The 143270-nt window shown below is 44.0% G+C and overlaps 3 protein-coding genes across 7 annotated transcripts; 2 read left to right on the forward strand and 1 right to left on the reverse strand.

Moving 5' to 3' along the window:
- The first annotated feature begins 42612 nt into the window (after positions 1 to 42612).
- On the forward strand, positions 42613 to 115801 carry Gpatch8 (G-patch domain containing 8). 5 transcript variants are annotated; one of them, XM_027427990.2, is made up of 10 exons: positions 42752 to 42810; positions 52239 to 52313; positions 60572 to 60589; positions 63441 to 63513; positions 83353 to 83397; positions 85556 to 85623; positions 86417 to 86503; positions 92037 to 92180; positions 104859 to 104989; positions 109729 to 115801. In XM_027427990.2, exons 6-10 carry the CDS (start codon positions 85597 to 85599, stop codon positions 113576 to 113578), a joined length of 4239 nt encoding a protein of 1412 aa, XP_027283791.1. In that variant the 5' UTR covers positions 42752 to 42810; positions 52239 to 52313; positions 60572 to 60589; positions 63441 to 63513; positions 83353 to 83397; positions 85556 to 85596; the 3' UTR covers positions 113579 to 115801. The 5 variants fall into 5 exon arrangements, with proteins under 5 accessions (XP_027283788.1, XP_027283791.1, XP_027283789.1 ...); XM_027427991.2 differs by lacking the exon at positions 60572 to 60589 and adding an exon at positions 53297 to 53331 and having other exon boundaries at positions 42767 to 42810; XM_027427988.2 differs by lacking the exon at positions 83353 to 83397.
- Positions 96650 to 96901, reverse strand: LOC100757610 (ATP synthase subunit f, mitochondrial-like). The gene has a single exon (XM_027427992.2). The coding sequence runs from the start codon at positions 96899 to 96901 to the stop codon at positions 96650 to 96652; it is 252 nt and encodes an 83-aa protein (XP_027283793.1).
- A 5096-nt stretch (positions 115802 to 120897) lies between the features above and the next one.
- Positions 120898 to 138819, forward strand: Itga2b (integrin subunit alpha 2b). Its single transcript, XM_027427985.2, has 29 exons — positions 120898 to 121294; positions 123510 to 123816; positions 123936 to 124095; positions 124324 to 124373; positions 125021 to 125066; positions 125165 to 125293; positions 125600 to 125647; positions 125804 to 125847; positions 125994 to 126047; positions 126181 to 126233; positions 126394 to 126605; positions 129845 to 130027; positions 130245 to 130290; positions 130381 to 130485; positions 130569 to 130624; positions 130707 to 130858; positions 130984 to 131109; positions 131432 to 131499; positions 131622 to 131769; positions 133878 to 133970; positions 134178 to 134257; positions 134366 to 134446; positions 134634 to 134733; positions 134847 to 134999; positions 135121 to 135240; positions 135781 to 135897; positions 136091 to 136192; positions 136440 to 136556; positions 138579 to 138819. Exons 1-29 carry the CDS (start codon positions 120951 to 120953, stop codon positions 138639 to 138641), a joined length of 3357 nt encoding a protein of 1118 aa, XP_027283786.2. The 5' UTR covers positions 120898 to 120950; the 3' UTR covers positions 138642 to 138819.
- The last annotated feature ends 4451 nt before the right edge of the window (positions 138820 to 143270 follow it).

Consider the following 143270-nt stretch of genomic DNA (forward strand, 5'->3'; position numbering starts at 1 on the left):
AAGCTGTTGTTGGGAATTGGAGGAGCTGGGCGGGTTTGAGAGGAGGCCCCACTGCTTTTCAGGGTGGAATTGAAACCCTGGAGCTGGGCTTGTGGGGTAACACAGAGGGGGAGGGGAGAGAGAAATCAAAGCGGTGGCTGCAGCTCCATCTGGGAAACCAACTTTGATTTACTAGCAAGGACCTGGCTCTCACCACCCCCACCCTTCCCTCTCTCCCGTCCTTCTCCGGACTCTGCTTTGTGGGGATAACTGGGGGATGGGGAACTGGCCTCTTCCAACTTGAAAACCAGCTCTTGGGGTGGGAGGACCCTCCAGCAGGAGCAAGCCTAGGGAATCCTGGATGTCTTGTCCAGCTGCAGACTCTTAAGGGGGCCCAGAGTCTCGGGAACTGGGTAGGAACTCTCCCTTGGAGGGAGAGGTCTTCAGCCCCGGCAGATTCATCCCAGCTCTGGCTGAGCCAACTCCCTCTCTGAGATCCGGGACTGGAGACACAAAAGTGGGGAACTGTGGATATTTTCTGTTTATTTATCCATGACCTATAATCCTTTAAAATCGACGGTAAGAACCAAGATAAGGGGATTCTGGGGGCTGGAGAGATGGTTCAACTGTTAGGAGCACTGGCTGCTCTTCTAGAGGACTCGGGGTTCAATTCCCAGCACCCACATGGCAGCTCACAACTGTCTGTAACTCCAGTTCCATGCATGCACATGAACTGTCTGCTGCATAGACATCGATTAGAAGGCGGCTCACAGCCAAACACTTACAAACATATCCACCACACAATGCATGCAGCACAAATATTTTAACAGATTCTTTGTGTTGAAGTCCCATGTGAACTGTGGAGGACGCTGGCTTCCAATGGGGCTTCTGACATCCTCACACAGACATATATGCAGACAAGACACCAGTGGACATAACATAAAAAATAAAAAAGGAGATATCTGCAAATGGACATGAAAAATTTTAGGGAGCATGAGGACCTGAGTTTGGATTCCCCAACACACGTGTGAAAAGCCAGGTGCAGCCCGGGGCTGAGGAGCAGCAACAAGAGAAGGGTTCCTTGCTGGCCAGCAGTGCAGCTGCATTTGTGAACTCTTGGTTCAGTGAGAGATCCTCTCTCAAAAAAATTAGGTGGCTTGGTTTGGTACTTAGGACCCCACGTGGTGAAGGGAAAAAAAAATGACTCCTAAAAGTAGCTCCACTTGTGCTCATGCACATAAAATTATATATATATATATATATATATATATATATATATATATGTTATTTACTTTTTTATTTTGAGGCAAGGTCTCTCTACATAGCCCTGGCTATCCTGGAACTCACTCTGTAGAACCGACTGGCCTTGAACTCAGAGATCTGCCTGCCTCTGCCTCTCAAGTGGTGGGACTAAGGGCATGTGCCACCACATCCAGCTACAAAATAAATTTTAAATGTAATTTTTGATGGTCTTTAAAATATTCATATTTATTATATTTGGGGAAGGAAGGCATACACTCCTGGGGAAATGTGAACAAATGTCTACTCACTCCAGATAGAGAATTGACAATAAACCAAAGTAAGTACACCACCAAAATCCAGCTTGGTCAACCAATGTTTTATTGTGGTTACTTACAAGGGTATGGGTGAAGGGTTTCTTACAGTAGCAGAAATGCATATCACCAAAAGCCAGTACGGGTGACAGTCACAAAAACTGGGAACCTAGTGCTCACTGCACAATTTTGAAGGCAACTTGGGAGGTTGAAGAATCTCCTCCCGGTAGACTCAGAGTGTCTCTCAGCAGTGTGATTACTTATGTAACCCCGGAGAAGGAAGGGCCTAGTGAATCTAGTCAGTTTCAGGGACTTCCTAAAACTTTTGAGTTGTTTCCTTCCTTAGTGTTGAGGGGATTCCCTGCACCTTGGCATGTTTTACTGAGGAGGAAATTGCTACACAACACCACAGCAGGCAGCAAGCCTGTGTAGGTCAGAGGACAACTTGCAGAAGTTGTTTCTCTCACACCATGTGGTCCTGGGGATGGAACTCAGGATATGAGGTTTGACAGCAGATACATTTGCCTGCTGAGCCCCTAAAGCTTTGTAAAATACAATAAGTAAGGAGGAGAGCTATTGAGGAAGGATCTGGACATCCTCCTGTGGCTCCCACATGCATGCACACACATGCACATAACTGTCTGCTGCATAGACATCGATTAGAAGGCAGCTCACAGCCGAACACTTAACAAACATATCCACCACGCAATGCATGCAGCACAAATATTTTAGCAGACTCTTTGTGTTGAAGTTCCATGTGAACTGTGAAGGATGCTGGCTTCCAGTGGGGACTCAAGGCCCTTTGCGGTGGAGCTATTATCCCCTCTCTCTTTTCTTGTCACTTCTGACCCCAGACCCATCCTTCTCTCATCACATCCTTAAGTCCCTCAGAGTTTAAGACACTCTCTGGCCAAGGTCCTCCAGCAGAAATAGGATCCTGAAGACGCCTCACCTCAGCATCACGGTGGAGAGAAGGCAGGGAGTCACAACTTGAGGGAATGTCATGCTGGTGGCTTGCTGCTCCAGCTAGACCTTCTCAGTGGGACATGGGGGCGTTCAGTCCCCAGAATCTTAGATTCTAGGCACAGCCCTCACCTCACCAGTATTTTGTTTGTTTCAGCATCCAACTTTAGGACAAGTGAGAAGAAAGGATGACTTGAACATGGACTCAATACAAATAGAACTAACTATTCTTTTTGAGATAGGGTTTCATATAGACTGGGCTGGCCTCAAACTCACTATGTAGCCAAGGATGGCCTTAAACTTGCCATTCCTGTGCCTTCACCTCCCAAGAGCTGTGGTTTGTAGGCATGCACCACCATGCGCAGGTCACGTAGAACCTTTTAAGAGCTCCACTGCTCCATTAGAATTACAGTCAGTTGGGCATGGTGACGCACGCCTTTAATCCCAGCACCCGGGAGGCAGAGGTAGGAGGATCTCTGTGAGTTCGAGGCCAGCCTGGTCTACAGAGTGAGTTCTAGCACAGCCAGCTGCACAAAGAAACGCTGTCTCAAAAAACAAAACAAAACTGGTAGAGTCCACATGTACCAGACTCGTGGAAGGAGGGGATTGGGAGCCCATTTCTTGGTCTTGCCTGCTGATCCAAATGTGTAATCTCCAAATATCTCTGCTGCACACTCCGGACCTACCTGCTTCCCAGTCTTTAGGGTGGGAGGCCCAGTGCAGCTCTGCCCCGTTCAAGGCGCTTCAACATCTAGCCACGATGTGTTCTTTAGCATTCATTTCAGCCACACTTCACCACCGGGGCAAAACGGACTGGCCCCTAGCAATCCCCACACCATTCCTGTCCTGCAGAGGTCGAAAGACAAAAGCTTCATCTCCTAGTCTCTCTTGCAGCATGGGTTCCGGACCCCAGATGCATTTGAGGAAGGAGATAGAATTCTCGGCAGTCCCAAGCCAGACCCAGTAAGATGCTGAACATCTAGAGACCCCAGTTGCTTAATTAAACTCTTGTGGCATCTTTTGCTGTTGCTCCATACATCCGTGGCCTTCTGTTTGACAATCTTTAGATAAACACATTAGTTTATGATGAAATTCTGTTGCTGGAAAGAAATCAGTTCCCTTGTGCACCAGGAGAAGACAAACCAACTGTCACCACATATCCCATTATTGTTTTCTTTCTTTTTCACAAAAGGATTTACTTGCCAGGTGGTAGTGGTGCACACCTTTGATCCCAGCACTCCGGAGGCAGAGGCAGGTAGATCTCTGTGAGTTTGAGGCCAGCCTGGTCTACAGAGTGAGTTCCAGGGTAGCTAGGCTGTTACACAGAGAAACCGTATTGAGGGAAAAATATCTAACTTTATTTACTTGTGTATATGCTTTTGTATCTCTCTGGGTATATGTTGTGTGCATGCAGTGTTCTATAAAGGCCAAAAGGGGGCACCATGTCCCCTAGAGCAGAAGTTACAGGCAGCTGTGAGCCTCTTAATGTGGACTATCAAACTCAAATTCTCTGGAAGAATGACAAGTGTTCTTTTGTTTGATTTGAGGCAGGGTTTCTCTGTGTAGCCTTGGATGTCTTGGAACTTGCTCTGTAGACCAGGTTGGCCTCAAACTCAGAGATCCACATGCTGTTGACTCCTGAGTGTTGGGATTAAAGGTGTGCATCATTGCCCAATTTGTTTTTTCTTCAAAATAGGGTCTCCTTGTGTATCTCTGTCTGGTCTGGAACTCATTATGTAGACCAGGCTGGCCTCAGACTCACAGGGATCTCCCTGCCACTGACTCCCTATTGCTGGATTAAAGGCATGTGCCACCGCGTCTAGTGACATTATTGTTTTCTTTGTTCTGTAGCCATTTAAAAATTCACAGCCCTTCTCTTGAACATCCTGCTTCAAAATTTCTCTTTCACTTTTTTAAAAAAGGATTTAATTATTTTTATTTTTCTGTGCATTGGTGCATACATGTCTGTGTAAGGGTATCAGGTCCCTTGGAACTGAAATTACAGACAGTTGTGAGCTGCCATGTGGGTGCTGGGAATTGAAGCCTAGTCTTCTGGAAGTGCTCTTAACTGCTGAGCCACGGATCTACTCCACTCTCTTTCACTTTCTAATAAACATGTTGGCTGAGTTCTCGTTTCTTCAAGTTGGGGGCTTAATTCTTCATCATCTGCAGAACCAAAACTATAACAATTATTATAGCTGAAGAGCTTGTCCAGGATTCCACAGAACACCCACAAAACATAAGCAACTCAGAGTCAAAGCCCACCCTTGTTTCTTCTCCTTTGGGGTGTGTCTTAGAGTTTCATTGCTGTGAAGAGACACCATGACCACAACAACTCTTATGAAGGAAAACATTAATTGAGTGGCTTACAGTTCAGACGTTTACTACATTGTCATTACAAAGGGATATGGCAGCATGTGCTGGAGAAGGAGCTAAGAGTAGAGAAAAGGCTACATCTTGATCCTGCAAACAACAGGAAGTGAACTGAGTGTCACACTGAGTGAAGCTTGAGCAAAGGAAACCTCAAAGCACACCCCACAGTGACACACTTCCTCCAACAAGGCCATGCCCACTTCGGTGAGGCCACACCTCTTAATAGTGTGGCATTCCATTTTTGGGCCATTTACTTTCAAACTATCACACAGTGTATACTTAAAAATGTAGATCAGACAGGTATGGTGGCTCCTTCCTTTAATTCCAGCAGAGGCAGGTGGATATCTGAGTTGGAGGCCAGCCTGGTCTACACAATGAGGTTCAGGATAATGAGGGCTATGTAGAGAGACCCTGTCTCTAAAAAAGAAAGAAAGAAAAAAAAAAAAAAACTTGGACCACTTTGATCTCCAGATCCTAAAGAAAATAAATACATGATAGTGTTTTTCTGTTTTCAAGCTTGGCCAGAATACCAGATGGGAAATGGGGGGAAATGTCCCCAAAGGGAATTATTAATTATCATACTGTACTTACAACCTAACTTGTTTTTCTGGCAGAAGGGAAATGATCTGACCTTCTGTACACACAAGATTGCTTTGATTTGAGAGAAAAACTTGATTTATATTTTTAAAAATTGACACATGAGGGGCTGAAGAGATGGCTCAGCACTTATTGTTTTACAGAGGACCTGGGTTTGGTTACCAACACCCACATGGTCGCTCACAGCCAGTTCTAGGGTACCTGATGCCTTGTTTTGACCTTCACAGTCGCCAGGTGTGCACATGGAGCACATATACGTATGCTATGCAGGTAAAATACATATACACATGAAATAAAACAAATTTAAAAAACACTTTTTAAGCTGCATGGGAGGCTGGAGAGATGGTTTGGTCAGTAAGAGCATTTGCTGCTCTAGCGAAAGACTTGTGTGTGGCTCCCAGCACCCACACAAAAGCTCACAACTGTCTAAATCCAGTTCCAGGGGATATGGTACCCTCTTCTGGCCTCCATGGGCACAAGGAACACACATGGTGCACATACATAGTACAGGCAGAATGTTCAAACACAAAAAATTAAAATAAATAAATCGTTAAAACAAGCCAACCACATGGGTTCATGAATTCTAGCTATGATTTTGACTCAATCACAAAAGCCTTTAAATGCACCCCATCAGGAAACAAACTGTCTCATAGAAGAGAAAAAGCCTCCATCTAGGAAGGAGTACCTACAATGTCTCCTTCCTCCTCATTCTCTCCAGGGGAACCAAAAGCACAGACTCCCCTCTACCCTCTCCTTTGCCCTTGAGAAGGGCATACCTAGAAACCCATCAAAGACCCAACCAGGTCCATACTCTCCTTTCCCTCCAAAACTGAAGGCGAATTAACACTGACCTGGGATACTCCTGCTTAATAGATATTTTCCAGGAACTAGCCTAACCCTGCAATTTGACATGGACATGAAAAGGCATATTAATGTTTAACCAAACCTTAACACTCCCAGAAGACTACAATCTCACGGGTTGCAGAATTGTATGGGGGTAAAACATAGAAGATAAATTCTGCAGGAGACTGGCACAAGGAGGAAATTGTCCCCTTACTGATGGCAGGCAATCCCCATGAGTGAGCCTCAATGGGATTGCCTCCTGGGGAGACTGAGACAAAAGCTGTTCTTGCTGTACATCTTAAAAGGCTGAAAAAGAACCCACACTAAACCCTTCAATTACTCCAACCTCTCACAAGTCATTCAAGGAGCACAGACTCCCACCACCTTCCTAGAGAGATGCAGGGAGTCACTCCTAGTCTTTTCTTTTTTAAGATTTATTTATTTGCTATTCTGTATATGTGTGTGTGCTTACATGAGTCTCTGTGTGTAAGAGGTCATCAGCTCCCCAGACACTGGAGTTACAGATGATTGTGAGCCACCATGTGGTTTCTGGGAACAAACCTGAGTCTGATGCAAGACCAGAAAGACAGTAAGGGCTCTTAACTACTGAACCTTCTCTGCAACCCCAAGGGACTCCTGATTTTGATAGATCACAGTTACAATTTCAACTACCCTGGACATCAGACACACATTACCAAAGAACCCCTAGGACCTAATAATATCCTCTAAGATTAAAAAAAAATAGCCAGGCATTGGCACCGCTCACCTTTAATCCCAGCACTCTAGAGGCAGAGGCAGGCAGATCTCTGTGAGTTCGAGGCCAGCCTGGTCTACAGAGTGAGTTCCAGGACAGGCTCCAAAACAATACAGAGAAACCTTGTCTCGAAAAATCAAAAATAATAATAATAATATTTGTTTTTTATGTGTATGGGTGTTTTCCTGCATGTATGTATGTGTCCCACATGTATACAGAAGCCACAGAAGCTGTCAGACCCAGCTGGGACTGGATTTATAGATGGTTGTGAGCTACCATATGGATGCTAGAAGTTGAACCTAGTCCTCTTAACCACTGAGCTATCTCTCAAGTCCCCTAGAGATTATTTTTTAATAATTTTTAAAAATTTTTTATTTAATGTGCATCAGTGTTTTGCCTGCGTGTATGTCTGTGTAAGGGTGTCAGAACCCCCTGAAACTGGAGTTGCAAACAGGTGAGTGCTGGGAATTGAACTAGGGTCTTCTGGGAAGAGCAGCCAGTGCTCTTAAACACCGAGTCACCTCTCCAGCCCCAGATTATTTTTTTAATGTGTATGAATATTTAGTCAACATATATGTCTGTGCACTACGTGTGTGTACACCAGCAGAGCCCAGAGAGAGCACTGGATCCCTTGGAAATGGAGCTACAGACAGTTGTTGAGGTGCCGTGAAGGGTCTGGGTATTGAACCCTGGTCCTTTGGAAGAGCAGCCAGTGCCCCCAACTGCTGAGTCATCTCTCCAACCCCTACTCTAGACAAATTACTCTACAGTGCCATTAGTTTAGTCTACAATCAAGACCAGGAGGAAACCAATGAGAGTGGTGAGACAAAAGAAAGGCTACTTTGGTAGTGTCCTCCCTCCAAGCTGGAGACGTCAGGACAAAGCCAGAGAGCTATCCGGACATCAAGTGTCTCTTATTTGCTGATGTTGATGCTATGAGTATCAAAGGAAAGGACATTTCAAAAAGGAGTGCCTGAATGGAAAGCAAGGGTTTCTTTCTGGGCCTTATCCTAATTGTCTACAGAACCATTGAAGAGGGGCTGGAGAGATGACTTAGTGGTTAAGAGCATTGGCTGCTCTTCCAGAAGACCCAGATTCAATTTCCAGCACCCACATGGCAGCTCACAACTGTCTGTAGCTCCAGTTCCAGGGGTTCCAACACCCTCATACAGACATATATGCAGGCCAAACACCAATGTACATCAAATAAAAATAAATAAATTGCCAGGTGATGGTGGTTCATACCTTTAATCCCAGCACTCAGGAGGCAGAGGTAGGTGAATCTCTGAATTCAAGGCCTGCCTGGTCTACAAAGCAAGTTCCACAACAGCCAGGAATACACATAGAGAAACCCTGTCTCAAAAAAAACAAAAAAACAAAAAACTCACTAACTAAATAAATAAATATTAAAACAAACAAACATTGAAGAGCAGGCTGTCTCCAGAGGCAAAGACTCAGGGGGACAGGATGTAAGCCCACCCTGGCCTAACAAGAACAAGGGGCACAGGGTTACCATATCATACTTCCACCCAACACCAAATGTCTTTATGCAAATCCAGGGTAGCCCGACATCGGAGGGATGGACATAACTTTTTTCTAGATAGAGGAGCTTATCAGTCATCCCCTCTCATCCTGGTCTTCCTTCACCCAGTAGCACCCTTGTGATGAGTGTCTCTGGAAAGCCCATGTTTTATTTGTCCCCTTAATCACAACCGGAAAGGTGTCCTTTTCTCACACGCTTTCCTGAGAGTGCCAGAGGGCCCTGCTCCTCTTCTGAGAGGAGACCTCACATCCCTCCTGGGGAATCACCGTTCTTATGGCCCTGGGGAGGGGGCTCAGTCTCACTTTAATGGTAACTAAAATCAGTCTGAGAGTATGGGCCATCCAGGGGCAGATTGGAAGGGCAGTTACAGCCTCTCCTATTAAAATGCATCCAAAAGACTCTCTATTAGTTATGTTTCTGTTGCTGTGATGAAATACCATGACCAAAAGCAACTTAGAGGAGATAAGAGTTTACTTTAGCTTATGGTTCAGAGGGATAAAGTCCATTGTGTCAAGGAAGATATGGCAACATTTAGGGAAAGCATCAGGGTGGGAGCAGGAAACTGGCTGATCACACTTTTTATCCACACCAAAGAAGCAGGGAGATTGAACATGAAGTGGAATGAGGCTATAAACCATCAAACATGCCCTAAGTGACATACTTCCTCCAGCAAGGCTCCACCTTCTAAAGATTCCATAATTTTCCCAAACGGCACCACCAATTGGAGACCAAGTGTTCAAGTACTTGAGCCTATGCAGGACACTTCTCATTCCAAACAGTTTCCTTTCCTTTGGTTGTCTGTTTTTTTGTTGTTGTTGTTGTTCATTCTGTTGGTTGGTTTTTTGATTCAGGGTTTCTCTGTATAACCTTGGCTGTCCCGGAGCTCATTTTGTAGACCAGGCTAGTCTTAAATTCAGAGATCAGATTACCTCTGTCTCCCAAGTGCTGGGATCAAAGGCATGTGCCACAATGCCTGGCTGTTTGCTTTTTTGAGACAGGGTTTCATTACATTGTTCTGGCTGAACTTACTATATAGACCAGGCAGGTCTTAAACTCACAAAGACCTGCTGTCTTTTCAGAGTTTCCTTTTTATTTTCCTACCAATGACAGTATCCTTTAAACCCAGAGGCACATCAGGGATTTATGAAACATCACAGCCATCTAAAACAGCAGTTTAGCTATCACCTGTAACACTCCTATTCTTGGAGTCCAAAATCTAACAGAATAGAGACTAGTCTAAGACTTCAGACTTGGCCTGGAGCGATGGCTCAGAGGTTAAGAGTACTGTTTGTGCTGGGCATTGGTGGCGCACGCCTTTAATCCCAGCACTTGGGAGGCAGAGGCAGGAGGATCTCTGTGAGTTCGAGGCCAGCCTGGTCTCCAGAGCGAGTGCCAGGATAGGTTCCAAAGCTACACAGAGAAACCCTGTCTCGGGGGGGGGGGGGGGGGGGAGTACTGGTTGCTCTTCCAGAAGTCCTGAGTTCAATTCCCAGCAACCACATGGTGGCTCACAACCATCTATAATGAGATCTGGTGCCCTCTTCTGGCCCGCAGGGATACATGGAAGCAGAACACTGTATATATAACAATAAATATTTTTTTAAAAAGTCCTCAGACTTATTAATAAAGGAGATAAAGGTGTACTTCCACTGCATCCCTTGGTCCCCAAAGGACACCAGAATGGTTTATTGCCCTAGACTTAAATGATGCCTCTTTCTGTAAGCCTGAGTCCCGGTAACAATTTGTCTTTGAAGAACCAACATCCCAGGTTACCCAGTTCACCTGAGTGACTCAAGGACAGTCCCCACTTCCCTGCCCAGACCATGTCTAAGGACTTGTTTGACTTCTGGAGTCCTCAAGTGAAGGTTCCGAGGAAGAAACTGAGTCACTCCTCGTCTGACAGGGGCTGTAAGGTATCCAGAATAAAGTTCAACTGTGCCAGCTGTCAGTCAATCAAATACTTAGCATTGGACTTGTCTAACAGGAAAGGGGACTCAGTGAGGACTGGGTGTGACCTACCTCTTCCTTCCCATATCTATATATATATGGGATTAGCAGGGGGAATGACAAGATGCTTCAGATTCTGAATTCCAGTCTATGGGTATTTTGCTTGGCTATAAAAGAGACCACCCATTAAAAGAAACCCAAGCAGGAAAAACAGAAACCCTCATCAAGGAGCCAGGACACAAGTCCTTTGTAAGCAGGCTTGGAGCCCCCACTTTGAGACTCCCAACTAGTTAATACTTGGATCTCTATGTAACTGAAAGAAAAAGAATGGCTTTGGGGTTGACACAACAGCTTTTAGGCTACCTTAGCAGAGCTTTAGAGCGTATGGAGGAAAGGCTGGCACTATAGCCAACACTGCTCTGTTAATCCCAGGGGCAGCTAAACGGACTTTGGGGAGTGATTTGACTCTTCTATTCCCACAACACATGGAAGGGAGGCTCTGGCTAACTCATAACAGGATCCCGGAATATCAGGCATTACTTTTGGAAGGCCCAACTGTTCAAATAAAAATTGGTTCCTTCCTTAACCCTGTAACCTTCATCTCAGAGGAAGAGGGAGATGAGAAAAGTCCCAACAAGGGGCTGGAAAGATGGATCAGTGGTTGAGAGCATTTATTGTTCTTGCCAAGAACTTGGGTTCAGTTCCCATAATCTACATGGTGGCTCACAGCCATCGGTAATCCAGTCCCAGGATACCTGGTGTTCGTTCTGACCTCCACAGGCACCAGGTTCCCACAGCACATACATACATACAGACAAAAGTGTCACACACATAAAATAAAAGCAAATAAATCCATAAGAAAGAGCTGGATATGGCAGTGCTGGTAGAGGCAGGCAGATCTCTGAGTTCAAGACCAGCCTCGTCTACACAATGAATTCCAGGACAGCTAGAGCTACATGGAGAAGCCTTGTCTCAAAACAAGAAGGAAAAAATAAATAAATAAATAGATAGATAACAAACAAACAAAAAAGTCCAAAAAGTGGGCTCAGCGGGTAAAGGTACCTATTGCCACACCTGACTACCTGAGTCTGATGCCCAGAAACCACACAGCACAACAGAGAAGTTGTTCTCTGACCTTCATGTGTGGTTAAGTACACACACACACACACACACACACACACACAGAGAGAGAGAGAGAGAGAGAGAAAGAGAGAGAGAGAGAGAGAGTAAATAAATATAAAAAATAAAATGAAAAGTTTAAAGTCCCAACCGTAACTGAATGAACAATTCTACAAACTTCTGTCACTAGGGTGGTCTTAAAGAAACTCCCCTGGCAAGGGATCTTTGATGGGACTTCCTTCAATAAGCAAGGGCTTCTTGGAGCCAGATAAGGTATAGTAACCCCTACTGACCCAACAAAGGCAAAGCCCACCCTCCTCCCTCTTGGGATTAGTGCTCAGGTGGCTGAACTGACAACTATAACTGGAATTCTGGGGTTAAATTAACACAAGAGAGTTACCACCTGCACTGAATTCCAGGATGCATTTTTAGTCTTCCGTGCCCTTCCAGGAACATGGAAGCATAGCCATTCCCTTACAGACGCAGGCTCCTCTATTAAGTACCACCAAGAAATAGACACGCTGCTTTCAGCTGTACTTCCACCGGAGGAGATGACAGTCATCCTTTGTAGACATCAAAGGGGGCAGGTGAGATGTCTGAAGGAAACAGATGACTGACAGTACAACAGAGAAATCGGCTAATCAATTTATAAGGAGGGCTTCTGTATCTTGGGAATTCCCTCCATGGGTGAGAGCAAAGTGAGACTGGAAAAGTGAGGGCCCCAAGCTTCTAGAGGAAGGTGGCTTCTAGAGGAATACCAGTTCTTTCTCCTATTCCCATGGCCTTGTAGGAATCTCTTGGGTTTCTTAACTCACTCACTTCTTAAAAAAAAAAAGGGGGGGGGGTTGTAGTCGAGGTAGTGGCACACTCCTTTAATCCCAGCCCTTGGGAGGCAGAGGCAGGTGGGGCTCTGTGAGTTTGAGACCAGCCTGGTCTACAGAGCTAGTTCCAGGATAGACTCCAAAGCTACAGAGAAACCCTGTCTCAAAAAACCAAACAAACAAAACCCCAGGGTTGCAGATGGCACTATCGCCACATTAGCTTGATTTTAGAGATTGCTCCCACCTGCCACAGGTAGATGAGAAGTTTTATTTATTTAATGTGTTAAGTGTTTTGTCCGCATGTATATCTGTGCATCATGTGTGTCCAGTGCCTGGAGAGGCCAGAAGAAGGTGTCAGATCTCCTGGGAAAATTTTGGGACTTTCCATCAAGCTTTTCACCTGGGCAAGGATGGAGGCCTACGGTTTCCAAAAATGACTATTTGTGTTACTGAAACTGCCAGCCAGATAGTAATGGTGATGTACAAATGAATAATCCTCACACCCATGGGCTCCTCTCCAGGAACACAAAAGATAAGATGATAAAAAGATATTTTACCACTAAAATGCCCTAAAGTTGGGGCGTCCAATTCCTCTTAGTGTGGGTAAACACCATCAGTTGGGTGGAAGCTGTAGGACAACAGAGGTCTCTGAGGTGGTCCAAGTCTTTTTAGTTTATTTTTATTTATTTTTTGATCATTGTATTTCAGGTGTTCAGGTTTTTTGCCTGCGTGTATGTGTATCATATGTATGCAGTGCCCATGGAGGCCACAAGAGAGCATTAGTTCCCCTGGAGCTGGAGTTATAGACAGCTGTGAGCTGCCATGTGGGTGCTGGGAATCCAACTCAGGTCCTCTGAAGAGCAGCCAGTGCTCTTAACCTCCCATCTCTCCAGTGCAAGGTTCAAATCTCTGTTGTTATTGTTGTTTGAGACGAGGTCTCATTATGAAGCTCTGCCTGGCCTGGTACTCTTGATTAGACCAGGCTGTTCTCAAACTCAACAGAGAGCTGCCTGCCTCTGCCTCCCAAGTGCTGAGATTAAAGTTGTACACCCACTATGCCCAGCCCATGGCACAGTCCAAATCTTTGTTCATAAAATTATCCAGAAATTTTGACTGCTACAGAGCATTCAAAGTGATAATGGACAAGCCTTCAAGGCCTCAGTGACTGACGTAAGAGGTATCAACTGCCCTAGGAATTCAATTGTATCTCCATGGTGCCTGGCCAGGGGAGGGAGAGAAGGAAGTAATGGGTTCTTTAAAATAAATAGATATAAAATCAAAGGAAGCTAACTCAAGAAATTGGCCTCCCCTGAACTTTTATTTTCTCCTTGTCCCAAGTCTGAATCAGAAATGTTCCTTAATACTTAGGTCTCAGTCCCTACAAGATCCTATATGGAAGCTCCTTTTTTACTAAAGACTTCTCTTTAAAAACAATTTATGTCACCGGGTAGTGGTGGCACATGCCTTTAATCCCAGCACTTAGGAAGCAGAGGCAGGTGGATCTGTGTGAGTTTGATGCCAGTCTGGTCTACAGAGTGAGCTCCAGGACAGCCAGGGCTACACAGAGAAACCCTATCTCAAAAAAATAAAACAAAACAAAAACAATTTGTCTGTGTATACATAAATAATGCAGGTACCCATGGAAGCCAGAAGTTGCCAGATCCCCTGGAAGCAGAGTTAGATAGAGGTGGCTGTGTGCCACCTGACATAGGTACTGGGAATTGAACCCAGGTCCTCTGCAAGTGTAGCAAGTGCTCTTAAACACTGAGCCATCTCTGCAGCCTCCACTAATAACTTCCTGATACATAAGAAATGAAGCCAGGTGCAATGGCAGATCTCTGTAATTTGAGGCCAGGCTGATGTACGTAGGGAGCTACAAGCCAGCCAGAGATACATGACTATATAAACTGATGACATGACCGCTCCAAGGAATGGCTGAAAAGAAGATTTTTATTATAGTGAACCAGAGGCATTTGGAAGAGTCCAGAGCCAACAGAGAAGTTAGCAGACTGGACTTGGCCATGAAGAGGAGAGAGATGGGGAGAGTGGGAGATGAAGACCAAGGGAAGACCTAGAGTGAGAGCAAGAGAGGGGGAAAAGAGGGAACACTCCTGAAATAGCAGGGTTATAAGGAGAAATGAGAAGCTGGTGGGAGTGAAGTCCCTGAGTTTAGGGTAATGGATCGGGTGAGAAGGGATGGATGCTAACATGGAGACTGAAATGTGTAACATGTGTTTGTGATACTGAGAGAGCCTGTAATTTGGTATGTAAATAGGTACCACAGATAGCCATTGTCCGCTCTGCCAGTGATAAGAAAATGGCTTCTTTGGCAGAAGGGAACTGGCTTTGCAAGTTCTTAAAAAATGCTGGATTTTATCTGACTTCCAGAATTTGGACCCAATAATAGCAAGATTTTGTCTTAATAACAACAGTAACAATAATAATAATGAAGATCAGATGAATTACTCAACCTCTTTGGCTGCAACCTGCTCAGAGACACAATGCTATACTATGGGAAAGGACCCTCTTCAACTCAGGGCACCTAATGATGGTCTGACCGTTCTATGACAGGTCTCATCCCAACTGTTTAGTGTAAATGAAGATTTTCCCCCCACCCTCCAGTTTTCAAATAAGCACTCAGAGGCTTAATATTAATTATTATAATTGTTTGGCCAATGGCTCAGGCATATTACTGACTAGCGCTCTCAATTAAACTAACCCATTTCTATTATTCTATATTTTACCAGGAGGTTCATGCCTTGTTACCACACATCTTGCTTCTCCAGCAGCTACCTGGTATCTCTCTTACTCCTCCGTCTTTCTCTGTTTAGATTTCCTGCCTTGCTCTATTCTGCCTGGCCACTGGCCAAATCAGCTTTGTTGACCAAACAATAAAAGCAACACTTATTTGCAGCATACAGAAGGACATCACACCTCATCTCCCCTTTTCTAATTTAAAAGGAAGGTTTTAATTTTAACATAGTAAATTACAAATAACAAAACAGTTATCAAGCAAGAATTACAGTTACAATAGTTAGTCTCTTTGTATTTGGCAAAATTAAATATTTTATTATCTATTTTATTTTTGTGAATCTAAAGTTTTATATCTAATTTGTATTTTATCATAACTATGGAAAATTATAACTATCTGACTTCAACTCCATCAAAGACCCCAGAAGGATATAATATTACCTAAGTAAACTGGAAATGCATCGTAAGCAACTTCCAAAACTCTAGAAATGGCAGAGATATCTGGCTGCCTGAAGAGTCACCCAAAGTTTTTTTTTTGACATTGGGACATCTATCTTCAACCTACAGGCCTAGAGTTTCTGGCAGACTGTCCCACCTATTTTGTCAAAATTTGTCAGTTGCTTTCTTCTGTGTCCTACAGCATGTCTGACAGACTCTTTCATTTGAGTATGATTCCTGAAAGACCGTCCTACCTTCTTTTGGCAAGTTCAGCAGATAAACCAAAATCCATACAAATGTATTCATTTCTGTATCACATTCCCTTTTTTTTCTTTAGAAAGGGATTGATTGTGACCATTAACCATTTATAATCAACCCACTTTAAATGAAAACTAACAATTATAGACAATATTTGGGGATTTGGGTGTAGTTTTCTAAGACTACTTTCTGCTGATTAGGGGTGCTGGTACTCTCACGGGGATCCTGAGAAAATTTAGAATTTTGGTCAAGTCCTCACTTTGGGTATTTTGTATGGTTGGTCCATCTCAGCCAGTAGCCTGGAAGCTGTTCTAGATGCTGGATCTTCTGGGTTATAGCTCCCATTGGAGACCTCTCTGGGGGTCTTGCTCAATCAAACCATATTAGCCTGGAAGGAATATACAGGTTCTCACCTTCTATGGAAACAAAAGCAGAACCTCTTTTCCAAAGCAACATAGTCTTAGACCCAAATTTTGAAGTCAAGATACCTTTAAAATATATATGTTGGTTTAGCTTAGCAGCCCTCACAATCAGACGTCTCTCTAAAGTTAGCTCATTAACAGTCAAAAAATTTAAAGAAAACACAATAGTATATAGTGTTATGTTTTTATTTAAATTAAAGATAAAGAAGAAAAGAAGAGGCGGTAGCACAAGATGAGACGTATTCAGTTTATTATAGGCCTGGCAGAGTAGAGAGACTAAGAGAGAATTTTTTTTCTTAATATTAATTGTAGTTGTTTGGTCAATGGCTCAGGGACATTATCAACTCTCTCAATTAAATTAACCCATTCCTATTATTCTATACTTTACCACAATGTACATGGCTTCTTACCGTACATCTTGCTTCTCCAGCGGCTACATGGCACACACTCAGGAGGCAGAGGCAGGCAGATCTCTGAGTTTGAGGCCAGCCTGGTCTACAGAGTAAGTTCCAAGACAGCCAGGGCTGTTACACAGAGAAACCCTGCCTGAAAAAAAACAGAAAACAACCTAAGAGGGTTTCTCCTTTTCCTGTCCTGGAGTCCTAGTTTTGGTCATGGTAACTGCTACTCACCCTCTTACCCTAGCAGTTAGCCCACCTACCTATTGCTAGATTTGTCCTCTACGGTACCCATCAGATTCTGAGGGTTATCTCTGTAATCCTATCTCTTAACCATTTGGAAATGGGCCAATCTCACTGGATGGTGCTCTTGTTTCTCATGCATCCTGTATACTGAAACCATCAATAGCAGAAGGAGAGGAAGACAGTGTCTAACTGACCCAGGCTGTTGGCAGGCAGAACCCTTTCAACAAGCACAGTGGGCAAACTCCTTACTCTGCTCTCCGCACACTAAGAGAAGTGGATCTTGGTTCAGGAGCCGTTTGTTTCTCTGTTTCTCTGTTTCTCTGTTCTCTCTCTCTCTCTCTCTCTCTCTCTCTCTCTCTCTCTCTCTCTCTCTCTCTCTCTGCATTAGGACCCTAATGCTCCTTTTGAATACAACAAATGGGAACTGAATTCACTATCTTCTTGGTTGATAGCCTGAAAATGACTACATCGATCTGAGAACATAGAAGCTGAAGATCATACCATCACTATGTGGCCAGGCAATCAACATACGCATGGTCCATGCACAACTCCTATTTAGAATTGAATGGGTGGCCTGGAGACGGTGGGGCACACCTTTAATCGAGCACTCAGAGTCACATCTCTGAGCTCAAGGCCAAGAGAGTGAATTCTAGAATAACTAGGGCTACATAGAGACACCCTGTCTCAAAAATATATATATATATATTTGAGTCATTAACCCAAATCCAAAGTGATTCCTATGGGACATGCAGATAGCAGACAGACTGGTTTTCCTGTAGACGTCACTCCCTCCAACCGAGCGTCATTTTCCATTCTCACATATATTGCTCTCTAGAAATGTCTTGTGCCAAACAACTCATAATCATTCCACCTTAGATAGACCTCTCTGTGGATAATTATTCCCAAGGGGTAAGATCCTCAGATTTTAACACAACGGGCCCGTGGGACTTCTCTATCAGGACTAATCAGATGTAGATAGCCTCCAATTAAATACTTACATTCAGGGGCTACCACATCAGCCTGAAAGCAACAGGCTTTTTTTTTTTTTTTTTTGGTTTTTCGAGACAGGGTTTCTCTGTGGCTTTGGAGGCTGTCCTGGAACTAGCTCTTGTAGACCAGATTGGTTTCACACTTACAGAAATCCTCTGCCTGTCTCAAAAAACAAAAAAAAACAACAACAAAAAAAGAGGTAACATATTTTTTAATCCCAGCACTCGGGAGGCAGAGGCAGGCGGACTCTGTGAGTTCGAGACCAGCCTGGTCTACAAGAGCTAGTTCCAGGACAGCTTCCAAAGCCACAGGGAAACCCTGTCTCAAAAAAAAAAAGAAATCCTCTGCCTCTGCTGGGATTAAAGGCGCACACCACCAACTCACGACCAGGCTTCTTTTTCTTGTGCTATCTATTTAATGCCACCCCCCACGCCACCCCCACCCTGTTGCATCTCCTCTAAAACTCCAGGCTTTCTTTCTTTTTAAGAATTACTTATTTTTATTTCTGTATATGGGCGTTTTCCCTGCAAGTATGTCTGTGCACCATATGTGTGCCTGATTCCTGAGGAAATCAGAAGAGGGCATCAGATCCTCTGGAACTGGAGTTACAGATGGTTGGGAGTCACCTTGTGGGTGCTGGGATCTGAACCCAGGTCTTCTACAAGAGCAGCATGTGCTCTTAACCACTGAGCCCATCTTTCCAGCCCCAAATCTTCTGACTTTTCCTTCATCAAAAGACCTTTCTAACTTACATTCCTTTAGATTCTAACTAGATTTGTCTAACTTGGATTCTCTCCCATAAAACCACACTCTAAATGTGATCAATCTCTCACCTTTTCTAGCCCATCTTTAAGCCCTATAGTGATGGCTTGGTTCCTTCTAAAGACCTTCTTACCTCCCAGCTTCACTACGCTCCCAACTGAATATTTACAGTCCACCTGGGCCTTCATTCAGACTCCCGAAGCTCAATAACACAGCCTTAGCTGATTGGCCAATGTGATCCTTCCTGGGGTGGTCACACAATGCTACAATGGAGACATTAATCTTCTTCCTCAAAAGGTTGAGAAGGTCAGACAAAGTGATCACTTCACTTGATAGACAACTCAGCCCAAGCCGCAAAGTTTGTTTTCCCTTCTTTCCCTAGGTCAGAAAGGAGCTGTTGGAGGGGATGCTTCCCAGGGAGAGGGGCAGGAACAAGGACTTCTGAGCTCTGAGGTAATGGGAAGGGGGGCCGGGCGTTTCAGGTTGCCTTCCCCCAGGGCCAGGTCACCCTGATAACCCCTGAGGAATTCTGTGGCCTAGGGGGTGGCAGGAAAGAATGATAAATCCATTGCTGGGTTAAAGTAAAACTTTGCAGACTTCAATTTGGGGGACTGATGGGTAGGAAGTGGTTTCTTCGAAGCTGGAACCGAAGCAGTCACTCTCCAGACAATTTCTCTGTTGCTCATTCTCCTTCCAAATGCATCCCAGCATCCCCAGGAGAAAGGGGGGACTCAAGAGGAAGCAAAGGAAAAGATCTCAGCCCTGAGTATTGTCCCCATACTAGGAGGGTCTTTAAAGGGGTAGCTGAGGGGGCTAGGGGCTCTGGTTGGGTGTCAGCTGATGAAAACACACTTCTCACCACAGCTGGTGCGACAAGGACCCTCCTCCCCATCACAGCCCTTCCCTGGGAGAGCCTGCTGAGCCTGGAATGAAAGGAATCTGAACTACAAACAGACCTCTTGGCTGCCTCCCCAACTCTTCTCCAGCCACTCCTAGGCAGCAAGGCTTCCAGGCAAGGCTGAAAGGGGGCCTAGGTGGGAAGACCCCACACACAGACCATGGAGAAACGGGTACAGAAGATGAGGGGAGAGAGAGAGAGAGACTATACATACAAGCAGACATTTCTTTTTAAATAGGGTCTCACTCTGCGATTCAGTTAGCTGGAACTTCCCACATAGCCCAGGCTGGCCTCAGTTCTTGGCAATCCTCCTGCCTCAGCTTTCTCAAGTCCTGGAATTATAGATGTGAGCCAGTACTTCCAGCTTGAAAAAAAATTTTTTTTTCCAAACCAAAAATCAAAACATTTACAAGTCGACTTGCTGGAGTCATAGGATTAGGGATTTGAAACCAAGCTCACTCTGGAATGATCCACGCCTTGACATCTCCATCCATCCCAGGGCTGACAAGCAGTGATCGGTACCCTAGAAAGAAAGAACCTGTGCTCCCAGACCTGGCCTCTCTCTCTGCTTGGCTCAGTTCTCACAAGGGCCGAGCTCTCCTGGTGCTATCTGAGCAGCATTACAGCTCGAGAATGCCCTGGATAGCCTGGAAGAACCAGGAAAAACAGAGAGTGGTCTAAAAGGGCAGATGGCACACAGCCAGAGGCCACTCCTGCCTGCCACGAGTCCCCAGACCCCAAAGTCCTGCCCACCCTCTCTGTATCCTCCTCTCTCCACCACCTGAACAGTGTGGAACTTTGGTGTGATTTAGCCAGGGCTGTACGTGCCATGAGACACCCAGGCAGTGTACTGGAAGGGTGACCCCAGGAGAGGGGCAGGGAACACGAGGGAAGAGGCTTCCAGCCAGGAGCAGGAAACTGCCTGAGGCAAGATGACCTCTTTCCAAGGGCAGCTCTCTCCAGCTTGTATAACACAGCTCCTGCCAAGAGTGGTATAGAAAGGCACCGAGCCCACAGCAGGCTGGGGAAGGACATTGAAAAGGCAGCTTAAGGGCTTCCTGCTGGGTGAGATGGATTAGGGGCTGTTGGGAGTGAGTCCGGCAGTGAGAAGGCACTGGCCCCATGCCAGAGCCCCTTGGCCAAAGACACTCGAGACCAAGAATCCCTGGGTATCTGGCAGGCTGGAAGTCAGCATCTTCCACCTGGCAGAGTGGCCCAGACAGGGTGACATATGTTGATGAGGTGACAGGCCATCGAGCACAAAAATTGAGGAAGGAAAAGGGGCCCTGCTTGTGTGAACTAGTGGACATCTCACAGGAAGAAAAACCATGTTTCAGTGATCTTATCTGTGTCTCCCTGAGACCTTGAGCTCTCTTTGGCCTTCAGAGCTGGGTCATTGCTGGGCCCTGTTTTCTCTAGATTGTAAAATGGAAGCTCTGAGGCCACACTGGCAGTAGGATTAGTAGTGGAATCTTGTTTTATTTTGAGACAAGGTTTCTCTATATGGACTAGACTGGCCTGGAACTCACCAAGTAGACCAGGCAGGCTTTGAACTCACACAGATCCACTTGTCTCCACCTCTTGAAGGTTGGGATTAAAGGCGTACACCACTATACCTGGTTCTATGTGGCGCTGGGGATCAAACTCGGGGTTTTGTGCATGCTAGGCAAGCATTGACTGAGCTATACTGCTAGCCTGTTTACACTGATAACCCTTTCTGGCCTCACAAGATTCTCACTACATAGCCCTGGCTGGCCTGGAACTCACAGAGATCCTCCTGCCTCTACCTTCTGTGTACAGGTCCATCATGCATGTGACTTTACAAGTGCATAGCCCAGGACTCTAACAAGGAAACTGAGGCAGGAGAATCACAAGTTAGAGATTACATGGTGATATCCTAACTCAAGACAAAAATCAATCTATCAAAGCTAGGCGATGTGGTAAACTCATACCCTTAATCCCAGCAGGTGGATCTCTGTGAGTTCCAGGCCAGCCTGGTCTATGGAGTCAGAACTAGATTGACAACAGGTAGTTTATTAAAGGGAGAGTACTCACGCAAGAGCCAGTGATCGGGTTTATGCGGGAGCTGGAGTGGCCCGCAGATGTCTGCTCAGCCAGGCAGCAGAGAGAAGAAGGCCACGTGCAAGTGTACCTCTCTGCTACTTAAACCCTTCCCATGTCACTCTGACCACGCCCAAGTGGGCGTGGTCGGAGGTACCTCTAACCAGCCCCAAGCAGGCGGGGTCAAGTAATACCTCTAAACAGGATTACTCCCTACAGGTCTACACAGTGATTTATTTTTATCTTTTGGTTTTTTTCGAGACAGGGTTTCTCTGTAGCTTTGGAGCCTATCCTGGCACTCGCCCAGTAGACCAGGCTGGCCTCGAACTCACAGAGATCTGCCTGCCTCTGCCTCCCAAGTGCTGGGATTAAAGGCAAGTGCCACAAACGCCGGCTCTACACAGTGAATTTGAGGACAGCTGGAGCTACATAGTGAGATCCTGTTTCGGAAAAAAAAAAAAAAAAAAAAAGAAAGAAAGAAAAAAAACAAGACCAAAAAAAAAAATTCATCAATCATATTGAAGGCTATGTGGCCCAGGAACCAGAAGTGTCCATATTGTGATTATTATTTTGAGGCTAGAGTCAAGTGATCCTATTGCCCCACTCCTCCTAGTATCTGGAACTATGCCAACAGCTCAAGTCCTGTGTTTAGAGCAAAGATATCTCCTCTGATAGGCTGTTAGGAAGCAGGTTAAAGCCGGCACATCCCCACCCCACCTCACCTTCACTCAGCGGGTGAGAACCAGATAAGATGTGGGTAACCACCAAGGACATCCTTTGGGGAGAAGAGGCTTCAATATTGGATTCTCCAAGCTCAGGATGTGCCTGGATCCGAGCTGCCCTGTCTCCCAACTCACTGGGCCAGCCCCTTTCTTTGTACTCAGTTCTTTCCCACAGCCCAGCAAGGGGGGTGCTAGGATCCCAGGCCCACCCCCTCCTGCTGGGCAGCACCCCATCAACTCCCACATGAAAAGCTTGAGAGGGGACAAGGAGGTGGGGGCGTTCTCACTCTGAGGAGGCCTCGGCACCCTTCTCTCTTTCTGGGGAACAAGAAACTTGCCAAAGGCTTGGGCCCCTTCCCCAGCCCCTGGCCCCAGCCCTGGCTCCCCCAGACAAAAAGCTGCTTTGCATGAGAAGAACGGGCTGGCCTGGCCTTACCCGGGCACTCAAAGAGGCTGTAGCCCCTGACAGCCCTGGCTGCCCCTTCCCCCACGACGAGGCCTCGTTTAGTTGCAATTAGCAATTCTTTGCATACGCCCCTTGAGACTGGAGGGACGCGCGCGGGTCCTCACCCCCTAAACCCAGCCTTCAACCTTCCGGGAGAGAGTCTCCCTGCTCCTCTCTCTCCTTGAAGTCTCTCCTCTCTTCCCTGCCCTGTCCTAGCTGGGCACCGGGCTTCCTAGGAGCTCTCCAAAGAAGGAAGCACATTAGAGGAGCCAAACCGAGAACTCGGGCCGGGGGGGGGGGGGGAGGTAAGGGGGGCGTTGGGCTGCGCAAGCTGGAGGACCCATCACAACCCAACCCTGCTGCGACCCTACGCCCTCCCTATGCCATGCCCTCTCCAAATAAAGCCACTCTTGGAATGCATAGAAGAACTTCCAAAGGAAAAGAGATTTTTAGTAAGAGATCCAATGATGAGGTAGGAGGCAGGGTGGAGTGGCAGGGAGGGGGCTGCATGTAAGAGAAATCAGGGACTCAGTTCTGTCCTGACAGCTTGACTGTAGAAGATTCAATCTCTCTCATTTCGAGGGACTTCCATGTAGGGCACACCTAAGAGTTTTTCTAGGGAGTAGTAGGGTGGAGCCAGGCTTGGAGAATGAAAAGGAAGCCATAGGATCCCGGGTCCCTTTGTTTGTTTGTTTTGTTTTGTTTCAAAACAGGGTTCCTCTGTATTGCTTTGGAGCCTGACCTGGAACTCGCTCTGTAGTCCAGGCTGGCTTCGAACTCACAGAGATCCACCTGCTTCTGCCTCCCGAGTGCTGGGATTAAAGGCGTGCGCCACCAATGCCCAGGGCACCCTCAATCTAGAGGGATGGGAGCCAGGAAGAGGGACTGTGTCTCAAGAGGGGTCTGCAGTCCGGGTTCCTGGTTGAGATGGCAGTGACCCTCTTCCAAAGGGTTCTTAGAATTTATAATAGGGGGCCTGGAGAGATGGCTCAGCCATTAAAGGCTGGGCTCACAACCAAAAATATAAGAGAATTTATAACAGGAATAAGGGTGGTGCTGAATTTGAGGCACAGCAGGAACCCTAAGGGGATGGGGTGGCCTGTTTGGGGTGGGCATTGTGTAGTGTGGTAGAATATTATTTTAAGGCGTGTGACGTTTGTTTATGCTGCTTTTGTTTAATTCTGTGAAGCTGTGTTACTGTGGTTGTCTAAAACACCTGATGGCCTAATAAAGAGCTGAATAGCCAATAGCAAGGCAGGAGCCTGGATAGGCGGGGCTGGCAGGCAGAGAATAAATAGAAGGAGAAATGGGGAACTGAAGAGGTGGACAGCGGGGACCAGGGCCAACTACCTAGCCACCCAGCCAGCCATGGAATCAGAAGGAAAGTAAGATATGCAGAAGTTAGAAGGATAAAAGACCAGAGGAGCCGGGCGTTGGTGGCACACCCCTTTAATTCCAGTACTTGGGAGGCAGAGGCAGAGGCAGAGGCAGAGGCAGAGGCAGAGGCAGAGGCAGAGGCAGAGGCAGAGGCAGAGGCAGAGGCAGAGGCAGAGGCAGAGGGATCTCTGTGAGTTCGAGGCCAGCCTGGTCTACAGATTGAGTGCCAGGACAGGCTCCAAAACACTAAGAGAAACCCTGTCTCGAAAAAACAAACAAACAAACAAAAGACCAGAGCAAAAACATAGAAGGGCTAGAAACAAGCCAAGCTAAGGCCAGGCACACACTCATAACTAAGAATAAGCATCCATGTGTGGTTTCATTTGGGAGCTGGGTGGCAGGCCCCACAAAGAGTTAAAAAAAAAAAAAAAAAAAAGCCAAAGGAGTGAAACACATCTCACTACTTGGTTGCACGTTTGGCTGGGCTTTTGTGTAGATTTAGGAAACAGGGGAAGAAAAAAAAAAAAAAAAAAGGTCTGGCTGCTTTTCTTTTCCACACTGGGTCTCATACTCTGCCTCATACTGGTTTGGAACTCACGGTGATCTGCCCCCCCCACACTTCCTAATTTCGGAGGTCACCGTGGGAACCACCATGCTGGTTGTTTGTTTTGAGGAAGGGTCTGCTATGTAGACCACTTGTGCCTCCGCCTACAAAGTGCTGGAATTACAGTGCGCAGCAATGCTCAGCTGAGATCCGCCTGCTTTTGTTACTCTCTGCCAGGCCCTCAAAACTCTCAGCCTTGAGGCGCAGAGATGGAGAGAGGGCAAAGGCACTGACTGTCAAACCTGAAGACTGGAATTAGATCCCCTGAGCCCCCAAGTTGTCCTCTAACCTCCGTGTGTGCGCTGCTGTACCCACGCACGCACACACACACACACACACACACCAAGAACAAAAATAATAAATGAGTAAAAGTTAGAAAAAAACATCAAAGCCTGGAGGTGGTGGTGCACACTTTTAATCCCAGCAGAGGGAGGCAGAGGCAGGCGGGTCTGGGATCCTTCAGCTTGCTGAGGACTTGGGGGCCTACGGGCTTTGAAGCCATCCTGGCCCCCTAACTCCCCACGAAGAAGGGATTTAATGGGGGTCAAGTGTTGGGAGCTTCGGGCAGGAAACAGTGTAAGGCTGCAGGAAATTCTCTCTGGAGAGCCTCCTCCTTAGGTCCCTCCTGGAAGAGTTCACTCACCGCACCCCTCAGCAAGCGCTCCCCTCAGGCTGAAGGAGGAGCTGTGAAAACGCAGCTGAGCAGAGGTAGGAGGCGGGTGCTGTGGACACCAAGGCTTCTCCTGTCTCTGCCTAACCTAGCATGTCCCTGACTATCCCCTGACTATCCCTTCCCCACCTGGGACTTCTGGAATTCCTTGCTGCCAAGACCCCCAGTCAAGCGCCCTGCCTCCGGCGGAAGTCTGTGCTAGCCTCACCGGGCGCCCCGGCCTCGGCTTCTGCTGCCTTTGCCCTCTTCCTTCCCGGCTTTGCCTCTGATTTCCTACCGCTCTTCTCCCAGAACCATATTTGGACTTTCAGAGCTCCCTGGAACCTGCCACAGCAGCATTCCTCCCGCAGTTCCTCTTCTCGGGACCACATTCCCTGCTCTCAATGTTACAGTTGCCCCACGTCTTCTTACCCACAAACTCCACACCAAAGGATTCAACCAATCGTGGCTCTAAAACATTATGTAAAAAAAATAATAATAATGTGTCCGCATTAAACATCTTTTCTTCTTCTTTTTAAAAAGGTTTTATTTATTATGTATACAATGTTCTGTCTGCATGTGTCCCTGCAGGCCGGAAGAGGGCACCAGATCTCATTATAAATGGTTGTGAGTCTCCATGTGGTTACTGGACCTCTAGAAGAGCAGCCAGTGCTTTTAACCCCTGAGCCATCTCTCCAGCCTCCTTTTTCCCTTCTTATTATTCCATAAATCGTAACAATCATTCACACCGTACCAATCAAGACAGGAGGGATTGTTAGTCTCCAAGAAGATATGTACAGGCTGTACCCAAATACCACACCATTTTATATAAAGGATTTCATCACCTGAATATTTTGGAACCCATATGGTTACTGGAAGCAGCTCTTCTGGATACCAAGGGATGCCCATATTTGAGTCATCCCGTCTGTCTGCACTGAGCAGACAGCTCCCAGAGGAACTCTGACTCACAGAGAAAGAATTTGAGTCACCCGTGACATTTAAAATATTCCAGTAGCCACATACTTCAACAGGAAAAAAATTAAGACAAGTGAAATTAATCCCAATAATATTTAATTCAGTGGTCAAAATTACTTCCATATGTAATCAATATAAAATAATTAGTGTTATTTTTTTTCCTTTCAAACTGTCTTTAGAATTTAGTTGTACTTATAGTGCACCTCAGTTTGGATCAGTTGTATGCTCATGACTCATATACCACAAGTGATTAAAATACAGAATAGCCACCAGGCAGTGGTGACACACACCTTTAATCCCAGCACTCCGGAGGCAGAGGCAGTTAGATCTCTGAGTTTGGGCCAGTCTGGTCTATGGAGTGAGTTCCAGGACAGATTCCAAAGCTATAGAGAAACCTGTCTTGAAAACCTAAAAGCAAAGAAAGAAAAGCACATCATGGATAGCCATTGGGTGTGTTGGCTCATGCCTTGGATCCCAGTACTGGGGACACAGAAGCAGATTAATCTCTGTGAGTTCAAGGTCAACCTATGTTACATAGACAGCTCCAGTCCAGCCAGGTGAGACCCTATCTCAAAACAAAACAAGAAAAAAGATACTGGACAGTGGGGTTCATAAATGGCTCAGCAGGTAAAGACAGTTGGCATGAAAACATAAGGACCTGAGTTCAATCCCTGGAACCCATGTAAACAGTGGAAGGAGAGAACCAACTGCACAAAGTTGCCCTCTAACCTTCGCTCACATGCTGTAACATGTAGACACCTATACACAAACATCACACACACACACACACACACACTACTAATAAGAATTTTAAAAAGCTGTAACACATAGAAACCCTATCTTGAAAAAAATTTTTTTTAAAAAAATTGTTGTAGGGGCTGGAGAGATGGATTAGTGATTGAGAGCACTGACTGCTCTTCCAGAGGACCTGGGTTCAATTCCCAGCACCCTGCTCACACCTGTCTGTAACTTCAGCCCCAGAGGGATGCAATGCCTCTGGCCTCCAAAGAAACCTGTACTCAGGTATACATACTCACACACAACACACACACACACACACACACACACACACACACACACACACACACTTAAGACTTTAAGACTATAAAAATAAAACCTTTTTTTAAGTTGTTTTTCATTTAATTGTTGAGCTGGAATGTGGTGCTCAACACCTTTGACCCCAGCACTCAGGAGGCAGAAGTGAGCAGATCTCTATAATTCCTAGGCCAACCTTGTCTACATAGTGAGTACAGGCCAGTCAAGGCTACATAGTGAAACCCTGCCTCAGTGAAATGAAATAAAATAAATTGTTAGGGGATGGTTAAACAATTAAGAGCATTGGCAGTTCTTCCAGTAGACCTGGGTTCCATTCTCTCTACAGGGTGACTCACAACCATCTGGGACTCCAGTTCCAGGGAATCTAATGTCCTCTTCTGGCTTCATGGGTACTGAAAACACATGCTACACAAACAAAAACAAACAAACAAAAAACCAAACCCTTACAGACATAAAATACTTTTTTATTAAAAAAAAAATTACTGGGCTGATGAGATAGTTCAGTGGGTAAGGGTGTTTGAGACCAAACCTGATAACCTGCTTTCAATCCCTGGGACCCACATGGTGGAAGAAGAAAACCAGTTCTTGCAAGTTGTCCTCTGATCTCCACACATCCACTGTGGTGTGTGCATGGCCCATCTCACAGATAAATTAATAAAAAATTGTTGGGGGCTGGAGAGATAGCCCAGTGGCTAAGAGTGCTTGCTGATCTTCCAGAGGACCCAAATGTAGTTCCCAGCCTTCACATCAGTCAGGCAGCTCACAACAGCCTGTAACTCCTGTTCCAGAGGATGTAATGTCCTCTTCTGACCTCCACCTGCACCTACACTTACATCACACTCACACATACACACACCCACTCACAAATAAAAGTAAAACATGCTGGGCAATGGTGGCGCACGCCTTTAATCCCAGCACTCAGGAGACAGAGGCAGGCAGATCTCTGTGAGTTTCAGGACAGCCAGGGCTGCACAGAAAAACTGTGTCTATAAAAAACCAAAAATAGGGGGTTAGGGATTTAGCTCAGTGGTAGAGTGCTTGCCTAGCAAGCGCAAGGTCCTGGGTTAGGTCCTCAGCCCTGAAAAAAAACAAATAAATAAATAAAAATGAATCCTAAAAAAGAAAAGAAAAATGTTGGCTGGTCGGTGATGGCACATGCCTTTAATCCCAGCACTTGGGAGGCAGAGGCAGGAAGATCTCTGTGAGTTCAATGCCAGCCTAGTCTACAGAGCTAGATTCAGGACAGTCAGGGCTACACAGAGAAACCCTGTCTCAAAAACCTAAAGAAAAAAAGAAAAAAGAAAAACTGTTATTGAGAGGCTGGGGATGCTGCTCACTAGCGTAGCATTCACCAGAGTTTAATCCACAGTGCACTGAGTGGAAGAATTGAACTGACCCCACGGAATATTGCTCTGAACTCCATGATCTGCATGTGTATACACATAATGCAACTAATATAAAAAATTTAAAGTTCAGGGCTGGAGAGATGATGGCTCAGAGGTTAAGAGCACTGACTGCTCTTCCAGAGGTCCTGAGTTCAATTCCCAGCAACCACATGGTGGCTCACAACCATCCGTTATGAGATCTGGTGCCCTCTTCTGGTGTGCAGATATACATGGAAGCAGAATGTTGGGTACATAATAAATAAATAAAATCTTTTGAAAAAAATTTAAAGTTCTTTTTAACGTATATGAGTGTTTCTGTACATTTATGTTTGTGTGCCATGTGTGTACCAAGGAGGCCAGAGTTGTAAAATCCTTGGTACTGAAATTATGCACAGGTGTGAGCTGCCATGAGGGCGGTAGGAGCTGAACCTGGGTCTTCTGCAGGGGCAACGAGTGCTCTTAACTGCTGAGCCATCTCTGCAGCTTCCTGCCTCCTCCAAAAATGATTTTAAATTACAAAAAAAAAAAGTGCTTGCGTTTGAATATATTAGCTGACACCGAGTGACCTTAGACATGTCCCTTAATGACTGTGTGCCTTAGCTGTCTCACCTGTTAAATGAGTTACTGAGAAGAGGACACCAGGTGCTTGGCGCACAGTGAGCCTTCAGTAAAGGTTTGAACTCTCTTCATCTATGCAAGTTGGTTCATCTTGGTCCGGAACAACTGTCTGGTGAAGGACTGGTAGAAGTGGCTTTTTGTCTTCCCGCAGAGCGAAGCAGGAGTAGGCTCGACAGTGAGTGGATTTGGTTTGGAGGATCTGGACTATGATAAAGATGGCTGCGGGTGGCCAGAAGGCCAGGACCGAGGTTGTTGCGTGGAATTTGGAACAGTAAAAGAGCAGCATAAAGCCGATGAGTCACTACTGGGATGAAGCTTCTAGGGTTTTAAAAAAAGGGCTAGGATCCAGAGGGCCAGGAACTTCAACAATCTCTTAGCAGAACAAGCGAGGTGATGTTCACACTGCTGCAAGCGGCTTGGTTGCTGGGAGGTTCGCCGAGTGCTGGGAGAAAGGCGTTAGCTGGGACAAAGGGTCTGACGGGAGTGCAGCCAAAAAAACCGCCCCAGTGGATACCCTCCCTCCCGCCCTCTCTCCACATGCCTCTGCTGCGGGTGGGGGGGCAGTGCATTTTGAGGTCACAGCGCCCTCTGCTGGACTAAGGGCCTGGCGGACAGCAGCAAGAATGACCGTGCAGGGTGACTTGGGAAGTGGGTGAGTTGAGGTTCAGTCATGGCTGTACGTGGTTCTTCCCCTTCTACACTCTTTGGGAGACCACGCACTAGGAATTTTAATAAAAGTGCAATAAGTAGCAGCGGGGCATGGTAATGCATGGCTATAATCCCTGTACTTGGGAGGCAGAGGCAGGAGGTCACCCTGGGAATGAGACCTTCTCAAAAACAAACAAAAAATGTACACTCACAAAAAAAAGTATGCAAAATGAGCAACCCAGGAGGTTTGTCCACTAGTTGGTTATTTTTTAATTACTCACAGTTGGTGTAAATAAATGCGTGCTGTATGACAGCCCTTTGGGGTCCTGGGGCTGTAAGTTAAAAGCAATTAACAGTCTAATCTGAAACCTATAGAGCTATACAGTCAGGTACTATCTGTTAATTTACATCCAGGAAACTGAGGGACATATTTAGGTCACCTACCTAAAGTCCCATAACTAGAAGAGCCAGGATAAACTCAGCAGTATTGAACCACCCAGAGACCTACTGTTTCTTTAAAATATTCACAAATTTAAAAATAAAGTAAAATAATCTTGCTGGTCCAGCAAGATGGCTCTTGGTAGATGGAGAGAGCGGACTCCTGAACCTGACTCCACACTTGGGTTGTGGCATGTGGGTGCCTGCACTCAAACTCATGCATCTTACATATGTGCAGCAAGGTGATAAACAAAATTTCTAAAAATTTTAAAAATATATTCAAGGGATCTGAGAAATGGCTCAATTAATGAAGGAGCCTGCTGCTAAACCTATCCACCCCAGTTCAATCTCTAGAGCCCAGCTGTTGTGAGGAACTCTTAAAAGAGCCGTGAAAACTACCTCCTGCACGTTGTCTTCTGACCTCCACATATGTGCCTGTCTACACACACACACACACACACACACACACACACACACACACATATATACACACACACACTGCTGGGTGGTGGTGGCGCACACCTTTAATCCCAGCACTCAGGAGGCAGAGACAGGCAGATCTCTGTGAGTTCCAGGCCAACCTGGTCTACAGAGTGAGTTCCTGGACAGCCAGGGCTACATAGAGAAACCCTGTCTCAAAAAAACAGAGAGAGAGAGAGAGAGAAAGAGAGAGAGAGAGAGAGAGAGAGAGAGAGAGAGAGAGAGAGAGATTGTGGATACAGTCTGAGCAGTAGATCTCATTAGAGATGGTTGTGAACCACCATGTGGTTGCTGGAACTTGAACTCAGGATCTCTGGCAGAGTTGCTGGTGCTCTTAACTGCTGAGCCATCTCTCCAGGCTCTGGAAACCTTGTGGAGGTCCCTACAAACTCTGAAGTCAGCAGAGAGACAAGAAGGAAACCTGGTTCAGCAGGACTTAGATGGGCTGGTTCAAACTTCTGGAGTCTGACCCCAGGCCATTTATTTTAAACATATTTAAGCACAGTATAATTTTTGGGGAAAAAAGTTTCCTAGTAACAATTATCTCAATCTCATATGCACAATAAAGTTTAAGGCAAGATTACACTAAAACTGTTTTGCAAAGTACATGTGACATCTCCCTAAGGATTTTTTTTTTTTTTTTTTTTTGACTGAGATGTGATGTTCAAGGTAAGGGTCTAGGAGGAAGAATTTGAGATAAACTTAATAGTCTGGATTCTGGTGTGTCCCTTTTCCTTACAGTGGAGCAAAAGATCACCAGACTATTACACAACATCCACCCTAGCCTTCTGGGTGGAAAACAGGTATACGCATTCCTTCTGTTGAAGAGACAAGCCTGAGTTGTTAACATTTCTGGTGCTTATCTGTGTGCACAAGAATCTTGTGCCCTCTACAATTTGCCATCTTAATTTACTTATTGCTTAATTAATTCAGTTAGTTTTTGAGGCAGCACCTCACTATGCACCCCTGGCTTACCTGGAGCTCACTATGTAGACCAATCAGACTCAAAGGGATCCGCCTGCCTCTGTGCTGGGATTAAAAGCATGTACCTTGGCATCCACCTCCGTAAAAAAACGAAATGAAAGGACAAGAAAACAAAGAGAAAAGAAGCTGGCGATTTGGCTGTAGGGCACTTGCTAGCACGTTCAACGAGAGAGAAATTAGAACTGGAAATCGCTATTTCACACTTACCTAGGCAGAAAAGGAGAGGCGAAGGTGACTGCACTTCTCGGGGCGGGCCAGCAGGAGGCAGAATATGTATTGCATTCTCCTTGGACCCTGGGTTCCGTAAGCAGGCTTCGAGGTCATGCCAGAATGTGACTACCCCAAGTAGAACCTTTTGCGTTCCCCAAACCCGAAGCAGAGCACACCGAGGACCTCCCCTCCAACCCCCTCCCTGTATCAGGCACCCCATCAAATCCTAGCTAACCATCCAACATGGCGTCTCTTCGCTGCTTTCCTTTACCCATTGCTGTGCCAGTTTCTGAAACGCCCTCAAGACAGCGCGCTGCCCGGCCTTGGCTCAAAAACATTAAAGTAACAACATTTTAAAAAGAGGCAGGATCTCGGTCTCTCACAATGTCCACACACACACACAGAGGGCAGCCTGAAACCCACAAGGCTGGCCCCGAACTCTCAAGCACCGATCCTACCCCAGCCTCCCGAGTCGCTGGGATTACAGGCGTGAGCCACCACGCCGGCCGGCAAACGTGGCTGATAAAGTCTCCTTAAACTTTAGACAGGACCCAGTTCTGACGTTGCACCCCAGTGATTCCAGAACTGAGTTCCAGACTCGCCATGGGCAAATAGTGCAGCGGGAAAGGGCTTGCTTTGAAAGCCAGAGGAATTGAGTTCCATCCCTGGAGTCCCCTGGGGATTCGAGTTCGATTCCCAGGAGCCACAGAGTGGAACTCGGGAACTGCAGACAACTGCGCAATCTGCCCATGAGCAGGAGGTTGGAAGGTCCCCACCTCTGTGAGTTCGAGACCAGCCTGTCTATACACCTAGGGCTAAGACAAACAGGTAGTTGTTCTCAGACCACTACTGGGACATGAGTTCGAGGCCAGGCTAGTCTACATAGTGAGTAAAACTCAGTTTCAAAGTAAATAAGAGTTTTTTTTTAATTAATTAAATTACGTATTTGTAATTAATCTTCTTTTAATTAAAAAGAGGGCAAAGCCGGGCGATGGAGGCACATGCCCTTAATCCCAGCACGCAGAGGCAGAGGCAGGCAGATCGCTGAGTTCTAGGCCGGTCTACAAAGTGAGTTCTAGGACATCCCGGGATACACAGAGAAACCCTGTCTCCAGAGCTTTTTTTAAAATAAAAATATTAATCAAACATAAATAAATAAAATTAACCTACAACAAATTATTTTGAGGGCTGGAGAGATGGCTCAGAGGTTAAGAGCACTGACTGCTCTTCCAGAGGTCCTGAGTCCAATTCCCAGCAACTACATGGTGGCTCACAACCATCCGTTATGAGATCTGGTGCCCTCTTCTGGTGTGCAGATGTACATGGAAGCAGAATGTTGTATACATAATAAATAAATAAAATCTTAAAAAAAAATTATTTTGAGACAGGCCTTCACTGTGAGTCACCAGAAGTTAGTGTTGGATTCTAAACTCAAGTCCTGTTGAAGAGCCATCTTCCAGCCATCTAACCACTGGGCCATCTCTCTAGAGAGGCAGGGTCTCACTATGCAGCCCTACGAGGCCTGGAACTATGTAGATCAAGCTGGCGCCAAATTCACCAGAGATCTACTTGCCTCTGATTTCTGAGATTAAAGCCATGTGCCATCATATGCGGCAATAAAATAAATAAATAAATAAATAAAAGATAGACTTATTTTTCATTATGTGAATGTATGGCTGTGTGTGGTTATGTGCTCGTTAGCGCAATTTCTATGCAGGCCAGCAGAGGGCGACAAACCCAACCCTTTGTGGATGCTCTGCCAAAGCAGTCATAGACCTTCTAACCACTGAGACTCAACCTTCTCTCTTAGAGTATCAGGCCCCAACCTTCTCTCTTTTAATATGTGAGGTACCAAGAGTAGTGCCAGAGGTGCCTTGGGTGAGATTATGCAGTAAAACCTGAAGCCACTAGGCTTGTACAAGGAGTTAAGGACACAGCTTTTTTTGCAAATGAACTTTGGTGAGATTTTTAGAAAACTGAAGGTTACAGTTGAGAAAGGAGAAAGACATTAAGCAAACGTTTTTAGTTTTGGTTTTGAGACGGGGTCTCTTTTTATTTTTATTTTTTCGAGACAGGGTTTCTCTGTATTGTTTTGGAGCCTGTCCTGGAACTCGTTTGGTAGACCAGGCTGCCTTCAAACTCACCAGAGATCTGCCAGCCTCTGCCCCTCGAGTGCTGGGATTAAAGGCATGTGCCACCAATGCCTGGCGGAGACAGGGTCTTTCTATGAAGCACTGGCTTTCCTAGAACTTCCTATGTAGACAATGCTGGTGTTGAATTCACAGAGATCCATCTGCCTCTGTCTCCTAGGTGCTAGAATTAAAGCCACTATGCCTTGCTGGCATTAAGCAAGTATCAATAAACTGGAATTCTTCATTCATAGCCAGTGAGGGGCTTCAACTAGACCCTGGAGTAAGGGACTACTCTGCTTTTCCAAGTCCCCACAATTTTTCCTAGTTTTTTTTTTTTTTCAGTCCACCCTGTAGGAGAGTGTGGGGCTCTGACAGTAATGGCTCAGTGATGGGCAGGACCACACCTTGACCAGGACTACTTGTTTTTTGTTGTTGTTGTTTTGTTTTGTTTTGTTTTTTTGAGACAGGGTTTCCCCTGTGTAGCTTTGGAGCCTGTCCTGGAATTAGCTCTTGTATACCAGGCTGGTCTCAAACTCACAGAGATCCGCCTGCCTCTGCCTCCCGAATGCTGGGACTAAAGGCTTGTGCCAGCGCCTGGCAGTTGACGAGGACTATTTGTATAAACCACTTGCCCTCCGTTTAAACTGAAAGCAGGCCGGGATCCAGGTGTCAGACTTGGCAGGTGCTGGATCTCTTTGTGACCACACTGAATTAATCTCCCTCTTCTTCTTTTAACTATGATTTGTCTCTTTAATCAGTGTATTTATTAATGACCAAACCTAGCTTGTTAGGGGTAACAGCTCTCATGGTATTGCCATTATCAGAAGGTTCCAGATGAAGATGTAATGTGTCCTTACCTCTTCCTGGAGGAGTAACAAGAGGAGATGGATGACCAGGATAGACTTTCATGTAGCTATCAGTACTGTGCCCAAGGAGCTTGTGCTGGCTAGGGTTCCCCCTCCTCCCCCCAGACAGGGTGTCTCTGTGTAGTTCTGGCTGTCCTAGAACTCACTATGTAGACTAGGCTGACCTTGAACTCACATATACTCCTGCTTCTGCCTCAACTGCTAGGATTAAAGGTGTGTGTCACCACTGCCACGAGTTGTTTTTGTTCAACTTGACACAAGCTAGGTTCACGTGAGAAGGACCCTCAATTGAGAAAATGCCTCCATTACGTCAGTCCATAGACAAGACTGTGGGGGCATTATCTTAATTGGTGATTGATGTGGGAGGGCCTAGCTCACTGTGGGTGGTTCCACTCTGGGCAGGTGGTCCTGGAATTTATAAGAAAGCAAGTTAAGCAAGCCATGGGGAGCAAGCCAGTAAGCAGCACTCCTCCAAGGCCTCCTTATCAGTTCCTGGCTCTAAGATCCTGCTGCAAGTTCTTGTCCTGACTTCCTTTCATGAAGGAAGCTATAAACTGAAGAGAGCCCTTTCCTTCCCAAGTTGCTTTTGGTAGTGGTATTTATCACAGCAATAGAAACCAACTAAAACAGCACCAGGGCTGCAATTGGATACACAGGGCCCTGGCAGACAGAACTGGGTTTCACTGTCTCCATTTCTGCTCTCCATGATAAGAAAAGAATGCAAGTTTGAGTCCACAGACATAAGAGATATTTCTATTCCTCCCTCTGCAAAACAATAAGAAAGTCACCCTTTCGTTCTTTTGATTAAGAGCTTTTTTAAAATGGGCATGTATGTCTGTGTGAGGGTGTCGGATGCCCTTGAGATGGAGTTGCAGACAGTTGAGAGCTGCCATGTGGGTGCTGGGATTCGAATCAGGATCCTCTGGAAAAAACAGTCAGTGCTCTTAAACTGCTGAGCCATCTCCCCAGTCCCAAGTTCTACTTTCTTTTTTAAAAAATTTTACTTATTTTGATTTCATGTACATTGGTGTGCTTTTGCCTGCATGTAAGTCTGTGTGATCCCCCAGAACTAGAGCTATAGATTGTTGTGAGCTGCCATATGGGTGCTGGGAATTGAACTCTGGTCATCTGGAAGAATAAATACAGCTCTTAACCATTGATCATCTCTCCGCCACACCTTTATGGTTGTTTTAAGACAAAGTTGTCACTTATGTAGCTGTGGCTGGCCTGAAACTTGCTATGAAGACCAGGCTGGCCTTGAATTCACAGATCTGTCTTTGCTTACTGACTGCTAGGATTAAAGTTGTATGCTACTACACCTAGCCTATAGGCTCTATTTCTTTTTTCCTAGCAAATCACCAAGTCTTATAAGTCTGTTTCCTTACTTGGAAAATGTGTGAAAGCAATTGCTATCCCTACCTCTGGTTGTCCATAACCATTGAATGGAATAATTCAAGTACATATATTAGTGTGGGGGCCAGAGAGAGGCCTCAGTGGTTAAGAACAATTGCTGCTTTTATAGAGGACCAGGGTTTGGTTCCCAGCACCTCCATAGTAGGTCATAGCTGCCTGTACCTCCAGTTCCAGGGGATCAGAAGCACTCTAGTCCTTTCTGGCCTCTTTCAGCACTACAGGCATGTGGTACACACACATGCAGGCAAAACTAACACACATAAATTAAAATAAATCTTAAAAAAATGAGTAATTTCATTTCCTTTATAGACATAGCATGTTGTCTGGCATATAGAATATCTTTTTTTTCTTAAATATCGGACAAACCCAAGTTGGGGCTATTCTTATCTTTTTTTGAGGTTTATTTATTTACATGTATACAATGTTCTGCATGCCTGCCTGCCTGCAGGCCAGAAGAGGGCAAAAGATCTCATTATAGATGGTTGTGAGCCACCATGTGGTTGCTGGGAATTGAACTTAGGACCTCTGGAAGAGCAGTCAGTGCTCTTAACCTCTGAGCCATCTCTCCAGCCCTCCTCCCATGTAGAATATCTTAAAAAGTAGTTGCTTTTTATGTAAAGTGGAAGCAGGAGGGTCAGTGGTTCAAGTTCACTGTCAGCACCATGCTTCCAATTTGTAGGTCAGCCTAGAATACTCCAGGCCCCATCTCAAACAAAAACAAAAACAAGAACCAAACAGTTTTTTCAATTACAATAATAACTGGGAATGCCATTAATGTTTAACAGTTGTCCTGGTCAAGAATGGGGCAATCTGAGTTTCACAATGAATAATGATGGTACCTTAATCCCAGTGCTAGGAGGCAGAAGCAGGAGATCTCTGTGAGCTCGATGCCAGCTTGGTCTATGTAGTGGATCCCAGGAGAGTCAAGGCAACACAGTGAGACCCTGTTTCAAAGAAAAGAACAAAAACCAACCAAACAAAAAACAATAATGAAAGTAGGCCTGGTGATGCATGTCTGTGATCCTAGCTTTGGGGAAGCTGAGGAATTTGAGGTCAGAAGGGGGTTAATAGAGAGTACAAGGCCAGTCTGAGCTACATAATGAGACTCTTGTCTCAAAAAACAAAAGCTCACAGTGTTGCAAAGTCAACCCAAAGAGGATTGAATATCAGCAGCTAAGAGTCTGCAGTGCCACAGTGATACCCTGAAAGAGTTCCTACTGACAAATGTAGAAATGGTAGAATAGCCGGGCGTTGGTGGCGAGCGCCTTTAGTCCCAGCACTCCGGAGGCAGAGGCAGGCAGATGTCTGTGAGTTTGAGACCAGCCTGGTCTCAATTCTAATCTTGGCTTATTCAGTGTTAATCATTAACCAGCCTGGTCTTCAGAGCGAGTGCCAGGACAGGCTCCAAAGCCACAGAGAAACCCTGTCTCAAAAACAACAACAACAACAAAACAACAAAAAAGAAATGGCAGAATCACAGAATTTATATACTTGCTGATTGAGACAAGGTCTCACTATGCCTCTGAGGCTTGTCTGAAACTCACTATGTAACCTTGCCTGCTGACTTGCTGTAATGTACCGGGTTTTTTCTTTTGGGCCACAAACCAGCTCTCAAATCATGGCACGGAGACTTCTTATTAGTTATGAATGCTTCTTAACTCTTATTTTAATCTGTTTCTCTTTACCTACATTTTGCCTCCAGGCTTTTTATCTTTCTTAGCCTACCTTCCTGCTTCTTGTGTCTGGCTGGCAAGTGGTTACCTGACTTCTGGACTTGAGCATGTCCCTCTGTTTCTCCCTTGTTCTCTACTCCTACTTATTCTCTCTGTCCACCAGCCCCACCTATCGTTCTCCTGCCTAGTTATTGGTCTTTCAGCTTTCTATTAGGCCATTCAGGTGCCTTAGGCAGTCAAGGTGAAATAGCAACACATTTTTACATAGTTAAACAAATGCAGCCCAAACAAATGCAACACATCTTTACTTAGTTAAACAATTATTCTGCAATACAAACAAATGCAAGGCATCTTTACATCCTTAACAAAGGCAGCAGAAACAAATGTAACATATCTTCACGTCTAGTTCTGCAACGCAAACAAATGTAACACATCTTTACATAGTTAAATGTTCCAGCACTGCAATCCTCCTGTCTCAGTCTTCCTACTGGCTGAGATTCATTTTATAAGTCTTGTTTATAGTAAGTGATGCATAAAAGGCTCGTCAGCGAAAGACAAAAAGCATCACGTGAAGGAGGTTGAGGGGCGTGGCTGCAGCTCAGTCAGTAGAGTGTGTGCCAGCATCATGAAGGCTTGCGTTTGATTCCAAGAAAAACAGGTGTGGTGGAGCATGTCTGTACTCCCAGATCTTGGGCAAGAAGATCAGAGGTTCAGTATAAACTCACTACATAAAGAGTTGAAGGCTAGCCTCGAATATATGAGACCCTATCTCAATCAGTTAAGAGCACTGGCCCCTTCCTCTTGCAGAGGATTCCAGATTCAGTTCCCAGCCCCCACACAGAGGATCACAGCTGTCTGCAGATTCAGTTCCAGGATATCTGATGCCCTTGACTAGCCTCCTCTGGCACCAGGCATGAACATAGTGCAGAGACATACATGCAGGCAAAACACCCCCACACATAAAATACAGCTAGATAAATCTTTAAAATAAAATGTCATTGTCAGGGCAGGCATGGTGGTGCATGCCTTGGGCAGGAGACCAGGAATTCAAGATCATTCTCATCTACATAGTGAATGTGACATCAAACTATGCTACAGGAGACCCTATTACGAAACAAAACATTAACATCAGGAAAAATAACCAAAGTCAACAGAATAAAATATTTTAATTTCCAAGATGCCCCTCCCATTAAGTCATATGCTTTTATTTTATGGTTTTTGTTATTTTGAGGCAGGTTTTCTCTATGTAATAGCCCTAGCTGTCCTGGAACTAGCTCTGTAAACCAGGCTGGCCTTGAACTCACAGAAATCCACCTGCCTCTGCCTCATGAGTACTGGGATTAAAGGCATGTGCCACCACTGCCCAGCTCACATTTATTATTTTTTTATGAGTGTTTGGGTGTATGTATATCTGAGTACTGTTGAGTAGCTATTTCCTCTAAGGTAAAACCTTCAATCCTGCAGGGAAACTCTTTTAGCTCAGGGAATAAACAACTCAAAACTTCAGGAAGTTCCTGAAGTTGATGAGATTCACTAGACCTCTCCCTCCCCAAGCATATACAAGTAGTAAGGACTGATGAGGAATATGCTAAGACTGGATCAGCTACCTAGAAGAGTCTCAGACAAGCTAAACCACTTGGAAGAAGCAGGGACCAGCTGAGCTTGTACAATGTGCTCCAGGCCCCCAGTTCTTGTGAGCTGCCACCCATTCAGGGGTGGACTTTGATGATGCAGCTCCGTTTGAGTCATTTCTCCTTCTATAAGTAACCTGTCACCCATATTCCTATAGTAATCCCAATGAAACTCATTCACTCACTAAGTTGGACTTTGGCGGTATCTGTACTTTAGTCAGTTCTCGTTTCCTTATCTGGGATAAGCAGATGCTTATTCATGTCTCCTGAGGAATAATGTTTCACAATGTGTAGCACATGTTTGAAGTGCCTGTGGAGGTCAGAAGAAGGCATCAAATCCCCTGGAACCAGGGTTACAGGCCATGTGGGTGCTGAGAGACCACGGGATTGCTGGGAACCAAACCTGGGTTCCTCTGCACGATCAGTAAATGTCCTGACCTGCTGAGCCATCTCTCCAACCTCCAAGATTTCTTGCTTAGTCTTCAAATATTCAGTGTGGATGGGGTTTCCAGAATAATGGACTTTTCCATGGGGTATTTGGGCAGGACATGATCTTTATGTTGGGGGTGATGCCCTCTCCATCCCATGAAGACCTCGCTTCTGTAAGCCATTTTCTCAGGGAGAAGACTTAGATGATTTGCTGGGGTATTGGTGTAGTGGTTTGAATAAAATGGTCCCTCCCCATAGGCTCATATATTTGAATGCTTAGTTTCCATCCAGTGGAGTTATCTGAAAGGATTAGAAGGACTAGGAGGTGTGGCCTTGTGAGAGGGAGTGTGTCACTGAGGGTGGCTTTGAGGTTTCAAAAGCCCATGCCATGGCCAGGTCCAGTGTCAATTCAATCTCTCAACTTCTCTTTCTCTGTCTCTCTCTCTGGCTGTGGATCAGGATGTAGCTCTCAGCTACTGCACCAGGGCCTATCTGCATACTGTCATGTTCCCTGCTCTGATGATAATGGACTAAACTTTTGAAGCTGTACATGAGCCCCCCAATTAAATGCTTTCTAAAAGTTGCCTTGGTCATGGTGTCTCTTTCCAGCAACAGAACAGCGACTAAAACAGCTGAGTTTTTTTGCACAGATCCTCTCATTTCAACAAATTATCTCCTTCTTGGTTACTGCTGGCATGTTAAGGTTCAGTATCTGTTTGGTTAGCATCTCTAGAGAAAGCCTCCAGCAGCTGTCTGAATGGAGAAAATTATTTAGGATCCAACTGCGCCCTAGACTGGCTTGTAACTAGTCCTTGTGTGTTCATCTCTGCCCACACCTGCACCTTCCCTGGTACCAGGTGCAGGCCCTTGAGGCCAGCTAACCAGACCAGGGAGAGCTCAAGGCTTACTGAGACACTTTGTCTTAAAAAAATAAGGTGGCAGGAAGACTGGAGAGATGACTCAGCTGTTGAGAGCACTTGCTTTTACACAAGATCAAGGTTCAATTCCCAGCACCCATATGGTAGTTCACAACTGTCTGTAATTCCAGTGCCAGGGAATCTGATGCCCTCTTTTGACTTCCTTAGACACCAAGCGCATACAAGGTACACATACATACTTTCAGAGAAAACAGTCATACATGAAGTAAAATGAATAAGTCTAATAAAATCAAATACCCCCTCCATAAAAACATTAAGAAAGCAGGAGCTGGAGTGGTGGTTATGCAGGTAAAAGCGGCTTTTCCCTTTACAGAATAACCACATAGTGGTTCCTAACTGTCTATAACTCTAGTCTCCAGGGATCCAACAACTCATACATGAGCCTCAAACATATATGGAGGGGAAAATAAGAAAAAAAAAAAAGTCAAGCTCTTTGCAGACCCGTGTTATCGTTTTTCCAAGGTTGTGGATCCCTTGTTATGATTTATAGGTAACTTTGAGACAGGGTGTCCTTTCCATTAAAGTGCCCCCCCCCTGCAGTTTCACTAGATTTTGCCGAGGCAAGGTCTTTTTGCATTCCAAGCTGGCTTTGAACTCCCTGTGTAGCCAAGGATGAGTTTGAACTTCTGATCCTTCTCCTTCAGCCTCAGTTGAGGCTTTTACCTAGTTTTAGTCTTTGACACTTGCTAATATTTACAACTATTAAGTCATTTTACTGGCGATCTGGCTTCCCGCCTGGAATGGAAGCCCTATGAGAAGAGATTTTTTTTTTCCTGCCTCTCAAGTAATCCTATTATGTGTCAATTTAAAAAATACTCTCCTTGGACTTGGGAGTCGAGCCTCTGCTACATGGAGAGTTGGATGGAGTCCAGCCTGGGCTACAGGAAACCCTTATCCAAAACCAATAAAAACACTTAAAAGTACTCTGGCTCTAAAAATCATATCTCGTGCTGCTGTATACTATTATTTGGCCAATACAGGATGGGCTCGATCGTAAACAAGAGCAGAAGAAAGACTACTAAACACCATTAAGCGAGCAAGCCCTGCCCTGCTGATCTTTCCCTCCGGAAGCGCTTGTGGCGCTCTGGAGCAAGTGCGCATGCGCGGCCCCGCGAGGGTCGCTCCGGGCCGTGCGCGAAACCGGGTGGTGCGCGAAGGTTCCGCCTCCGGGCCCGCAAAGCGCCTGCGCCCTCGGAATTCCCGTCGGGACGCATTCTTGCTCCCCCCTCCCTCCCTCCCTCCTAACCTTCCCCCCCTCCAGCTGCGCGCGCCCGGTGGGCGTGGGAGGAGGCGTGGAAGCAGGGAGGGGGCGGGTGTCGCGGGAGGGAAGGAGCGAACCGGAGAGCGTCGTCCTGAGGAGGAGTGAAGGCGGCAAAATGGCGGACCGCTTCTCCCGCTTCAACGAGGACAGAGACTTTCAGGTAAACACGGGCGTCTCCGAGGACCCCCCGGAGGGCTCGCCGCGAGCGCGGGGCCTCCGCCTTCCCGCCTCGGCTCTCTGTCCTCCCGCGCTCTGCTCCGCCTTGCAAACCGGTTCTCTTTTCTGCCTCTCATTTCTCCAGGGGCCTCCCAGCCTGAGATGAGGCCGCGTCTCCGGCTTCATCCCCTCCGCTTCGCCCCCGAGACGCCGGCTCCCTCCTCTTTGGCTCCTGGCTCCCCAGCGGGCTGCTCTGTTGGGGCTGCGCTTGGCTTGGCCCGGGGGCCTGTGCAGGCGCAGGGCTGGCCCTCAGGGGACAGGGCTGGGGTTGGGAAGGCTTGGGCCAGTGGTTTTCAGGCCAGGGCGTCCGAACCCTTCCTTGGATTTTGCTCGCCCCGATCACATTGGGAATCTTTTCTCCTCCTCCCTCATTGTGATAAACAAACCCTTTATCGTCTCTGTAACCTTGTCCTCGCCCTGGAAAAGGGTACCCTTACTTATCAGACGCCTTTTTGTTTAGGCGAGCATTGAGCTTTCTCTGGGCATAAATACTGCTGTTGTTTTCAGGCCGTTAATTGGGCTTGGGAAACAGTAAGGTATTAGGACTGTGGACTGGTGTAAACTTAACTTCGAATCCTACCAAGATTTGTAAGGGGTATAATAATGGCCTTCCCAAGCGTGAGGTGGTGACTCGTGCCTAAACCTTCATTTTTCTTCGTTTGCAAGTGTTGATCTGGAAAGATGTCCCTACGATGGCAGGCGTTGCGGGGTGGGGGCAAGGCCGAATTAGAATGATCCATCTTTTAACTGTTGAAATTGTTACTACAGAAATAATTGGAATTATAAAGGATTTAGTAGCCTTTGGCTATTTCTACGTAAAATACCTCCTCAGAGATGCAAATCACTGCATTACTACCGCATCTCCTGGCAACAGCAATTTGGGTCAAGGGATGAGCCTCGGAACTCAAGTTTTTATCCATTTGAGCTTACTCCAAGCAACACAGGACTACGGTAGCTGTGTGTCAGAAGGCAGTTTGAAGGGTTTGAATTCTTGGAGATGATTGGGTTGGTAGATAGACAAAACAATTTAGCAGTTTTTTAAAAACTGTCTAACAGTCTTCTGCGTAGAACACTGGGAATTTTGCAGCAGTAAGGAATTTGGGGGTTGCTGAAAACCCGAGTGTGATCATGTGCCTGCTGTATAGGCTGCAGCACCAAACAGCATCTCAAGGCGTTTTTAAGAATGTGTCGAAGGTCCACAGAAGTTTGAGGCAGTTCAGTTTGGACATTTGATACCCGAGAAGGTGTTTTGTTTTTTGTTTTTGTTTTTTTGAATAGCAAGCCCAATAAAGCATGTACAAAGTGCATGAGCTTTTATTAATTTTATTAACTTAAAATTATTTAAGGAGATATACATACGGATGATGAAAACCTTTGAATGCTTTTCAGAGTTGAGAATTTCAAGGTGACCTAATAAAATTGAAACCAGACAGGGTAGACAGTTTTGAGCAAAAGTGGCCCTCAACTATTTCATCAGGCTCAAAGAGGATTTTGAATGAAGATTTTGAAAACAGGGTATCAGAATTTGAGTGCTGTCACTTAGAAACTAATAGGAACACGTTTTGATGCTTTAGTAGAGTTCATATACAATCTGATTTTATGGGCCAGTTAGATGGCCCAGTGGGTTAAAAACCCTTGTCCCATAGGCCTGACACCCTCAGTTTGGTCCCTAGAAGGTAGGAGAGACCCATTCCAGGAAGATATCTTCTGACCCTCACATAATATACACACAAGATAATAATAAATTTAAAAATTTTAATTTAAAAACTCACAAAAATCTGATTTTAGGTGGTTGAAAAAGGAAGAGGAAGAAGAAATTAAATAATAAGCAGCTATGGTGGTGGTTCAGGAACTTAAGGCATTTACCAACAAGTCTCACGCCCTGAGTTAGAGTCTTGGGATCTAGAAGTGGAAGGAAAGAACCCAATCAGATCCTGAAAGTTGTCCTCTGATGCTCCCCATGAAGTTAATACAATAAAAACTTTTTAAAAATCAAAAATAGATGCCTTGAAGATCCTTGACATTACTACATGCCATTTTAAACTGTATTTTCTGCATTTGCTCTGACATAATCCACTTAAAATTTTGAATGTCCTAGCATTTTTCCTAAATTGAATATTGGAAATAGTTTTTTTTTTTTTTTTTTTTTTTTTTTTTTTTTTTTTGAGACCAGGTCTCATGTATCTCACAAAGCCTTAAATCTGCAATATAGCCATGGATGACCTTGACTTGTGAATTCCCTGTCTCAGCAGTGCTGGGCTTACAGGTGAGCTCTTCCACACCCAGGATTTTGTGCATGGTAGTAGGCAAACACTTTACCCACTGAATTAAATCACCAATTCAGAAATGGAATTTTTTTTTTCTTTCCTAGCAGGGTTTCTCTGTAACAGCACTGGCTGTCCTGGGACTAGCTCTGTAGACTAGGCTGGCCTCAAACACAGAGATCACCTGCCTCTGCCTCCCCCGAATTATTTTTTTTTAAATTGCATTCTGTATGTATGTATGTGTGTATGTATGTATGTATCTATCTATCTATGAGTGTATAATGTGTGTATATATAGCAGGTTCTCAACTGGAGAGTTACATTCCCAGTAAATTATTATGCTATCATTTCTTTTTTAAAAATTCCTTTAAAAATACTTAAGGGCAGAAGCAGGCGGATATTAAGTTTGAGGCCAGCTTGGCCTACAGAGCTAGTTCCAGGACAGCCAGGGCTACAAAGAGAAAGCCTGTCTCAAAACAAAACAAAGCAAAACAAACAAACAAAAAAACACAAAACCTTAAAGGCTCAGGGTATAATAAGTTTTAGTGGTAGAGTACTTGCCTAATATGTGAAGGGCCCTGGATTTGATCCTTAGTACTATGGTGAAAATAGTAATAATAATATAAAATGAGAATAGTCAATATATTTATCTCTGGGTGTTTTAATAAAAGAACATTGATTGACTGTCAATAATGTCCTTTGGTTTAAAGCCATTGAGGGAATGAAACCTAGTAAGATGCTCAGTGAGTAATGTTTCAAGCTTAGATTACTCACAAGTTGAATGTAGCCTCCTTTGAAGGTTTTAAGTAGTTGAACATAGTAGTGCAAATTTATATGTCTACCATTTGGGAGGCAGAAGTAGGAAAATTGTGAATTTGAGGTCAACCCTGATACATATAACAAGACCCTGTCTTTAAAAAAAAAAAAAGAAAAGCCAGTTCTGACAGTGTGCTCCTGTAATCCCAGAGCTTTGAAGTTAGAAGTAGGAAAATTTAGGACTTCAGTATTATCTTTGACTACATAAGCTAGTTTAAAGCCAGCCTGAATTATGTGAGACCCTGTCCCAAAATTTGAATAAGGTGCCAACAAGATGTGTCAGCTAGAAAAGTTACTTTCTGCCAAGCTTGCCTGATGACTGAATTTGATTCCCAGGACCCACATGCTAGGAGAAAACTGACTCCAACAGGTTTAACTCTGACCAGCTCCACATGTGTGCTCCCACACACAAATGCATAAATAAAATTGAAAAATGTTAAGAAATAAGAAAAAAAAGCATTATTCTCTAGGTTTTGTGTATATTATCTCTACCTTCACAATAATACTTATGGAGTAGCTGGTATTATTCCCATTTTTAAATGAAATAATTGTGGCATAGACAGTTCAGTAACTTGGTTAATACTTCTGTTACATCATAGGGCTTGAAATTAGACTAGCTTTTCTAATTATTATTATTATTATTATTATTATTATTATTATTATTATTATTGGTTTTTTTGAGACAGGGTTTCTCTTTGTAACTTTGGAGCCTGTCCTGGCACTCCCTCTGGAGACCAGGCTGGCCTCGAACTCACAGAGATCCACCTGCCTGCCGATGCCTACCAAGTTCTGGGATTAAAGGCATGCGCCACAACCACCCCACATCCGATTTTTGTTTTTTAAAAATGATGGGTATATGTGAATATCTGAGGGGTTTGTACTTGTGAGTGCAGGGCCTGTGGAAGCCAGCAGAAAGCATCAGATCTTGTGAAGGTGGAGTTAGAGGCAGTTGTGAGCTGCCTCACATGAGTGCTAGGAGCCAAATTTGGGTCCTCTGTAAGAGTACTATATGTTCTTACTACCATCTCTCTAAGCCCTAGATTGGCTTATAACTCTTTTAGTTATTGGGTGTGTGTGTGTGTGTGTGTGTGTGTGTGTGTGTGTGTGTGTGTGTGTCCCACAATGCATATGTATGAAAATAAGGTCAGTTTACTACCTTATGGAGTCAGTTAGGGCCTTACACCTTCCTGGGGACTTTTGGGATTGAACTCGGGTAATCAGGCTTGCATAGCAAGTGTCTTTACTTGCTGAACCATTTTGCTGTCCAATGTTGCTCCTGAACCTGTATTCAAGATCCTTTATTCTACTAGCAGTTTTACTTATTATCTGTGAGTGTTTGTTTATTTTAAAGATAGGGGCTGCTCACATATGTTTTACACAGTATAATTGAATCATCAATTATGGAAGGTAGATTTATAGGTCACACAAATAATGTGACCTTTTGGACAGTTTTTCTGTGCTGTTTTGTTCAGATGTGTGTCTTTCAAGGGCTTCTAGGCAGGCTTCTGACTGTGATAAATTTCACAGTCATTAAGGATACATTTTTTGTTTTGTTTTGTTTTTTGTTTTTTGAGACAGGGTTTCTCTGTGTAGCTTTGGAGCCTATCCTGGCACCTCGCTCTGGAGACCAGGCTGGCCTCGAACTCACAGAGATCCTCCTGCCTCTGCCTCCTGAGTGCTGAGATTAAAGGCGTGTACCACCAACACCCGGCCCTTTTATGTATTTATTAGTGGGAAATAATTTTTCCTATTTTTGCATTTATTACGTGTGTGTGTGTGTGTGTGTGTGTGTGTGTGTGTGTGTGTGTATGTATGTATGTATGTATGTATGTATAGGTGCCATATTTCATGTGTGAAGGTCAGAGTACAATTTGTGAGAGTTCTCTCCACTATGTTGGTCTCAGGTCAAACTCAGACAGTTTGGCAACCAGTACCTTTACACTTCATTTTGGATTTTCCTAGGAACTGAACATAATCTGGCAGTGTAGTCTGTGTTTCAGTTTGGGCTGGTATTTGTGCACCTCTCATTCTGGAGCCAGTCAGCCTGAAGCTGCTGAGACCTGTGGAGGTCATGTTGTCATGGCCTAGGCTGATTCAGTACTAGGGGATAGGAGCAGGGCCTAGACCCCCCCTTTCCTCCTTACTGCTGGGCTTAGAGGTGAGGGAGCAGTTTGGGAGCCTGGTGTTTACTGAGCAGACACAGCCTGAGTGCCCTTCTCCACCTAGCATGGGGAAATACCATAATGATCATAATAAAAATGTAACCTTTACTCAAGGGCTTTGTAGAATCTGTTTATGGGATCACAGTGTTAAATAGCAATAGGAAAGCCATCTGTTACTTTTTTATACAGTATGTTTATAGGGTTCCTTATGGGCCCCTTTTTTCCCCTTTCCCCCTCTAATACTGGGGATCAACAGTTAGGGACCTGATCATGCTATACAAGCATTCTACCTTTGAGTTGGCATATTTTTTTTTAATATTTTATTTATTTATTATGTATACAACATTCTGCTTCCATGTATATCTGCACACCAGAAGAGGGTACCAGGTCTCATAACGGATGGTTGTGAGCCACCATGTGGTTGCTGGGAATTGAACTCAGGACCTCAGAAGACATTAACCTCTGAGCCATCTCTCCAGCCCCAAGTTGGCATCTTTTATATATGTCATCTGTGATACCAGAATGGGATTTTAGAAGAGTTTGTTTGAAAAGAGGTGCTACTACCAGGTTGTGCTGCGAGTTCCAGGACAGCTTTCAAAGCCACAGAGAAACCCTGGAACTGGCTCATTTAGACCAGGGTGATTTCTAACTCACAGAGATCCGCCTGCTTCTGCCTCCCGAGTGCTGGGATTAAAGGCATTCGCCACCAAAGCCCGGCATGCTTCTTTTTAAAAATTTGAGGTTTAGCAGGGTAGGGTGTGGTGGCACATACATTTAATCCTAGCTTTTCAGAAACAAAGGCAGGTGGGTCTTTGTGGGTACAGGGCCAGCCTGCTCTAATACTGAGATTGTTTCAAAAAAAAAAAAAAAAAAAAAAAAAACAGTTTTTGTTTGTATGAATGAGTGTGGACTGTGAGTGCCACAGTGTTCTTGTGGGGGTCAGAGGACAGTTTTGATAGTTCTGTCCTTTACCATGTGGTTGTGGGAATCACTTACTGCCTTCTCTGTTTTTTTTTTTTCTCCCCACCCTCCCTCCTTCCCTGGAAGGTAGAAAAATCCCTTTATAACCTTTTCTTTTGAGCCGGTCTCATATATCCCAGACTGGCCTTGAACTAGCAGTGTAGCCAAGGATGACTTTGAATTTCTGGGCCTCCTGCCTCCACCTCCCTAAGTGTTGGGATTGCTGCTGCCACCAAAACTAGTCTGTGTGATGTTGGAGATTGAATCCAGAGCTTTGTGTTTGTCAAACATTCTTTTCAACTGAGCTATACCAGTGTACCAGTAACATCATTATATGGTTTGAATTTGAAGTCCAGATTGAGGTCAGCAAATAGCTCAGTGGTTAAAGGTGCTTGCCGCCAAAAGTCTCAGTTTCATCTATAGGACCCACATAGTAGGAGAAGAGCACGAACCCTCACAAGTTGTCCTCTGACTTCAGTATGTGTAGCATGACACAAATGTGAACACACACTCATATAAATGTAATAGTAATAAAACATCCTAATTACAGATAAGCATGTTATTTGAATTGTGAGGTAGAGCCACAGTACTAAGTTTGCTCAGAGACATTAGACAGTCTCCAAGGAGTGTTGATAAACGGAGTAGAAAAGGGAAAGCTGGGTGTGGCAGTGTATATCAGTGACCTCAGCTCTTGGGACAAGGGAACAAGAAGATCAGAAGTTCAGTATCATCCTCCGCTCCTTATAGTGAGTCCAAGGACTGCGTGCCTGAGACCCTGTCTCAAGAAACAAACAAATGTCAGGCTTGATCCCTGCATTAGGGAGTTTGAGTCCAGATGAGTCTACAAAGCAAGTTCCAGGACAGATAGGGCTGTTACACAGAGAAACCCTGTCTGGAAAAAAACAAAAACAAAAAAGGAATTTTTAGCTAGTGAGAGCGGGGAAAGACAGTGGCATCTGTGTAATATGCTCACTAGCCAGAGTCAAGTTAAAGGTAGACTGAGAGGCATGTCAAAATTAAAATCAATTTAAACTTGGCTCACACCTCATGTAGATGGAAAAAAGTCAGATGTTTACAGCCTTGTTAATGATTGATGTGTGATCATTCATCAGAAACTTAACAAAAATAGTTAGAAAGAAATGCTGTTTATGAAAAAGTCTTCCTGATGCATGGATGTCACAAGTGGTTGATAATGTTTTTAGTTAACAATTCAGACATTTGTTAGGGGAAAAAGTGTTCAGAATTTAGTCTTTTTTTTGTTTTGTTTTGTTTTAATTTCTCAGGACTTGTGACTGCATGTAGGTCTCTTGCATTCCGAGCAAATACTTTACCTCTGAGCAGCACCTCCAGCTCCCTGACACACTCTTTTATACTCAATTGCATATTTAATAAATCTCTTTGAATGTTTTGCGTGCATGTATGTATGTGTGTGTACTGTGTGCATGTCTAGTGCCTAAATTGAGAAGAGAATGCTGGAACTGGGGTTATGGACAGTTGTGAGCTGCCATGTGGATGCTGTGACCTGAACCCAGATCCTGTGTAAGAGCAGCCATCACTCTTAACTGCTGAGCTGTCTTTCCAGGCTCTCAAGTCACAGACTTTTTTTTTTAATGTGTATGGATGTGTTGTCTGCATGTTGGTCCCTTTGGATTCCCTGGGCTTGAAGTTAGAGATGGTTTTGATAAACCAACATGTCAGCAAAGGGAATCAAATCTTCTTGGAAGAGCAGTCAGTACTCTTAACCACTGTGCCATCTCTCCAGCTCTAGATATAGACTCTTAAGGTTTTTCATTTTGTTTTGGTTGCTTGCCTTCTTTTCACTGTTTCTTCCTTGTTTTTGTTATTTTCCCGTGCTGATGGTTGAACTCTTAGGGTCTTGTGCATACTAGGCAACCTCCCTCTACCACTTGGTTGTTTGAGACAGGATTTGTCTGTGTGGCCCTGTTGTCTTGGCATTCACTCTGGCCTTGAACTCGTAAGATCTGTCTGCTTCTGCCTCCTAAGTACTAGAATCAAAGGTGTGTGCCAGGCCTGCTAAGCAACTTCTTTTATCAGTGAATTATTGGTGTTTTTATCTAAGTTGTTCTATTTACCAATAAAGTCTCAGGAATCAGTAAAAACCTGCTAGGTCAGAGAACATGACAAGCTAGGTCAGAGAACATGACAAGCAACCAGCTGACCTTCCTTTTTGGCTAGAGATCCAGCCAGAAAGTATCTCCATCCCAAACCAAAAAGGCCTAAGAATCTCTGAGTCTCTCCCTCACTCCTTCCTGTTAGTCTATCTATCTTGGGTCCTCTGTACTCTATGTGGCTAATTCTTGTCAACTAGTCACTGGCTCTGCCTCCTGATCCAAGGTTAATTTTGTTCATACAGTTTTGGAGTTTCACAGTGTGATCAAATATCCTGCAACAAATTATACCTCTAAATTCTAGTAAAGCGTCTGTGTTTGCTTGTGTAGGTTCACATGACATAGCTTTCATGTGGAGGTCATCATGTGACTTTATGGAGTCCTTTCTTTCCTTCTCTACGTGGGTTCTGGGGATTAAACTCAGGTTATCAGATTTGCATACTTGGGCAGCAAGACTTACCTTCTGAGCCATCTTTCCTACCCTGAACTGTTTATGGGTGAGTGCATACCTCTATCCCCCAAGATTGAACCTAGGACCTCATGTGTGCTGATTAAGAGCTCTGCCGCTAAGCTGCATCATCTGGTGGCAGGTTTTTTGTTTTGATTTGTTTTTGTTTTTTTGAGACAGGGTTTCTCTGTGGTTTTGGAGGCTTTTGGAGGCCTTTTGTAGACCAGGCTGGTCTCAAACTCACAGAGATCCACCTGCCGCTGCCTCCTGAGTGCTGGGATTTATTTGGCAGTATGTGGGGTTTGTGTGTTTCATGGCAAATGTGTGCCTGTCAGAGGACAGCTTGGCCGAAGTAGGTTCTCTTCCACCATGTGGGTGCCAGGGATCAAACTCAGGTGATCAGGTTTGGTGGCACATGCCTTTATAGTTCAGAGCCATCTCACTGGGCCTTAAATTTTTTTTTTAAAGAGTCTTAATTTATGGTAAAATTTTGGCTTTCTACTGAAAAAAATATTAAAAATAACTTGTAGTTGGCTAGCTTACCAGTCACTTTAATACTTTTTGAAAATAACTGCAGGGTTTTTTTTTTTCCAGGGTAATCACTTTGATCAGTACGAAGAAGGACACTTGGAGATTGAACAAGCATCCCTTGACAAGCCTATAGAATCGGTAAGATGACCCGTGCTTATTTTGGGTCTTAGCTAGTTAGGTAGAGCTTGTGTGTCACTTGATGTGAGTGAAGTTAAACTTACGTAGAACTAATAGTAAGGTTTAGAGCCATTTTCTTGCATGTCTTGAAGTAATCAGGTGGAGTTTTGGATGTGATTTAATAATGTTGGGAAATTAGAGAAAAAAAAGTTAGGATTTAGTGGGAAAAAATGTCATTTTGGCCCATATTAAGCTTTGATAAAGATAGAAAGTAGGGTGTAGTGTGTTTGTAAATTGAATAAAGGAGTAAAATGTATTTTGATCCTTTAATACCTTTTCTGGGCAGTATAGTCATGTGTGAAATGTTCCAGTAGAAACAGTTAAGAAGTAGCAAACTGTTAGACCCTTGAGAAATGGTAAGCTTGGTCTCTGTAGCTTAAGAAATGTCTGGTGGTTTTTGTTTTGTTTGCCAGGTCAAAAATTAGTTAATTTTGCCTTTTTACGCTTCTTAATCTATGACATCAGTGATACCAAGTCATAGAACAAGGAGATTTATTTTCTGCTTCTTAATTTTAAAGAAGTCTTAAGTTTTGAACATTTAAAAAATAAAACATTTTAAAATAACTATACTTTATTAAAGTGTCTAAACTTGTTATTGTCAGTATTTAAAATTTATGCTTACATGCACACACTTAAAAGGATTTCATTGAAGCATTGGTAAAGTTTGAACGATAAAAGGTCAAAAAGGGAGTCCTAATTTTGTAATCAGTCACAATAGGTCTCCCCTCCCTGTTAGAAACACTAGCTTCCTTTCCTTCTGTAAGATAACAAGGCAGGGTAGAAAGTATAGATAATTTAGCTTTTGTTCTCAAAACTATAGCATAGTAAAGGATCAACATATATTTACGTTCCTAATTAGGTTGGTGTTGTGTGTGTTTGTGTGTGTGTTTAGATGTTTACAGAAATTTACACAACTTGGGGTGTTCGACATTTTTCTTCCACAGCAGTTGGCCCATATTAGCTAAGCAGCCATGATCTGGTTTGTATTGCACGGTCTGCCTTTTTTTTAATTTCTTCTCTAGGGTTTCTTTCTCCCCCACCTCCCCTTCTTATTTCTGTCTTTCTGGTCCAGTGAACACTGCATATAGTACTTTCTGTCTTAATGTGCTGGCATGATGCTAGACTAGGCATGGCAGTAAACGATTACGCATGTGATAATGCTGCAGAGGGAGAGTTCATATCTGATAATGTGCTGAAGATCCAGTCCTGTATCTTAACATCAGGTTAAAATGCCACGCCCATTTGGCTAAGTTAAAAACTCACCAAGGTGTGTGCCTTCTTCTGTAGCAGAGATGATTATCAGGCAGAATTTTATAATGAAACCCATAGGCAAGATATATGATTTGTACTTGAAAATAATTTGGTTTTCCATTTTAATTTAAAAATATTTCCTTGTGTCAGAGTTTTAAGAACAAATCACTAGTAACAACTCCTTAGTACCATATTTTGTGAGGCACATGGATAAGCTATTTCTGTTGAGTACTTTGACTTGTATCAGAAGTTTAATTAGCCTGAATCTGTAGCCTGGTTCATTGTCACTGTACTCAATATTCTTTTTAAAGCATTGACATTTAGCACTTTTAAATCCTGTGTAGGCCCACATTACAGTATTTTAAAATTCATTCCTGTGACATGAGACTAATGGTACTGTTTTCTCACAGTGCCCAGGATTTTTTTTTCTTGGTCATGTATTCATAAGCAAAGCACTAGGACAAGACAGTCTGCTTGTCTAATCATTGTCCAGTAATCTCAGTGAGTAAGAGTAAATTCCAGCTTAAGTCTTGTTTATTAGATAATGTTGATCTTCTCCATTTAAAATAACAAATGCTGTTGTGCTCAGACTGCATCTCTATTTTTTAAAATAAATGTGTGGTCAGAGATGTATAAATTATATTAAGTTATACTTCTAATGAAAAATTATTCCTGGAATCCATAAACATACGCATTAATTATGAATTGGTAGTTTAAGTAATAGTAGGAAGACTTTTGTAGGATGCATTGTGTTAAATAGAAGTAGGACTCAAAAAAAGAAAAGTGGGACCCAGAAAACAAAGAGATTCTTTTCTGCCACCTAATCATTTGGAAATAAAACTTGAAGTTTTAAAGGAACTCCTATATGATTGATATCGAAGTAGGGAGTGTTCCTTCTCATCCAAAGGGAAAAGTCCCCAATCATCTGAATGCCCACCAGATTTACTCACAGGGCTGGCTGGCTATCTTGCTGTTTTGTTCTAGGGGGGAAATGTTGCTTCTAACACAGAAAGCCTCTGCTGAATAAAATCTTTCTCTGCAGCAATATCTTGAGAGGTGCTGACTGTTTTGCTACAGCATGCAACTCAAAAGTGGCTGGGAATACACAGCTTTGGGAGTCTACAGATCATTGCAGGAGCTAAAACTGTAGTCATTTAAATAAATAAGAAAGGTAATCAGCAGCAGCTGATAACTGTGGAGGTCTGCACAGGTTTGTGTCAAGAGTATGCCTGTATGAAGGGCTTTCATGAGTATGGAATTAAGGCTGTTTGTTTCATAATAGAGCATATTTGATACAAACCAGCAAAAAATAAAATGAGATTCAAAGATGCTAATAAATTATACATTTAGCAAACTTCTGAAGTCTGGATTTGTTAGAGAAATGGTAGAGTTACTCAGTTTTAATAGGCAAATGTTAAAAACAAAATCTAAGATTCATAAAGTATTTGATAATATTTACTATAAAATTTTATTTTCCTTTGTTTCAACTAATAAAATATCCTTCTGGTCAAGAGTAAAACATTTTTTAAGAAAATTACATTAGAATTGGCAGGTAATTTGGTTATCTGAATTATGGAAAAAACAAAATACAACATTTTTTTCTTACCGCAAGCAACTTTTTTAGTTTGAACTTTAAAAGTTGTTAGTTTATGAAATTTTGAAGTCCAAGCCACAATTATGACCTCCATACATTTAAAATATTTGGAAAACTAAATGTGATCTAAAGTTATAGTCCAAACTTAGATGCTATTGTAATTACAGTACATTTGGTACTGTTTAGGATACATAATCTTTATGAACTTTATCTTAGTTTGAAGATGATAAATCAGACGGGCATGTGAGTTGGACAAAATGCCTCCATCATAGAAATGAAAAATGCTGTCATTGGTCTAGTTATGCCAGTGTGCCAAGTACAGCTATCCATCATCTAGTAGTAGTAGTTTTTTCATTCTACCTGACTGATTAAAATCCTGACTTTAGGAGTTGTCAGGTTGAGTGGGCTTTAAAAATTAGTGTTAAGTTTTCAGACTCTAGTTGCTAATGTTTATTAGTTTACTTATCTAAGGATTTAGTAGTACCTGTGTAGCTGGAGTTTGTTGTGTTGCATATCTGTTTAGATCTGTGGACTCCACTAGTTCCAAAATGTAACTCTGTGAGACTGCTAATTTGACTCTTAGCAGTGACTTTATGTGGACTGCACAATAAACAATATGCTTCTTGGAGCTGAATGGTGTAGCATTACTATATGGCTTTTCTCTCTAGTCTTCATTTGTCATCTGTAGTGAGCTATAGATTTTTTTTTTGTTTGGGGAATTTTTACAAATTTGTTCTTTGCATGGGTTCACCTGGTAGCATTGGTTCTTGCTTCTAGAGTCTCTAATACACAATCAGCAAAGCTTACAACCCACTCAAGAGACCATTTTTGTCCTGCTGAAAATGGGCTAAATTTTATAAATTGAATGTGGTTGTCAACTAAAAGAAAATTGAGTGTGGGGTTAATATTCATCTAATTATTGATAGAGCAGAAGTGTAGTTTTCTCTTGATATGAGATTCTATTTTCTAGTATCAAAATTTATAGCCAGCCCCTTGCAATAAAATAATTTTTTATTTGTGTTTTGGCAGGCTCCCATCATACATGATGGTGCTGTTGCCAAATGGTCTTTCTTACTGTAGTGGTATATAGTTACACGGAGCAGAGAGCAGTTTTGGGAAGGTTTTCTACTTCATGTTAATTAATAGATAAAAATGTTGAGGACCATCTAAAATAGTTAATGAGGGTTTTTTGTTTTGTTTTGTTTTCTTTTTTAATGTTGGTATTACATTTAAGCGTATTGGTGGTTACTTATAAAGCACTTTCTCCTTTTGAAGACCTTCCCATTTGAAAACGCTCACATAATAAACAGGAACACATGTTGGTAATACAAAATTTGATTTAGTGTGTGTGTGTGTGTGTGTGTGTGTGTGTGTGTGTGTGTGTGTGTGTGTGTTTGAGAATGCGTTTCTCTGTGTAACAGCCTCGGTTGTCCTGGAACTTACTCGGTAGACCAGGCTGGTGTTTAGCTCACAGAGATCACCCACTTTCCTCTGTCTCCCAAGCGCTGGGATTAAAGGCGTGTGTGCACCACCCTGCTCAGCGACAATCCATAATTTTAATTTATGTTTTAATTTTAGAAATAGAAAACCAGAACAAGTCAATTGACGTAATTCTTTGTGTGCCCCCACCCCTCCGGGGAAAAAAAAGGGTTTTCAGCTCAGCTTCACTTGGGCACAGTAGGACTTCATTTTCAGCTGAAGAACATATAGCTGCCATTTTGAATCTCAACTCTGGGAACTCTGAATCAGGTAGAAAATCATTTTTGTGTATGCTCCTTAAGAAAAATTCACTTGCCATATTTCTTAGCTTAAAATAGAAATTCCTTGTAATTCTTTTTTTTAATTTATTTATTTTTATTTTATGTGTATTGGTGTTTTGCCTGCATGTATGTCTGTGTGAAGGTGTCAGATCTTGGAGTTATAGATAGTTGTGAGCTGCCATGTGGGTGCTGGGAATTGAACCTGGGTCTTTTGGAAAAGCAGCCAATGCTCTTAACCGATGAGCCCTCTGTCCAGCCCCTCCTTGTAATTCTTACATGTACATTTAGATTGTAAATAGCCTAGCCTGTTTATCACCACACATCTTTGTTAATTGTGAATTGCATTATTTTAAAAGACTTTTAAAAAGATTAAATTTTGTTTTGTAAAATAATTTAAGACTCAAATGATATCTTTTATTTTATTTTATTTTTATTTTTTGGGGGGACAGTGTCTCCCTGTTGACCATGCCAGTATGTAGCTCAAGATGGCTTTGAACTCAGGGCTATTCTGCTTTAACCTCCCAAGTTCTGAGATTTGGCATGTGAACCACCACAAGTGGCTATTTTTGTTGTTTATTGAGACAGTTTCTTTTAGCCTGTACTGGCATCAAACCCCAGTGGATGACCGTGGACCTCAATGGGATTATAGACACATGACATTACACCTCACAGTCTTTTCTTTGTTTCTTCTTCTTTTGCCACAAATCTCCCTATTAGGTAGCTCTGGCTGTCCCGAAACTCACTCTGTAGACCAGGCTGGACTCGAACTCAGAGATCTACTTCCTCTGTCTCCTGAGTCCTGGAATTAAAGAGGTGAGAGCACCATGCCTGGCTTTCCACTTACTTTTTTTTTTTTTTGCCAACCTCCCCCAAGACAGGGTTTCTCTGTGTAGCCTTGGCTATCCTGGAACTCGCTTTGTAGACCAGGCTGGCCTGAAACTCACAGAGATCCACCTGTCTCTGCCTCCCAAACACTGAGATTAAAGGTGTGCACCATCATCTCTGGCTTTCTTACTCTTTTTTAAAGAGTCTAATTCAGACTATAGCCCTGGAACTCACTGAGTAGACTAGGTTGCAGACATGTAACGTTATTCCTGGTCTTACATATTTATTTATTTTTTCGAGACAGGGTTTCTCCGTGTAACAGCTCTGGCTATCCTAGAGCTAGCTCTGTAGACCACAGAGCTCTGCCTGCCTCTGCCTCCTGAGTGCTGGAATTAAAGGCATGTGCCACCACTGCCCAGTGTTATATTTTATTTTTATTAATTAAAAGGACAAAATATTTTTGTAATTATTGTAGCAACAAAATAGTAAGGAGTTGCTGATTTTCTTTTAAAAATTTTACTTATTTACTTATTGGTTGTGAGCCATCATGTGGTTGCTGGGAATTGAACTCAGGACCTCTGGAAGACCAGCTAATGTTCCTAACTACTGAGCCATCTCTCCAGCCCCCAGAGTTACTGATTTTTCCTTGTTTTTGGTTTTTAGAGGCAGAGTTTCTCTGTATTGCTTTGGAGGCTGTCCTGGAACTCAGAGATCCACCTGCCTCTGCTTCCCAAGTGCTGGGATTAAAGGCGTGCACCATTTATTACGTATACAACATTCTGCTTCCATGTATATCTGCACACCAGAAGAGGGCACCAGATCTCATTAGGGATGGTAGTGAGCTACCATGTGGTTGCTGGGAATTGAACTCAGGACCTCTGGAATAGCAGCCAGTGCTCTTAACCTCTGAGCCATCTCTCCAGCCCGAGTTACTGATTTTTACAAAATATTTTTTCCAGTAGTTAACAATTTTAGAATTATATTTAGTTATTTAGTGCTGATTGCCTATATTCTGTCACAACTACCTGTTGGAGGTTTATGTTTTTTGTTTTTTGTCGTCCCCCCCCCAGACAGGGTTTCTCTGTGTAGCTTTAGGATCCTATCCTGGCACTCCCTGGAGACCAGGCTGGCCTCGAACTCACAAGACCTCCTGCCTCTGCCTCCCAAGTGTGGGGATTAAAGGCCGCCACCAACGCCCGGCTGGAGGTTTATGTTTTTATTTTAATTATTTTTGTTTTATATGCATTGGTGTTTGCCATGGGTGTCAGGCCCCCTGGAACTGAAGTTACAGATAGTTATAAACTGCCATTGAGGTGCTAGGAATTGAACCCAGGTCCTCTGGAAGAACAGTCAGTGCTCATATTCCCCCCCCACCCCAAAAGGGTTTCTCTGTATTGCTTTCAGTCAGTGCTCTTAACCACTGAGCCATCTCTCCAGCACCGGAAGCTTAAGTTTTTATTTCATTTTATTGTTACAGCCACCGGACTCTATCGTGAGAAAACCACAGAATCACAATCCTAAATAAAATATATTACTTGTTTTCTTTAGGATGGTAATTGAGTAGCTAATTGGTGGTGAAAATTTTTATACTTCAGAGATAGACAGTCTTATTTTATTGTAAAAAGTGTTTTTGTTGTGTTTTCCTTGTATTATCCATCATTCTCAAGTCCCCTGGGTTTTCTTGTTTTTTTTTTTTTTCCCTTCCTTCATTTTGTTTATTACTTTATTTTGATTTATTGAGGCAGGTTCTCTTTATGTAGCCTTGGCTGTCCGTTGGAACAGGACATGTCCTGTAGACCAGGCTGTACTTGAACTGAAGAGATCTGGGTGCTCCTGCCTCTGGAGTCTGAGAATAAGTGCGTGCTGCCTACCACACCTAGCCTTGCCTTGTTTCTCTTCTTTCTTTTCTTTTTAAATTTACTCTGTGGGCTGGAGAAATGACCAAGTGGTTAAGAGTGAGTATTGTTCTTACAGAGGACCCAAGTTGATTCTCAGCACCTACTTCAGGGAAGCTCACAGCTGACCTCAGTGACACACACAAACACACACACACACACACACAATATTAAAACAACAACAACAACTTATTTTGAGAATTTCTTACAGGTATACAATGTTTCTTGATCATAGCTGCCACCATTTTTTTTTTTTTCTTTCTTTCTTTCTTTTTGGTAGATCATACTGAATACTTCTGTCGGGAGTCACACAGCAGCCTTTTCTTCCAAAAGCAGGTAGTTTGAAATGATAGGAGAGGCCCAGGTTTCCTTTATTAATTATTCATTTATGTGAGGCTGGTGGGGAGATGTACCTACAGTTTTGTTTATTTTATTCAGAAGGCCTCAGTGGCATGTTCAATAGTTTATAACCTCAAACATTCCATTCTCTGCTCCTACTCCAAAAAGTCGAGAAAAGTATATTTAGTTAGAACAGTTTAACATTAGGTTTGGAAGAGTAATGCCACTATCATTCCATATCAGTAGCATTCCCCAGAGGCGGCAGCCAACCTCTTGAGTGGTGTTGTAAACGTGCTAATGTGTATGACCCTAAACTTTTCTTTTTTTCTCCCTTTAACATTTGCTTTTCCTTTCACTGTTGTCAGTCACAACACGCTGCTCTTGAATCTCTCAGCTGGTCTTGACTCGTTATTTTACTTATGCTTTCAGTCTTCTTTAATAAATACATTACTTGCAAGCAGTGAATTGAAAACAAGACAAAAAAAAAAAATAAAGCGACCATTAGTGATCGGACAGTTTCTTACTTTGTGTTACATTTAACTGTTCTTTTGACAGCCCAGTTTTTAAAGCCAGGTTCGTATGGAAATGCTTTCACTCCACTTGCACTGCTTTTGGAAATAGCATACTGCTTCATCTGTCTGTTTATTTTAGTGCATTCATAATATAACACAGTCAGCATAATGTCTCATCTCACATGGCCAAAGATTGAATAAAAAAAAAAATCACAGAAAAATGGGGGAGGGACAACAATATTTGTCAGCATTATTTAATATGTAGATCTTTGTGCCAGATACAGTTACAGCATTAATGTAGCAAGAGAATAAACAGTGATGAACTGCAGTTGTTTAGTTATTTAGGTTTTTTTTTTTTTTTTTTTTTTTTTTTTTGAGACAAGATCTCACTGTTTAGTCCTTACTGTCATTGAACTCAAGGTGATCCTCCTGCTTTAACCTCCTTGTTGCTACTTGTTGCTAGGATTATGAGGAGTATGCCACCAACGTCAAGCTCATCCACATGCTCTCTCTAATAGTCATTTTGTTACCCTTGTTGTTTCTAGAGGTACTCATACATAGACATTTTTTGATAGTAGGAAAATAAGAGCTTTCTTTTTTTTGTGCTCAGCTTTCATACATTTTTGTTTTATTTTTTAATTTAAAAAATTTTGAGGTGATAGGGCTGAAACCCAGGCCTCACACTGTTAGGCAGGTATTGTCCAGCTGCACTAAATCCCTAGGTCTTTTCTGCTGTTTTGTCTCATAGCCCAAGTGGTTTCCAATTTGTTAGGTAACCAAGGATGATCTTAAACTCCTGATCTACATTTCTGCCTCAACCTCCCCAGTTCTGGGATTATAAATGTGATTCAATATGATTGCCCCCTTTTTTATTAAGTTATTTATAGATATTAGCCATACTCATTGTTGGGTGTGAGCATTGTCACTTGGGATTACACACAGCCTTGAGTTTCCTAGTTCTTACAATTTTTAGCAAAAATAATTCCTCGTGACCTTTTAATATACTATATATGTGTGTGTGTATGAGTATACCACATATCACAATAGTTCCTTTTGTTTTAAAATAGCTTTTTATTATTTGCCTTCACCTTTTATTTTTTCGAAACTCCGTGGAACCCCATAAAATTAAGGACTGTAGGTATTGTGTTTCACTTGGAAGGCTGAGGCAGGACTATCACAAGTTCCAGGCTAGCCTGGTAGGCTACATGGTGAGACCTATCTAGAAAAAGCAAAAACACAAAAGAAGTGTCTTGGGGGCTACCGCAATTCAGTTGGTAGAGTGTTTGCCTAATGTGCATGAGGCTTTAGGCTGTCTTTCGAGCACTTATAAACCAGGTATGGTGGTGCATATCTGTAATCTCAGCCCTAGGGAAGTACAGGCCGGAGGATCCAATTTTTAAAGTCAACCTTGGATTTAGCAAGTCTAAGACCAGCCTAAGCTAATGAGATTCTGCATGAGAAATCAAAGTCTGATCTCTCACTTCCACCAGTAAAATAAAATAGCCATCACTCAGCTGCATATTGTTCTGAACTTGTGGAGGAAATTGTTCTTTAAAGAAAAATAAAAACAAGCTGGGTGGTGGTGATGGACGCCTTTAATCCTAGCACTTGGGAGGCAGAAGCAGGCCGATCTCTGAGTTCAAGGCCAGCCTGGTCTGCAGAGTGAGTTCCAGAACAGTCAGAGTTCCACAGAGAAACCCTGTCTCCAAAAACCAGAAAAAAGAAAAAGAAAAGCAAGTAGATAATGTGTGAGGCTTTATTAATTGTTTTTAGATGATAGTATTAGATTACTTCTATAAATTACATGAAATATATATATTGAAGATTGTTTTGATTTATTTCAATGTGCTGGGGATTGGACTCAGTCTGCTGTATGTTAGGCAGTTGCTCTTCTTCTGAGCTACAGCTTAACCTTTAGCTTTTTTTCTGGATTGATAGCATTTTTTCCTGGGTGTTCAGTAGTTCTACAGCTTGGTCTTGTTATTTCGCAGTAGTTTTTAAAAGTAGAGAATTAAACAGAGGGCTTTGGAAGTTCTGATTTCTTGACTCTTCATGCAGTAGCTGACATTTAATTGTTGTTTTTAGTAATTTTCATATGATTTACATTGAAATACTGTTTTCAGATGAGACATTATGTATGTTGACCCCACATGCACTAATGGTTCTTTACTGTTGACTTATTGCTAGGCCTGTTTCATTCTAACATCTTAGCATTTTTGTTAGACTACACGTTGAAATGCATCACTCAGTCTGTGCTTGAGCTCATTTTATTTTTTTGTTTACTCAATTTAACTTCTTGTTTTACTAACCTCAATGTTTTCAGTTTAATATTGGCTGCATGCTGGTTATATTTATATGTTATGTATATTAAAGCCAATCAAGCCTAGCCTGGATTTGGTGGTTGTCTCCATTTCTCGTGCTGGGGTAGCCTTACACTTACAACTTACTTTATATCATGAAAGCCTGACACATAAACAAAATAACTAAACAAAACGCAGATTTTTCTTTTCTTTTCTTAAAAAACAATCTTAAAGCGGTGCTGTCTAGGTGGTGGATATGATTGTATAAATACCTTGATTTTATGCTTTTTAATGTTAGTTTTAAAACTTCATAAGTGAATCCTCCCCCTTTTTCCTTTCCCCTTTCTTGTTTTAAAATGTTATGTACAGAAGGTGCCCAGCACACTGTCAGAAAGGACCCTTCCCCATATGTGCTCCCCATATAAAATACTAGCCAGCATTTCTTTTTACATTAATGTCCCTTTTACTGGGCACATTTACCCTTTTATTAGCACCTTTTTTGCATGCATATATGTAGAATTATCTCTTGTCATCACCTATTTTAATGCCACTAGGAAGGGAAGAATATATTATTGGAATATTTTTGGTTTGTCTCTCTGTTCTGTCTGTCAGGATAATATTGGACACCGCTTACTCCAGAAACATGGGTGGAAGCTGGGCCAGGGATTGGGAAAAACTCTTCAGGGTAAGTGTTTTAAATTTGCCAAAATGAATGAAAGCAATGTTTATGAAGCAAATCTTGTTCCTAGATGTTTTTGTTGTCCTTTTAGACAAGATTTTGGCTTTCTCCCATCTTCCCTGCTAGAATAGTTCATTTCTCCTACAGCCTTATCTTAAGTCATTGTATAGCCTCATGTTTGCCAATAATTGGTGAGAATAAGTTGCTGTGCCTTTCATAACTATGGGTGGCCCAACCTGTTTGAGTTTTGTGTGTGTGGAGGCAATAATGGTGCTAAAAGGAAATATGTTACTCAGAGTGTTCTCTTTATGCCTTTCAGTGATACTTTGTGTGGCTACTGTATTGTAAAGAATTCTTCAAGGGCCAGATTTAACTTGTTTTCCTAAGCTCTCCCTGAAGCTGGTGACTTTCCTGTGGCTCTTTTGCTTTATGATAAGAGTGGATGCAGTGGTAGAGAGGAAAATTAAACTGTATGGAATGTAAAAGAAGCGAAGACATTTCTTAGAACTGTCCAAGCAGGGGACATTTCTCAGGTTTAGATCAGGCTCTGGAAAATACATAATTTATGGTTTCTGTTGTACTTTTCCTTTTAACAGTATATACTAGTCATTTGATAAAATCCAAACACTGTCTACTTCTCAGCTCTTCCTAGTGGAAAGCAACCAACTGCATTTACATTTTAGTTCTTTATGGTTTGAAACTATTGATGGTTGCAGATTTGATGTGAATGTTATCTGAGAAATGAGGAAAACTGCATTTAACCATAAAGGGCCTTATATAAAAGGTTTGAAGATAGTTGTGCCAATAAACATCTTTTGAATTTTGGAAAGGCTCTTCACATGAATGCTGAAGTCTAATCAGTGTGTTAAGGTGAGCAAGAGAACAGGGAGTGCTAGAGTCTTTCATTTAGTAAACTTGCTTTTGCCAGGCAGCTGTGGTAATCCACGCTTATAATTCCAGCACTCTAGGAATTTGAGGTCAGCCTGGGCTACCAGGTGAGACTCATTCTCAAAAAAAAAAAAAAAAAAAAAAAAAAAACTATTGGTTTGTTTGTGTTTCGGATTAAACTGGAGGCTTTGTGAATGCTGGGCAAACATTCTACCAATTCAGTAAATCCTTAGCCCTGCTTTAAAAAAAAAATTTTTTTTTAAGATTTTATTTATTTGTTATGTATACAACATTCTGCTTCCATGTATATCTGCACACCAGAAGAGGGCACCAGATCTCATAATGGATAGTTGTGAGCCACCATGTGGTTGCTGGGAATTGAACTCAGGACCTCTGGACGAGCAGTTGGCACTCTTAACCTCTGAGCCATCTCTCCAGCCCTAAAATTCTTATTTTTATATTTTTATTCTTTTTTTTTTCTTTTGAGACAGGTTTCTCTGTGTAGTACTGCTATTGAAGTCATACACCACCACCATCACCATCACCCTTCTAAGTTTAAAAAACAGAACTGTGTTGAATTTTGATCCTTTAAATTTTTACTTTTTTGAAAAGAAGGTCTTTTGGGTCTGGGTTTTGGTTTTTGTTTATTTTGTTTTGTTGAGATAGATATTACTGTGGAGCTCAGCATAGCCTCAAACCCCTATGGGCTTCCTGCCTCAGATTCCCAGGTGTTGGGAATATAGGTGTGCAGTACCAAACCCGGTGAGGTCTTTGAGAAAAGTGAATTCGATTTTATTGGCATATCTCCAGCTCCAGGGTAAAATGCACATAATGAACCCTCAGCAACTGATAAGTACATTTATTTTAAAACACAAGGGAAATGCTGGGTGCTGACGGAGGCCTTCCATCCCAGCACTTGGGAGGCAGAGGCAGGTGGATCTCTGTGAGTTCAAGACCAGCCTGGGCTACAGAGCGAGTGCCAGGACAGCCTCCAAAGCCACACAGACAAAACAAACAGGGGAAAATTAAAGCTTATTTACAGTTTAGTTTTGTTTCATTTTTTGAGACAGGATCTCATTACATAGCCCTGGCTGTCCTGAAACTTGATACATAGACCAGGCTGGCTTTGATTTCTTGTTTTGTTTTGTTTTTTTGGTACCAATCCTTCTGCCTCTGCCTCTTGAATTCTGAGATTACAACTTTTTATTTTTTACTTGTTTGTTTTCTTATTCTTGGGTTGAGGGTAAGGATGGACCAGGGCCTCCTTTTAGCCCAGGTTGTTCCTGAACTGTGTGACTCTGCAGCCTCAGCCTATTAAATGTAGGAATTGCATTATTTTTGCCACCACACCCATCTTCTTTTTTTAATCCAGTTGTGATAGATCATATGACTAATTTTCTATAATATCATCTTTCTCCCTCTTTTCTCTAGGACTTTGTATATCCTATGCCCATGCTCTACTGCAGAGCTACACCCAGGCTTTTCTATTTGAACTAATTGCTTTTGTGTTTGTTTTTCTTTTCAAACAAGGTCTCACTATGTAGCCCAGGCCTCTGTCTTCTCACTGCTCTGGTGGCTTCACTTGGCCGTTTTAAGGGTGTAGTTTAGTAGTGTTAAGTATATTTACATTGTTGACCTTTTAAAAAATAGTTAGTAAAAAAAATCTTTTAAAGATTAAGGGTCAAAGGCAGGCAATACTCAGGAAACAGAGGCAGGCGGATCTCTGAGCTCCAGGCCAGCCTGGTCTACAGAGCAAGTTTTAAGACAGCCAGAGCTGTTACGTAGAGAGACCTTGTCTTGAAAAACAAAAACAAAATAAAGGTTAAGGGTCAAGTTTTAAAAATAGCTTTTTTGGGGACTGGAGAGATGGCTCAGCTGTTAAGAGCACAGGCTGCTCTTCCAAAGGACCTCAGTTCAATTCCCAGCACCTACATGGTGGTCATAGCCACCTGTGAATGGTATCTGGTGCCCTCTTCTGGCATAATGCAGATTGAGCACTCATACATAAAATAAATCTTTTTAAAACATAGCCTTAATTCTTATGATTAGATTCAGCATGGTGCGGGTAGATTTTGTCATGTAACTTTGTTCATTTAACACATGATTTGATCTAGAATAGACTATAGTAATGATCCATTTAGGTAATTTTTTTTATACCGTCTTTGCTATGAGTAATTATAGAAGAAAGCCCTGTTACTAAAGCCCTGTTAATAATAATGATAACACCTTCTTGGTATCACACTTTTACTGCAGGTAATTCTAGGCTTACATGTTATTGTAAATTCTATAGCTTTACTTATCAACTTTCATTCTTATTTGAATTTAGGACTCTTAATATATTGAACATATAACCATCCACTAAAATTTAAACATGATCTCTTCAAGCTTTTGGGAGGGGGTATCAAAATTTCAGATGCTATTTCAGCCCATGTAAGGCTTTTACAGGTAGAACTTACTCTTTGGAGCTCCATTACAGATAGCGGACACTGGATAGGGTGAGGATGGGATGTGTTGACTCTAAAAGTTCTCTGTGTTAGGGCATAAAATTGTACTTTGGGGCGGGGCGGTGGTGGCGCACGCCTTTAATCCCCACACTTGGGAGGCAGAGACAGGCGGATCTCTGTGAGTTCAAGGCCAGCTTGGTCTCCATTGCAAGTGGCTCCAAAGCTACACAGTGAAACCCTGTCTCAAAAAAACAAAAACAAAAAAACAAAAACAAAAAAATTGTACTTTGTAAACTGGATTTGTTTTTGTATTTGAATTTTATTATATTTCCTTTGTGTTCATTATGATATTTTAAGTGCTTTTAAAAAACCTTTATTGTATATGGCAGATAATAATTGTTACTGTTAAAAATAAAGACCTGTAGAAAAGTTGTTGATAAAGTACCTGTCATCCAAAGGAAAGAGCCCAGCCTGTGAGAAACACTTCACACCATTATATATTATAGAAGCAGAAGAACATAACTAATTCAGAACAAAACAATGACTTGTGTTTGTATTTCGTGACCATTAGATTGGATGCATTTTTGAAAAAAAAAAAAATGTTACGTCTTTACAGCTTTGAAATAGAATCCTTATTTTGCTGTGAGATGTGTTTCCTTAGTAGGTTTAGCTCAGAAGTGGTGCCTAAACCTCCTTTGTTACATTGTCTAAGTTGGTTGGTTTGGCTTTTTTGTTTTAATTATAAACTAAATGTTCCAATCTTGGGAAAAATGAAGAGTCTGATAATATTTCAGAACTCATCCTGTTAAGAAGGTAAAACAGAAGAGTTAGACAGCTAACATTTCCTGAGCTACTAGCATATTATATTTGGCCCTGCATGGTGGCTCATGTCTTTAATTTCAGAACTCAGGAATTGGAAGCTGATGGATTACATTGAATTCATAGTGAGACCCTGTCTTAAAAAGACATTGTTTCTGCCTTTTAAGCTTATTTCCCAGGACCTTCCCTCCAATCTTGCTCCTTTTACTGGGTCCCCCTTCTCTTCCTTCCTTCCTTCCTTTTTTTTTTTTTTTATTTTCTGAGACAAGGTTTCTCTATATGACAGTCCTTGCTGTCCTGGCACTCACTCTGTAGACCAGGCTGGTCTCGAACTCACAGAGATCTGCCTGCCTCTGCCTCCTGAGTGCTGGGATTAAAGGCGTGCGCCACCACCGCCAGGCCTTTGAAGGTTTCTTTAGGCCAGGGAGCAAACTATGCCTTATATTTTTGTGACTTTCTGTTATTGTTAATTTATTATTGTTATTTATTTTATGTGTTGGTTGTTTTGCCTGCATGCATGGTGCCCACAGAGGCCACAAGAGGGCATTGGATTCTCTGAGCCTGGACTCACAGATGGTTGTGAGCCCCACCGTGGGGCAGGGGATTAAACCTGTATCTTTTGGAAGCGCAGCCAGTGGTCTTGACTGCTGAGTGACCTCTCCAGACCCTTATTTTTAGTATTATTTTTTAAGATTTACTTTTATTTATGTGTGTGTCTGTGGGATTGTTGGGGGGTACATGTCTGTCACAGTGTACATGTGACACTCAGAGGACAATTTTCGGAGGCAGTTCCTTTTTCTTTTTTCTTTTTTTCCAAGACAGGGTTTCTCTGTATAACAGCTCTGGCTGTCCTAGAACTAGCTCTGTACACCAGGCTGGCCTCCAACTCACAGAGGTCCACCTGCCTCTGCCTCCTGAGTGCTGGGATTAAAGGCGTTCACCACCACAGTTCTTTTCTACTGTGTGGGTTTTGAAAACCTAACTCAGGTCTTCAGGCTTAGTGGCCGATGCATTTATCCTCTGAGCCATCTCACTGGGCCTTTGAAGGGTTGCAGAAGGAAAGGTTTCTTTTACTCATACCAATTCTGGTTCTGCCAGCTAAGTTCTGTGTTGGGATTGTAGGAGTTAGCTACCATACCTGGCATTGAATGGTTGTCCTGAATGGTGCTTCAGTCTTCTTGAGCATGAGGATTTTCGGTTACTTTTGTGTAGAAGTGCTTCATTTGGGTAGAGAGCAGTGCTGTGTTTTATTATGTTTGGTTTTCTGATTGAATCTTGCACTGTAACTCAGGTTGGCTTCATACTTGGCAATCTTCCTACCCTTGCCTCCTGAGTGCTGGTATTACAAGCACACATTGCTGCTCCTGCCTGGGTCCATCGTTAGATATCTTTAAGTATTTTAAAAAATACATTTATCTTTTTATAATTTGTGGGAAGTGTACATATATATATGGAAGTCAGGACAACTTCTGGGAGTTGGTTCTCTCTACCATGTGAGTCACAGGGTTCAGACTCAGATTGTCAGGCTTGGCTTTGGTACCTTTACCCACAGGGCCATCTTAATTTTATTTATTTATTTATTACACTGTGTGCCTGAATGGATGTATGTTAGGGTACAGCTCTCCTTCCACCATATGGATCCCAGAGATGAAACTCAGGTCATCAGGCTTAGTGGCAAGCACTTTTCCACTGAACCATCTGTAGCTCCATATTTACATGTTTTAACTGAATTAGAGGTGATCAGTTTCAGGTCTGTTATAAATAAATATCAAAAACTGGGTTACTACTCTGTTTTCCAGGATTGGACACTAGCATCTATTGTGCATTACATATGTTAGATGCTACTAGATTCTAGTGTCTGTGCTTTAATTGTCTGAGTTTTAGTTTTGTTTTTATCTTAAAATGTTAATCTTACCATAGAGTCTCACTTTATAGTTAAGGCTGGCCTGCAATTCACTGTGTAGTAAGTACAGACCTTAAACCGTACTGGGATTACAGGTGGGTACCACCATACCTGGCTTGTTTTAGCTTTATCAGCTGAAGAATTACTGGTTTTAAGTCAGGAATGGTGGTGCATGCCTTTAGTTGCAACATTGGAAGGTTGAAATATCATGGTTCCTGAAAAATGTGTCAAAGGGAACATTGTCCACTGCTTAGGTATTAAACGGAGGCATTCTGCATTCTGTGGGGCACATGGCTATCCTCTGAATTTGTGAAGGTAGACTCTGAAGAGATTTTGAATTGCTTTTTAATGCATCTTTTAAAAGTTGAAACATTTGTGCTGGTGTGTATGCACATACACATAATTTTTAATTTATTTTGGCATTGCTGGTGATTGAATCCAGACCCTCATGCTAGCTGGTTGAAAAACTTAATTAATAGTGAAATTGGATTTTACTGTGTTGCCCAGGCTGGTCTTGAACTCCTGGCTTTAAATGATCCTCCTTCCGTATCCTGTGCTCACATTTTATCTGCTTATATATGTTACACAGTACTCTACTGCTACAACTGAGCTGCACCCCCAGTTTCACTAACTTCATAAGAACAACTTACACTTTGTCCGTTTTTTCTTTCTTAATTAGGATGTGTGGATGTGGATGTGCATATTCGGGCACACTGTGCATAGCACTCGTGGTGGTTAGAGAGCAACAACTTAGTGCTTTGCTTCCTCCTTCTTAAGGCAGGTTTCCTCTTTTTTTCTCTTTTTCTCTTGATGTGCTGTGTACTGAATGCTAGCCAGCCCAAGAGTTTCTGGGTTATTTTCCTATCTCAAACCTCAGATCTTGAAATAGGAATGATAGGGTTCCAGTAGCCACCACTGTATCTGACTTTTTATGTGAGTCCTGGAGATTGAGTTCAGGTTGTCAGGCTTACATGGCTAGTGTTTTTACTGAGCTGAGCTGTCTTTCTAGCCCTGATTTGTTTTCCTTCCTTCCGATTTTCTTTTGGTTGTGCATGGTGCGGGGGTGGAGGTGGGGTGCTTGATACAGGATGTCTATACAAAGCCCTGGCTGTCCTGGAACTCACTATAGACCATGCTGGCCTCAAACTCAAAAGAGATCTGCCAGCCTCTGCCTCCTGACAAATGCTGTGGTTAAAGATGTGTGCCACTATGCCTGGCTCTATTTCATAATTATGGGCAGTTATGAGCTGTCATGTGGGTGCTGGGAATTGAATCTGGGTTCTCTGGAAGAACAGCCAGTGCTCTTAATCAGAGCCATCTCTTCAGCCCTCTCCTTCCACTTTTTTGAGACAAGGTCTCATAGAGTCTGGCCTCAAACTCATTATGTAGCCAAGGATGACCTTGAATTACTGATCCTCCTACATCCAGAGTGCTGAGATTATGGGTGTGCACCAACATACCCAGTTTTATAGGTGCTAGGGATTGAACCCAGGATTTCCACCAATTGTCCAGATCCCCACCTCTGTTGATCAGTTTTCTTTACAAATTCTTGTGACAGATAGCAGTTTTTTTTTTTTTTGAGTGGCATATTTGTAAAAATAGTCTCTTTTTCCTGTGAAATTTAGGAAAATGGAAGTAATATTATGTATTATAGACCAGATATTGATCTAGGATCTAGACATTTCTCATTGTCCTATTTAATAAAATATATAAGTAATATTGGGTAGGGGATTAGTTGAGACAGTGTCTCACATAGCTGGGGCTGGCCTTGAACTCCTAATCCTTCTGGGTCAGCCTCCTGAATGCTGGATCACAAGTGATCGTCATCATGCCTGGCTCATTTGTTTTGAGATAAGGGTTCATCATGTAGCCTATGCTGGCCTCCTTAGTAATCCTGCCCTGTCTTCCTAGTGCTGGCATTGTAGATATGAGCAACCAGGCCAAGTTAAGTATGTTCATTTTATAAATTGAAATCCTTACAGAAAAGTTCCACAGCTGAGTATCTGCCGTTTAAGTTATAAGCATGACTTTAAATCTACTTTATACCCCTTTTCCTTTCAGAAAAAAAAGCTGATACTGAAAATAGGAATGGAATGGGGAGGTCAGGAAACATAGCTCCTGAGTCACAAAGCAAGGTATGGATTGTCAGGAAGGCTTATGCCTCGGGTGGGGTGTGTCTGTCACCCTAGCCTCTTGGAAGTTAGAGTCAAGATTCCCAGTGTGAGGCCTGTAGTTTGAGACCAACATTGTCTCCATAGCCTAGTTTCCACAGAGCTCATGTAGTTTAGGAAGCAGTGATTCTGCTCCCTGATGATTCAGTAGGTCTTAGTACATTTGTCAAAGACAAGCCTAATCTTAGTCATTTCTGAGTTGCATTTAGTAAGGTTCAGGTTCTGACAGCCTTTAACTTTTTGGTTTTTCCAGACGGGGTTTCTCTGTAGCTTCGGAGCCTATCCTGGCACTCACTCTATAGACCATGTTGGCCTCAAACTCACAGAGATCTGCCTGTCTCTGCCTCCCGAGTCCTGGGATTAAAGGCATGCAATACCACGGCTTGCTGCCCTTAACTTTTTTTTTTAAGATCTATTTATTTATTTATCATGTATACAGTGCGTGCCAGAAGAGGGCACCATATCTCATTACAGATGGTTGTGAGCTATCATGTGGTTGCTGGGAATTAAACTCAGGACCTCTGGAAGAACAGTCAGTGCTCTTAACCCCTGAGCCATCTCTCCAGCCCCGCCCTTAACTTTTTAAAACTAAGTCCTACTACATACCAGGCTGGCTTTTAACTTGTAACCTTTTTGCCATAGGCTTTTGAGTGCTAAAATTATAGTTGTAAACCAACACATTTGACTGTCTTTCATCTTCTTAGTAGAATTTAGTTAATATAGGTAATTTAGTTAATTTATAAAAATTAGATTAAAAAGAAAAAAAAAAAGGTAAGTCCCAGATGGTAAATAAGAAATTAGAATTCAGTCTTGAGTAACAGGTCTATTTTTGTTGTTGTGTGTGATTTTTTGTTTTGTTTTGTTTTCTTTGGTTTTTTTAGTTTTTTTGAGCCGTTTCTCTGTGTAGCCTTGGCTGTCCTAGTACTAGCTAGCTCTGTAGACCAGGCTGACCTCAAACTCACAGAGATCCTCCTGCCTCTGCCTCCTAAGAGCTAGGATTAAAGCCAGGTGCCATCACTACCCAGACTAATCTTTTTTATTTTATTTATTTATTTTAGTTTTTTGAGACAGGGTTTCTCTGTGGCTTTGGAGGCTGTCCTGGAACTAGCTCTTGTAGACCAGGATGGCCTCCAACTCATGAAGATCCTCCTGCCTCTCTCTCCCAATTGCTAGGATTAAAGGTGTGGGCCACCACTGCCCGGCTTTTTCTTTTTTTCTTTCTTTCTTTCTTTCTTTTTTTTAAAGATTTTTATTAGAGGTAAGAAATACAGCTCAGTGATTAAGAGCACTAGTTGCTCTTGCAGAGAACCTAGATTCACTTTCCAGCATCTCCATGGTGGTTCCAACCATCAGTAACTCCACTTCCAAGGAATCTAAGGCCTTTGACACTAAGCACACATGTGGTGTACATGCACATTCAGGCAAAACATTGACATATATAAAATAAGCAAATCTTAAGACAAATTTAAAGACTTTCTTTGAGACTATATATGTGTGGGGCTGCCAGTAGAGGACAGAAAAGAGTGTTGGATCCCTTGGAGCCAGAATTACAGGCTCCAGTCCTCTGGAAGAATAGTATGCACTGAACCATCTTTCCAGCCTCAAGAGGTCTAAATTTTAGAGCTGAAAAGAAGGTAGAGGAAGGCTAGAGTGACAACTCAGCAGTTATGAGCATTTGTTGTCCATGTAAATGATCAGGACTCAGTTCACAGCACCCAGTGGCATTCTGTTACTTCACCTCCAGGGATCCAACACCCTCTTCTGACTTCTGTGGACACCAGCCATATATGTGGCACACATACAAATATTCAGGCAAAACACTCATACATATAGAATCTTAAAAATATATAAATTTTTAAAAAGAAAGTGTCTAGCCTGGTGGCACATGCCTGTAATCCCAGCACTAGGGAGACAGGCATGTGGATCACTGTGAGTTCTAGGACAGCATAAAATAATAATAAAAAAAAATAAAATTAAGAAAGAAGGTATTGGAGAAGAATAGGAAGAAGGGAGTGGTGAACTATAGAGGAAAAGAATCTAATAGAAAAGATTGTTTTTCATTATAGAGATCATCATATTTAAAGAGTGCGCTAAGGGACAGAGAGATGACTCAGCAGTTAGCAGCATACATACACTGCTCTTACAGAAGACGGGTTTGGGTTCGCAGAACTATCAGGTGGCTCACAACTGCTTGTAACTGCAGCTTCAGGGGATTCTAACACTACTGGCCTAGTTCGGTACCCCCACACAGATAATATGTAACAAAAAATAACAAAAATAACAAAAAATAAAAGAATTGAAAGGATATGCCTAGCAGTGGTGGTGCATGCCTTTTATCCCAGGACTTGGGAGGCAGAGGCAGGTGGATCTCTGTGAGAGTTCTAGGACAGCCAAGGCTAGCTACAGAGAGAGAGAAGACACAGACAGACAGACACAGACAGAGGGAGAGACAGAGACAGAGAGAGAAAAAAGAAGAAAATTAAAGTGTATACGAAGACGTTAGATGAAGTAATGAATTCATGGCATAATTGTTGCAGGTTAATACTGAGAAAAAGTGAAAGTAGAAGGCAATTTTTCCTTTTATCATTTTACTGCCTGTATTTTAGTTATGAAGAAAAGAATGTGAAGTTGGGGTGATAGCTCAGTAGTCAGTAAACTGTCATGAACGTGTGAAGATCTAGAACCCATGAAAAAAAAGCCAATTATGATGGTGCACACTTGTAATCCCATCTAGGGAGGCAGAAAATGGCAGCTCACCAGCCAGTGTAGACAAGCCATCAGCCTCCAGGACAAAGAGAGACCCAGAATCTGTGTCTAAAAACAAAGTGGATAGCTCCTGAGGAAAACCAAGGCTTACTCACCTCTGGTGTCTGACTGTGCACACACATGCACACAGGGAAGGAGAGGAAGTGACTTAGTTACACAAGTAGCTCGGATATTATCAAGGTAAATTAATTTGGAAGAATCATTAAATAAAAGTTTTGTCTGTGAAGTGTGAAGCAGGATCTCATGTAGTTGAGATTGGCTTCAAAGCTGGAGAGATGGCTCAGAGGTTAAGAGCACTGACTGCTCTTCCAGAGGTCCTGAGTTCAATTCCCAGCAACCACATGGTGGCTCACAACCATCCGTTATGAGATCTGGTGCCCTCTTCTGGTGTGCAGATATACATGGAAGCAGAATGTTGTATACATAATAAATAAGTAAAATCTTTTAAAAGAAAAAATAAAAAAAAAAAAGCTTGTTGTTGCATAGTTTCCATGGCCTTCAATTCCTGATCCTCAAGCCTCTACCTCCAAATGCCAAAATTACAGGCATGCACCACTGCAGTGGCTAACTAAATGGAAAAACAGCCTCTTTGTTCTTTTCTTTTTTTTTTTTTTTTTTTTTTTTTTTTTTTTTGGAGGCAGGGTCCTACTATGCAGGCCTCCTGCCCTGGGACTTACTGTGTAGACCATACTGGCCTCAAACTGAAAGAGATCCACCCACCTCTGCCTCCCAAGTGTGGGGAATAAAGGTGTGTGCACAATCCCCAACATAAATGAAATATGTTTCTAGAGATCATTTTTATTGATTAGCTTAATGTTTAGAAAAATCTTGGTGAATGGTGATGATTATGTTTGTATTTTTGTGTGGCAGGCATGTATGAAGGTCAGAGGTAGTTTATCTCTATATATGCCAGGCTAGCTAGCCAGTAAGTGACATAGTATACTGTCCCATGGCTCTGAAATAAAATTTCCATTTTTCAGATTTGAAAATTGACTCTCTTGTATTCTGAGGTAAGGCTTTCTTGGGGCTCTGTGTTAACCTTGGTGGCCCTGAACTGGGAGTCCTCTGCCTCCACTTCCTTGGTGCCTGTTTCACAGGCATAAGCCACCATACTTGATAGGAAATTCCTATTCCAAACAACAATTTGTCCAAGATCCTTTAGCAAATAAGTAGTAGAATTGTGTCAAGATCTGTATGTTTTATTTCTGTTTTAGCAGAGTCTTCATGAGTAGGTTATTTATATATTTATGGATATATTTAGTGGTTCTGCCTACTAAACCCAGCCTTGTTCACAAAAGGCAAGCGGACTATATCTGTGTGCGTGCATGTGTGTCTTCTGTGCCTTTTTTTAAAAAGATTTTATTTATTTAGTATGCCTGCACACTAGAAGAGGGCACCAGATCTCATTGCAGATGGTTGTGAGCCACCATGTGGTTGCTGGGAATTGAACTCGGGACCTCTGGAAGAACAGTCGTTGCTCTTAACCTCTGAGCCATCTCTCCAGCCCCCCTCCTGTGCCTTAAATCAGTGTGCTATATGATATGCCTAAACAGTTTACTGGATCCTTCAATTTTGATAGAATTATAATACTGGACAGTTGTTTACCTTACTCTCCAACAATTTGGAAATGGCTCTAGAATATGATGTTTTCTTTGGAAACTTGAAGTAATCATATTTAGTCTTCATACGAAACATAAATCCACCAGAAACTAGAAGCTAAATTAGGTAGTAAAAACCTTTCATCAAGCTTCTTTTTTTCTTTTCTTTTCTTTTTTTTTTTTTTTTTCAGATAGGATTTCTCTGTGTAATAGAGACCTTTTTGAGAGTTAGTTCTCTTTTTTTACAATATAGATCCTCCTGGGGATCAAATTCAGGTTGTCAGATTGATGGCAAGTACTTTCACTCAGTCTTGCTGTGTAAACAGGTGGGCCTCAAACTTGAGGTTACAGGTATGAACCGCTATGCCTAGTTTCCTCCTTGATTTTTTTCTTATGTTTTATTTTCTGTGGAATTTTTGTTTGTGTATTTCTTTTGCCCTCCTTAAACTATGTTTCTAAAGACTAGTAATTAATGTGTTTTTACATGTTTTCTGTTGTTACTTTTTGTGGGTTTTTTAATTGTATGTATATTTACTGACAGAATAGCCCAGAACTACAGTCATTTTTCAAGAAAGATCGGGGCTAGTGAGATATCCCAGTAGGTAAATGTGCTTGCTATCGAGTCTAACAAACTGAGTTTGACACCCATGACCCACATAGTAGAAGGAGAAAATTGACTCCTGCAGGTTGACTTCTGACCTGTAATCTCCACAAGCCCACTATGACATTCACCACCACCATCAATAAATAAAATACATGGAAATTGGAGAGGGAGGGTAAAGTGGGGATGATCAGTTAGGAGTTGGGCAGTTGAGGGTGGTCCTGTGATCCCCACACTTCAGAGGCTAGGACAGGAGGTTCATAAGCAAGCTAGTCTGGGCTATATAGCAAAACCTGGGGGTAAGGAGAATAAAATTGTAAATTATAACCCATGTATATGTAGGAGTAATAGGGAAACAGATATAACAAATACGAGTATTACAATGGTGATACTAGAGAATTGAACAATTTAATTTGGAATCACAGTTTATTTAACAATTTAGCACACAGAAATCTTAGGTTATGAGAATATTGAAGCAAGCAACTGCTACACATCTGATCAAATATATTTGCTAATGGGTACATGAAACACAGTTATCTATGGATTGTTGGTTGTCTCTTCCATGAGAAACAGTTGTTGTTATTCATCTTTTTTTTTTTTTTAAGATTTTATTTATGCTGGGCGTGGGTGATGCACGCCTTTAAGGAGGCAGAGGCAGGCGGATCTCTGTGAGTTCGAGGCCAGCCTGGTCTCCAGAGCAGTGCCAGGATAGGCTCCAAAGCTACACAGAGAAACCCTGTCTCAAAAAACAAAAAAAAATATTTTATTTAATTAATTATGTATACAATATTCTGCTTCCATGTATATCTGCACACCAGAAGAGGACACCAGATCTCATAACGGATGGTTGTGAGCCACCATGTGGTTGCTGGGAATTGAACTCAGGACTTCTGGAAGAGCAGCCAGTGCTGTTAACTGTTGAGCCATCTCTCCAGTCCCAATTGTTATTAAACTTATTTTTTTTTTTCTATTACACCTATCTGTATATGTAGTGTATGTGGAGGCCAGAAAAACTTGAGGGTGTTATTTCTATCCTACCCTGTGATTCTCAAATACTGCACTCAGGTCATCAGGCTTGATGCTAAGCACCTTTTCCTGCTGAGACATTTTGCTTGCTTAGATTGTCTCATGTAGCCAAGGCTTCCTTGAGTCATACACACTCAGTATGGAATTGAAGATGCCTCTGAACTTCTGATTCTTTTGCCTCTGCTGATCTAGTGTTGAGGTTACAGTTTATTACAGTATTTTTAATTCAGTGCTGGGGATTCATTCCAGGGCTCTGTGTGTACTAGGCAAACACTCTGCCGGCTGAACTATACCCCAAGTTTGGGAGGATTATAAGAACACCAAGTAAAAAGTATATTTTAGCCAGGCAGTGGTGACACATGCCTTTAATCCCAACACTAAGGAGGCAGAGGCTGGCTGATCTCTTGAGTTCCAGTACCAGGCCACCCTGATCTACAAAGTGAGTTCCAGGACAGCCAGGGGTACACAGAAAATCCCTGTCTCAAGAAGAGAAAAAGTATAATTTATTTAGAAACTGATTTATGAAGAAAAGAAGCTCAGCACTTGGGGAACTGAGACAGGGGGAAACAAAAGCTCAGACCCATTGAGTCACACAGCAAAGTTGTCTTCAACAACGAGAACAAAAAGGTTATCACCAACTAAATAGCAGGGGATATTACTTAGAAAAGAAGACATGCAATATTTTCCATGCACATAATGGATTTTTTCCTTCTTTTTCAAAGGGGTAAACAGTGTCACTGTGTACCCTGGAATAGCACCAGAATCAAAATCCTCCTGTCCCAGCCTCTAGAGTGTTGGGATTATGGTCATATGCCACCATGCCCTGCAAATCTGTTTTTTTCCTTTCTTTCCTTTTGTTTTTGAGATAGTTTTTCTATATAGCCCTGATTGCCCTGGAACTCACTAAGTAGACCAGACTGGCCTTGAACTTGCAGACATCTGCCTGCCCCTGCCCCCAAGTGATGTATGATTTTTTTTTTTTAATCTCCCCCCTCCCCTTAACATAGACTCTTACTATGTAGACCTGACTAGCTTGGACTCAGAGGGCTCTGCCTACCTCTGCCTCCTTAGTGCTGGGATTAAGGCCATACACATCTATACCTGACAAAAATCAGAATTTTAAAAAATAGTTTAGAAATGCAGATATAAAAAAAATTTTTTTTGTGTGTGTCTCAACCTGAGTGATGAGATTAAAGGTGGCCTGCACTACCACTATGCCTGGCCATGAGTGTGATGTGTATGTTTGAATGCCATGGCCTATATGTGTTCAGAGGTCAACTTTGTGGAGTTAGTTTTCTCCATTCACTTATACGTAGGTTCCAAAAATTGAACTCACAGAGTCAGGCTTCACAGCAAGCACTTTACTGCAGAACTATTTTGTCAACCATAAACATATAACTTTAGACCATTACACTCCACCCTGATTCCTAAAGACTCATAATCAAAGATGTATTTAGTCCATCTCTTAAAAGTTCCCATAGTCTAAAGTCTTGCCACAGTTCAGAAGTCCAAAGGGTTTTCCAAGACTAAAGACAGTCTGCACAGAAACCATGTAGAATCAAAGTCAAATTTGTGTACTTCGAGGTACAATGGCACAAAGTAAACTATTCCATTCCTAAAGGAGGGCATAGCAAAGAAAGGCTGGAGCAAATCATGCAGCTCGGAGTCCAGTGTCTGGTGCTTATGACAGAATCATCTGGGCTCCAGAGCATCTGAGTAACCCAGCTGCTGTGCATCTGCCTCTAGAGAGCACACACACAGCCCTTCTGGACCAGCTCCATCCCATGCCTGCAACTTTCCTCTAGGGATTCCCCATGGTTTTCATTGCAACTTAGGCTTCACCTTCATGTGGTGACTTTTGGGGGCCTCTTTGCAGGGCCTCTACCCTACCACACTGCCTGGTCTCAGCAGCTCTCTCCATGAAACCTTGACACAAGACTCCATTGCTTACTCAATGTATTATCTTTTATGCCTACAAAACATGTACCAGGTGATTGACAAGATCTGCTGGCTTGGGAAGTTGTAGCCTGTCCCCCCCTTGGGCCACAGTTGTATTATTCACTATGTGCTAACCCTGGGGACACTCTTCAAAAATGATTATTTTCAAACAGAGAACTCCATGTGACTATTATGGTTTCTGATGTTTTGTTTGTTTTTGAGATAAGGTTTCACTGTATAGCCCTGGACAACTTTAAACTTACTATGTGTAGACCTGGCTGACTTGGAACACTTGGCTGTCCTCCTGCCTCTGCCATCTCTGGTATTATAAACATGTGCGACCATATCTGGAGAAGGATCACTTTTCAAAAGTATTTCTGAGCATGGGATGTAGCTGATTTAGTGAAGTGCTTGAAGGACCTGAGTTGGATCCCTGGAACCCAGGTTGCAAAAAACTAGCATCTTTGTAGTCCCAGTGCTGGGAAGCAGAGACATGCAGATCCTTTGGATTGACTAGCTAGGTAGGTTACACAGTAAGCTCCATAAGAGACCTTTTCTGTAAAAAGAAGGGAAGGAAGGAAGGAAGGAAGGAAGGAAGGAAGGAAGGAAGGAAGGAAGGAAGGAAGGAAGGTAGGAAGGAAGGAAGGAAGGGAGGATGAATGGTGCCTGAGGAACAATACCAGAAGTTGTCCTGTGGCCTTCTTAGACGTGTGCATTGAATATAACTCATGCACTTGCACATACAGATAGTTTTGAAGTCTTGCAATGACCGTGTTAAGAGTTCAGCAGTCTTCTGTATAGTGATTTAGATTTATAAAACTTGCTGTATTTGTTACCACTTTTGATCTGTATGACAGTCCTGAAAATAGATGATAGCCATCTGCTCATACTCTCCTGTGGTTGTAAAAAGGCTGTTTAATTTGTTGTCTCCTCTCAGAGAACTGAGGTTTTTATAGCTTAGCCTTTTAGGGGGACAATCCTAAAAGACTGTACTAAAGAATTCATAAAAGTGTGTGTATTGGGGAAGATAACAGTGAAAAGAATAAGAAAGTGGTTTACATGAAACTAGAAAGTCTTTTGGGGTTTTAGAGTAATCCTGCAACACTAGCAACTTCACTGTGGTTATGAACACTTAAAACTAGCGGCAGGCATACAACTGCAAGAAGCCATTCGATTGTCAAGATTTTTATACTACTACTGCTGTATATTTATACTATATACCAGCTATATAGTGCCCCAAATATTTTCTGCCATTCGGACGTTAGAATTAGAATTTCTAATGCCTTTATTTTGGATCATGAGCTAATAATGTCTCTTGCTCAGTCAACGCTAAATTAATTATAGAACTATCGTTCTGTCCATGGAGTTCAAGGTTGTCACTGTGTAAGCACATTTCTTGGTGGTGGTGATTCTCATTGCTTTTGTTTTTGAGACTGGGTCTCACTCTCCAGCTTGGCTGGACTAGAACTCACTGTGTAACCCAGGCTAGCCTCAGGTTTGTGGTAGTTGTCATCCCACAGCTTCCCAAGTGCTGCTAACTCCTAATGTGAGTCACCATGCCTGGCTCTTTTGGAGTTCTTTGATAAAAACATATTCTCATAAGGGTTGCTGCAAAGATGAGTAGTCAGTAAAGTGCTTAAATGTCACGCATGTAGACCTAAGTTTTGGATTCCAGTCCATGTCTATAAACATGGAGAGAGTGGAGACAAGAGGATCCCTGAGGCTGAGATCCCTGGGTTCACTGAGAGACCTTGTCTCAAAAAATAAGGTGGAAAGCCAGAGAAGACACCTGAGGTTAAACTCTAGTATCCACATGCCAGTTTGAACACATACACGATACAGTCATGCACAAACATATGTAGGAACACATATGCACACAATAAAAATAAAAAACAGATCATCAGAGTTGATTGTAGCTTAGTGACAGAGCATTTGAGAGTTCATGGATTCTGTTCTAGCCAATACAAAAGCAAAGCAATAAGTAGAAAAATACAAATTCCAGCGTAACATCATTTGCCATTTTTATTTAGAAAATGTGGTTATCTGGCCAGTTTAAGCCCCTCAGCTCCTTTAAGGTGGATTCCAGGACTTAAGTTGCCAGCTTGTAGGGCAAATGCCTTACTCACTGAGCCAGCTAACTGTCCACAGGTCATCTTTTTAAAGTTGGGCCTAGTGAATGACACAACAAAAATGTTTTGAAATTAAATAAAAATTTCCACACTTTGAAAATAGGGAACTGGGCTGGGCGTTGGTGGTGCACGCCTTTAATCCCAGCACTGAGGAGGCAGAGGCAGGTGGATGTCTGTGAGTTTGAGGCCAGCCTGGTCTCCAGAGCTAGTGCCAGGATAGGCTCCAAAGGTACACAGAGAAACCCTGTCTCAAAAAAAAAAAAAAAAAAAAAAAAAAAAGAAAGAAAAAAGAAAAGAAAGAAAGAAAATAGGGAACTGAATTCAGTTCAGTGTTTTAAAAAAGAAGTTGGTTCTTTGAGGAAATACACATACTTTTGCTACTACTGCTTGCTCTTAAAAACATTTGATCATTACAAAATGTTACTTGGTTATTCTAAGTTTTATTTATTTTTATTTAGATTTATTTTTATTTTATGTGCATTGGTGTTTTGCATATGTGTTTGTGTGAGGGACTCAGATCCCCTGGAACTGGAGTTACAGATAGGTTGTAGACACAGCTGTCATTTGGGTGCTGGGAATTGAACCAACTCCTCTGGAAGAGCAGCCGGTGCTCTCAACCACTGAGCCATGTCTCCAGCCCTTCTAAGTGATGTTTTTTACGATAGGATCAGTCATTGATTGGAAATGAATAAGTAAAGGGATTTAAAAAAAAAAAAAACATGGTACAACATCTTCTTATATATACTTTGGTGTCCTTTTCCCACTGTGATTTTTCTTTGGTTCTGTAGTCACTTTAATAATGTTAAGAAATTACTGCTTTGGGCAAGAAGTGATTTCGTCTTCAGATTGTTTTGTGATTTGGATCTTTTCTGTGAGTTCAAATGATGGATCTTTGAGGCTTTTTGTTTTTCTGGAATTCTTTTTCAAAGGTTGGTTTAGTTATGTGCAGAGGGATAGATATTGGTGACGAAGTCTTTTAACAGAAAGCAAATATCTGAGCAGAACTACTACTTAGTTTTACTCACTCTTAACAGAATTCATTTCTTTAAATGCTGAAGATGTACAGTTGTTTTCTAGACTATTTTAAAGTGGTTTTGAAACCCTGTCAGCCAGGCTCCTTATATATAGTTCTTTTGTGAAAAAATAAATAAAAATTACGAGGTCAGTGTTTGGTTGATCCCATCCAGTCTTTACTGTGATTTATTTAAGAATCCCATCTTGAACCCTGAATACTGATTTGCCAGAATGAATAAGTTAAATGAACAATTGGAAGCTAGAGTTAGTTTTTTCCCTTTAAACAGACATACTAGCCCATCCCCCACCCCTGTGTTAATGAAGAAGAGATTGTTCCTGTTCTCAAGTAGCAGTACAAAAATCTCACGCCCCATCCTGACCAGCACAAAAACAGGTGCTGTAGCACAAGTGTCCTTCCTCTGTCCTCGCTGAAATCGGGGGAGGGACAAAGCCCATGTAGTACTTTACCCCAGTCCTGTCTGCCTGCTAGAAGGCCTGCTTCCCACCCTAATGGTTTCTGCCTAACAGACGGTGTTTCTTTTTTACAGCATTATGATCCTGGACTTGTTGTGGTGATGGTAAACTTAGCAGTGGTAATTTTTTATTTTCAGACTGAATTACTCCTTTTGTCATCAGTGCACCAATATGTTAGGCTTATTCTCTCTGTTGTAGCCTCATCCTTCTGCTTGGTCTTTTCATTTTCCTTTCCTTTCCTTATGCAACTTGTCTGATCCTTGTTCATTAAAGGGTAATGTTAAGAAAGGATGTATCTATGTTAGAACTGCCAAAAAGAATCAGTTAGAATATTAAATTCTAATACTGTCAAAACAAAAAAACAAAAAAAACCTGATTTCCCCATCCCCAGTGTAATGGGCACTAGCACTTGCTACTGCAATTTATAAATAAGTTAAAACAAACTTTGACTGCCTTAGAAGGCAAAAGTACTAATGCAGAATTTATAAACAGGGGTTTACAGAGGCAATCAATTTGTACCAAAACTTCGTTGATTCCTCCAAAATAAATTCTAACCAAAAAAATTCTAAAATAAATTTCTTTGATGTTTCTTTTCAATTGTTTCATTGGACTATTTGTTTTTTACCAGTAAATCCCTGATTGAGACGTTATGAAAGTGATATTGCACCTAGGAAGTCATTTTTATAACCTGTCTTTACCTTGGTCCTTTTGCTAAAGATTGCAGTCACTGCTTATTTATTATACCATTGGGCAGAAGGGATCATTGCGTTTTCATCTTGTTTGACTGGCAGTCTCGGAATAGAACACTGTAAGGTTTTTATTTTCCTGGCAAAAGATTTCCATTATTACTTGGACAGGGTTTTTGGTTTGTTTTTAACTATAATAATAATTACTTGTTTTCTACCTATTTATTGTTTAAAAACAATAATGGGATCTTGTTGATAATCGGTTAAACTTCCGAGTGTCAATAATGGAATATTGTTGACAAGTAGTTAAACTTCTGGGTTTTTCAGTATGATTTAAAGATGAAAAAATACTAATTCCATAAATCTGTAGTGACCAGACACAAGTGTTGCTGGTTTTCTTTTTTTCTTCAGGATCCAAACAAACTAATTAATTCAAAATTTTTTCTTTGATAACACCTAAGATTTAGCCTGACAAAAACTCAAATTTCTTGCCCAAAGGTATAATATATATATCTATGTGTGTGTGTATAACAACAACAAAAACAACAAAAAACAATTGTTTACACCAGCCTGAGTGAAATGATGAGGGAAGTAAACATTGTGTTTTTTCACTGAAGGTGTACCCTGGGTAAGGTAAGTCCTTTTCTGTTACATCACAATGAACAGCGCAAGTTGTGATGTAAAACAGCTGTGGTAGTAAAGTGCTTGTCTGCCCCATTTGCTTTGTTTGGCTGGTTACGAGTGGATTAAATATATATTTATTTTTAAAAATCTCCAGCATAGATCAATTAGTTGAAAGTCAATTTTCTTCGCAACTAGTCCTTTTCACAGCTTACCAGCTACATCCACAGACAGTGGTGAATCCATTCTAGGAAATGAGATCTCAGGCATCAGTTTTAAAGTAAAACCAGTCTTGTCCCTAAGGGCAAGTAGCTGTTGCTTTTTATTTAATTGTTTCATTTGATTGGAAAGAATCTTTTGAAAAACAAAAATTTTGCACATATTGATTAATAATTGTATCAATTTCCTCTGTTTAAAATTCATGTGATTTTTTTTTTTTGTCCTATTTAAGATATTTATCACTGGTTTTAAGGGGTGACAAGGAGGTGTCAGGCCAAAGTTGTAGTGATTGCTGATGGGAAGCTGCTTGGGATCCTTTAAGAACTTCTGCGGGCCTGGTGACTAATGCCCATAATCCCAGCATTTGGGAGCTTCAGAGTCATCCTCACCTTCATAGTGAGTTTGAGCCAACCTGGACTACAGGAGACCCTGTCTTATAAAAACAAACAGGGAACATGTGAAGTTGTTAGTTGTGAACCTTCCAGTGCTACTGATGTTTCCCGTTCATTCACTTAGCTTTGCCACAGCCACCTGGGGTTCTCTCCAGCCAGGAGGTCAGCCAGAGTGCTTTGTTGGGTTTAACCCAGGAAAGGAAGGATTGGATGTAAGCTGTGAGAATGGCTTTTGTTTGGTTCACTGTAGCTTTCTGGTCTCTGCACTCCAAGGCAAGATCTAACCACCCAAACCTAATGTTTAAAGTGAACTGTTAGCCTGATTTATGTCTCAACTTGATTCTGTGTTCCTGTTACAGGGAGAACAGACCCTATTCCAATCGTTGTCAAATATGATGTCATGGGCATGGGTCGCATGGAAATGGAGGTAAATTGGTCTCATTAAGCAGCATTAGTTTTATGTGATATCTAAAATTGGCATTAACTTCAAACTCAGATATCAGTGTAAACATATATTTATCAGATGAGCATCATTTTAATTTTTCTTTGGGCTATTTTGGAAGCACAGAACATGTAAATACCCTTGTTTTTAACTGGGGTGTAAAAATTGCATTTTCCCAGTACTGTACAGAAAGACCAGTGAGGCTCTGGTACTTGTTTTGGTTTGGTTATTTTTTTTTTTTTTTTTTTTTTTTTTACTATTTTTTTTTTTTTTTTCGAAACAGGGTTTCTCTGTAGGTTTGGAGACTGTCTTGGAATTCTCTTTGAAGACCAGGTTGGCCTAGAACTCACAGAGATCCACCTGCCTCTGCCTCCCGAGAGCTGGGATTAAAGGCGAGCACCACCACCACCCAGCTCTAGTACTTGTTTTAATAGAGAGTGTTGCTCTGTGCTTAAAACACTGGTGTAGAAGTTCTGCCCATGTAGAGTTGTATACAGCTATTATCTACCATAACTTCTTTTTATTGTCTGAAATATTGGTAGTGAATATTGAACTGAAGTCTTGTTATCAACAGTTGTGTCTATTAGGAGTGCCAGGAGAGAGAGTACAGAACTTCTTTGGCTTGCTGTTTTCTGTGACAGGACAGTGAAGCAAAAGCTAGCTAAGAAAAACACAAGCTTCTTGCTTTCCAACAGCACTACACTTGTGTAAATGACATTCTCTAGCTTACTTTGGCGTACTTTAGGAAATAAGAATAACTATATCTATTTTTGTAAAGCTGGATTATGCCGAAGATGCTACCGAAAGGCGTCGTGTCCTAGAAGTAGAAAAAGAAGACACAGAAGAGCTCAGACAAAAGTACAAGGTATCTGAAACAAAGTCACTGTTATTTGAGAACGTCCATACAGAGAAGAGGTGTTCATTTTAGGTGAAAAGGGTCTCATTGACTGACAGCATTTGTTTACATTTGGTGGTGATTTGTGTTAATCTCAGTTTGCAGTTGCTTTTTATTTACTGCTGCAGTAAAACTATGTGTGTTTGCATTGTGTTTGAAAATACTAGTCCCAGGTTGTACACAGAAAAAAAAAAAATGGTTAGGAGTCCTTGAAGGCTTTCATTAAAAAAAAAAAAAAAAAAAAAAAATGGATGAGGGTATTTTTGTAGGGAGGGCATTCATTTTATGTAATGCCACGGTGTGCATAGAAATCAAAGAACAACTTTGAAGAAGTGGTTCTTTCCACCCAAAAATCAAACTCAGATCTCCGACTTGGCCCAGGTGACCTTACCTGCTGTCCCACCAGTCCTTGAACAAGGGGTTTTTTGTTTGTTTGGTAGCAAATTAAGAATTTTCTTTTTCATTGTTAATTATACTCGGACCTACAGCACAGATTTATCTCTATCTCTCCATGTGGCCATCAAGTCGAATTCTTTTCTTTTCCTTTCTTTCTTTCTTTTTTTTTTTTTTTTGAGATTTATTTATTTATTATGTATGTGTGTTCTGTCTGCGTGTTTTCCTGCAGGTCAGAAGAGGGCACTTGATATCATTATAGATGTTGTGAGCCACCATGTGGTTGCTGGGAATTGAACTCAGGACCTCTGGAAGAGCAGCCAGTGCTCTTAACTGCTGGGCCATCTCTCCAGCCCTCTTTTTTGTTTTTTGTTTGATTTTTGAGACAGAGTTTCTGGCTGTCCTGGAACTTGTTTTAGACTAGGCTAGCCTTGAACTCAGAGATCTACTTACCTCTGCCTCCTGAGTGTTGGGATTAAAGGCGTATGCCACCATTCTATGTGTATGTCTGTGCCACATGTGTGCCTGGTGTCCTCAGTTCAGAAAAGGGCTTCAGGTACCCTGAAACTGAAATTACAGATGATTGGGAGCCACCAAGTTGGGAACCCAACCTTGATTCTTTTTAAGAGAGACCAGTGCTTTTAAATATTAAGCCATCTCTCCAGTTCAGAGTAGTTCCTTTTTAAAGGAGCTGTTCATAACAAACTGCAGTTTGGAACAAGCACGTTAGCATTTAGAAAGGCTAACCAGAAAACATTCCTTTCAAGGTATTGTAGTATGTCCAGTATTTACCATAAAATGGGCAAATTAGAAGATAAGGAATCAATTTCATTAAGATTATCATATAGAAGCTGGTTTTTTTTTTTTGTTGTGATACTTAAGGTGAAAAACGGGAGAGGGGTTAAAAGCATTCTACCATTTAAAGGGGAGGTAAAGTCTCACTACTTTGAAGTGCTTATAAATTTAGCCCAAGTATCTAGACTTTCCATTAGTATGGAAAAGAGAAGGGGTGATATACTAGTCAGAGTCCATAAGAATCTTTGTCAGTCTGGGAAACCAAAGATTATTATTTTCTTCCATTGTTAAGATAGATAACAGTTGAGTAAAATAAAATAATTATCATTTTACAGATTTAAAGATGAAAACAAACCAAACAAGATTGAAGTGATAGCAAATCAATAAGGACTCCTGAAATCCAGGATATTTAGTCATAGTGGTACATGTCTGTCTTCCTAGCATTCAAGACTAACTAGACATAACAGCACACACTTGTAATCCCAAGCACTTGGGAGGAGGAGGCCAAAATTTTGAGGACAACACCAAGGGTCACACAATGAGATTGTCTCAGAAAAGAAAAAAAGGTGCTTAGGAGATGGTTCAGTGTGTAAAGCCCAACAACCTGAGCTCATGTTACAAAATACCAGATGTGGCAGTGCATGCCTGTGATCTCAGTGTTCCTGTGGGGAAGTAGAATGCAGTGAATGACAAGATGATCCCTGGAAGGTTGTGGACCATGTAACCTGTATAGACAGTGATAAATGAGAGAGAGACCTGCCCTAAACAAGTGGAGGGTTAGAACAGACACTCAAGGTTGTTCTCTGACCTCCCACTCGACATACTTAAACATGCTCCACATATACACAAACAAATATTTTAATTATTTTTCTAATATCTAGAGAGAGACCTAGCTCAGTGCTTACGAACACTGAATGCTACAAAAATAAATAAGTAAAAGAACACTGACTCTCCTTCCAGAGGACCTGGGTTCAATCCCCAGCAGCTCACAACCATCTGTAACTCAGCCCTAGGAGATGCAGTGCTCTCCTTGGTCCTCATAGGCACTTCATGTGGTGCCTTGACACATTGAAGCAAGCTCTCATACATAGGAAATGAAAAATAAATGAAATATTTTTTAAACAAAATGGAGAATTTGAAAATGCTTGCTGCCGGGCGTTGGTGAAGCACGCCTTTAATCCCAGCACTGGGGAGGCAGAGGCAGGTGAATCTCTGTGAGTTCGAGGTCAGCCTGGTCTACAAGAGCTAGTTCCAGGAGAGCATCCAAAGCCTCAAGGAAACCCTGTCTCGAAAAACAAGAAAGAAAGAAAGAAAGAAAGAAAGAAAGAAAGAAAGAAAGAAAGAAAGAAAGAAAGAAAATGCTTGCTGCTCTTTTGAGATTTGAATGCTATCTAGCTTCACTTTTATTTTTATTTATTTCTTGATGGTTGTTGTTTCAAGACATGGTGTGTCTAGATACAGATTTCTTCTTCTCTTCCTCCTCCTCCTCCCCCTCCTCCTCCTCCTCCTTCCTCCCCCTCCCCCTCCTCCCCCTCCTTCCTCCCCCTCCTCCTCCTCCCTCCTCCTCCTCCTCCTCCTCCTTCTTCCTCCTCCCCCTCCCCTCCTCCTCCTCCTCCCCCCTCTCCTCCTCTCCCCCTCCTCCTCCCCTCCTCCTCCTCTCCTCCTCCTCCTCCCCTCCTCCTCCTCCCCCTCCCCCTCCTTCCTCTCCTCTCCTCCTCCCCCTCTCCTTCCTGCTCCTCCTCCTCCTCCCCCCTCCCTCCTCCTCCTCCCCCTTCTCCTCTTCCCCTCCTCCTCCTTCCTCCCCCCCTCCCCTCCTCCTTCCTCCTCCTTCCTCCTCCTCCTCTTCCCCCTCTTCCTCCTCCTCTCCTCTCTCTTCCTCCTCCTCCTCCTCCTCCTTCCTTCTAATTCTCGAATTTACAGCAATCCTCCTGCCTCTGCCTCCCGAGTGCTAGGATTAAAGGCGTGTGCCACCAACGCCTGGCCAGATTTCTTTTTATATACTCAGCTTGGAAGAATTTAGGTTTTCCACATTTGTACTTAGTACAATATTCCCGACCCCTATGGAGAGGGGTGCAGGTGTCTTATCTATTCATAGATACAGAAGACCCCAATCTCCACTGCTTCTCTGGGAGCGTGTCACCATACCACTGAGTATCCTCTAAGCCCTTGTGAGTTCTTTTCATGACAACTTCGGGCACAATTAAATTTATTTATCTTTTCATCTTTTTTGAGACAGGGTTTCTCTATGTAACAGTTCTGAATGTCATGGAACTCAATCCGTAACTAGGCTGGCCTCTGCCTCCCAAATGCTGGGATTAAAGGTGTATGCCACCACTACCCAACAGTACTCACTGTTTTAATCCCAACATTTGGAAGGCAGTAGCAGGTGGATCTCTGGCAGACTGAGAGAGAGTAAGTTTCTGTTCAATGAGGGCTTTACAGGAAGACCCTATCTCCAAAACAAAACAATGGCATCTTCTCTGAAGCTATTAGAAGTGCTAAGAGTGGAACTGAAAATGTAGTTCAGTTGGTAGAGTGTTTGCCCATCTTACATGTGATCCCCTGAGTTTGATCTCCAGCACTATATAAACTGGGCACAATGGTGTGTGTCTATAATCCTAGCACTGGGAACTGTGTTCAAGGTCATCTCTGGCTGTGTGGCAAGTTTGTATTCCAGCGTGGAATGTATAAGAACCTTTCTAAAAAAAAAAAAAAAGACAAGAAAAAATATTTCTGCTTTGTTTCTAGTTCCAAAAGGGAACTTTAATTTTTTCAGCATAGTGATGTTAGCTAAGTTTTTCTTTTTCTTTATTTTCTACTTTTGGGGAAGACAGAGTCCCACTATTGTAGCTCAAGCTTTCAGGAATCCACGAACTAATTATGTTCCTCCTGCTGAGCTTCCCAAGAGCAGGAGTCAGTCACAGATGGCTGGGGGGGAGGGCTTTTGATGGATACTCTCTACCCTGCTTGTTGATGTTCAGACCATGGAAAAGACAATGCTAGATGTTTGTTTGTATTTTAATCAATTAAAATAATCATGTAGTGTTCCCCCATCTAGATACATTACACTGACTGAATACCCCCCCCCCCAGACTGGGTTTCTCTGTGGCTTTGGAGGCTGTCCTGGAACTAGCTCTTGTAGACCAGGCTAGTCTCCAACTCAAAGAGATCTGCCTGCCTCTGCCTCCCGAGTGCTGGGATTAAAGGTGTGCGCCACCACCAACCGGCGAATTTTTTTTCTTTCTTTCTTTTTTTTTTTTTTTAATATTGAACCTTGAGTTCTTTGGTTAGATCTTACTCTTCTTGCTCTGTAATTCTGTTTAATATATGCTCTATGCCAGTTGCTGGTTTAAAAGTAAAAAAATAGGGCTGGAGAGATGGCTCAGAGGTTAAGGCTGCTCTTCCAGTGGTCCTGAGTTCAATTCCCAGCAACCACATGGTGGCTCACAACCAACCGTTATGAGATCTGGTGCCCTCTTCTGGTGTGCAGATATACATGGAAGCAGAATGTTGTATACATCATAAATAAATAAAATCTTTTAAAAAAAAAAAGTAAAAAAATAAGGACATAAAGCCAGGTGGTGGTGGCGAACACCAGAGATAGAGCAGGCAGATCTCTGTGACTTCGAGGCCAGCCTGGTTGACACACAGAGAAACCCTGTCTTGAAAAGCCAGAAAAGAAAGAGAGAGAGAGAGAGAGAGAGAGAGAGAGAGAGAGAGAGAGAGAGAGAGAGAGAGAAAAGATAGGACATAATAGGGCACCTGCTATTCTCAAAAAGACCTGGATTCAGTTCCCAGTACCTAAATGGCAACCCACAACTGCCTGTAATTTCATTTCCAGGGAATTTGAACTCCCTAAATCCTGGGATAGCTTTGAACTCAAGGCAGTCTTATCAGTGTGAAGTGAATTATGAGCATATACCAACACTGTGCCTGCTTAAATTGTGCCTTATATTGAATCTAGTTGGTTTTTGGTTCAGGACAAAATAGGGAATGGTAGTAGGAATAATAATAATAATAATAATAATAATAATAATAATAATAATAATAACAACAACAACAATTAGTAGGAATAATAATAACAACAACAATAATAATAATAATGGTAGGGGAATAATAGTACACTCTCTTGAACACTTGTTAGTGCTTATACAAATTGTTGCCCTACCAATTTGCCCCTTGAGTTCTATCCAGCATTTATCAGGGCCATTGAACTTTATGCAAAGTTATTTTACTCACTACTTGAGTAATAGCTGTCTAAATCCTATTGATTTTTTTTTTTAATTTCTTGTTTGTATTTTGTGATTCTTAACAGGATTATGTTGACAAAGAAAAGGCAATCGCAAAAGCCTTAGAAGATCTTAGAGCCAACTTTTACTGTGAACTCTGTGACAAACAGTACCAGAAGCATCAGGAATTTGACAACCACATTAACTCTTACGACCATGCACACAAGCAGGTAAGGAACAACTACTTGGTACCAAGGAAAAATATTTTTAATTGTTAGAGCCATTGATGTTTATGAATGTGACTGATACCTTAGTTTTGGCCACTGATCACTAGATTTTTTTTTCTCCCTCTGGGAGCTATCCTATCATAGATACCCTCTTCTCCCTGCCACTCCATCACCATTTTAAGTAGAATAATAAATTGTGAATTTCTTAAACCTTAGGTGATGTTTGTGACTTTAATTTTTTAATTTTTTTTTTTTTAATACGGTGATTTAGCTGAGGACCATTAGGAGAACTTTTATGTCAGTTTCTCTCCTTTTCTTAGCATTTTAAACTTGTGGACTTCTGAACCTCTGAATGTAAAAGTTCAAGTTTTATGACTACTGTTTTGTATCAGTAAGTCATTTTGTTATTCTATATACCTTGGAAAGTGACTAAATCCAGAAGAAAAATAAAATTACTAAAAGTAACTTGGGGAGGAAAGGGCTTAGTTTCTAGGCAACAGTTCATCACTGAGGGCAGTGAGGGCAGGAACCTGGAGGCAAGGGCCGAGACACAGGCCATGCAGAGTGCTGCTTACTGGCACGTTCCTCATGGCTTTACCCAGTTTGCTTTCTCAGAACATCCAGGACCACGTTCTTAGGCTCTTGGTAGTTAGTTACTTCAGTTAAATTGCTTTCAAACAAGCAAGGTCTTGCTAAATGTCTCAGGAACTCCCTATGTAGACCAAGCTGGTCTTGAGCTTGTGATGGCCCTCCTGCCTACCTCATACATACCCACCCAGTGTTAGGATTGCTGGGCTGTCTCCCCAGCTGTCAAAGTTGCTTTTTAAGAGGAAAGACTTTCTATGCAAAATATTTAGGAAAAGTGCCAAATTAATAAAATTCATATTGATATTAATACCTCAGTGATATAGCTCTTGACTTAAGTGTAATAGAAATTGTTAAAGCTTTAATTGTTAGATTTTGACATTCTCATTCATTCTCCTATATACCTTATGTTGACTGATTTCCTTTACTACTCTTATCATTTGCAGGAGTTATCAGCTTGGAAATAACTACCTCAGGGGGCACTAAGCAGTTGTTGTCTGGCTAAAATTCAGGCTGCCTTAACTAGGAGATGGTACTTTGGGGAATCAAATTGAGTGGGATTCAAAGATACTGTTAAGTATTCTACAGTGCACAATGCATCAAAATCAAGATTAACCTGGCCCAGAATTGCAACCACTGGTGTTGAGGTTAACTATTGAAAACCTTCAAATATGTGATGTTTTTATTTCACACTTGCTTAGCACAAATCATAATCATTTTACATTGGGGTTATCATAAACATTTATAAAGAGCCCATCTAGATCCAAAATGTTTACTTACAATTATGTATAGATGGTCAAAATAAAAATATAAAATTAAGAATTTGGGGATCAGGACTGGAGAAATGGCTCAGCAGTTAAGAGCACTGGCTGCTCTTCTAGAGGACATGGGTTCAATTCCCAGCACCCACGTGGCGGCTCACAACTGTCTATAACTCCAGTTCCAGGAAATCTGACATCTTCACATCAGTGCACATAAAATAAAAAGTTAAATAAATTAAAAATCGACTTTGGAGATCTGGGGTGATGGTTCAGATGGGAAAGCACTTGCTGTGTAAGGATGAGGACTGGATTAGCTCTCTCACATCCTGTCAGTTAGGTGGGTGTGGAAGCACACGTGTGATCCCAGGAGATGAGCTCCCGGGAGCAGGTTGACTAGCCAGACTCGCCAAAATGGTGAGAGTTCAGTTAGAGACCTCTGCCTCAGTATATCAGGTGAGAAGTGATTAAGGAAGACACCCTCCATCAACCGTGAGCCTCCACATGTACATACACTATAAACATATAATACTCCTCCCCAATTTTTTTGTCATGAGGCTTAGCAGATTGCTTGGTGGGTACAATGGATTCCGGTCCCCAGCACCCATGTACAAAGCAGACATGGCAGCCTGCACCTATAATTTCTGTGCTGGAATAGCAGACAGGATTATCCTAGAGTTTCCAACCAGCCTGACTAGTTAGTAAGTTCAACAAGGGATCATATCTCAAAAAATAAGGTAGTAGGTAATAATGACAACTTATACCAACCTCTATGCATACATATACACACATGTATAATTCATAAAATTGTGATTTTTCTTACAGAGAACTCATGAATACTTTCCCCTAATATAGAATATGTTTGAGAGCCCTGATTTGGAAAGATCTTTAGCTGTGTGATCCACAAATACATAGTTCATTGCCTCACCTGTATTAGAAGTACACTTTATATATTAAAAGAACCTAGGCGGGACTGAAAGATGGCTCAGTGGTTAAGAACACTGACTGCTCTTCCAGAGGACCTAAGTTCAATTCCCAGCACCCACATGGCAGCTCACAGCTGTCTACAGTTCAGTTCCAGGGGGTCTGACACCCTCACACAGACATACATGCAGGCAAAACACCAAAAAACATAAAATAAAAATAAGTATTTAAAAATAAATAAATAAAAGAACCTAGGCATCATGCTATGGGCCTGAGACCTCAGTTTTTAGTAAGTAGGTAGAGGCAGGAAGACCCTAAATTTAAATCGATCCTGAGCTACATAGAAATTTCTGTCTCTAAATACAAAGAACAGTTGTAGTATATATGACTTCAATTTTGTTTTGTTTTGTTTTGTTAGAATGTTACTCATTTTGTTGAAAAGTAGACCATATCATCTTTCTTCATATTCTTGTCTTTCTACAAATTGTACAATCCCGAAACAGTACATTATATATCAACAAAAAAGTCTTAAATTTTTATTTTATAATTCCAGCTGTTCTCTACTCAAATTCCCTCCTTCCTTCCTTCCTTCCTTCCTTCCTTCCTTCCTTCCTTCCTTCCTTCCTGTCTTTTTTCTCTTTTTGAGAGAGGGTGTTAACTGTGTAAAATAATACTGGCTTGAAGTTGTGATTCTCTTGACTCAGCCTCTAGAGGGCTGTAGTTAAAGGCTTATTTGACCTGTGTTTAAAATTTGTAAAGAGCTATTAGTTGACTTTGGTACAGCACAGCTAAATAATAGGAAATAGGATCATGTATTTTATTCCTTCTTAGTGGGAATGAACTTATAACTGGGCCTGCCATTTTTTCCAAATTGGTGCTCTAAAAATTACAAAAGTACCCTGTGCTGCCTTCCAGCAAGACACACAGGATTATTATGGCTCCGAGGTCAAAGGTAAGTACTTATTCCATGTTAGTTATTTGTAGCTTACATTGTTCATCAAATTTACACCATTAGAACTTTGGCGAAAAACTCTATTAGTGGTAAACTAAACTAAGCAGCTCCTGGGAAGTACTTGTACCTTATTTCCAAAAAATGAAGGATCATGGTTACTCTCAGTTGTGAACTTTTTTGAAGGAATGGGAGATTCAAAAAGTGTTAAATGCCTCTATTTGCTAGTTTTTCTCAATTTTCAAAGATGTTGTGATATAATTAGTACAAAAATATTCAGACTTTGTTTAAAATGTCTAAATGCTAAAAGTTAGGCATTTTGATTCTGATACTTGTGTTTTATTACCTTTGAAATCTCCAGTGATGAAGACAGCCATCCTTGAAGAAATAACCCAATGTATGATTACTTCTTAAGTTTTGACATGCCTGAGTGCTCAATAAACATTAACACTGATCATGTCAGAGCCTTGTTGGCTTAGTTGTAAGCTAGAGTTAAATTCAAAACTAGAGGTTTTTCCAGCCCCACTTCCCTGCCCTTTTAATTTCTTACATATCTTTTTAAAATGTTTGTCTGCTGATAGATGTAAAATCTCAAATTCAGACTGTAAGGGATCTTCTTCCCAGAGTGAGTCTGTAGCAGCGCTTTGCTGGTGATTGCAGGGTGGAGAAGGCAGCTCAGTGTGAGTGTGGTGTTCAAAGCCTTATGTTTGCTCTCCAGTACTGCAAACAAGCAAAAATATGTGAAGTCTCTTTAACACTTTTTTCTTTAACCTACTTGGGATTCCTCTGATCTTACCTTCGGTTTGTGTCACCACACCTCCTTATAATAAATACAGTGAGTGAACGATCACAACTTATCGAAACAGATCTGTTTGACTTAGTCTTCATGGTGTTAGTTTTCCCCAACTGAAAAAAAATCTGAGCCATGTACAGTGGCATACATTTGGACTTACTGAGGCAGAAACTTGGGACCAGCAGCATGGTAGGAAGACCTCTTTTGGGTTTCTGTTTGACTCGTTGATAGTGGTTTGTTCTATTGTTGCTCTGTTCTTTAATTATGATAGGGTTCTAGATGTGTAGTTGAACTTTTTTTTTTAAAACCTTAACCAGTCAGGCACCTTTTATTGGATACTAGTTCTTAGTCAGAGTTTGAAGACTCAGCCACAGTTGAATTCTTCATGGATGGGAGTGGGACAGGCGATTATGCTCAGGCGTGCGGTGCCGTCCATAGTGACCCTTCTTCACTGGTACTTGAGTCACCGCTCTTGTTTGAGTTCCTTGTAAGAAATGCAGTAGTTGAAAACCACGTAGGCTGCCAGCACCACGTTAATCCCCACAATGCTGCCTTTCCTCACATTGATGTACTTGTTGTAATACCGGTCATAACCTCTCTGAAAGGCTCCCACAATGCCACTGGGAGTGAAATTCCGCATCAATATCCAGCTTGTCAGCTTTCCAAGTTTAACCTCCATGAGCCTCTTCTCTTTCAGAGGCACCACCAACGCCATCTTACAGTCCCGGTGTTCACCATAGTTGAACTTCTGATCCCTCTGCTGGGTTTACAGATAGGAACCCACCGTGCTTTAAGGCCCACCTCTTAAACAAAACAAAGTACCTAGAACTGCTCAGTAAGTCAACGTTTGACTTAGTTTACACTATCTGATGACATTGGGCTTGTATTTCAACAAACCTTGATTATAATTAAGTTGTTGGTGTCTCTTGATCACTCTCCAATAGCCGTAGGCTGCGCGTCATTTTTTACAGTCTGTCAGTCATTAGTTGCTTGCCAACTAATGACTTTAAATACTCAAGGTTGTGACTCAGACCTACTTGCATCCTTCCTGTGTTCCTGAATTCTGACTGACACTGGGCATGCTGAAAAGCAGCCTCCATATCTCCAGTGTTGGGCCCTTCTTCCTTACAGTTTCACTGTGTGATAGATAGTCTGATCTGGTCACCATAATTTGTCCTTGTAAATCAGATTCAAATATTCCCTTCATTTTCCTCTCAGAAAAGAATGCTTTCAGCATGCCTCTTTCTAAATTAACCACAGTATGAAAACTTCTGCACTTTTTACATGCTCTGAAAAAACTGAAGTCTTATTTAATTTCTGTTCAGCTGTGAATAAAAACAGTAGTTTCCTGAACTTTGAAACAGAGCATGCCCATCACAGCCAGTAGTGATTTCACTAATCTAAAATATAGAATAGAGGCTACTAATGCATGGTTTCCCTAAAACTGTGTGTGAGTGTGAGTGTGTGTGTGTGTGTGTGTGTGTGTGTGTGTGTGTGTGTGTGTGTGATCAGAACAAGCACATCAAAACCATTTGGATAAGGGAAGATTACCCTAGAGCTGAAGGTAACCGAAAATAACACACTGTCTCGATCCTATACTGTGAATATGTTCTATGTCTGTTTTGTATTTATAGAATTTTTGCCCTTAGAAAACCATAAGGTATTTTTGAATCCCGAAGCTTCATAAATGTTGACTTAAATGTTGACTTAAACAACACAGTCCCCTCTGTGAGAAACAGAAGTATAAAGGTGGGAGTGCATCCTGGAACCTCTGTACACCTATGGCACAGAGACTTCAATCCAGGTGTTTGTAGTCTGTCACTGTGGGTGCCATTTCCTTTGGGACAGTTTTGCTTAATAGAGAATGGAGTCATTTGGTCAGTCTCTAAAACTTGAGCATGTGTTGGTTCCTTTCCCTACTAAGAGTAGGTTACTTACCCAGTAGCCAAAAGCTAATTAACTTTGGAAAAGTAGTTACTTAGGAAAGCTATCTGTTCTTACACCTAGTTGATGGCATACCTGTCAGAAGCTAGTATTGCAGGTAAAAAACTTATTCTCTTATTATATATTTCTAATTGTTCTTCAGCTTGGGACATAGTCCCAAATAAAAGCCAGCCTGCCATATTCATGTTCCACTGTTTCAGCCTGGTTTTCGTTTTTTCTTTGTAAATTTAAATTCTTCACAATGATACACTAGGATAGTAAATTTTTTTATTTTATTTATTTATTTATTTATTTTTGGTTTTTCGAGACAGGGTTTCTCTGTGTAGCTTTGGAGCCTATCCTGGCACTCGCTCTGTAGACCAGGCTGGCCTCGAACTCACAGAGATCCGCCTGCCTCTGCCTCCCGAGTGCTGCGATTAAAGGTGTGCGCCACCAACGTGGCATAGGATAGTAATTCTAAGGTTAAACATGTGTTCTGTTTTAGTCTGAAAGGTTAAAGCAACCTAAATAAAAATTTGTGAGTGGCAGTGCTTTGAAGAGAGCTTTGAACCAGGTGCGGTGGTATACACCTGACAAGTCCCAGCCTTCTAGAAGACCAGAGTTCAAGGACAGACTGAGCTATGCACTGACTTCAGTAAAGTGATTACTTAGCACGTATAAGGTCCCTAAGTTGAATCCCCAGGTGGATAGAAGGGATGCAAATGTACTGTCTCTGAACTGGGATGACACTGTTTCATTTCATCCAGTTAAATGTGAGGCTGTCTGCATTGTTTCCCTGACACAAATTGAGTAATATCCTGCATGGTCTTTTTCTAGAAGCATCAAACCCTAGAGCATGAATTAGGTGCACTAGCCAAATTCTTGAGGGATTGCTTTAGTTTGACTGAAGCACTGTTACATTGCATTGTGTTACATAAAAGGGAGACATGAAACAGTGGAGAAAAGAGGCCTGGAGGTTTGATATATAGGATTATTGTTATGAGAGGAAAAGGAATGTTTGCAGGTTGAAGAAGGTCAGAGCATATATATATATCCAAACAAGGAAATTGAGGCATAGTCAACCACCCTTTTTTTTCTTTTTCCAGCTGTGTTCATAGCAACACAAAATGCATTAAATGTTTATTGAGTATCTCTTTTGTGCCACAGGCATATGGGTAGGCAGGGTTTGAGGAAACTCAGCCTCTGCCCTCGTTCTGGGACAGTACAGTTGCTGTCTATGTGGGAAGTCTTAGAGCCCTCAGGAGACAGAATCAAGACTTTTCTGAAGCTGCTTTTGTAAGGCTTATAATATCATTTTCATTAGAAAAAGTCTTTAATCCAAAGAACTAGAGTTAATTTAGTTGGTCTTCAAGTATTGGGTCATCATTAAGGTCTTCCCTGCACAAATGTCTAAGGGAAAAGCCAGCCATGTAATAAGAGTCAATAGAAAATGCTCTTGTGTTCTGCATTGTGCTGTAAATGCACACTTGAAAAATTGCCAATGAGTTCCTATGAAAACAAGGACTTCATCTTCCCCTCCTACCTCCCTCTCTCCTTTCTTTCTGGTCTCATTCTCTGCCCTTCCCTACTTTCTTTCCCCATTTTGTTCTTTTTCTAATTTTGCTGGACTCTAAGAGAGCTGCCTCTCTTACCGCCCAAGCAGCTGGGGCTATAGACACAACACTGAACGTGAGCCTTTCATTTTGAGTGCTAATGTAACATTCAGTCCTTCCTTCCTTGCTTGCTTCCTTTCCTTTCTTTCTTTCAATTAAAATATTTTTACTAAATGAGGAATGTGACTTGAATTTCTGTGAATAAGATTTAGTAGTTCAGTAAAATAAGCTACTTTATTTTCAGTTCTTCAGAAGACATAACTATAACTTTGAGTCAGTTTAAATGATCCAGTATATTCATGTGGTTATTCTGTGTATCTCTGAGCTGGGAGTCTATGTTGGATTTCTGTGCATCATAGACTTTGCAGAGTTTTTCAGAGAAGGCCTATCTGCAGTTTCTTGGTTTTCTCACAAAAACTATTTTTTCTGACATTCAAGTTTGTTGCTCCTTTATTTTTGTGTGAAATTGTGCTCCTGTTTAGAATTTAAGAAAAAGGGACAGTGCTGGAGTAGAGGCAGGTGGATCTCTGTGAGTTTGAAGACAGCCTGGTCTACAAGAGTGAGTTCCAGGACAGGCTCCAAAGCTACACAGAGAAACCCTGTCTCAAAAAGCCAAAAGAGGGGCCAGGGAAGAAGGGACAAACACAGTTCACAAAGAAAATTTTATGTGAGCATGCATTGGCAAATGAGCCAAGCCTGATAACCCATTGGGTAACATCTGAGTTTTATAAAGGCTGACTGATGGAGACCTGTGTCTTTATAAATATTACTATTTTGCCAGACTTTGTAGCACAGTAGAAGCAGTAGATCTCTGTGAGTACAGGACCAAACTGTTCTTCATTCCAGGCCAGTCAAGACTACATAGTGAGACCATGTTTTGACAGAGAAGGTGGGGTGGGTGTGTTGAGCAGTTGAGAGTACTAACTGCTCTCCCAGAGGATCTGTGTTCAATTCCCAGTACCCACATGGCAGTTCACAACCATCTGTAGCTTCAGTTTCAGGGGATCTGATACCTTATGTCCTCTTCGGGCTCCTGCATGCATTTGGTGCAATGCACTCAGGCATGCATATGCATGCACATAAAGTAAAATGTTCAGGTGACCCTTTTAGGCCAGGAGTATAGCTCTTAATTACATTATGTTCAGCTACAGACATGGTCTTGAGTTTGCTCCCAAGTACCAGCACCCCCCCCCCAAAAAAAAAGCACATTACTGTTACATAGGGAATTAAGTTTCTTTTTACTATCTTTATTGTCCATCATTGGCTTAATTCCAAATAGAAGTAAGGTGTGCTTGGTGTTTAGGTTTTTTATTTCTCTAAAGAGATTTCCCTTGGGGCTGGATAAATAGTTTATGGGTTAAGAGTGCAACCTTGGGCAGCTCATGGCTGCTTTGGCTTGTTTGGTTTGTGTTTTGGATTTTCAAGACAGGATTTCTCTGTGTAACAGCCCTGGCTGTCCTGGAACTCCCTCTATAGACCAGCCTGGCCTCAAATTCAGAGATGTACCTGTCTCTGCCTCCTTGGTGCTGGGATTAAAGGTGTGAATGCACCACCGTTGCCTGGCCAAGATTTTTTTTTCTTTTTTAATGGTAGTTAATGTTGATGTGTGATTTTTTTTTGCAGGCTTTTTAATATTAATGTTTATTTTTAAAATACATAAATGAAGAAAAATAGTATCTGGGCGCTGGTGGCATACTGGTTTAATGATGAGTAGCATCATGAGTGAGGCTTAAGACTTAAACACTGAAACAGAGAGGGTTATTTTGACATTTAATCTCATAAACCTGTTGATACATACATCATTCTAATTTTGTAATGAGGACAGCTGAGGCCGTGAGATAGAAACTCAGTTGCCTGGTGATTGCTAGATTGACCTAGGTTCCCGACTGAAGTTTTACACTTGCATCTTTCTGAAAGACAGGAACAGATGTATTGAGAACAGAGTCTGACAGTCACAGATGAACTGGGGCAAGGTGCTGACAGTGGAGAGGGCTATTCTGGGTTCTTGGGGTGGAGCTGGGGGGAGCAGAGACTTTGTGAAGGGAATTCTTGGACCTCAAGTGGGAAAGAGACTTGGAGTCAGGGAAGATAAGGAAAATAGTAGTCTTAACCCCATCTGGAGCAAGTGAGATGACTCAGCAGATGAGATGCTGCTGCCCATCCTCATGCTAAAGTCAGTCCATGGGACCCTGTAGGGGGAAAGGGTGACCCAAGTCCTGCCAAGGCCTATACACAACAAAGGTGTAATAAATAAATACTTAAATAAATGATTTTTTTAAAGCCACGCTTTTCTGTTTCCATCAGAATGTTACCATCTGTAAGGAAGCTCTATGTGTGTTAGGTTCGGGGTGGTTTATGTACTCTCTCTCCGATGTGGCTAGACTGGTGACATTCTGACTTCTACCCTGAGACTATAGATAGGTTCGACTGAAGTTCTGATGTCTACCCTGAGACTATAGATAGGCTTGACTGAAGTTTGTAAGGGTGGTGAGAGTATTTACTCAACTTTATAGAGTTCCCAGATATGTTTTACCTTGAAGGAAGGTTGCAATTTAGATTTGTCTGCTTAACAACATTTTGTTTTGTGTCTCTCTGCCTTTATACCTATGGTAGGACTTGTTGAGTAAACTGTGGTGAGAATGCTGTGGTCTTGGTTCTGTTCCTTCATCTTCAAGAATGAATAGAGCCGAGTGTGATAGCCCACTCCTTTAATCCCAACACGGAGGAGGCCGAGGCAAATGGATCTTGTAGTGCTAGGCTAGCCAGAGCAGTACAATGATACTTTGTTTCAAAAACCAACAAAAGAAAGAGGAGGATGAAGAAAATCTAACCTTTGTCTGACTTAGTCTGGAGGCTCCAGGCTTTGATAAAATGATCATTGTTTTGAACAATGTCCTCTATATGGTTCAGCAAATGTCTGTTAAAAGCCATGAAATGTTTGTAAGTAAAGAAGTGACTGTGAATAGAAGAACTTAATGAGGTGTATATGGGAAAGGGTGGCAGAAGTGGAAAAAACATTACATTCTTTTTAGATTTGGCACAAGAGCCTATTAAGTGTTTAGGAAGAAAAAAGATTTATCCATAAAAAAAAAAAATGGTGTGCTGGGCGTTGGTGGCGACGCCTTTAATCCCAGCACTCGGGAGGCAGAGGCAGGCAGATGTCTGTAAGTTCAAGGCCAGCCTGGTCCCCAGAGCGAATGCCAGGACAGCCTCCAAAGCTACACAGAGAAACCTTGTGTGTGGGGGGTGTGTGTGTGTGATAGTCATAGTGGATCCTTTCTGCCCCCTTCCTCTCAAAAGGAGAAAGTTGGAATTTATATTTGTTTAAATAGTTGATTCTCACTGAGCACGGTGGTAAAGGCATGTAATCGTAACAATTTGGAAGGCTGCAGCAGGAGTTCAAGGCTTGCTTGGTCCATGGACTAAGGTGAGTCCAGGCAGGTTATTGGAACCTCCAAAAGGGAGTTGGGATATGTAGATGGCTCAGTGGTATAGCACCTGTTTTTTTGTGAGGCCCTAGGTTCAAGCTAAGAAGAATTTTAGTACCAAAGAGAAAAAAAACTTGATGAGTTTATAAAAATCTTAATATATGCGGGACCTACACCAGTAATAGCTTTGTTAGCTGTTGATTAATTGAAGTTCTCTAAAGTAAAGATAAATGAGTACAGATTCACTACTTATAGACAGCCATGTGTTCCCTGAAGTTCTGTGATCATAATGGAAATGACTGCAGAAAAACAGAAGGCTGTTTCCTTTATCTAGATGTGATTACAATGTCTGTCTGTGTGTTTACACACCTGTGTTTTCAGGCTCTTTGCTTCTCCCCAGCCCTTGTAGAATGTATGGTTGTGTCCTTAATTGTTCAGTATAATCGTTTGTAGATTCACTGAGAGCTTATGTAGTAATGCTTGCCTTATTTTTTTTTCTCTTCCACTCTTGTTTATTTTTTGCTTTTTTTTTTTTTCTTTTTGTGATGTGACATTTTCAGCTGATGTTTTGAAAGCAAATCCTTCTAATTTGGGAGCCCAGATCACAAGAGTGAGTTTTTCTATAGTGTCTTTAGCTGTATATCTTTTTTGTGTGTATGTCTTTCTTCCCTTCCCCCTCCCAATTCTAAAAGATTTGAAATACATTTCATAAATATTAGGTAAGAAAATTTCTGTCTGTTGAACACCATGCCTTTCTAAAGCAATGTCCACTTTATATTGGGTCTGTTGCCTTTTTCTAAGCTGTTGGAAAAGCATAGGCTAATGGGTAGGCCCTGCTTCCCTTTTTACATTATTTTGTTGCACTGTCTTCATTGCAGATGGGTGTGTCTGGACTTTGTCACCAACCTGTCTCATGACACTTCTTTCTTTAGTTTTTGTTTCTTTTGTTTTGAGAAAAATTACACAGTAGCATCTGGAAATAAAAGACCCATTCTGTTACTTGAAGTTTAAGTAACAAAATCTTCATCTTTCCTGTATTCTTCTTCATCCCTGGTGTTCCTCTCAGGGCTATGAAGGAGTGAAAAGCTACATAACTGTGTTCATTTCAGTAGACTGACTGGTGAAAGTGGTCAGGCTGAGTCTGAGCATGCTAGAGTTGGAAACCTCCCTTGGCTTTAGTAGTTACAGGAAACCTAAACCCACACCTTTTATTTTATGGTGGGGAAGAAAAGTATTTCTGTTTGTTCTGATTTTGATAGCCCCTGCCCCCATGTAAGCTGTACATTGCTTTTTTAGATCTTACACCTTGGGTAATTTTCTGTACCAGCCTCACCTTTTCTGTTCACTTTGGCCTGTGTTGCTACAATGTATCTCACATTTGTTTGTCTGGTTCTGCATCATGGAAGAGCAGGGGATCGGTCTCTCTTCTTTCTTCCTGATACTCTAAAATTTGCCTGTTGCTTCTGAAATCATTTTGTTTTGTACAATAAGACAAATGACATGCTGTCCTGATTATAAATGCCCGTATCCAAGTGTCATACTCAAAATAATTAGTCATTGTGTCTCTGGGTACCATATGAATATAATAGTGTATTCCATGCTAGTATTATAACATTGGTTGAGGGTAAATATTTTAAAGGTGTTGCCTTCACATCTGTGTGTCACTTAAAATCACTCACCATCTGTTTCTTTCTTTCTGTTAACTCAGAGATTAAAAGACCTCAAGCAGAGAGAGTTTGCCCGAAATGTCTCTTCAAGATCCCGAAAAGATGAAAAGAAGCAAGAAAAAGCCCTTCGGAGGCTCCACGAGTTGGCAGAGCAGAGAAAACAAGCTGAATGGTAGGAACTTCATGTCAGGAGTCTTTGTGGATGAGGAGAATCCTTAAGAGTTAAATTTATAGATTTAAAATTACAATTCAACCACTGGATATGGTAGCTCATGCCTAAAATCCTAGCATTTGGGAGGCTAAGGCAAGAGAATTGCTGCAAAATTGAAGTCAACCTAGACTACAGTGTGATACCTGTGTGATACAGTGTGATATCTCAAACGTATTTTTAAAATATTTAAATTGGGGGCTATAGAGATGGCTCAATGGTTATAAATACTTACTGCTATTCCAGGGGTCTCAAGTTCAATTCTCAGGACTCCAGGTGGCTCACAACCATCTGTAACTCCAACTCTAGGGGATCCAATGCCCTTATCAGGCCTCTAAGGGCATTGACACTCACATGACATACACTCAAGCAGACACATAAATAAACAAATCTTAACAAGTTTTAAACTGGACTGGGTGTGTACCTCAGCACGTACTAAGGATGTAAAAAACCCCAGGTTTGGTCAGTACCGTGTAAGCATGTTGGCATGTATTGGTAATCCTGGCACTCAAGAAGTAGAGGAGGCAGGAGGACTAGAAAGACAGGGTTACCTTGCTTGAGTAATGAGTCTGAGGTGAGCCTGGGACACCTGAGAAGTTGTCTGAAGTGGAGAACTGCACTTGGAGTTGTCTGGAAGAGTGACTGACTGACTCCATTAGCTGTACCTAAAAGATGCCTACTAGCGCATTGGAAATGAATAATCAATAAATGGCACCAATGTTACTATTCCATTTTCTACCCTTGGTAGATAAGTACAACACTCCATTTTACCGCTATAACATCCTGGCGCATGCTTTCTAAGTCAAGTATTGTCAGTGTCTTCTAAAAACTATACAGTTAGCCAGAAGCTAACTAGGGACATTGTGTCTCAGGCAGACCTCTCAGAGTTTGAGGCCTATATGAGTTTGGGCTCTGTATGAGTTCTATTATCCCAAAAACAAAATAAAAACTTAAAAGTAAATAAATTTTGTAATTTAAAAAGTTTATTGGGCACCGGGCGGTGGTGGTGCACACCTTTAATCCCAGCACTTGGGAGGCAGAGGCAAGCGGTTCTCTGTGAGTTCAAGACCAGCCTGGTCTACAAGAGCTAATTCCAGGACAACCTCCAAAGCCACAGAGAAACCCTGTCTCGAAAAACCCAAAAAAGAAAAGGAAAAAATAAAGTTTATTGGGCAGCAGGTGTTGATAGAGCACCTCTCCATCTCCACCATGAGGAAAAATTCAAAAGACAAACATTGAAAATGAGGAGAGGGGGCCAGGCAGTGGTGGTGGCGCACACCTTTAATCCCAGTACTCAGGAGACAAGGCGAGTGGATCTCTGGGTTCAAGGACAGTCAGGACTACAGAGAAACACTGTCCCCCCCCCCAAAAAAAAAAAAAGGAAATGAGGAGAAGGGATAGAGCTTTGGCTTATGAATGTCCACTCTCGCCTGTCCACTCCTGCCTTCAAAAGAATAACACCCTGGCATGTGAGTACGTCTGAGTGTTAGGGTCACTCCCCAGAAGACGGGATAGTACTTTTTGCCATCCCACAGTTCCTGCACACACCCTTGATTTGTTGTTATTCTATCTATACTTCTGATTTCTACCCTGTGTTCAGTTTGTTTGGTTTTTTGTTTTTCTGTTCTGAACAGGAGTCAAAAGTAAGTAGGAATTGGGAAACAAAAAAGTACTTAAACAACCCATGAGCGAGAGAGATAGAGAGCAAGGGAGGGAGGGAGAGGGAGTGTGTGTGTGTGCTCGCGCTCATGTGAGCATGGATGCAGATGCCATGGCATATGGAAGACAGAGGACAGTTCTTTGAAGTCTGTTCTCTTCATCTCCCATTACATTTCATAAGTTAGCAGTTAAAAGATGACCAATTAGGGATGATCATCATGTAGGTTACTGCTTTGGCGCTGGCCCTGAGACACAGCATCATTTGTTTGTTGGTGAGAGGTAGACTTTAACACAATACAAATGTCTTAGTCTCCGTGTCTGATTGGCTTCCGTCTTTGAACAGTAGCAGCATGTACAGCAAAATCTAGATACCATGGTATCTGGGGTTTTTGATTTCCCCAAGGTGAAGAGCTCATAGTTAATGAATATGTAATTAAGTGTCTTTATTGAGTTCAGAATTCAGGAAATGCCTATATAACCAGTACACTGAAAATTTTTGGCAAGATATGTAGTCAATACTGGCTTTTTAAAAGTTGTTCTATAGTCCTGTCATGGGAGCTGGAAGGTTGCTTGTTATGGACATTATTCATATGTGTAATAGTTCCTGTGGATTTGTTTTTTGTGCCTTCAGTTACTGTTAGCTGTGATATGAAAGCTCAAGCCTTTAATCCTAGCACTTGAGAGGCAGAACCAGGTGGATCTCTGTGAGTTTCTGTAGACCAATTGGTCTACAGAAAGAGTTCTAGGACAGCCAGGGCTACACAGAGAAACTCTGTGTTGAAAACCAAAAGTAGATAAATAAATATTAAGTTTTAAGTCGTGTACTAGATGTTCGTTATAGTGCCTGAAACATGAATCCTCCCTGTATTTAGTATGTCCTTGCTCCCTACCCATTGAAGGGGAAAAGTCATACATATTCCCATAGCTTGCATTATAGTGCATTGTTATAACTCCTCTGTTCTTGTGGTTACTCTATTGGTGTGTGAATTTATAAATTAAATTTTATCATAATGTAGGGGGGGGTCGCTGAGCACAATCTACGGTATCATGTATCTGCTTGTGGTCTATAGACATCTACTACTATGACTAAAGAGTACTGATGCATCACAAAGCAGGAATTTAGATGTGGTGCCCAGGACGTGGGGAAGACTAATTAATTTCTAGAACAAATATAACCACAGAGGAATCCACTAGAGGTTTCCGCAGCTATGTTCAATTCAGAATATATACATTTGTGAGTTGCATATGATAGTATATGTTTGTACCAGCCTTATGGAGGCCAAGGAAGTAGGATTCCCATATGGGTTCAAGGCCAGCCAGGGCTGCATAACTAGATTCTCAAAACAAACAACAAACCAATATGTACATTTTTTAAATAAAATTTGAGCCAAGTAGGCTGGAGAGATGGCTCAGAGGTTAAGAGCACTGACTGCTCTTCCAGAGGTCCTGAGTTCAATTCCCAGCAACCACATGGTGGCTCACAACCATCCTTTATGAGATCTGGGGCCCTCTTCTGGTGTGCAGATATACATGGAAGCAGAATGTTGTATACATAATAAGTAAAATCTTAAAAAAAAAAATTGAGCCAATTAGTGGTACACACCTTTAATCCTACTGTTCAGGCAGATCTCTCTCTGGATTGGAGGCCACCCTGGTATATATGAGTTCTAAGCCAGCCAATGCTACATAGTGAATTTCCTGTCTCAAAAAAATAAAGTAAAAATAAACTTGAGACACTTGCTACCAACTCTACATGGAAGCAGATAACCCACTCTCTCAGGTTCTAACCCCTACATGCATGGCACAGCACAAATAAACACACATACATGTGTGCACACACATGCAGAGGAAATTAAAGCTTTTTCCTTTTTTTAATTTTTTTTAATGTGCATTGGTGTTTTGCCTGCGTGTATGTCTGTGTGAGGGTGTCAGATCTTGGAGTTACAGACAGTTATGAGCTGCCATGTGGGTGCTGGGAATTGAACCTGGGACCTTTGGAAAAAACAGCTTTGAATTCAGAAGTAACCATCCTGTCCCTGCCTCCTAAGTACTGTGCTTACAGGCGTAAGCCACCATGCCCTGCAGAATAACCTTTGGAATAGTAGTACATTCATATACTTGATTGTATGCCAGTTGTTAGGATGATACATTAAGTAAGTTTGGGCCAGGCGGTGACACACGCCTTTTATTCCAGCACTTCAGAGGCAGAGACAGGCTGATCTCTATGAGTTCGAGGCCAGCTTAGTCTACAGAACGAGTGCCAGGATAGGCTCCAAAGCTACACAGAGAAACCCTGTCTCAAAAACCAAAAAGAAAGGGGGGCAGTTTAGAAAGGTTGCTCAGTGGTTAAAAGCACTGGGTGCTCTTCCATAGGACATGGGTTCAGTTTCCAGTTCCCACACGGTGTCTCACAATCTTCTGTTAACTCTAATCCTAAGGCATCAGATGCCCTCTTCTGACCTCCAAAGGCAATGTGCACATGTAGTTCACAGGCAAAATACACACATAAAATAAAAATAAAATGATAAAAAATTATAATAAAAAAAGATTAGTAGCAAATTAAAGCAGAAACTATGAGAAGATATTGGTAAAGAATTGGAGTTTTCTGGGATGGAGAGTTTGCTCAGTGGTTAAGAGCACTGGCTGCTCTTCCAGAAGACCCAGGTTCAATTCCCAGCCTCCACATGGCAGCTCACAACTGTCTATAACTCCAGTTCCAGGAAATCGAGCACCCTCACACCAATGCATATAAAATTAAAATAAATAATTTTTTTAAAAAATTTGAGTTGTGAGATAAGCCTTTTTGTAGAGCAGACAGATTAAGAAATAACAATAGCCAAGTGGCCTTGGAAATGTAGCATGCTACTTTAATCAATGACTCTTTGCTCAGCTCTACTCAAGAAGTTCCATTCATCAGCACATTGCTAGGGATCTGCTACTCTGCATCTTTGAGACCTGCTTATGATAAATGGAAGGACAAAGAAGAAAGATACATAACTTTAACCCTATCTTTTATTTTTTTCACTTTCTGAACCACTGTCTAGTGCTCCTGGAAGCGGTCCCATGTTCAGACCAACCACAGTGGCTGTAGACGAAGATGGTGGCGACGAGGATAAAGATGAGTCATCAACCAACAGTGGCACAAGTGCTGTTTCTTCTTGTGGTCTTGGGTCTGAATTCTCCGTGGACAAAGGGGGCTCCTTCACTGCAGTACAGGTTACCAATACCACTGGATTGGCACAGGCTCCTGGGGTAGCCTCCCAAGGTATTAGCTTTGGCATTAAGAATAATCTGGGACCCCCATTGCAAAAATTGGGAGTGTCATTTTCCTTTGCCAAGAAGGCCCCTGTCAAACTTGAATCAATAGCGTCTGTTTTCAAAGACCATGCAGAGGAAGGGACCCCTGAAGATGACACGAAAGCTGATGAGAAGAGCTCTGATGCAGGGGTGCAGAAGGTGGGAGATGCTGATGGGACTGGTAATCTTGATGGGAAGAAAGAAGATGAAGACCCTCCAGATGGAGGGTCCCTTGCCTCAACACTGTCCAAGTTAAAAAGGATGAAGCGGGAAGAAGGAGCCGGAGCTACCGAGCCAGAATATTACCACTATATCCCCCCGGCTCACTGCAAAGTCAAACCTAACTTTCCCTTCTTACTCTTTATGAGAGCCAGTGAACAAATGGAAGGTGACCATAGTACACACTCAAAGAATGCTACAGACAACAAAAAAAGCAGCTCTCCTAAGCCTAAAGGTTGCACTAAGGTGGCAGCAAGCCAAGGAGCAGAAAAGACGGTTAATGAAGTCTCTGGGTCACAAAAGGAAACCACTGTGGCTGAGCCTTCAGAGTCTGGAGACAAAACTGAGACAAAGAAGGGCTCAGGAGAGGGTATGAGTGAGCAAAGTATGGAGAGTCAGGAGACTTCAGAGAGCCAGATACGTGAATCCAATCCTAAAGTTTCTCAGGCCTCCTCAGCAGCAACAGCAGGCCAAGGACCCAAACATCCCACTGGTCCCTTCTTTTCCGTTTTGAGCAAGGATGAAAGTACTGCCCTCCAGTGGCCGTCAGAACTATTGATTTTCACCAAAGCAGAGCCCTCTGTTTCCTACAGTTGTAATCCTTTATACTTTGACTTTAAACTTTCAAGAAACAAAGATGCCAGAGCTAAAGGGACAGAAAAACCAAAAGATGATGGCGGCTCCTCAAAGGATCGGATCCAGAGCCTTGATCCTAGAGAGCCAGACAAAAGCAAGGAGGGCGATGAGCCTGACGCAGAGGCTACCTGTAGCAGCCTCAACAAGCAGGATCCTGGTGGGAGCCATGGGTCAGAGACCGAAGACACAGGAAGAAGCCATCCTGGCAAGAAAGAACCATCAGGCAAGTCCCACAGACACAAAAAGAAAAAGAAACACAAAAAATCCAGTAAGCACAAACGGAAACACAAGGCCGACATGGAAGAGAAAAGTTCTAAGGTAGAGTCTGGTGAGAAATCTAAGAAGCGCAAAAAACGAAAACGAAAGAAGAACAAGTCATCAGCTCCAGCTGATTCTGAACGAGGACCCAAACCAGAGCCCCCTGGGAGTGGTAGCCCTGCACCACCAAGGAGACGGCGCCGCGCCCAAGATGATTCCCAGCGGAGATCCCTTCCTGCTGAAGAAGGAAACAGTAGCAAAAAGGATGATGGTGGAGGTGGTAGCAGCTCCCAAGATCACAGTGGGAGGAAACAGAAAGGTGAACCTCCAGCTTCATCCTGCCAGCGGAGAGCTAGCACCAAACATAGCAGCCGCTCCAGCCGCCGGAGCCAACCCAGTAGTGGGGATGAGGATAGTGATGACGCCTCTTCTCACAGGCTGCACCAGCAGTCTCCATCCCAGTACAGTGAGGAGGAGGAGGAAGAAGAAGAAGAAGAGGAGGAAGACTCAGGCAGTGAGCATTCTCGTAGCCGCTCTCGATCAGGCCGTCGTCATTCCTCACACCGTTCCTCCCGGCGTTCTTACTCAAGCAGCTCTGATGGTTCTTCAGACCAGAGCTGCTATAGTAGACAGCACAGTTACTCTGACGATAGCTACAGTGACTATAGTGACCGATCACGAAGGCACTCCAAGCGCTCTCATGATTCTGATGATTCAGACTATGCCAGCTCCAAACACAGGTCCAAACGACACAAGTACTCATCATCTGATGATGACTATAGTCTCAGTTGCAGCCAGTCCCGAAGCCGATCTCGGAGTCATACTAGGGAGCGCTCAAGATCCCGGGGCCGCAGCCGAAGCAGCAGCTGCAGTCGCAGTCGAAGCAAGAGGAGAAGCCGCAGCACCACAGCCCATAGCTGGCAGCGAAGCCGGAGCTATAGCCGGGATCGCAGCCGCAGTACCAGGAGCCCTTCCCAAAGATCAGGCTCCAGAAAGGGGTCGTGGGGTCATGAGAGCCCGGAGGAAAGGCGCTCCGGCCATCGGGATTTCATAAGATCAAAGATCTACCGCTCTCAGTCTCCTCACTATTTCCGATCAGGTCGGGGAGAAGGTCCTGGAAAGAAAGAAGATGGCAGAGGAGATGACAGTAAAGGAACAAGCCTACCCTCCCAGAATAGCAGCACTGGCCCAGGAAGGGGGTCGGAAAGTGACTGCAGTCCTGAAGATAAGAATTCTGTCACTGCCAGACTGCTACTGGAGAAGATTCAGTCCAGGAAAGTGGAGAGGAAACCCAATGTATGCGAGGAGGTGCTGGCCACCCCTAATAAGGCTGGGCTCAAGTACAAGAACCCCCCACAAGGTTACTTCGGGCCTAAGCTTCCCCCTTCTCTTGGTAATAAGCCTGTCCTTCCACTGATAGGGAAGCTTCCAGCTACCCGGAAGCCCAATAAGAAATGTGAAGAGTCTGGCTTGGAAAGGGGTGAAGAGCAGGAACAGTCAGAGCCAGAAGAAGGGTCCCCAGGGAGTAATGATGCTCCATTTGGGCATCAGTTCCCAGAGGAAACAGCTGGTCCCTTATCAGACCCTCCCCCAGAAGAGCCAAAGTCTGAAGAAGCTACTGCTGATCACTCTGTGGCTCCACTAGGCACCCCAGCACACACTGACTGCTATCCTGGGGACCCAGCCATCTCCCATAACTACCTCCCTGACCCCAGTGATGGGGATACCCTGGAGTCTCTGGATAGTGGCAGTCAGCAAGGCCCTGTGGAATCCAGCTTGCTGCCCATAGCCCCAGACCTGGAGCACTTCCCCAGTTACGCTCCTCCCAGTGGAGAGCCTAGTGTTGAGTCAGCAGATGGGACTGAGGATGCTTCCTTGGCTCCCCTGGAGAGCCAGCCCATCACCTTCACCCCTGAGGAGATGGAGAAGTATAGCAAGCTCCAGCAGGCCGCACAGCAGCACATCCAGCAGCAGCTTCTGGCCAAACAAGTCAAGGCCTTTCCAGCCTCAGCAGCCCTGGCCCCAGCCACACCAGCCCTACAGCCCATCCACATTCAGCAACCAGCCACAGCCTCTGCCACCTCCATCACAACTGTTCAGCACGCCATCCTGCAGCACCACGCTGCAGCTGCCGCCGCCGCCGCCATTGGCATTCACCCTCATCCTCACCCCCAGCCCCTTGCCCAAGTACATCATATTCCCCAGCCCCATCTGACCCCTATTTCCTTGTCCCACCTCACTCACTCAATCATCCCTGGCCACCCTGCCACCTTTCTTGCTAGCCACCCTATCCATATAATTCCTGCTTCAGCCATCCACCCTGGACCCTTCACTTTCCACCCTGTCCCCCATGCTGCCCTCTACCCTACCCTGCTTGCACCACGGCCTGCTGCAGCAGCTGCCACTGCCCTCCATCTTCACCCTCTTCTTCACCCCATCTTCTCAGGTCAGGACCTGCAGCACCCTCCCAGCCATGGTACTTGAGTTGGGAGTCGTAAGCTCAAGTTGGGCCAGGGAAGGTGACCTATTCTTCCCTTGGGGGTGTTGAGCCATTTATACCAGCAAGTAAAAAGCTGGAATGGGCAGTGTCTTGACAGCCAAAGAAATGAGTTTTGGCTTGCAGGGATGGATTTAGATTTGAGGTTTGCTTTGGGTTTACTATCAGGGATATCTTCCCCCTTTCTATTAGTTCCTCCTGTGTTTCTAAGCTAGGGAACACCAGTAAGTGCTACCCACACTCCTCTGCAGCAGACTGTCAAGTATTGATACTTCCTTCTCTACTTTCTAATCCTCTGCTCTTCCCCTTCTGTAAGTTTAAAATGTTTTCCTCCTCTAATGGGTTGTCACCAAAGCACTTGCCATGGGCCCATCTGGCCTTGCCTTCTCAGTGCCTCAAGGAAGGCCAGGCTGTCTCTTCAACGGTGAAAACGCCACCACTTTTGGGCAGTGTCTTTGAACATTGGTGACCTGTTATCCCAGGTGAGATGGAAGAGGGAGTCTAACCTAGAACCAAAAGCAACTCAGGCTGCAATTTGATCATTTTCCTTACAAACAAAGCCACACATGTGGCCCTGCTGTCCTCATGCCCCTCATCCCAGAAGAGGCATCTACATAGCCCAGAAAAGAAGATCCTGTCATGAGTAGAAGCTATGCGGAACAGAGTCACCCACGTGCTTCCCAGAGAGGAGCTCATGTCTGGAGGGTATATTTCCTTCTGTTATGTTGATGTTTTCTTCTTAATTTATAGGATTTTTTAATGTAAAATTGCACTGAACTCTAAACATAAATGCTGCTTTTTGTAGCCCATATTAAAAAGGTTCCGTATTTGTAGTATACTGCAATAATATTTTTTACATCCAGCTCTTTAAGTGATCCTTGTTCTGGTGGCTTTCTGTAAATATGTTTGCCCTAGTTGAATTAAGAAACTTTAAAGGTTATAAAGTTAAAAAAATAAAAAATAAAGTATTTGTTTTCTGCTAGATGCAAAAATGACTAAGCATGTATATTTTATCAAGCTCCTGTATTTTTTTGAAGTTATGAACTATAAAAATGTTAAGACTTTTTTTTGTTTTCTGGGCCAAATGTTAAGTAATTTGCAGTAATTGGTTCATCCTGCACTGGGATTTTTGAATTAACGAGCAGCAAGCAGCTGCAGGCATCAGGAGGGTGCTCGGTTGCAGTCGTCTCCCTGACATGCTTTGTTGTACAGAGAAACAGTGGACTCCATGGAGGAGGGGAAGATTGATTCAACAGCTTTGTTCTCTGGAAGCAGTGACACACACTCTGGTTGTCTGGGAAGAGGGACCCTTTGGTTTCCCTGGGTACCTTGTTCTGGACAGTCTATTTGCCTTCCTAGTATTTAGCCCCCTCTGACAATTTTTTTAATGTGCCTTTTGGGTTGGCTAGAAACTAACATAGAAGTAGACCAGAGGATAATAGAGTTGGGACAGTTTTCTCCTCTTTTTGTTGGGAGGTGAGCACATCTGTAGGTTCTTGGAGGGCTTTGGCTTTACAGTTCCATGCCGTCTGCCCAGCTCGATTCCAGCAGTAGAGGCTCCTTTGTTCTTTTCTCCTGTGACACTGACCAGAATCTTCCCCTCCCGCCTTCACCCAGCCCTAGTGACACTCTGACCCAAAGGTGCTTGTAATGCAGGTCTCATCTCCTCTGTTAGTGCTCGTCTCAGTCAGCTGACAAGATAAACCCCACTTGCCTAGGCCAAGGGTCTCTATCCATGCCTTCTCAGATCCCCAGAAGGAAGAGGTTTTGACTTTATGAGAAGCAAGTACTGGGCAAATGAGGCACTTGGCTGAGCCTCTCCCACCTGCTCAGTCCTCGTCTGATTCATAAGGATCACTTTTTGGATAACTAGCCCTGGAAAAATGAAATCATCGATTTGAAGTGAAGGGACTCATTTTCCTTGCTTTCAGCCCATGTAAATATTTAAATAAAACAGTATTAACATTTTGTGCTGCTTCCCATTAGGTTGTAGATTGAGCCGTACTCTGGCCACCTCTCTGTCTTCTTGGAGGCAGTTTTCTTTAACTTCCAGAATAGTAGTTTTAAAGCTTCAAAGAAAAACAAAATAACCTATCCTTACTTACAAGCATAACAGATTGTATTTAACTTTATCACACATGATAGAGATATATATGCTGTAAAATGAGGGAAAGGAACTTTCTAATAAACCAATGCTTTGTGGAAACTTAGCAGAGTCCGTTGTGATTGTTGCCACTTCCACTCAGGCTGGGGCAGTTTGGAGGTTGGGTGACAATGTCTTGTTAGAAGTAATTAGATAATAGATCCTTCTAAGCACGGTGGAGATACTTGGAATTGTTCTTCCGTGAGTTCAGGTTGCCAGAGGGTCTGGATAATTTACATACAGGGGAAGACTTGGCATGTGTTCCTCCTGGTCTCGGGCAGATGACTGGCGGGTGATGTGCACTTCTTTTTCTTTAAGAGCTGTGGAATTCAAGATTCTTCTGACCTTTGACCTCCAGGTGTGACTATTACCAGGGCTGAATTACTGTCCTCAACCCCTGACCACCACTATAATGTTGGAGTGCAAAAGCCCTACTCGGCCACATCAGGAGAGCAAGGAAGGCTGGCTTGGAAGGCATGCACAGTAACAGTTTCCCTGTCCCTCGACCTTTCACACAGTTGTGTGATGTCTGTATCCTCTGATCTTTTGATGCTGCCTTGTGCTCTCTACCACAGAAAAGCTGAGTGCTCAGAACTGTTTGCCTGACATAGTGAAGATCTGTGTTCTAAGGAAGGGTGTTAGAAAATGAAAAGGGGCTGGAGAGCTGGCTCAGTGTCTAAGAGCACCTGTTATTACAAAGGACCAGGTTCAATTCCAAGCACCCACATGGAGGTTCACCACCCTCTCGGGCTTCAGGCATGCACCCATATGGTACTCAGACATACCTGCATGCAAAACACTCATAAAAAAGTTGTAAAAATCCAAAAAAAAAAAAAACAAAACAAAACACGGAAAAGTTGATTTCTGAGAGCAAGGAAGGCATCAAGCAGAAAAGAAAGACAGGGGACAAGGTTGCATAGCCTGTGTGTGTGTGGTTAGCCTGAAAAAAAAAAAACAAAACAATTGCTTTGTTCTGATAAGGGCTCAGCCATGGAGGCTTGAAACACGGACATACTCCCTCTTTTACACCCTCAATGACTCAGTCCAGACCTTGTCAACCATTTCTATTCCTGTTGCCAAAGAAAGCTCCACCTCACCCATGCCAGTTCATATCTGATGATTGCAGCATTTTCCTGCTGACTTCCCTGTGACTACGATATAAGTCCAGCCCTGTGTGTGTTTATCAGCTTTTCAGACCCAAGTGCCATTCATTTTCTATTCACTGCTTCCAGTAAAATTGTGAGCTCTGAAAAAGACAAGCTAATTCTTTTATCTCCTTTAAAACAAACAAAAAACACCTTCAGGCACTCTGTGTTACCTTGCTCAACGCCAAACCATGATAGACGCTTGGTGGTTGCTGATTAAATGAAGCCGAAACAGAACTGGGTTCATTGAGGGTTTCTAGGACCTCAGGCTGCTGGAATAGCAAAGTGGAGATGTTAGCCATCATCCACCCACTTTCTACAGGGAGATAATCCAGTTCTGAAAAACACTAAAGGAATGCATTCCTCTCTTTGGCCCAGATCTCATCTTCCGTCCTCGGGTTTCTGGTTTTAGTGAATAACAAAACAGTTCACCAGCTAGCCAGGGACCAAACCTTTGGATTACCTTTGGCCACTCACTTCCAGCCACTGATTCTGTACTTAGTGCTGTTTCTCTCTTGATTTTTGGAGAAGCCTTGCTGTGTAGCCTTGGATGGTCTTGGTGACTTGTTATATGGCCCAGGCTGACCTCAAACTTGATATATCTTCCTGCTGCTGGATTATATATAGTTTTGTGTCACTATGCCCATCTCTGCTCTCTTATTCTTACCGCCATTATCTGGTTCTGGCATGATCACCTTTAACCCAGAGTTCTGCCCTACCCAGCTGGTCTTTCCACAGAGTCCTTCCTTCTCCAGTCCCTTGTAGCCACCGACAGCAAGTGTCATATTTTAAATTGGAGCACAGTTCATCATTGAATCTCTGTCTTAAGGTTTCTACTGCTTCAACGAAACACTATGACCAAAGCAACTCAGGGAGGAAAGGGTTCGTTCAGCTTTGACTTCCACATCACAGTTCATCCAGGAAAGTCAGAGCAGGAACCTGGAGGCCTGGGCTGATGGAGAGGTGCTGTCTTGCGCAGCCTGCTTTCTTAGAGAACCCAGGACCAGCAACTAGGGATGGCACAATGGACTGGGCCCTCCCTCATCAATAGCTAAGGAAACGTTTTACAGGCTTGCCTGCAACATGATCTTATGGATGCATTTTCTTTTTGTTGGTTTGGTTTGGTTTGGTTGGTTTTTGAGACAGGGTTTCTCTGTATAGCCCCAGCTGTTCTGGAATTTGTTCTGTAGACCAGACTGACCTCGAATGCAGAGATCCTGTCTCTCCAGTGCTGTGATTAAAGATGTGCACCACCACCTGGCTTGGAGGCGTTTTCTTAATGAGGTTCCCAACTCTTAGATGATTTTAGCCTGTGTGAAGCTGACATAAAACTAGCCAGCACACTCTCTTTATAATTGATTTTATTTTGTACTTGAATGCTAGCAAGCAAGTGGATATCAGAGGAATAATGTTCTCTTACCACCTTGTAAAAATCTAATGGGACGCACATCATCAAGCCTGAAAGCAATTGCCTCTGCCCCTATTTGAACTACCTTGCTAAAACTGATGAGTTAAGCTCCTGTTTCCTGACACTTAAAATCTTTAGATAGCTGGACATGTTGAAACATACCTTTAATCCCAGAACTCAGAAGATAAAGGCAGGCAGATCTCTTGAATTCCAGACCAAAAACTGGTCTACATATCGAGATGCTGTCTCAAAACCAAAATAAAAATCTCCATGTATGAAGACTCACAACTGCTTATAACTCCAGTTCTAGGGAATCCAACACCCTCTTGCCTTCATGGGCACTTGTACACACATGATGTAGATAAACGCTCGAGCATGTGCACACACACCACACACACCACACACACCACACACACACACACACACACACACACCACACACACACAGACACACACAGAGACACACACACACACAGACACACACACCCCACACACCCACACGCACGCACACACCACACACACACACACACACACACACGCACACACCACACACACACACACCACACACACGCACACATGCACACACACACACACACACACACACACAAACACACACATACAAAATAGATTTTTAAGCTGTGATTAAAATTTCTGAAGAAAAAAAAAAAACAGGGTGGTGATAGTGCACGCCTTTAATCCTAGCACTCAGGAGGCAGAGGCAGGCAGATCTCTGTGAGTTCCAGGACAGCCAGGGCTACACGGAGAAACCCTGTCTCTGTTTAAAAACAAAGCAACATTAAAGCAGAACTACAATATGTTGTGAGTTGATATTGTTGAACTACACAGAATGCACCAGCAATGCAGGAACCATTCAGTTGAGAATGTCGGAAAAACAGAGTCATCAGAGGCCATGTTAAGTGTTCACTCTGATATCTCCATTGCACACCTATCATAAATTTGACACTGAGGGCACACCAGTGAAGAAAGCACTGGATAAAATCCAAGGAACTTTGTTTGGTGAAGGATAAAATTTTTAGCTGTTTGCTGAGGTGATGAAGTATGAGAGGAAGGAGGAGTTAAAAGGACCTCAAAATGAGATAGTGTGGCCAAGGCAAGGCAGTGGGTAATGTAATCAGAAATAAAGGTCAAGCCTGGGGTACATGGCTCAGTAATAGAGCATTTGTCTTACGTGCATGGGGCTACTCCTAGTACTGCAAAAAGAGAGAAAAGAGAAAACACAGACTAAAAGCAGGTCTTGCATGCCTGTGGACCAGCAGGGCATGGTGCTCTTCTGCTTCCCTCATCCACAGGAAAAAAACCTTTCTTCTCAGAATTTGACCCTTTTCTCTTTGTCACTGTTTCTTCTTCCATCCTTTAGGAAGACTTAACTTTCTGAAACCCCAACTGCTGGGCTTTTGGCTAGGCCCTGGAACAGCAGAAAGGACCCTTGCTCTCAGAGGATTTGGATACTCAATCCTGTAAAAGTGTCATCAGGGTCATCAAGTACTGTACCCGTGTGTGTATGGCAAGGTCCCAACCTGAGGGCTCCATCCAGAATCGATTCTTTTTCTGTTTGTTTTTCAAGACAGGGTTTCTCTGTTTAACAGTCCTGGCTGTCCTGGAACTCACTCTGTAGACCAGGCTGGTCTCAAACTGACAGATATCCATTTGCCTCTGCCTCCTGGAGTGCTGGGACTAAAGGCCTGTGCCACCACCGCCTGGCTCTAAATCAGTTGTTTATAGTTAGATGCACACTGTCACCCAAGAAGGAGTGAAGCTGTCCAGTTGAACAGCCAGTGCTTAATTTCAGGGACTGGGAACAGTACACCCTGGAATGATGTCATTCTAGCCCCATCTCCTCCCTACTTAGGCCAAGATCCATTCACTACCCTTTCCTCAGTATTGAAGGCACCATTGTAGCCACACTAAGACTTGGTTCAGGATGGAGAAATAAGGGAACTGGTGGATCAGTACTGCTGGCTGAGGCTGTCCCCAGGTTCTAGGAGGAGGAAGTGTATAAATGCCATACTCAAAACGATGGTAGCCCCAGGTCTTATCAGAGAAGAGCAGTTTCCTTACTCCCTCCTCCGTCTCTGGCCACGTCATGGTGTTCAAGAGCAGGATAGTCAGCTAAATGGGGGAGAAAAGAACTGTTCAACTATGGGCCATGGTAAAGTAGATCAGGCCAATTCACACTTTCTCAGGCAGAAAGGGACAGTGGTTGGATTGGACTGGTATTGTGACAGTGGGCATAAAAAGGGTTTTTAAAGCCTGGTGGTGGTGGTGGCACAAAGCTTTAATGCTGGTACTCAAGAGGCAGAAGCAGGTAGATCTCTGAGTTCAAGGCCAGCCTGGTCCACAGAGTGAGTTCCAGCGCAGCCAGGACTACACAGAGAACCCCATCTCCAAAATAAGTAAATAAATAAGAAAGAAAGGAGAAAGAGAGAGGGAGAAAGAGAGAGAGAGAAGAAAGAAAGAAAGAAAAGAAAAGAAAGAAAGAAAGAAAGAAAGAAAGAAAGAAAGAAGAATTTCTAGGAATGCAGCCTAGAAACAGAAACAGCAGGTCTTGGTGGCTGTCCTGGGAAAAGGCGATGAGCCATGGCTTTCATCAATAAGCCTCCATCTGCAGGGTATTGCCTCCCACTTCCTGGTATCCTACAGACCATGTGGTCTAGAGGCTGTTGCCCTCTGCCATGCCTGCTGCTCAGCAGTTACTTTGAGTTCCAGTTTGATAAACTGAAACTTCCTGTGGTGGGAACTTCAGGGCAGAGGAAAGAGCTGGCCCATTACTGTTTGGGAGGCTTGGGGAGAAGGAGGAGGATGGCTAAAGCTCCATGTCCGTGGCATGCCCTGTGGCTCCTGCAGTGGACACCACTGTTCTTGGGACCTAGTGCTGTTCCTTCAGCCTGGGCCTTGAACCTGGACCCTGTGAAGTTCACCGTCTATGCAGGTCCCAATGGCAGCCACTTTGGATTTTCAGTGGACTTTCACAAGGACAACCACGGGAGGTGAGCACCAGGGAAGGTACGGGTGTTGAGAGGACTGCCTCCTCATCATTGCCTCTGTGGCCTCTCTCTCTCTGGTTGAGCAAGGTGAAGTCTAGTGTCTGTTTGGGTGGAACTCCTGTCAGGAATGAAGGAGAGGGTGCCGGGGAGGGACACCAATGGGAGATGATCATTGAACAAAAAAGGTAAAAGTTGCTATCATCTTTGTCCCTCACTTTGTCACTTTACCCTCAGCCACTCATGTGAAATTGGCTGGCAAAGATACAAGTGTCCAAATTATAGGTATTTGAAAAGAAGTAATAGATTACTAACAGTCGGCATTGATCAGGTTTTGAGATCAAACTTCTAATATTCCTGGGTCATCTTCATAGCTGTGTTTATCCTGGGTAACTTAATGTGATGGACACTGGGATGCTCAGGTTTGGGGAACAGTAAAGACTGCTCTCAAGGATAAGTGTAAGGAATCGTTTCCTCTGCCTAAAAGAGCCATTTCATCAAAAGCCAGGTCCCCATCCCAAGATGTCTTGCATCCGGAGATTGTCTGTGAAGGGGGAGGGATCTGGGCTTGCCTCAACTCTGATGATTCTGTAACTGAGAATCATCATATGCTTGTAAACCCAGCACTCAGAAGGCTGAGGCAGGATGGTTACCATAAGCTAAATAACCAGGCCTGCATAGCAAGACTGTCAAGTAAATAAAAGCTCCTGAGCTGGGTGTGGTGGCACACACCTTTATTCTCCTTTATTTTATTTTTTTATTTTTTTGGCTTTTCGAGACAGGGTTTCTCTGTATTGTTTTGGAGCCTATCCTGGAACTCGATCTGTAGACCAGGCTGGCCTCGAACTCCCAGAGATCTGCCTGCCTCTGCCTCCCGAGTGCTGGGATTAAAGGCATGCGCCACCAACATCTGGCTTTATTCCCCCTTAATGGGGGCCAGAGGCAGGTGCATCCCTATGAGTTTGAGGCCACAGAGCGAGTTCCAGGACAGCCAGAGCTACGTAGAGAAACCCTGTCTCAAAAAAACAAAACCAGAGTCCAGTTGAAGAGAAGGAAGAGTGACAATATGAGCAAAGGGGTCAAGATCATAAAGGGGAAACCCACAGAAACAACTGACCAGAGTTAGTGGGAGCTCACTGACTCCAGACTTAACAGCTGCCGGGCCTGCATAGAACTGAACTAGACCCCCTGAATGCAGGTGACAGTGGGTGGATTGGGCAGTTTGTGAGACCACCGGCAGTAAGTAGGTCCAGGATCTATCCCTGGTACATGAGCTGGCTTTTTGGAGCCCATTTCCTACGGAGAGATACCTCGCTACCTTGCTCAACACGGGGGTGGGGGGTGGGGGAGCAGTTGGTCAGGCTTCATCATGATGGGACAGACTTCGTTGACTCCCCCTGAAGTCTATACCCTCTCTGAGGAGCAGGTCCGTGCTAGAGGGTAAGGTGGGGGAAGCAAGATGAGGGGAGGGAGTACTGGGATTGATATGTAAAATGGAAAAAATAAAATAATTAAACAAACGACAAACAAAAATCTCCTGTCCTCAGAGCTCTCGAGTGTTAACACACAGGGCCTGAAGCTCAGTTCAACTCCTTCCCCCCCTTCCTCGGTCTGCTGCTCTTTCCCCAAGCTCTGGTCCCATGGGTACAATTTAATAAGCATGCTGTGTTTATTAACAAATACACTTTTACAAAAGCATGTGGCTGAGGGCGTACTGAATACCTTCTCATACATTTATTGCATTTACTCTTCCAGCAGCGCAGTTGCTTGATATCACCCCTGCTTTACATAAGGCAGAACTGATTTAAACTTCGGTCTGCTAGGATCCTCAACTCTGTCTGTCAGCATCACACATCCCACATCCCCACTTCAGCCCGCCGCACCCTTCACCATTCAGAACAGCTCTCCCTAAGCCATCTATTAAGCTTGACAAGGCAGAAGATTTGTCTGGTTCTTATTGGAAGCATAGCAGGCGTTTTCAGCAAGGACTATGAAACCCTTCCCGTCCAAACCAAACCAACTGGTTTAGTCTCAGGTGACTTTCCTAAGAGTCCAGTTTCAGCTGCCCCTAAAATGAAGAGGTTGGCCTTCATGGGGTATTTGTGAGGAAAGATGCCCCAGTGTCTCCTGTGCCACACCTCCTTCCAGGTTCTGCTGGGGTGGCAGGCACAGGGCAGGATGGAAGGACCCCGAGCTGTGCTCACTCGGCCTTCCTACGCAGTGTGTCCATCGTGGTGGGCGCCCCCAGGGCCCTAAGCCCAAGTCAGGAGGAGACCGGCGGCGTGTTCCTGTGCCCCTGGAAGGCCACTGGCGGCAATTGCACCCCGTTGACCTTCGACCTAAGTGAGTCTCCGGCACGGAGGGGGCGGCGGAGCCAGGTGGAAGTGCTGGGCGGGGCTCCGGAGCTCCTCCCTTTCTTGTGCCCTCCAGGGGACGAGACCCGTCAGGCAGGCTTCCAGACTTTCCAGACCTTCAAGACCGGGCAAGGACTTGGGGCGTCGGTGGTCACCTGGAATGACGTCATTGTGGTGGGCACTGCGGACAGGTCACAGGGAGCGAGTCCAGAGAAATGACACGGGGGCGGGGGCGGGGGCGGGGGGAGCCAGAATATCGCGCCCTTCCCCAATCCCCTGCGACTCTGCTCCAGGCCTGCGCCCCCTGGCAGCACTGGAATGTCCTGGAAAAGAACCGCGAGGCAGAGAAGACCCCAGTAGGCGGCTGCTTCGTGGCTCAGCTCCAAAGCGGCGGTCGCGCCGAGTTCTCGCCTTGCCGCGCCAACAGCACGAGCTCGGCTTACTCAAGCTTAAGTGGGCGCCCTTCCGCCTTAGGCTCCGCCCTCTGCTAGCTGCAAACCCCACCCCGCCACCGACCTCGCGCGCCGGGAGCCCGGCCCCTCCGCTAGGCCACGCCCCCGGGGCGCCCCGCCTCCGCGCCCTCCCCGCCCCGCATCGTTTTGCTTGCCCACGCGGGACTCCTGGCTAAAGCGGGAGCACGCGGAGCCGCCCCTTGGGCTGACCCCCATTTGCCTCTTGTAGACAAAGACATGCGACACTGTGAGGCCGGCTTCAGCTCTGTGGTGACTCAGGCAAGTCGCAGGCAAGAGTAGCTCTCCCTGGAGCTTGAGCCTAGAGGTTCGCGAGTTTGAGGTCAGCCTGGTCTGCATAGCAAGTCTGAGGCCAGCCCCGGGTACATAGCAAGTTTGAGATCAGCCTGAGCTACAAAGTAAAACTCGTCTCAAAATGAGATGGGGTGGTGGGGAGAATGAGAATGGTGCGATGTTGGCGCATGCCTTCAGTCCCAGCACTCGGGAGGCAGAAGCAGGTGGATCTCTTGAGTTTGACGCCAGCCTGGTCTCCAGAGCGAGTGCCAGGTCAGCCAGGACTACACAGAGAAACCCTGTCTCTAAAAACAAACAAAAGAATATGCAGGCAGGGCTGGAGAGATGGCTCTTCAGCCCTGGCTGCTCTTCCATGGGTCCTGAGTTCAATTCCCAGCACCCACACGGTGGCTCACAACCATCTATAACGATATCTGGTGCCCTATGCTGCATGCAGGCAGATATATATATAATATATATATTATATATATATATATATATATATATATATGCAGGCAGAACACTGTATACATAATAAATGAATCTTAAAAAAAAAAAAAAGAATGTGCAGGCAAAGTGGTTTAGGGTTGTTCCCAGGATAGAGGACCCTCTCATGACCAGGACTTCCCTTTCAGGATGGGGAGCTAGTACTTGGGGCCCCCGGCGGCTACTTTTATTTAGGTAGGTGTGCCCAGTATTCCAACTCTCTCCCATCTCCGTGGTTTGGGGAGACCCAGGCGTTTGGTGCCCCACACCTCCTGTCCCTGTGCCCTTCCTAGGTCTCCTGGCTCGGGTTCCAATTTCGAGTATCATCTCTAGTTACCGCCCGGGTACCCTTTTGTGGCCTTTACCCAGTCAGCACTACACCTTCGACTCCGGCAACCCAGCGTACTTCTACAGCTACCAGGGTAACCTTGGCATCTCCTTTCCAGGCTTCCCAGGCCCCTGTTCGTGCCTTTATGCCAATCTTAGCTAGTCAACCCCAGCACAAAGGCACCCCGCCCCCTGTTCCTGCCTCTTCCACCACGCTTGTTCAACTCCCATCCAAACTGGCTCACCCTTCTCTCCTTGGACTCAAGTGAGATCTTGGGCACGCCTCCGTTTTCCCACCTGCACAATGCAGTTTGTGCTGATAACCTCGCTTCTCATGACCCTCCTTTCCTGACCGAGGTCTTCCTCGTTGCCTTAAACACTAAGCTGTGCTGTGCTTTCAGGGTACTCGGTGGCCGTGGGCGAGTTCGATGGGGATCCGAGCACTACAGGCAAGGAATGCAGTTAGGGGAGTCCTGGGGCAGGATCACCTCTACAAGAGGAGTCCTGGGGCAGGAGCACCTCTGCACAATTCCCCCGGGGTCCCTATGTGAGGATGGAATAAGTCGGGACTGAGGATCTGATTTGCTGAGCCTGGCTTTTCACAGAGTACATAATGGGTGCCCCCACTTGGAGCTCGACCTTGGGAGCGGTAAGTGCCCGCTCTCCCACCAAACCCTTGACCCTAGTCATCTTGTTTACTCCCCCACATTCGCCAGCACCCTACCCTTTCGCAATGAGAGTGGGAAGCCACTGAGGAAACGTGAATGACGCGCTTGGGTGTGTTCCTCCATACAGGTGGAAATTTTGGACTCCTACTACCAGCGGCTGTACCAGCTTCGTGGAGAGCAGGTGAGGGCGGTGGCAGTGACCAAAATCAGGGTATTAAAACACACACCCTCAAGACGGTTCTTGGGATATGCGGGTAATGTCTAGCAGGGTGCCGCGTGCAGAAACACAAACTGAAACGCTCTTCATCTTGTAGATGGCTTCGTATTTCGGGCACTCTGTGGCAGTCACTGATGTCAATGGGGATGGGTGAGAAGAGGGAATGAATGCCCTACCCTTACCCAGTTGGGTCCTCAATTGCCAGCAACAGGAGTTACCCTTCTCTTGTCCCAAGGGTGGCCCAGAACTGCCCTCATTCCTGGTATCTTCCTAGCTCAGCTGCACCTAACCTTGCCCATGTGGTCCACAGGAGGGATGACTTACTGGTGGGGGCTCCACTCTATATGGAGCACAGGGCAGACGGAAAGCTGGCCGAGGTGGGCCGTGTGTACTTGTTTATGCAACCTCAGGGCCCCCATATTCTGGACAAGCCCACTCACCTGCTGACCGGCACTCAGCTCTATGGGAGATTTGGATCTGCCATAGCACCCTTGGGTGACCTCAACCGAGATGGCTATAATGGTGAGTGGAAGAGCTGCTGTGTTTGACCTTAAGAGCACTAATAGCCCTAACAAAAGGATGGGTTTAGGGCAGATGGGTGGAGTACCCTGCAGTTCCAGTACGAGGGAGGCTGAGACCTTGGGCAGCAGGAGCCCAGGAAGGCTTGACTGCCGACTGGAAAATGGGTACCAGAGTTCAGGGAATCCTTTTAGGACGGTTTGTCTCAATCTCAGCATGATGGAGACTGGAGTTAGCGATTGGATGACTTTACAGATATTTGGGGTTGGGACTATTAAGGTGGATGGGAAATGGAATTTGGAGTCAAGAAGAGAAGGAGGTTGAGTGGGAGTGGGGAGCCAGGAGGTCTGGAGTTCAGATCTAGGTTAGATGGGTTTGAAGGGCTTGGGGGTGTTAGGTGAGAACTGAGAACTGTGGCTTTCCGCATTTCCGCCAGAGAGGCCTGAGGGTGAGAGAGAGAGAGAACTAGGAAGAGTGGATGGGATCCAGAGCCCGTGTGATAAGAAGAGGCCCAGAGTAGAACCCTGGGAAGTAAGAACATTTAGGGACCACCGAGAAGGTGACTGTGGGAAACAGAGTTTGAACAGCTGGGAGAGAAACCATGAGATTGGTGGCCCAAAACTCTAAGAGAGAGTACTTGGAGCAGGAGGAAGGAATGGGCCAAGTGGCCCCCTCATTCCTCTTTCAGTCCATTTAGGTGGGACTGGGAAAACATCATGGCCTTTAGCAAGAATGAGCTCATTGGTGGCAGTGACAAGAACCAACACAGGCCAGTGTGGCAGTGCATACCAGTAATCCTGGCACCTAGGAAGCAGAGGCAGGAGGGATAGAAGCCCAAGGTCACCCTCTGCTACCTAAGAGGCTGGAGAGCAGCTTGGGATACATAACTCCCTCTTTCAAAAAACCTACCAACTAGCCGGGCAGTGGTGGCACATGCCTTTAATCCCAGCACTCGAGAGGCAGAGACAGGTGGATTTCTGTAAGTTTAAGGCCAGACTAGTCTAAAGAATGAGTTCCAGGACAGGCTCCAAAACTACAGAGAAACCCTGTCTCAAAAATGAAACAAACAGGTGTGCAGATATACGTGGAAGTACAATGTTGTATACATAATAAATAAATAAAATCTTTAAAAAAATGTTCAAAACCATGCCCATGAGACAGGGTGGTATATGTCACAAACTGGCCTCTACTTATTTATGTAACTGAGGCTGACTTTGAACTTCTAGTCCTCCTCCTGTCTCCATATCCCTTGTGCTAGAAGGACTGGTACTATGGGCACCACCACACTTGACTTATGCTGTGTGAGGCTTTGGGCATGTTAGGCCAGCTCTGTATTAGCTCAGCTACAACCCTTCCCTTAATTCCCATTTTCTAAGAAGATTAAATAACTGAGCCCAGCTTGGGGCAGCAAACTTCTTAGTATGTGTGAGGTCCTAGATTCAATTCCCAGTAATGGAAGAAAAAAAAGTAGGCCTGGTGTGCTGGTGCACACCTTTAATATCAACATTCATGAGGCAGAGGTTGGTAGATCTCTGTGAGTTCAAGGCCAGCTTGGTATACATATTGAGTTCCAGGCCAGTTAGGGCTACATAGTGAGACTCCATTTCAAAACACAAAACCAAACTGAAAAGCAAATAAAAACTAGCTGAAGCCTATTTCCCAGATGCTAACTCTGTTTCAGCTTCACCATGCCAACAAACTCACAGCCACATCATAGGTCTCTCAACCCAAGTGTCTTGAGAGTGTGTCTGTTAGCAGTCTCATTATTTTCTGAGTCCTTTTCATATATGACCAGTTTAGGATCACGTGTGTCTGTGTGTTTTAACCATCTTCCCTTTATCTTCTGATTTTGTTTACAGTATGTCTTTGCAATTTTCTTGATCACCATAATCATAATTCAAACAAAAGTCTTTAATCCTAGCCTTCAGGACTCAGGGGCAGGTGGATCTCTGTGAGTTCCAGGCCAGCCAGGGCTACACAAGGAGACCCTGTCTCAAAAAACAAAAACAAAACAGAGGCCTCTGACCACAATGGTGTCCTCGAGTCCCTGGCCTCGTATCTGTCCTGGTTTTGGTCTTCATGGATTTACTGACCATTTGATTCTTGCCCCATGGCCAGTTTCGGATCAGCCTGGTCAGACTCTATCTGGAGTTAATTCAGCTCAGGGTGGCAGGAGATGCAGAGCAGATGGGCACTGTGGCCTCCTAATTGCCAGCCTTCCTTGGGACCCTGGGGGTCTCCCAACCATCTTGTGGATTTCCTCACAGCACTTGTTTCTAACTTTCTCCAGTCTTCCAAGCTGTCAATTCGGTTTCCTTCCTTAAGGGGCCCTATTGCTCACTCTCTTCCTGCTTTCTCTATGTGACCTTTGAATCGGTATCTCCTGCCTCTGGATGGAGTGTCTGCATTCCCAGGCGTCACAGGGACCCTCATCTAGCTGTCCCATCCTCATTCCACGATGGCTCCCCTTTTCCTTTCACAGTCACACTGGTGAGAGAGCTGTCTGTCTTGCCTGCTGAGGTTTTCACCTCGCTTCATACCCTGCCCCTCACCAGTGATCTTCTGGTCCCTACGGTGCCCTCCATAAGTTGTTTTTGTTTGTTTGTTTCGTTTTTTTTAAGATTGTATTTATTATGTATACAATGTTCTGCCTGCATGTATGCCTGCAGGCCTGAAGAGGTCACCAGATCTCATTACAGATGGTTGTGAGCCCCCATGTGGTTGCTGGGAATTGAACTCAGGACCTCTGGAAGAGCAGTCAGTGCTCTTAACCTCTGAGCCATCTCTCCAGCCCCCAGGTTTCGAACATCTTTAATCCCAACACAGGGAGGCAGAGGCAGGCCGATCTCTGTGAGTTTGAGGCCAGCATGGTCTTCATAGCAAGTTCCAGAACAGCCAGGGTTACAAAGAGAAACCCTATCTCAGTCAAACCAAACCAAACCAAAAAACAAACAAACAAAAACCCCTGTCTCAAACTAACAATAATAGTGAACAGGATAACAACACCCAGTTGTTGGGAGTAAATGGAATCTTGTTGGTACATTTCCCTCGATGGACAGTGAGGACTGCTGGAGCTTTTATAGCAATTGTTAATACTTGACTGATTTCTCTCCTGTCTCTTCAATATAGACTTTGTACTCTTCTCCTGTTGTCCCAGGGCCTCCCTAGAGAAGACTCAGGGGCAATTGGCAGCATCCCCTGGGGCAGACTCAATCACAAATAGCCACACTCTTTCTTTCCAGATGTTGCTGTGGCTGCCCCCTATGGGGGACCCAGTGGTCAGGGCCAAGTGCTGGTGTTCCTGGGTCAGAGTGAGGGGCTGACTCCACGCCCCTCCCAGGTCCTGGACAGCCCCTTCCCCAGAGGCTCTGCCTTTGGCTTCTCCCTTCGTGGTGCTGTAGACATCGATGACAATGGATACCCAGGTGCCTGTGGGTTGTATCCAGCCAGTCAAGACAGGCTTTTGAGCACTTGCTGGAAATGTGGAGAGAACAGCTGGGGGTTCATATCTGACCTGGCAGCTGCTGTGGGCTCTAACTTGTCTGTGTGGCTGGGATGCTGGGGTTAGGGGGCGGAACCTCTAGGAGCGGATGGTGTGGAGGACTTTTTGGCCACTTTTGACCCTTCTCTCTATGCCTACAGACCTGATTGTGGGAGCGTACGGGGTTAGCAAAGTAGCTGTGTACAGGTGAGCACTGGCTAGGGGGGGAAGGGCCACATCAGAGGAGGAGGCTGGGCCAGGAAGGAGACAATGGTGAGCCTCTTCTGATCCCATCAGAACTCAGCCTGTGGTGCTGGCCACTGTCCAGTTGCTGGTTCAAGACTCCCTGAATCCCACCCTGAAGAACTGTGTCCTGCAACAGACCCAGACACCAGTCAGCTGGTGAGGAGGTGGAGGTCACAGACTTGGCAGGGTTTGGGACCTTAGAGAGGCCCCAATCCTAAAACCTGCTCTCATCTTTGCAGCTTCAACATCCAGATGTGTGTGGGAGCCACGGGGCACTACATTCCTCAGAAGCTGGGTGAGTGGCTGGAGGAAGGGAGGAGGTCTGGCTGTCCCCACTAGAGGGAGACCTAAATCTTTCCCGTTTGCTTGGCCTGCAGATCTAAAGGCAGAGCTGCAGCTTGACCTGCAGAAGCCCAGTCAAGGCCGCCGAGTGCTCCTGCTGGATTCTCAACAGTCGAGCCTCACCCTCAGCCTAAGCCTGGGTGGAAAAAACGGAACTACCTGCCACACCATCAGGGCCTTCCTTAGAGTATGCTCAGGCTAGAACGGGCTGGGTGTTCAGGGTTCTCTCCGCAGGCAGCTCAAACAGCCCTTGGGCTCCAGCAAAGGGTGTGGGCACAGCAGCAGGATAGCCAGACTCTTGCCATCTGCTAGGACGAGGCCGACTTCCGGGACAAGCTGAGCCCTATTGTGCTAAGCCTCAACGTGTCGCTGCCCCCAGAAGAGACTGGAGTAGACCCTGCTGTGGTGTTGCATGGAGAAACCCATGTCCAGGAGCAGGTAGGGGACAGTGGGACAAGCAAGAAGGGCACAAGATCCCTGGTAGGGGGATTAAGATCAGGGATTAGTTGTAACCATGAACCCCAAACCTTGAAGTTACCCCTAAATCCTGATGAAACTCCAAATTTCAGTGTCCCCCAAACATTATTTGTAGATTCAAAAACCCTGCTATCACCAGAACTTTGGTGTCATCCTAACCTTTGCACACATTTCACCCCCTACTGAAGGGATCTCTGGAGCCACTGTTGTTCTCTGAGCTCCGAGGTGACCCCTCAACCTCACAAGCCCTCAGCTTAACCACACATCCTATTGTGTCCCCTAGACCCGGATCATCCTGGACTGTGGGGAAGACGACCTGTGTGTGCCGCAGCTCCAGCTCACAGCTACTGTGTGAGAGGGTCCCCCACTCTACCTACCCTGTCCCTCCGTGCCCCAGGAGACCCACGCCTCACCTGAGTCCCCTCCCCTCCTCCTGGCCTCTAGTCCTAAACCAAGCACCCCTGCACACACAGCGGGGACTCCCCACTTCTAATTGGTGCTGACAACATCTTGGAGTTGAAGATCGATGCAGCCAATGAGGGCGAGGGAGCCTATGAGGCGGAGCTGGCTGTGCACTTGCCTCCAGGTGCCCACTACATGCGGGCTGTCAGCAATGTTGAGGTGAGGTGCCACCCCGGGACAGAGCCAGCAGGCAGCAGGTGTGAGAGCCTGGACTCTGGCCTCACACCTAAAGCTTTGCTGCTCTTATGCTTTGCTGTAAAGATGCATGAAGTTTTCAGCATTGCACTGCAACGCATATAGGTGTAATGTACATGGGAGACACGCTGGTACACATTTGAAAAACCCTGTTACAAAACCACCAGAAGGCTCAGGAGGCCAGTGTTAACTGGAACCCCATTAACATCTGCTGGGGAGCTGGGGTGATGGCTTTAGGTAAAGTAGAGAACCTGGGTTTGAATTCCCCTGGGGAAAGGCAGGCACGGCAGTGTGAGCCTGGAACCCTACCTAGTGCAGGGGATTTGATGACTGGTATAACCCTAAGCTCTTTGGCCAGGTGGGCTAGCCACATCCATGAGACCCTGCCTCAATAAATAAATAAACATAGCTATTGGGGAAAGATACCAATATCAACTCTGGTTTCCACATTTACACACATATACACACAACCACATACAATTTGCTAGCTTAATCTTTTCCCCTAATGTTGGCAGGCACTTACAGAGAAATTTTTAAAATCAACTTAAATTCAATGTTTGTGTGTTCATATGTGCACAAGTGTGCAAGAGTATACATGATGACCAGGCAGTGGTGGTGCACGCATTTACTCCCAGCACTCAGGAGGCAGAGGCAGGAGGATCTCGGTGAGTCCTGGTCTACAAAGTGAGTTTCAGAAAAGCCAGGACTGTTACACAGAGAAACCCTGTCTTGGAAAAAAATAAGAGTATACATGATGTCAGTGGAAGCCAGAGGTCAGCCTTATGTGTCATTCTTCAAGTGTCATTCATCTTGTTTTTGTTTGTTTGTTTTTGTTCTCTTTCTTTTTTTTCTTTTTTTAAAAAAGTAGTTTTGTAATTATTTATTTTATGTACATTGGTGTTTTGCTTTCATGAATGAATGTCTTCATGAGGGTATTGGATCCCCTGGAACAGGAGTTACAGACAGTTGTAAGCTGCCATGTGGGTGCTGGGAATTGAACCCTGGTCTGGAAGAGTCAGTGCTCCTAACCACTGAGCCATCTCTCCAGCCCCTGTTTTTGTTTTTGTTTTTCAAGACAGGGTTTCTCTGTGTAGCTTTGGAACCTATCCTGGCACTCACTCTGTAGACCAGGCTGGCCTCGAACTCACAGAGATCCACCTGCCTCTGACTCCCGAGTGCTGGGATTAAAGGTGTGCGCCGACACCAGGCCATTCATCTTGTTTTTATTTGCTTACTTTTTTGAGACAAGTTTCTCACAGTCTGAACCTGAAGTTCACCGATTCAGCCAGACTGGCTGGTCATGAGTCCCAGGAAACCTCCTTCCTCCACCTCCCTGGTGATGAGATCACAAGCATGTGCCCGCAAACCCTGCTTTTTCTGTGTGTCCTGGGTGTCAGACTCAGGACCCCATGCTTACACAGCAGGCACTTTACTGAGCCAGCTCCCCAGGACAATGTTTTATCTTCTGAGAACAAGTCTCACTCTGAAGTCAAGACTGGCCCAGGACAGTCCAGGACAGCCTTGGCCTCTTGATATTCCGCCCCAGCCTCCCAAGTATTGAAATTATAGGCATGAGCCACCGCACACAGTTATATAACATATGTATTATATATACACACATACACGTGTATATATATTATATATACAGATTACTTCGGTGTCTATGTGTGCAAACACTTTCACCACAGTGCGCATGTGGAGGGGTCAGAGGATAACCCATGGGAGTCAGTTGTCTCCTTCTACCATGTGGGCTCTAGGAATTGAACTGAGGTTGTCAGGTTTGGTGGCAAGCCCCGTTATCCAACTGAACCACTTGCAGCACTGAACAGATTTTTGCTTGGTTTGATTTGTTTAAAACAGGTTTCTCTGTGTAGCTCTGGCTGTCCTAGAACTTGCTCTGTAGACCAGGCTGGACTTGAACTCAAGAGATCCACCTGTCTCTGCCTCCCGAGTACTGAGATTAAAGGTGCCGTGCCTGGCTTTATTCTGCTGATGTAATTTATAGCAGACATGTCAGGCACGCCACTGCATATGCCTGCTCTTTTCCACCTGTCTGTGACTCTCTCCCCCAGGGCTTTGAGAGGCTCATCTGTACCCAGAAGAAGGAGAATGAGACCAAGGTGACACTGTGCGAGCTGGGCAACCCCATGAAGAAGGACACCCGGGTAAGACCTCCATGGTGTGGGCCTGGTGACAGCCAGGTGTGGGGGATGTCTCAGGTGGGAGTCAGGAGGTCTTCCAACTCTAGCTTCATCCTAGGGTGGGCAGGCTCCTGGGGGTGTGGAGGTGGGGTAAGAATGGTGACTCTGGAGGGGGAGGACTGGGCTCAGAGTGACAGTGGGGTAGTGACTTCAGTCCCCCTTCCCTTCCAGATTGGAATCAGAATGCTGGTGAGCGTGGAGAACCTGGAAGAAGCAGGACACTATGTGTCCTTCCAGCTTCAGATCAGGAGGTAGTGAGCAGGGCCGCATGGCTGTCACAGCCCTTCCTCCACCTGCCCCTCGTGCAGAAACCCCTCCACACAGAAAGGCTGGTGTCCCTCATTTCTTCTTCCCTCCAGCAAGAACAGCCAGAATCCCAACAGTAAGGTTCTGCTGTTGCCTGTGGCAGTCCAGGCTGAGGCCACAGTAGAGCTTCGAGGGTGAGAGGCCGGGCAGGGGGAGGGAAATGGCAGCGGGAGGAGGAGGTGCGGTGTGGTTTATGGGTATGATGCATGACTAGCACTTGGGAGACCCTGGCTCCCATCCCCGGTATCTCATAAAACAAAAGGGTAAAGTTTGCGGAGTCTGGGAGGATCCACCACACTCTAGGGGCTTGGACACTTGCAGGAATTCCTTCCCTTTGTCCCTGGTGGTGGCGGCAGAAGAAGGCGACAGGGAGCAGGATGACTCGGACAGCTGGGTCCCCAGGGTGGAACACACCTATGAGGTAGGGAGGAGCCTCTGGGTAAGACTGGGTGGGGTGAGGGAGGTACTGGGAACTGCAGGCTGGCAGCTGAGCCACCACCAGCACTCCACCTCTCGACCCCTCCCACCCCTCAGGTCCACAACAATGGCCCTGGCGCTGTGAATGACCTCCTCCTCGTCATCCACTTTCCCAGCCAGTCCCAGGCCTCGGACCTGCTCTACATTCTGGACGTGAAGCCCCAGGGAGGTCTCCTCTGCTCCTCACAGCCAACCCTCAAGCCTCTGAAGGTGAGGCTCTAGGCGAGGGAAGGAGCTGTGAGGGGATAGATGCCAGACCAACAGCCAGAGCAGGGTGTGGGTGTGGGTTCAGACCCTGGAAGCGAATTCACTGTGCCTTTGCCCCCCCCAGCTGGACTGGAGGCTACCCACTCCCAGCCCCTCCCTCCTCCCGGTCCATCACCATCGCGAGCGCAGACAGGCGTTCCTGCAGGAACCCAGGCTGCCAGGGCAGCAAGACCCGGTTCTGGTGGTGAGAAGGCTCGGCGGGCTCCAGCTGGGGCCCTCGGGAGCCAGAGGAGACGGGGAGCAGGGGGAGCGGTACGGGTGTGATGCTGGACTGGCACTTGGCAGAATGGGCTAGGGGACACTGGGGTGTTTGTTTGTTTTTTAAATTTTCCTCTAAAGAAATGCCAAAGCAAGCCGGGCCTGGTGGCGCACGCCTTTAATCCCAACAGAGGCAGGAGGATCTCTCTGGGTTCGAGGTCAGCCCGGTCTACAGAGCGAGTGCCAGGGCTGTTACGCAGAGAAACCCTGTCCAAAAAAAAAAAAAAAAAAAGCCAACGCAATATCACAAAAAACACCGAGTACTTCAGGCTGTGGGTGACCCTGCCTTCGGGCCTCGCCCCAGTGTCCCTGGGAATGTTGAGCAAACAGAATATAGAGAAACCCATCAGAGGCTCGGCCCGAGAGCGGCGCTTCCTGACCCCCCCCTGGCTCTCTGTGTTGGGTCCTTGATTGATGGGGCATGATTGGCAGGAGGGCCTGGGCACTTATAACCCGTCCCCCTCAGAGCTGCAACGACTCGGCGCCCTGTACGGTGGTGGAGTGCGAGCTGCGGGAGATGGCACGAGGGCAGCGAGCCATGGTCACGGTGCAGGCCGTGCTGGGGCTGCCCACCCTCCGCCAGGTGGGGTTGGACGCGGGTGGCCGGGCCTGTCGGGGCGGGGCAGCAGCTTGCTCCGGGCTTCCGCAGGTTTCTACACAGGCTTTTTACCTTGGGGCGGGCGGAACTCAGAAGCTGGGAGCCCCGGGCCTGGATTGCGGCCACCTCCTGGCCTCGAGCGCCTGCGGTAAGCGACTGTCACCCCCGCCCCCTACAGAGGCCGCAGGAGCAGTTTGTGCTGCAGTCGCACGCCTGGTTCAACGTCTCCTCCCTGCCCTACTCGGTGCCGGTGCTCAGCTTGCCTAGCGGACAAGCTCTGGTGAGCGACCCCAGCTCTCCAGCGGTCGGCGCCCAGCCAGCGCCGAGGGGCGGGGCCTCGCCAGGGCCGAGGGGCGGGGCTCGCCAGGGCTGGGGGCGGGGCCTCGCTGGATTGAAGGACGAAGTCCGTCTGAGGTTGAGGGGCGGGCTCCCAGTAGGACTGAGGTCTGGTTACTAGGAGATGGCTTGGCTGGGCATCCTCCTCTCTGGTCACAGGCCCCCTGGAGTGACATCCGGTTGGTCCTCAGGTGCAGACCCAGCTGCTTCTGGCCTTGGAGGAGAGGGCCATTCCTCTCTGGTGGGTGCTGGTGGGAGTGCTGGGCGGCCTGCTGCTGCTCACCCTGCTGGTTTTGGCCATGTGGAAGGTGAGGCTGGAAGGGGGCACAGAGTTCCCGGGGGGGGGGTCACCGTCTCATCTACACAAGCCACTATTAGAATGTCCTTTTTCTGAGGACTTGTGCCGGGCCAAGTCCCTCCCATCGCCACTAGCCGGGCACCTGAAACCCTCTGGTCTTCAGACCCCTTCCCCCACTGTTAGGAAGTCGGAGGAAACAAGCCTGCCCTCAGAATGAGAACTTCCTGACGGATATGGGCAGGGCTCACCCCCTGCCGTTTCTGTTGCCATGATAAAACGCCATGACTAAAAGGAACTTGGGGTGGGAAGGGATTGTTTCGTCGTGCACCCTGCAGTCGGCGAGAGAAGCAGAGGCAGGAACTGAAGTCGAGACATCATTGAAGGACAGCAGCTCACAGGCTTGCTTTCTTGCCTGCCTTTCTTGGCCCCACCCACAGCTGGCTGCTCCCCCCACCCACCCACGCACACACACATCTATTAGCAATTAAGAAAACGTCTTACAGAGGCTGTAAGGATGAGTGGGCTAAGAGCATTGGCTGTTCTTCCAAAGGACCAGTGTTCTGTTCCAGCACCTACATAGTGGCCACAACCCTACTTAACTCCAGTTCCAGGGGATCTGTCAGCTTCCTCGTGTTTCTTTAGTGCCAGGCATTGCATGCAGTGCACAGACACACAGGCAGGCAAAATCAAAATGCCCGTACACATACATAAAATAAAAATAATTACATTTTTTATAAAAGAAAATGCTTCAAAGGCATGGCTACAGGCCAATCTGATCTGGGTAATTTTTGTTTTTTGACTCTGGGTTCCTCTGTGTAGTCCTGGGTGTTCTGGAACTAGCTCTATAGACCAGACTAGTCTCAAACTTAGAGATGATCTGTCTGCCTCTGTCTCCAGAGTGCTGGATTTAAAGGCTTGTGCCACAGGCCCAGCTGACCTGGGTAATTTTTCAATTAAGGTTTCCTCTTCCCAAGTGACTTTAGGTTTGTGTCAAGGTGACAGCCGAAGGTAGCCATGACAGTACTCAGCACTATCCTACCCCTGAGCAAAATGGGAGGCTGAAGGTTCTAGACCTGGCTCCTGAGAGGGTCACTCATTTCTGTGAGCTGGGGAACAAAGGCATGAGTTAGGCACAGGCAGAAAAATTAAATCGGAGAATGGTGACAAAGATGTCATCCTAAGTGTTTAAGAGCACAGGCTATGCAGCAAGTTCTAGGCCAGCTGGGGTGCATGAGATTTTGCCTCACAAAAACAAAACAGAGGCTGTTGAGATGGCTCAGGGGAAAAACATACTTGCCACCAAGTCTAATGACCTGAGTTCTAACCCTGGGACCCATATAGTAGAGGGAGAAAACCGGTTCTTGGAAGTTACACTCTGGGGGCTGAAGAGATGCCTTAGCAGTTAAGGGCACTGACTGCTCTTCCAGAGGTCATGAGTTCAATTCCCAGCAACCATACAGTGGCTCACAACCATCTGTAGTGAAATCTGCGCCCTCTTCTGGCCTGTAGGCATATGTGCAGACAGGACACTATAATTAGTCTTAAAAAAAAAAAGAAAAAAAAGTTACCCTCTGACCTCCAAAGAGACAGACACAAATATAAATACAGTGTAGGTTTTTTCTTTTTTTTTAATTTATGGAGGAAACATCTCCCAATTTAAAAAATTCCCTTTCTCATGCTGGGGATACAACTCCATTGCATGATTTGTTTGTTTTTTTTTAAAGATTCTATTTTATTTTATGTACATTAGTGTTTTGTCTGCATTCATGTCTGTGTGAGGATGTTGGATCCCCTGGAACTGGAGTTACAGACAGTTGTGAGCCACCATGTGGTTGCTGGGAATTGAACTGAGGTCCTCTGGAAGAGCAGCCAGTGCTCTTAACCTCTGAGCCATCTCTCCAGGGTTTTGAGGCAGCTGGTTTCTAGCAGACTCCCTCATCGATTCTCTGGGGTGTGTACCCTGTTTATGTGCCTGATCCCAGCTCCTGTGCCCCACCCCCACCCCACCCACCCCACCCCACCCCACCCCCAGGCTGGCTTCTTCAAGCGGAATCGACCACCTCTGGAGGAAGAGGAAGAGGAAGAGGAAGAGTGATGTCAGCGGTGCTCAGGCGTGGGAGGAAGGCTGGGTGCCTGCTTCACCTCCTGTTTCTGACCAGTTGGCCCTGCTCAGAACTGAACTCCGTGGGTTCAAACCACTACAGGGGGTCTTCCCTTCCCAGCAGAGTGGGCACATCCCCTTTCCTACTGCCTAATAAAGAGGTTGATATCAATATCTGCCATTGCTGCCTTGGGGTCTGAGGATGGAGGGAGGAGTGAAGAGATGTTTGTGGGGACTAAGCAGTTTTATCAGAGTGAGTCTCTACCAACAAGGTGGCTTATGGCTGCTAGGGAGCAGACAGTAGGGTGGCAGGGGGGAGGTCCCCAGGGAGGAGTGGTGGAAGGGCCTCCCTCCCATGAGACCGAGTGGCAGTGAGATGGGGGTTAGGAGCACCAGGGAAGAAATGCTGGGTTCCTGGTAGGCAGTTTTGTATCTCTTTATCTTTCTCTTGAGACAAGCTTACTATGTAGCCCTGGCTGGCCTTGAACCCAGAGAGATCAATTTACTTCAACTTCCCAGGTACTAGAATTAAAGACATGAGCCATCATGCCTGACTCCCTGATGGGCTGCTTTAAGCTGTACGTTTTGCATGATTTTTGGAGGGACAAACCTCAAAATGGTCCAAGACTTGGGAAAATGACATTCCTGTCTCCCCCCCCCCCCTTTCTCAACAGAGACCTTTAAAGTGACGTTCTGGAAGAGGGCAGAAGAGAGCTGGCTGAGACCAGCTTGAGAAAAATGGTGTCTCACCAGGGAGGGGACAGCAGATGTTGCCTCCTGCAGTCACCCAGATGCCATGCCTTCTGAGGAAACAGGCCTTCTGCTAGGGAAGGGGATGAGGAGTAGAAGGCAGCTGTGGGGATTAGAGTTGCTAGGGCACAGAGGCCAGGCTATGTGCCAGAAATGTTTGGGGTGTTTTGCTTTGGTTTTCGAGACAGGGTTTCTCTAGTAGTGACTGTCCTAGAACTCACTCTGTAGACCAGGCTGGACTATAATTTAGAGATCCTCCTGCAACTGCCTCCTGAGTGCTGAGACTAAAGGTGTGCACCACCACTGCCCGGCTAGAAATGGTTTCTGAGCACATAACATGTGCTAGAACTATTCCAAAGCGGGCTGAGGGCTGAGCAATAAACAAGGCTATTCTCTATCCCATGGGACTTACATTCAAGAAGATGAACAAAATAAAAGTGCGGTCATTGGCATCCATGTCTGTGAATAAAAATAGTGGCAAGGGACCAGATTTGTAATCCCAGCTCTTCTGGAGCTAGAGACAGAAGGATCACAAGTTCACAGCCTGCCTAGGCTACAGAGTGAGTTCAGCCTGGGCAAGTTATTTTGAGATGATGTCTCAAAAAGTAATAATAATAATAATAATAATAATAATAATAATAATAATAATAATAATAATAATAAAATGAGAAGGAGAAGAAGAGGAGGAGGAAAAGGAGGAGGAGGAGTATATGGCTAGAGATATAGCTCTTAGGAAGGTGCTTACCTAGAATACAAGAAGCCCTCATTCAGCCCATGGCACTGTGTAAAGCACATGCAAGTTATACCAGAACTCATGGAGACAGTAGTATCAGAAGAGAGTCTGAGAGTTTAAGGCCAGCCCATGTTACATTAGACTCTGTCTCAAAAGAGGGGCTTTGAGTGTTTGCCTTTTCACAACGTACTACTCACCTCCATCTCTTTCTTTCTTATTTTCTTTTATTTTATGTGCATTGGTGTTTGCCCTGCATGTGTGTCTGTTTGAGGTGTCCAGTCCCTTGGAACTGGAGTTATAGACAGTTGTGGGGGCTGGAAATTGGAACACATGTCCTCTGGAAGAGCAGCCAGTACTCTTAACTACTAAAACATCTCTCCAGCCCCCTCTCCCATTCTTTCTTAATAAAGGTCACTATTTTGTTGTTGGTGTTTGTTTTTGTTTTTTGAAACAGGGTTTCTCTGTGTAGCTTTGCAGTCTGTCCTGACACTCACTCTGTAGGCCAAGCTGGCCTTGAATTCACAGAGATCCACCTGCCTCTGCCTCCCGAGTGCTGGGATTAAAGGCATGGCCACCACCTAGCCTCGCTATTTCTATAACATTAAATACAAATAATCCAGCACTCAGGAGGCAGAGGCAGATGGATCTCTGTGAATTGGGGGCTAGTCTGGTCTACAAAGAGAGTTCCAGGATAGCCAGAGCTGTTACAAAACAGGGGCTGGAGAGATGGCTCAGAGGTTAAGAGCACCGACTGCTCTTCCAGAGGTCCTGAGTTCAATTCCCAGCAACCACATGGTGGCTCAAAACCATCCATTATGAGATCTGGTGCCCTCTTCTGGTGTGCAGATATGCATGGAAGCAGAATGTATATACATAATAAATAAAATCTTAAAAAAGAATCACAAAACAAAAGGCAAGAAAAAGAAAGCTGGATTCAATGTGAGAGCAGATGCCTAATACCCTGAGTTTAACCAACAGTGCTGAGGGTAGGGAGAGTGATAAAGAGGAGGGGGGCTGTGGATGAGTAGAAGGGAAAGAAAGGAGAGGAAAGGAAATGGGAAGAGAAGAGAGAGGAGGGAAGGGGGGAGGAGAGAGGAAGGAGGGGAAGGGAGGAGAGGAGAGATTTTATGTGGGTGCTGGCAGAGTAGCTAGGGAAGGGTCTCTGACAGTTAAGCTAAGGAACAAATGAGTCACACTGCTGCATTGGGTAAAGTGTCCACAAGGTGCTGAGGTGGGACCAGTTCCTGCAAGGAGGGTGGTTGGGTTGCTGTGGCTGTGGCTGTGGCTGTGGCTGTGGCTGTGGCTGTGGCTGTGGCTGTGGCTGGCTGAGGAGGGTCCTGGGAAACAGGTCTGTCTGAGAGAGTCAGGGGTTGCAGGTGAGCAGACACACCTTGCAGCTGTGCCCTAGATTCGCCTCACAAAAGCCGATGCTCCATTGTACCCAGAGGGGTAAATGGTAAATTCCAAAAACAATGATTTGACATCCATGCATGGCGAGTTCCAGAACAGGTTTCTAGTTGGGTGACTGTGAATATTTAAGTAAAGATTAAGCTGTGATCATTGAACACCAGCCAGATTTCCTTTCAAGTCAGTCATTGCAACCAAATGCCCCAGACCACCCATTGTTTGTTTTGTTTTTTCGAGACAGGGTTTCTCTGTGACTTTGGAGTCTGTCCTGGAACTAGCTCTTGTAGACCAGGCTGCTCTTGAGCTCACAGAAATCCACCTGCCTCTGCCTCCTGAGTGCTGGGATTAAAGGTGTGCGCCACCACTGCCCAGCCCCAGACCACCTATCTTGATCCAGCAAAGCATTTTGGCATTTGTTCCTTACAGACAAGAGAAATGTGAGCTGGGTTGTAGTGGTTGGGATTTGGACCTGAATGATTCTGATAAAAGGGTGGCAGGGGTCCTCTCTGGGATGTCTCAGCTCCATCTCAAGCCTGGGCTGCCTGCAGATGGCAGAAGTTCCTTGAATGGAGGTAGCCGAAGCCTTGTGCGCTGCAGATGGCACCTGGCTGCGGTGGCAATGGTGGTGATACAATGGGTGAGAGAAACCGATTCAAGGCAGCCCTGACAGATTGGAAAGTTGGGCTGAGACCAACAAGATGAAATTCACCAAGGATGAGAGCTAAAGCCTGTTCTCAGGCTCCAAAAACATTGGTTACATAAGCACAGGCCTGAGGAATATGGTTAGATGGGAATTTCTATTAAAAAGGAGGAGATGCGTGCAATCCCATCTACTCCTGGCTAGCTACTCCAGTCTGAGGTGGGGTGTGGAATGGGGTCGTGAGTTCAAGGACAGCTTAGGCTGCATAGTGAGATACTACCAAAAGAGGAGGAAGAGAAAAACAGATGGAAGTGGGGGGAGGGGAAGGAAAAGAGTAAGAAAAAAGAGGAAGAGAGAGAGAAAGGGAGGGAGGGAAGGAGGACAGGGAAGACCTGGTGGCTTTGTCCCCTTAAGTAGAGAGGCTTAACCAGAGGGAAGCCTGCTGGGTCCTCTGGGGGCGGCCCTCCTTGTCATAGGTCTCCTGGGGGGAATAGGTTGTGCTGAGGGGGATCCAGTTTGTCATTCATGAAGCTGGAACCAATGGGATTCTCTATGGGAGAGAGATCTGCTCCTACCTCTCTGGCCAGGTGACTCCTCAAGAAGAAGGGGGTCCATTACTCAGGGAAGACAAGCCCCTCCTCTGACCAACAATAGCACCATTCATTACGCCCATGCTCCTGTCAGAACTGGCTGTGTAGACCAACCTGGCCTTGAACTCACAAAGATCTTCCTGCTCTGATTAAAAGTCGGTGGCACCCCGCCACCGCCCATCCCACCCCCCACATCTCAACCACCCTACTAGGTAGAAATGATTATAATTGTCATTTTAAAGGATAAATGAGACAGAACATGGCGGCTCGCATTTGAAATTCCAGCACTCCAGAAGCGGAGACAGGACGATCGCCATGAGTTCAAGGCCAGTCTGGGCTACCTAGTGAGTTTCAGATCATCCTGTCTTATTTATGTATTTATTTATTTATTTTAATTTTAACTTTTTTTTTTTTAAGGTTTTTCGAGACAGGGTTTCTCTGTAGCTTTGGAGGCTGTCCTGGAACTAGCTCTTTTAGACCAGGCTGGTCTCGAACTCACAGAG

The sequence above is a fragment of the Cricetulus griseus genome, chromosome 7 (genome assembly GCF_003668045.3).
Source record: "Cricetulus griseus strain 17A/GY chromosome 7, alternate assembly CriGri-PICRH-1.0, whole genome shotgun sequence".
Lineage (NCBI taxonomy): Eukaryota > Metazoa > Chordata > Mammalia > Rodentia > Cricetidae > Cricetulus > Cricetulus griseus.

What these genes read in the sequence shown, in the direction of transcription:
- Gpatch8 (XM_027427987.2), top strand. Translation starts at nt 42,766, where the DNA reads ATGGCGGACCGCTTCTCCCGCTTCAACGAGGACAGAGACTTTCAG. An exon ending in ACGAGGACAGAGACTTTCAG is followed by an intron (nt 42,811 to 52,238) that starts GTAAACACGGGC and finishes TTTTTTTTCCAG; the next exon opens with GGTAATCACTTTGATCAGTA. An exon ending in CAGAGAAAACAAGCTGAATG is followed by an intron (nt 104,990 to 109,728) that starts GTAGGAACTTCA and finishes ACCACTGTCTAG; the next exon opens with TGCTCCTGGAAGCGGTCCCA.
- LOC100757610 (XM_027427992.2), bottom strand. Translation starts at nt 96,901, where the DNA reads ATGGCGTTGGTGGTGCCTCTGAAAGAGAAGAGGCTCATGGAGGTTAAA.
- Itga2b (XM_027427985.2), top strand. Translation starts at nt 120,951, where the DNA reads ATGTGGTCTAGAGGCTGTTGCCCTCTGCCATGCCTGCTGCTCAGCAGT. An exon ending in ACCCAGACACCAGTCAGCTG is followed by an intron (nt 130,486 to 130,568) that starts GTGAGGAGGTGG and finishes TCATCTTTGCAG; the next exon opens with CTTCAACATCCAGATGTGTG. An exon ending in GGCTGCCCACCCTCCGCCAG is followed by an intron (nt 135,898 to 136,090) that starts GTGGGGTTGGAC and finishes CGCCCCCTACAG; the next exon opens with AGGCCGCAGGAGCAGTTTGT.